This window comes from Tetranychus urticae, chromosome 1, assembly GCF_039701765.1.
Source record: "Tetranychus urticae isolate SD_2017Ah chromosome 1, NJAU_TeUrti_SD_1.0, whole genome shotgun sequence".
NCBI classification, from domain to species: Eukaryota; Metazoa; Arthropoda; class Arachnida; order Trombidiformes; family Tetranychidae; genus Tetranychus; species Tetranychus urticae.
In genome coordinates this window covers 8,166,073-8,270,579 of record NC_142958.1, presented here as the reverse complement: position 1 = coordinate 8,270,579, position 104,507 = coordinate 8,166,073, and the positions used below count along the sequence as shown (strand labels likewise).

The following is a 104,507-nucleotide window of genomic DNA, read 5'->3' as shown; positions in this document are numbered from 1 at the left end:
TGGTTCTTCCAATTCAACAAATTCACTGAAACTATGGATGTCACTTGTACAGTGATAAGAGCAACCTGAATCCCAATACCAAACTAACTCATTTGATCTATTTTCATGTGCTGTATAAGCAATATCATGTTGTTCACTCATTTCATTTTCATTATTGTTCAAAGCTAAATTAGCTTGCTGTGCGGTATTTCTGTTTGAATAATTATTTCTATTGGAGGGTAAGTTTACATTGTTAGGACGCTGAAAGTTTCTATTTCCTCTGAAATTATTGTTGTTATTGCTCGAGTAATTATGTCTGTTGGAGTTGTTGTTGTTATTGGAATAGTTGTTACTTCTGTTTTGATTGGTGCATCTGTTTGAATTATTTCTGAAGTTATTTGATTGAGAATTCAGATTGTTTCTTTGATTGTAGTGATTGTTATTTCTATTGAAATTATTGTTGTTGTTGTTTGGTCTTCGTCTACAATCATTTTTCAGGTGTCCTTTCAAACCGCAGTTGAAACAGAACTTATCTTTTACATTATAATGAAATTTATTAGCAGGTTTGACTAACAGAGCTTCACCTTTCTTGCTCGGGTTACCTTCATTCAAACGTTTTTCAGTTCGCAGGAGATTTGCTTTCAACTGAGACAAGGTAATTGAATCTCCTGTATCAATTCTCATTTCAATATTTTGTCGGAAATTTTCATAAGTGATAGGTAAATCATCTAAAACTTTCATTACAAGATTTTCTTCATCAACATCAATTTTACGATCTTTATTTAACTTAATAGCAGTCTCAAGTTCGGAGAAATAACTAGCAACTGTATGAGCCGAAGTGAACTTTACTTCAATGATTTTTCTCTTGACACTGAATGAGCTTTGTTTAGTTCGCTCTTCTCTAAAATTAATAATATTGGTAAACATTTCATGAGCAGTGGTAGCATTAATAAATAAACTTGTTAGACTTACATCTTCGGAATCAATGCTAAGCATGATTAGTTGTTGAGCGGTGGAATCTTTGACATCCCATTCATTGATTTCGGTGTTTCTTCTGGTGATGTCACGTTGAGTGAGAGTAAGAATCTCATCAGCATTATATTCAGATGGACGTGATGATGAACCGTCAAGAATTTGAAGTATTCCTTTGGATCTACAGATGGTTTCAATGGATCTTTTCCAAACATAATAATTCGTTTTGGTTAATTTAATCACTTGGATATCGTTGGTTATCATGATGGTGTTGTCAGTGATGAATATTCAAAAAGATGATGTTTAACTAGTGGACACAATAGCCAATATTCAGGCTCAAAGATTTAGTATCAAAAATACTGGTGACAAACAAACACAAGTCAGCAAAGCGTGACTGGGCCCATAACCTGTTGGTTATGATGGTGAATTCAAGAAGGTTGAGATGAATCAAATAAAACAAAACACACGGTCAATATTCAGACCAAACAGACATAAAGTCAAAATATTTAATTTAAGTAAGTTTATTCAAAATTGTTAAAGATGATGAAGAAGCAATGACAATTCAACTTTAGTAAATTAACATCAAGGAGGTCAATACTATAATGATACAAAATCTAGTTAAGCTCAAAAACAGACTGAATACAAGACAAAGATACACCATAAGTGTTAAGGTGACATTTTAGGTATTTATAGTAGGGCAGGTAAGACAGCCCTTTTGAGTCCTCGGTGAGTAAGAGTTTGTTTGACGGTTAAGGTAGATGAGTGGAAGAAAACCAGGAATGTGAGTTCCTCTAGGGATTTGTGTTTGTTGGTAGCAAGAGGTTGAAAATAGCTTAAGCAGGTAAAAATGGTCAAGTTGAAGGGTCAAAATAGCTTCTAGGTTTAAGGGGTGAAATTAGGTGTTGTAGTTAGTTAGAGTAGGGTAATAGTAAATGATTAAAGAAAGAATCAAGTTATTAGGTTGAATGGTTGAGGTACAGTGGACACTTTCCCTAGGACTTTTGAGGGTTCATAGTTCATGGAGAAACTGAGGTTTTCTCATGAACTATGAGTCGTACAGGTAAACAAATGTTACCACCAGATTTGTCTCAACGAGAGGAAGCTAGTGATATGTAGAAATATCAAGGAATATCAGAGGTTCCTTATTCAGTAGCTTCATATGGTGAAATGTATGGGAAAAGGTAAAAATAAGGGTTTTTCATAGTTTACTCTAAGATGACTTATCAGGTCAAAACTAATTATTAATCATTAAGTTCATGATGATGAACTATGACTGATTAAAGTGTTAAATATTAGTCAGAAACATTATTGGTGATGTTGGAAGATGAAACGAGAAAAAGTGAAAAAAGTCAAAAATTGAAAATGAATTTAGATTAAAGGTAAATCATGACTAATAAGTCAAATTGAACATTTAGAAAGATAGAATGGTTAGTTCAAGTTATAATAAATCAAGTAAAGTTGATATTTTCAACCAACAGCCTCCCTTGCTAGGAACAAACACAATTAACTAATGTTGAGCAAATTGATACATTTGCTTAAATTTACTGGTGTTAAAGATTTGGTTAACATATCGGCTGGTTGTTTAGTTGTTGGAATGTATTCAATTCTTATTTTACCATTTTCTTGGTGGTCTCTAATAAAATGAAATCGCATATCAATATGCTTGGTCAGTTTCGGTGCGCAACTATTTTTCGATAAAAGGATCGCTCCTTGATTGTCGCTGTAAATTGTGATTGGAGTGGTCAAATTAACATGTAATTCGGTCAGTAACTGAATGTACCACAAAACATCTTTAGTGCATTCACTAATTGAAACGTATTCAGCTTCAGTGGTTGATAAGGCGACACTTTTCTGGAGTCTTGAAGCCCAAGAAACTGGTGAATCTCCAAGAGTCACAGTGAATCCATTTGTAGACTTTCTTTTCAACCAACAGAGTTAACCATTGCTTTCCTCTCTCGATCCAATCGAGTGCGACGACAAAATGTATCATTTCAGTGTAAATATTGAATAACTAAAACTATTAAAAATCAATTTGACTATGAACCTTGCTAGCTCTCTTAAATTGTATTACTTGCTATCAATTATATGTTTGAACAATTAGACCTCAAGACAATCAGTTTTGTAATCGCTTGAAATCTGCCTCAAAATACCTTCTTTCGCGTCTTCAAACAAACCAAAGGCAAGAGACGAATCAGCCTCGTTTCGCACTCTTTTGAATTTACTGAAACTATTTTGCTCTCTGATTTCATTTTATTCTTGCATTTATCAGTCATCTTGGTGGCAAAATTTTCTCTAGTAACCGCGATTTCTAACAATGTTTAAACTATGTTCTCCCGAAGATAAGGGTAAAGTTTAGGTATTAAACTGTCACCGATGGGTGACTATTTGTTCACAAATAGTTTTTATTAATATTTCATTTCATTTATTAATAGTCATTGAATTTAAGTAAACAAAAAACCAATGATGATTTCAATGAGTGCAACAAGTGTTATCAGTATCAATATTAAGACATAAATATAAAATATCTGATAGAATCCACTAAAACTCAATGGTTTCCAAGTGAAATCATTAATTTTTCGGGGAACTTCAGATTTGTGAAACTCGAATAAGGTAGTTGGATAAAAAGAAAGTATAAATTCAATGTAAATATCTCCTTCTAGTTTTGGGACGATTCCACTTTGAAGTAACCGACGATCCCTGGGAAAATTAAGATGAGCGAAGTTAGATATTTGGAACTATTAATAAATGACGAATCATTGAATAAATTTACTCACTGGGTATCAAGCTTCTTTCTGGTGAGCTGAGATGTATTGTAGCTAAAAAGCATAGCTCGCAAAGATTTATGAAAAGGCTTTGCTGAGAAGTAAAGTTCTTGATTGGCTTTTGCAAAACCAGATACTGAACTCATCACTGGGGTTAGTTTTCTGCCAACACTTGATAGGAAAGTGACCATCAATTCGCTCTTTTCAAATACAGGAATAGGTCCTAATGGAAAGGCTTCACCAAATCCTTCAGAAACGCTACGTTTATAGATATCAGCATAATCTTCGTTGACTTTGCCTTTGAAGAAGTCGTGCATTGAAATACCTTCAAGGAAAAATGGTATTCTTCCCTGGCTGATAACGTCCTTTAATGTACCAATCTTGTAATCCGAAGTTCCTACAATTTGAAGGGTAGAGATTTTGGTCTTCTATCAACTGCTCTATGAATTGTTTTAGTCTTTAACTTTTAACTTTTCATTTCATTTATTCTTATATTTAATCATATTTAGAGCTAAACTTTCTCAATCAGTCCATTCATTCGTATTGCTTTAACAATCTGAAATTATCCCCTCTCTGAATTCAAACTAAACTTGTTCACTTTATGCCTTTTATTGTATTACAAATTCATAGTTCTGTGGAACTCTCATTTACATTATCCTGACCACAATCTGTCAATAATCTTTGTAAATCTCTCTTGAAATTTAAGCTTCATTTTTAAGTGTCAAAAAGTAAGAGATAGCAAATTCCCTTTCTTTAGGTTAACCAAATCAAGTCACCATTTTAATCCCTTTGTACATACAAAGGCTGAGATTACCAAGAAGGTAAAAAGTATTGTCTCAAGACATCATAGCTGGTGCTATCCAACTCAACCCGGATTGGTCATAGGCTTTAACAGTACTAATTGATGACATTGATACTAACCAGAAAGAAGACAAAGAAAGACAGAGTTTTTACGCTCCTTATGCTTATTCCCTCCAATTTCATTTCTTTTGTTTTAAGTTTAGGATAAAAGGAACACTCTTATGTTCTTTAATTCACTGTTCATTTGCTACTGTTACTACTCCATTATTTTAATAGACTTCAATGTCCTCAAATTCATCTAACTCTTATGTTACCAAGTTTTACTTCTAGTACAGTCACTTACAGTCAAACATTTTCCCATTTCAATTTTATATCAATAAAAGTTTTCATAAAACTCTAACGAGTTCTTAGTTTGTTACTTTGTGAATCCTCTGGATACAACCTTAAGTCTACGCGACACTAAGGTATCAAGCCCTGAATAGTTGTATTCCATAGCTAAAGCTATCTCTTCATCTCTTCGAGATCTTCTCAGTAGTGTAATTGGTAATAGAAAGAATCATATTGCAGTGGATTGGATCCATGATACGACCCTCTAACTTGTAATGAAAGCGAGTTTAGCAATCTTCTTTCAGATCCTTGTTTGAGCAACCTTTCATTTGGCGACCTTGGCAGGATTGTTGTCCTCTGTGTTGTGTTCCTCCGTCATCATTTACATGATTTACATAACTCTTAAGTGCTTCCTCTGTGTTGTTACTTCAATTCAAGTCAAAGAATTAACTTTTCCATTTTAAATTACCGGCGTGTAGTTTCATCACATTTCAGTGAGTCTAAGCCTTTGAGCTTCTAAACTTTTAATTCATCTTCACCTTCGTGAACCTTCGTTGTCACTGAACAACTTCGATTGCTCTTCAAGTCATCTTATTAAAATTCCTGTTGAACATTATCCAAACCTCATCACTCTTGTGATCTCATCGCCTATTGTGCTCTTCGACTATCACGTCACTTTCGTTCAACCCTCAACTAAAATTCAATTTCAATACTGATAAGTATTCTCAGCTATAAAAAGCTCTTTTCCAAAAACTTTCAATTTTCCCAAAGCTACTCCGCTTTCTTTGTTCTGAACTTATATCACTCTTGTGATCTTTGTGTATCCTTTAACTGTAACCAGTTATAACTTAGAGTTTTAAACTCTCCCATTTGCTATGATGTTAAAATCCAACTTAAACTTCGTTGCCGCTGATGGAACTCCAACGGTAAAATTATTAACTCCTGTTGAAGCAATTGAAAAGCTCACTGCTTGGAATGTTGTAGTCCCTGCTGCCCCGTTAATAAGAAAACGACTCTACGAATGCTTACGCACTCATCTAATGATTCATGGTGATAATCTAGAAGATGAAGAAATCGGTGAACTTCCTGTCAGTTCTGTACAGAATCTCGAGATTCCTCAATGGGTTGTACAATGCCGTCAACGTGGTATGACTGAAATTGAAATTCAAACAATTATTCTTACTCTTGGTCGAGAGACTGAATCTGTCCTTCGAGTTACCCAAGATGAATTATTTGCTTTATCACTACCCTTAGGAACTATCAAAAAGTTCATTGCTGTTCTCGCCCTCAATGGTATTCATATGACCTTGCCTCAACCTACTGTAAGCTCTCCTGTTCCGGTGAACTTCACAAATTCAACTGGAATCGATCAAGCTTCGCTTGTTACTTCCCTATCTGCTCTCAAGCCAGATCCTCAAATCATTGAGTATACCAAAGGTGAAGACATGTTAGACTTCATAACCAAAACTAAATCTCGGTTAGCCCAGGAAAATGTCGATGACGCTACGCGTTATAGATGTTTCAGAAAGTCCTTAGCACATGAATTATTAGCCCTCGCTGATACTGAAGTTGGTGAATCCATTACCGAGTATAAAGCTTACGTAGACGCTCTCATTACTGCTATCAAAACTCCAGCCATGCAATATTCTGCCTCTTTTCAACTCAAGCAAATCCGATACACTTTATCTGAACATCCCTCAACTTTTATTCAAAAGCTTCGTAAAGCTCTTGCAAAAACTGTAGGAGCTTACACTGATGAAGTTTTCCTTCATGAACTTATGTATCACATCCCTCAATTCCTTCAAACTGAAATTTATACCCTAGGATATAATGGTAATTTAGAACAAATTACTACCTTCCTCATCAGAAAACATTTTGAATACACTCAACAACAACAAGCACATAAATCTCGAAACGAGAAAAACTCTTTCACTCCTAAAGTTACTACTGTAGCTTCTCTTCTCAATAAGAAACCCGATAATCGCAATCAATCTAAACCAAATCCCAGGCAAACTCAGCATGTCTCTTCCTCTTACAATCCTAATGTAACTTGCAACTATTGTAAACGCATCGGTCACACTATTGCCCAATGTCGTACAAAACCTCGAACTCCTTATTCTCACAACAGAAATCAAACTTCACAACCTTCTCAAAGTCAGCCTCAAGCTTCTGCTTCTCAACCTCTTGCTATAACAAATACTCCAAGTCAATCTGCTAATCTCATCATAGGTGATAATTTACCTCCTGAACCTACTGTTGATGCTCATCGAAATCCAGGTTTCTCTTACGCTCTCTCATCTGTATCTCAATTACCTCTATTGACTAATCTTGGTCAATCTCAACTCTCACATATGCCTCAAGCCGTATTTAAACTATGTCGACCAAATCGCGAGATTTACAAAGAAGGTCGAGTTTTATTGGATACTGGTTCCACTATTTCAGCTTTAGATTCATCCATAGCTGAAGAGTTAGGTGCTACTGTTATCCCGTACACTCGTTCACTCAAAGGTATTGCTGCTCAGCAATATGTTCACTCACATGGCTTTGCATATGCTGTCGTCAAACACCCTGACATGGCAGATTCAAGAGTTTTTAGACTCCAGATCGTAAACGAATTCGAACCAGTCTGTCTTATTGGTAACGCTTTTCTACACTTGTATTACATGCAGTTAAAATCAGATGGCAATGAATACTTAACAACCTGTTCAGAATACTTTGATTCCACTCCTCTTGCACCAAACTTTTTCATACGATTTTGTACAATCGATGAAACTCAATAAATATTCAATTCATCTATCCATCCAACTGGAAATGCTTCCGACTCTTACATTTTGGACAATCGAGTCAAACAAGATGGTAAACCTGTTCCTGTTCAGTTAAGCACTGAATCAACTGCTGTTATGGCCAAATGCGATCTTCATACTCCAACAGAAGTCAAGGAAATCAATTTCCAACCATTTAAAACTTTAGTTTATCAGAAAATTGATGAGAATCTACCAGAACACCAGAAGCAACAACTGGTTGAACTAATAGAATCTTTTCAAGATACATTTGCTAAATCAAAAAATGATCTAGGATTCGTTCCCTCAACTGTCTGTCCCATTCACATTGATCTTGATAATCAACCAGTTCCATGGCAAAATCCGTACAGTTGTCCTCTTAATCGTCGAGTTGAATTTAAGAAAATTATTGACGATTTACTCGCCAATGACATCATCGAACCTTGTAATGCCGATGGTGGTGCTCCAGCCATCCTAGTTCCAAAGCCCGATGGAAGTTTCAGAATGGTTATCGATTACAGGAAACTTAATCGTATAACTCGAGTTCCCAGACATCCAATGCCTCGCATTGATGACTGCTTGGAAGTAGTTCGTAATGGTAAATTTTTCAATATCTTTGACCTGGCTCAAGGATATCATCAGATCGAGCTTCCTCCAACTGAACGTGCTAAAACTGTATTTGTTACTCCTGATGCCAAATACCAGTATAAACGCTTACCAATGGGTCTTGCCAGCGCTCCTTTCATCTTTCAGCGCCTTATGAACAAAGTCCTTGAAGGACTCATCTATCAGAAGTGTATTGGGTACTTTGACGATGTCCCAGTTGTTGGAAAAGACTTCAACGAATTACTCTCTAATACTACTCTGGTTCTTGATCGACTTCGACAATACAATTTAAAGGTTAAATTAGATAAATGTCAACTTGGATATACTGAAATCTTACTTTTAGGACATTTGGTTTCTGGTCAAGGTATTCGTCCTGACCCAAAGAAGGTCGAAGCACTTAAAAATCTTCCTTATCCTCGTAATGTACGAGAACTCCAGTCAATACTTGGTTGCTACAACTATTTTTCACGTTACATTCCTAATTATTCAACATTAGCCGCTCCTCTTTACCGACTAATCTCAAAAGAAAAACGATTCAGAATACTTCCCGATGATAGAAAAGCACTTGATACTCTCAAAAATTCCCTCGTATCTACAACTCTACTGGTCCATTATGACCCTAAACTTCGAAGAAAAATTGCTGCTGACGCTTCAGACCATGCTGTTGGTGGAATCCTTCAACAAGAAGATCCCAACTCTCCAAATTACAATTCTCTCACACCCATCGAAGAAGTAAAAGATTGGCTTCCTCTCTCATTTTATTCACAAAAACTTCAAAAACACCAAAAACACTATTCCATCTCTGAAAAAGAGCTTCTTGCCATATTTGTAGGCATTAACAAATTCAATCATTACCTTGAAGGTGAACAATTCTTAATAGAGACAGATCACCATGCTCTATGTCAACTTACCAAAGTTAATTTTAAGAATTCTCGATTACAACGATGGTCAATCATGCTGTCAACTTACGACTTCAAAATTGTTTACAAACAAGGTGCAACTCATCCTCCCGATTGTTTCTCAAGATATCAGTCTTGTTGGTCTCATCGAAAAATCATAGACCCTGAAGAAGAATTCTTGGACAGAATTTACTTGCTAGATTATATTCAAGATCCTCTTGATGATCACTTATATGATATTGGATTGAATTCGCTCTGCTCATCTGAGATTAATCATTTGAATGATCAACAAATCTTTCCTTCAATCTGTTACTCTACTTCTACCGAGCTAAACCATATCAAACCCTCAACCAAGCCTTCAAATTCAGAATTCTCATTATGGAAAGAGAAAGTCCGTACAGTTCAGTTAAACAACCCAAACATTCAAAGTATCATCAAACTTTACCAGAACAATGATTCAGTAACGCTAAAACGTTATATTATGAAAGACGGTTTGCTTTACCGTAAGGATGTTAACACACCATTTGGTTCCAGACTCGTAATTGATGCAAAACTTCTCAAAGACTTATTCGCCTATGAACACGAATCTCCTTTAGGAGGACACTTCGGCCCTGAGAAGACGTACTTTCAAATTGCCAGACGATTTTGGTGTCAGTACTTACACGATTTAGTTAAACAATTGTGTGATAACTGTGTTATATGTCAAATTGCTAAACCCACCAACATAATTTATGTTGATCCATGCACAAAACCTATCCCTAATGAGATCTTCGAAAGATTGGAATTAGATGTTCAAGGTCCGATAGTTATAAAACAGGTAAAGAAATACATTATTGTCTTAGTTGATATATTATCAAGGTTTGTCTTTGCTAAATTAACCACTAACCAAACTGCTAGTACCGTTATCTCAATACTAACTTCCTTATTTCAAACTTATGGCTTTCCCAAAGTCATACAGACTGACCAAGGTACAAACTTCACTTCTGAAGCTGTACATCAGTTTTTGAAAGAAAATGGCATTAAGCACGAAAGGTCAAATGCATATCATCCTCAGTCACAAGGCATTGTGGAACGGTGTAATCGAACCATAGCTGAACGACTAAGATCATATGTCTTACAAAACGGGACCAAGAATTTAAAAAATGCTTTAGAAGCATCGGTTTTTGCAATTAACACATCCATTCATAAAATCACTCGTTTCTCTCCTTACTTCCTAGTTTATGGTAGACATCCCAGGAAACCTCTTGATAATTTGTTAGAATTCCCTGATTCCTTCTCATTCAATGTTAATCAGGCTAGAAAACTTGCTTACGCGAGATTGCATGCACAACAACTTTACCAAATCAATCGTACGAAATCGCTTCATCAATCTTCTCCCTATCAAGAAGGTGATTATGTTTTCGTAAAGAATGAATCTCCAGACTCCTCAATCAGTAAAAAACTCAGACAAAAGTATCATGGCCCATACTTAGTATGTGGACTTCAGAAAGGTTCCCTATTGCTATTAGAGCTCGAAGATTTAGGTCTATTCAGTGTTAACGTAAGTAATACTAAGCTCTATCGAGGTGAACTAACTGACCAAATGAAAAAGCTAAAAGAGCAATATTTTAACCCCGATACTTATTTAGAGAATGAAAGTTTTACCATTCCGGATATGCCAACATTTATTGATTCCTCTGAATCAGTACAAGGAGATCATTCGAATGATATAAATGAGTTAAGTGCACCCCAGAATTCTAATAATGAATCAAGCCAATTAGAGTCAAATCTTGAATCTTTTATTCCTTCTGAAATTAACCCAAATGAAATTAATTTTCCTTCCTCTCACTCTTCAAACTCTAACCAAACTTTAACTGAACTTTCTTCACCCAATACTCCATTAATACTCACTAAAAGTCCGCATAATCTTAACCAATATTTAGACATAAATTTTGATGATTCCTCTAAGAATCTGACAAATAAAACCCTTGCTAATATTCAAAATAATAATGGCTCTCACCATCTTAATCAAACAATCCAAAATGAATTGTCAAACACATCTAAAGATGTTTCTCCAAATGAAATCATTCCTAATGGAATCTCTAACCAAGAAATTGAACAAATTACTGAGAATAATCTTAATTCCAATTTTTCCCCAATCCCTAATAATGACAATTACATTGGAAGTCAATTCCCAAATCCAAAAATCAAAGCCCGTAAAAAATACATAACTGCCGATAGAGAAATCTCTTTACAAAATTTAGATTCAAATAATAATTTGAAGAGGTTAACCCGAGCTCAAGTTAGGCAAAATCAAAATTTTGCACTCAACACTTATGTGTTATTCCTTTGCTATGAAGCTGACAGTGAAGACAAGATAATAAAGTCTGATAAAAATCAACTTTCAACTTTTGTCACCACTTTAGGCTTAAACAGAGCTTTAACTCTCTCGCTATCCCGGTTTAATCCCAAAAAAGGGGAAATCATAACCGAAAAATCAAATCAATTATTCCCCCTTTCTCACGGTCTTAAGACAAAGGAAAATTTTTCCCTCCAAAGTCAGTACTTGGTACTCTATTGTCAACCGCTAATTGCGCCCCCACTTAACCTCAGTTTAATCCTTTTAGATTTTCTTTACTTCTTATTGTCTATTCAACCGAGACACTTGTTCATTTTCCACTGTTCTAATTTTAATTATTCCAACTCTCAAGAGCTCTTTTATATTCCAATTCTGGTCAAATTCTTAAAACAGTTCAAGTCTAAATTGTTCAATTTGAATTTAATTAAGTCTCTAAAGTTCAATCTTTCAACTTGTGAGTTTAACTTTACTTCAGTTTTCAATTCTCTTTTGGTGCAAAATCAACTTCGATTTCTACCTTGCTTACTCAACTCTCTCGAGATGAATCCTATCGCTGCAAACAAACAAGTAATTAAGCAAAAGGTTTTGAGCTCAACACTCATCGAGCGAATTTTACCCTCTGGCGAAACTGTGAAAGTTCCCACTCCTCCGAGACCAGATCAATCTTCAACCCAACAATCACCAAGTGAACAGTCCGCTCCAGTTCTTAAAAACTCTGATCCATCTGTTCAATGCTCTCAGTCAGTTAAACAAGTTCAAACTTTCAATATTCCAAATCCTGGTAACCGCTCAACTCAAACAGTTCAAGACAATTCTTTGGAACCGTGCCTTCCTCCTCTTCCTCCACCTAATCTTACATACACTCAAGAAAACTTCGATTTTGGTGGAATTGTTCTGTCTTCTGACAGTGGTAGTGACGACGAAACGGCAGCTAAGCGAGTCTATCGCTCTCCTTCATCACTTCTAATGCCTCCGCCTCCTCCACCAAAACCTAAATCTGGTTCTGATCCTGAACCCTCTACTAGTGGGTATAAACCAAAGAAATCAGTTCAACCTGAGACCGGAGTTAAACCTAAGACGTCCATTCCTTGGGGTTGTGCTATGGCTCGTATTCCTAAGCTTCCTAAAGCTCAAGGTTCAGTTCCTAATGTAAATGGTAAAAGAAGTCTCCAAACTGGACACGATCAAAGCAAACGAATTCCTGTTTCTCCTCATGCTGGTATGAACCGATCTATTCCTGGACGAATGCGTGATTCTCTTATCCAGTCCTTGCCTGAGTTAAGTATCATAACTGAGTCTCATTCCGCCTCTCAGAAATCGGTTCCCTCTACCCCTGCTAACAGTCCTAATCCTCCTCTTTCTGAATCCAGTCAGAATTCAAATCAAAGTAGAAATACTGATCAGAATAATAGATTTCCTGAACGCTATCTTAGGCCAAGTCAGTACAATTTTTTACCAAATCAATATCCCGCTCCTTTACCTACAGCTCCGTTACCAGATTATCTCTCTGATGAACATTTCCTCGAAATAAAAGAGTTAGTCTCTGCCAAGGCTAAAGCCTTCTCTGAACTTAGAAATAAGTTTGAAACAATGATTAGAGAAAAGATTTTCTTGAACCTCTACAATGACGAGAAAATTAAAACAATGCCATTAAAGCCTATTCCTCACGGAATCACAAAAGCTCAGGTTAGCAATCCTGATTTAGAAACTATTGAAAAACTCATTCGTTGTTATCTGTGTGAACAGATATGTATCGACCCTAAAGAGTGTCGTTCATGCAAAAAATGGTATTGTAATCTCTGCATTGATTGGTTGCGAGATTTAGTCACAACTTTAGGCCTTTTCCCTCTCTTTCACATCCATCAATTCTTGTGTATTCTTCCAGAATGCGTTCAATTCTTCGCAAACAAGGACGATTACCCATTTTTTCAGCCAGTCACTTCAAAAAACACCCTCGAATCATACAAGAAATCCCTCTTTAAATGCCGACGAACATTATGCTTTGAATCTTTAAGCCCTGCTTCAATTTTATCTCACGAAAATAAGTGTAGATTAGGGTTATTTTTAGAAGAGTTTGATTTCAATATTGACCTTCCATTTGTTCCTACCCCAGTTAGAGAAGAGCTTATTAAAGCTCCAAAACGTTTAGCAAACTTTCTGCCTTCTCACCTTAAAACTGGTAATGTTGTTGCCCCTCCAAATCAGAATTCTCACGAGAATCGCTGGTACGATACATTCAATCTATGGGCATGTTTGAACAATCTTAAAGATTCTAACCCTAATGATCCTCTGCTGAATCCTCTCGCTATCCGCTCGTTAGCTAATGTAGGTTTGAATTGGTGGAATAATTATCGAAGAATTCAAGATCCCTCTGAACCTCTATGGGAAACTGAAGAGTTTCTCCAAAACATAGTTGGTTTTGAACCATCAATAGGTTCCCGAGTTCCTTCCTCTGTCCCTCAACGACCTCATACTATTTTCTGGAGTCGAGTTCCTTTTTACTTGTTAACCGATTCTGAGGAATGGCTCAATGTAGCTCATGGTATTCCTCCTCGACGAACTGCTCGATATTCTAAATCCGTTTCATATGATTCTGGAGAAGGTATGGAAGTACCTTTCATTCGTATCGACCCAATGCAACGAGTATCTGAAGAAGAAAGACAACTTATTATTCAAGATGCACCTCGACTTTTCCCTAATTCACTTCGTGGTTTTACTTTCTCAAGACCTACTCAGCCTCCTACTACTAATCCACAATATATAGCGAATAGATACAATAAGACTCGAAACGCTGCACAAGAATTTCACAGGCTCACCCCTATTTACATGCCACGACTCAGAGCTTCTACCGATCGATTGGTTCAAGAAGCAATTCGAATGCACCCTCATCCTCATTTGGTTTACAGTATTCATATGGCCTACTGTAGGATACAAGGACTCAATGTCTACAACAATGCATTTCGACTTAGACCCAGACCTGTATGGGTAATTATTATTGATGGTCATCGTAATATTGTTTACGAAAGTCTTGTTAATTATGATGAAATTGATTACATGGACACTCCTTTCCATGGACTCAGCCGCCGAGATCTTCGAAATGCTAAAAGCTTTCTCTCTGTCCGCAATCAAATCATTGAAGTTTTCTTAACAGCTAAAGCTATCATTGGTGCTGGTCTTATTAATCTCCTGAGATCCCTCGACTTATCTGAACACGAGATTGAAATGCTTAAACCCAAATTGAGAGAATTAACACAATTCTTTTCACCTTATCCTCAAAGTGCTGCTTCTCTTGCTTTAGTTTCATTCTTACTATTCCCAGGTTTTACTATCAGAGCTGGTCCGCACTCTCCTGCTGTTGAAGCTCTGACTTCAATGAACTTATATCTTTGTTTTTGGGAAGATATTGAAGAAATGGCCCGACGCCATCGAGGTATTCATCATGCCAATGCAGTTGACACTTGCAGTAACCGTCATGTTGCAAGATTACTTCAAATTTACTCTGATAGAGTAAGAAGAGGAGAAGCACAATGGCCAAATGATTGGACGTACCATTACAGGAATGGTAATCCTGAATTCTCAAGCTCGAGATGTGTCTCTCCAAATTCTCAACCTCGCTCATCTCAATATAACTCAGATGATGACAACGTCTCTATTCATACTGCTAATTCATCTGAAGGTACCGTTGTTCCTCCTGATTTCCCTTTACTTGCTATTGAGAATCCTCCACAGGAAATCCCACTAATTGACTTAGAAGCTGAACCTGAAGTTCAACAGCCTGAACCACTTCCTGCACCTTACCCGGAACTACTATCTCCACCTCAGCCTGAACCTCAGCCCGAAATCTTGCCTGAACCTCAACCTGAAATCTTGCCTGAACCTCAGCCTGAAATCTTGCCTGAACCAATGCTCGAACCAAGGCCTGAAAGTCCACCAGTTCCTCAACAATTACATCAACAATTACATCAACAATTGTCTCAACAATCTCCTCCTTTGGTTCCTTATCAATCACATTCACCATCTCCGCCACAATCACCTCAGCCTTCACCTCAGCAAGCACCACAACCAATTATTCAACAATCTCCTCAACAGTCTCCTCAACAGTCTCCTCAACAGTCTCCTCAACAGTCTCCCCAACCTTCGCCTCCACCTCAGGAACCTCGAAGAATTCCATCTCCCATTCGTTCACCAAGTCCAACAGAAATTGGAATTCCTGGTCCACCACTTCCTGCACCCTCAGCTCTCTTATTTGAAGATAATGGAAATCTTCAAATACGTCAATTTCCACCTCCTTTTATTGAGTTACCTGCAGGTTCTTCAGCCTCTGAAACTTATTCATCAAGACAAAATTCTGAGTCTGAATCGGAAGAACTAACTGACAATGCATCTGAATTTCTTGAGAATTCTTCTATTGGTTCTGCTGAAACCATTTCGCCTAACAATTCTGCACCGCCGAGTTATGCTTCATCTGAATCTTCTGGATCTTCAATAAGAAGACAACAATATGAACAATATGCCCGGATTCAAGCCATGATTGCTGCTCTGCCTAATCCTTTCAGACCACCGCGCTCTTCTCAATCATCAATCTTTTCAGGACGACTCACTTCCACTGGATCATCATCGGATGCTACTCTCATTGATAGACCAATTTCAAGTTCTCAAATTCGTGATGATGTCTTCTATCCCTTGCGTCCTGCTTCAAGCTCTCGCTCACCCACTCCTGACAATCAAAACAATCCATAAACCCAGTTAACAAAAGACTTCATGGTCTTATTTCTGGGGCAATGAAGGGTAGAGATTTTGGTCTTCTATCAACTGCTCTATGAATTGTTTTAGTCTTTAACTTTTAACTTTTCATTTCATTTATTCTTATATTTAATCATATTTAGAGCTAAACTTTCTCAATCAGTCCATTCATTCGTATTGCTTTAACAATCTGAAATTAAGTATGGAGTATTCAAACTCTCTGAATTCAAACTAAACTTGTTCACTTTATGCCTTTTATTGTATTACAAATTCATAGTTCTGTGGAACTCTCATTTACATTATCCTGACCACAATCTGTCAATAATCTTTGTAAATCTCTCTTGAAATTTAAGCTTCATTTTTAAGTGTCAAAAAGTAAGAGATAGCAAATTCCCTTTCTTTAGGTTAACCAAATCAAGTCACCATTTTAATCCCTTTGTACATACAAAGGCTGAGATTACCAAGAAGGTAAAAAGTATTGTCTCAAGACATCATAGCTGGTGCTATCCAACTCAACCCGGATTGGTCATAGGCTTTAACAGTACTAATTGATGACATTGATACTAACCAGAAAGAAGACAAAGAAAGACAGAGTTTTTACGCTCCTTATGCTTATTCCCTCCAATTTCATTTCTTTTGTTTTAAGTTTAGGATAAAAGGAACACTCTTATGTTCTTTAATTCACTGTTCATTTGCTACTGTTACTACTCCATTATTTTAATAGACTTCAATGTCCTCAAATTCATCTAACTCTTATGTTACCAAGTTTTACTTCTAGTACAGTCACTTACAGTCAAACATTTTCCCATTTCAATTTTATATCAATAAAAGTTTTCATAAAGCTCTAACGAGTTCTTAGTTTGTTACTTTGTGAATCCTCTGGATACAACCTTAAGTCTACGCGACACTAAGGTATCAAGCCCTGAATAGTTGTATTCCATAGCTAAAGCTATCTCTTCATCTCTTCGAGATCTTCTCAGTAGTGTAATTGGTGATAGAAAGAATCATATTGCAGTGGATTGGATCCATGATACGACCCTCTAACTTGTAATGAAAGCGAGTTTAGCAATCTTCTTTCAGATCCTTGTTTGAGCAACCTTTCAAATTGTTTGCGTACTGAATGCAGATTTGAAGATGAAAACAGGAAACATTAGGATAAGCATCTGAATCAAGCAGAGCCATGATGAAGTGTTAGGTAAATTCTGGTAAAATGAGATACCGAAGGATCTAAAGGTTGCTGTAACCAATGCTCCAATTTTCAAATGTTTAACTGCAATCAATTCCAATATTAATATGACCAGAATAGATAATAATAAAGGAGTCACAGTGACTGATGTTAGACTTGAAACAACTGCTGAGTTGTCAAGATTCAGATTCCGTGTACTAAATATGTAGAAGTTTTCTTCTGCTATGACAGAACTAAAATAACCAGGAGCTTTTTGGGTATCCAACGATAATGGCAAAAAGCACAAATCAGCCTTCTGTAATTATAAATGAAAAATGCAAAGGGAACATCGAATTTATTATACCCACACTGAAAAGGAAAAATGTCAATAAAGAAAGGACGAAGGCCAAAACTGTCAAAGCTGAAAGAATTAGATTTCTCTGAGTTTTTTTTCGACCCTTTTTGAAATACAGAACAAGTACACTCTATTTCAAAAGTTTGGTCCTCAAATTCATTTTTAAATTTCTTTGCTAAAAATTGGAATAAATTAAATATTTTTTCAGGTTTAATAGCTTCAATGGCGGTGAATCATATGCTGAATCTTGTTTTTAAAAAAATAAATTCGTAACAATTAAAATTAGTTTTGAAAATTTTAACATTGAAATGGATTTTTCAAAAGTTTGGTCCACACTTGATTATCTAATCAACGAGTGCACAAAATTGCTTGAAATTTTTATAAAATCTTCCTCATTTGTTTGCAGTTGATTCATTAAAAGTTAGGTCTTTTTGCTAAATTCTGAAAAAAGTTATTCAAATTATTGTTTCATAATGGATTTCTATGGAAATTTCAGTTTTTTCGCTCCCAATCTGTAATTGCTTATGAGTTAGTGACTTGATTGCGCTCAAACTCATAAGTATCATAGCTCAGACTATTGTCAAAATGCTCGAAAAAAATCGATCATAAAAAATTAGCCTTTGGTGTGAAAATCAAAAATATGCGAATTAACACTCTATCTCCATAGATTATTGCATAGAAATCGATTTGAAACGATTCACAAGTTACTCGTGCACCAAGAATTTATTTTTCATGGTAGATTTTTTTCGAGGATTTCGACAATAGTCTGAGCTATGATGGGTATAAGTTTGAGCGCAATCAAGTCACTAATTCAATTGCGATTACCGATTGAACACGAAAAAACTGAAATTTCCATAGAAATCCATTATGAAACAATAATTTGAATAACTTTTTTCAGAATTATGCTAAAAGACTAAAATTTTAATGAATCAACTGCATACAAATGAGGAAGATTTTATTAAAATTTCAAGCAATTTTGTGCACTCATTAATTAGATAATCAAACATGGACCAAACTTTTGAAAAATTCATTTCAATGTTAAAATTTTCAAAATCAATTTTAATTGTTAAAAATTTATTTTTTCAAAAATATGATTCATCATATAAATTGCCTCAATGCAATCTATTTATTTTGTAAAAATATTTGAATTAACTTAAATATTCAGCAAGAAAATTGCAAATGAATTTGCGGACCAAACTTTTGAAATAGAGTGTACAATAAAATTAAAAATTTGCTTATGTCTATAATCTAAGTTAATTAACATGAGATATCATCATGTTACTCCATACAAAATGTATCTTAAAACCATCAAAATCTTGATTCATTGTTAAATTTCGGTTTAGTCATTTTTTATTTTTTTATTATATTATATTTTAGTCAAGTTTATACATTTTTGTATTATTATTTTGATAAATATGATTTGTGCATTGACATGACTTACCCCTTCTTGCATTAGACCCAAAACTCCATCATGATAACCAGTTTCTGTTAGTACACCCAATTGTCCTTCCTCGGGTAAAATGAATTGCAAACTAAGAAGACAATTTATTAATCCATCTCAATATTTTATTCAAATCAAAGTTACTTACTTGAACTGATCAGAATGAATCGCTTGGAAGAGTTTAAGAGACGCCAATCTAGGAATTATTTGACCATCTTTCTCAGCAAATCCTCGAGCAAATGGCACCTTCAATATCAAATATGTGTTATTAAACTAATAAATGCAACCCAATAATGCAACTCAATGCTTACCGAAAAAGCACCAATAGTTAAATTATTTTTTTGCATTTTTAACACAATATTCAAAATTCGATGAGAAAACAACCACAATAGTAACAACAGTAACTTTGCGATAGATTATTTTAATGCTTTGCAAACAGATATTTAGTGAATCTTTATTCTCATTCAATCACTAGACCGTTGAAAATGTATTTTTCATTGTTATTAATCATTAGAATTTCATTTTAATATTTACCGATCATTTTGACTTCACGACTCGGTGATGAGGATACAACAATTACAGGAATAATTGCACAATCTATTTTCAATTTATATTCTGTTATTAAGTTTTGTTTTATATTTGTCCTGATTAAATTGACTGTGAAATTATATCACTATTGCTATATCCTTATAACGAAATAGAAATCGAAATATTCAAAAAATATTACATTTAATTCATTTTATTTGTACATATCAATAAAGTAACACATTTTCAAAAATCTATTCACTAAATACTTTCGTTGTGAATAAACAACTTTTTGTACGTAGATGCCAATTGGTCTGTTGGACTACAAAATTATAGAAAGTCCAGTTATTTTACTTCGCAATTTTCATTTTTCATTGATCTAACATCAAATCGATTGACAGAATCTGCTTTTTCGTTGAAAAAGAGTAAACTTTTAACTATTATAATAATCGGCATTAAGAAATGGAAATTTAAGGTTAAAGGACACAACAAAGCCATACAAGTTTACCACTTGCCATTGATTCAGACTATAATATTTCAAAAGTCATTATTGACGTTTTAGTCTGAACCTTGTTTCACCAAAATAAGACTTGGATCATTTATAGTTTATTTAGTGTATTAAAGTTATTAAAAGTGTATTTTTGTGTAAATTTTAAGAGTAAGAGACAAGGCTGATTAGTCTCCTGTTACAGGGTCAGTAGTAGGGTTATGGAGTAAGGTTTCTGTGTATTTTCATTTGCTTTGTATCTATTAATGTAATATTTTTTGTGTTAGTTTTCATATTCTGCCTTGATTGACAGTAAAATTATCTCAGCATTTTTTATACTTTTTCACTACAAAAGATTGGATTCATTCGAAGTCACAGAAAAAAGTTTGCATTTTGACCGGTTGCTTTCACTCGAGCACGCAACATAAACTTTTCTCAACTTTGAGCGAAATTCGGCATCTTAAGAAACTTAAAAAACCTAACATGGTTTATCATTGTCCTCTTTAATAAAATTAGGTCAATTTTCAATTACCGAGAGTTGGCCTTTCATGGCACACACACACCTTTGTGCAACACAACATGATACCAAATATATTGCAAAGACGATTTTCACAACTCGACTAGGAAACAATAAAACTTTGAATAAGTAAAGTAACTCTTGTAAAGCAAGGAATAGAGTTTGATTTCAACGCAATCATTTGATCACTCGACCATTGAAAATCTATTTGCCATTATTATAATCATTAAAATTTCGTAATAATATTATCGCATCATTTTGATGCCATGTTTTGAAACAAGTTTTGGAGTAATTCAAAGTCATTTAAAATATTACATAAATATACAAAAAAACCCATTTTCAATGGTCTAGCGGTCAAATGATTACATTGTAAATAAGCTTTGTAAATTGTCGAGAAATGTGTTGCAAATCAAATACAGATTTCAAAAGGAGAGTTGTTTCACTTCATAGGTGATTCAAAATCTTGTCAATTTTATGAAGGGATTTTGAAATTGTATGTAAAATGGAAAAAACAAATTTAACTGTTGGTGCTTTTTCGGTAAGAAATACAATTATTTAACTAATATTCCAGTTTAATTGCTAATTGTTTGATATTGAAGGTACCATTTGTCGCAGGATTTGTTGAAGAAGACGATCAAGTTGTTCCTAACTTGAAGTCTCTTAAACAATTTGCAGCTATGCTTTCTGATTATGGCCCTTTCAAGTAAGAAACTGTTGCGATTCTATTGAAAGTGCTAACTATTAAAACGGATTAATAAATTTTCCTCTTAGCCTGACATTCATTCTACCCGAGGAAGGACAATTGGGAGTGCTAACAGAAACTGGTTATCATGATGGAGTTTTGGGTTTATTACAAGAAGGTGTAAGTAATATCAATGTTAATTATTTCATAATTTTAATCTTTTTGTTCTCGAAATTATTATTAGAAAGCTGATATGTGCTTCTTGCCATTACCGTTGGATACCCAAAAGGCCCCTGGTTATTTCGCTTCAGTTATATCAGAAGAAGAGTTCTATATAGTTAGTGTACGTAATCTGTATAAAGACGATTCAGCTATTATTTCAAGTCTAACCTCAATAAGCGTGGTTCCTTTATTACTTGCTGTTCTGCTCATATCAATAATGGAATTGATCACAGTTAAATACTTTAAAATTGCAGCATTGGTTACATCTATCTATCAAGGTTTTGGTGTATCGATGCGTCAGCATTTCACTCGTCGTTCATCATGGCTCTGCTTGATTCAAATGCTAATCTTAATGTTTCCTGTATTCGTCTTTAACGCTGCATTCAGTACGCAAACTATTGTAGGAACTGCAGATTACAAGATTGACACATTGAGAGATATTATCGATCAGGGAAAGATACCATTTTTCATTGAAGGTGTTTCAATGCATGACTACTTCAAAGCCAAAGTCACTAAAGATTATGCTGATAACTATGAACGGGCTGTTGCTGAAGGGTTCAAAGAGCCCTTTCCATTAGGACCTATTCCCTCACTTGAAAGAAAGGAATTGATGGTTACTTTCATTTCTGGTGTTGGAAAGAAACTGGGTCCATTAGCAACTTCTTCATCTGATTTGCTTGCGCCTAATCAAGAACAATATTACTCAGCAAAACCTTTTCATAAATCATTACAAGCTGTCCTTTTCAGCTATAATGCGTCCAAATTACTCAGAAACAATTTTGATATACTGTAAGTGAATAAAATTATTGCTACCAAATCAAATCAAAATTTTAACCCGAACACGCAATTTTACCTTTCAATTTCTTTACAGATCTCGTCGGGTTATCCAAAGTGGAATAACTAAAAAAATAGAAGGAGATATTTACATTGACTTTATTCTTTCCTTCAATCCTGCAACCTTATATGACTTCCACAAGTCTGAAGTTCCTCGAAAAGTAGTCGATCTCAGTTGGCATTCATTGAATTACAGAGGATTCTATAAAATATTTTATTTACTTATCTTTATGTTGACTCTGTCCATAGTTGTTCTGCTTATTGAGTTGGTCTTTGCTTTTCTCACTCAATCCAAATGAATAATAAGAAAAATTTATTAGATACCAAAACTAGCGAAAAATTATTCACTTGCTATTATACAATTGTTGTATAATAGTTTAATTAATTGTCATCACTTGCTGCTAAATATTATTATTGCACTCAAGGAGAGCCAATTTTGTAATAAACATCGTTGAAATAGTCAAAGCTAAATAGCCAAATAATGTATGGATGATAAAAATGAGACAAAATTAAATGCTTGTTAACTTTATTTATTGAGCTTCAAATTGATTAAATTTGTCAAACTTTAGAGTAGTAAGAAAAAACTATTTCTGGTTACCAGAGGAAGGACAATTGTGAGTGCTAACAAGAACTGGTTATAACGATGGAGTTTTGGGTTCATTACAAGAAGGTGTAAGTAATTTAAATGTTTTCATTTGTAATTTTAATTTTTATTTTAAGAACTGCGGACTACAAGATTGATACATCGGAAAATGTCAGCAGTCAGGGAAACATTTTTCATTGGAAATGTTTCAATGCATGACTACTTTAAAGTCAAAGTTACCAAGGATTATGCTGATAACTATGAACGGGCTGTAACAGGGTCGTTAGGTCCTATTCCATCGCTTGAACAAAAGGAATTGATGGTTACTTTCATTTCTGGTGTTGCAAAGAAACTTGCGCCATTAGCAGCTTCTTCATCTGATTTGCTAAAACCTAATCAAGAACAATATTTCTCAGCAAAACCTTTTCATAGATCAATACAAGCTATGCTTTTTAGCTATAATACTTCCGAACCCACCAGTAAAGGAGTTGTTACTTTGTGAGTGAATTGTCTTATGTCACTATAAATTACATTCCAAGTATCTTATTTCGCTTCTTGATTTTTTCTTCTTTATTTTTGTTCGTCTCACTCTCCAAGGTGGCATTGCTACAAAAATAGAATAAGATATTTACGTTGGCTTTAGTCTCTTTTTTTATCATGCTACCTTATACGACTTTCACACGTCTGAAGTTCCTCGAAAAGTGGTTCATCTCAGTAGGAAATCACATAACAGTGAATCACAAAATCAAATATTCCATTTACTCATGTTTATGTTTATTCTGCCCATAGTTGGACTACTTGTTGAGTTAATTGCTATCCTACCTCGATCCAAGTGAGTGTGACGACAAAATGTATTATTCCAGTGTAAATATTGAATAACTAAAACTATTAAAAATTAGTTTGACTACAACTTGGCTAGTTCCTTAAATTGCCATTACTTGCTATCAATTGTACGTTTAAAGAATTGGACTCAAAGTCAGTTTTGTAAGAGCTCAATAGCAATGAGTCGGTTAGAGGTGGAGTAATAGAGGTTTTTCGGTATGTTGAATGACTTTTATCTGATGATGGTTACTAACAAAGTTGTAAGTGGATATGCCTCCACTACTCGCTGGAAGCTCACAGTTCACTACAAAGCAGAATTGTGACTAATGGAACGTGCGTGCTAGTGCGTTACCGTGTTAATGGAAAAGTTTAATCAATCTTTAGAATCTTTTGTAACTGTTAATCATAGCAAACGCACTTTTCCTACAATATACGTCCAATTCAGTTTTACAGTATGGCGAATACCACAGAGCTTGTTGAAACTTAACTCATAGCATCCCATAAAGAATTAACTGCATATTTCAATGACATTGTTCAATTGATCTAACATTGAATTGAATGGGCAGAATCAGCTTTTTTGTTGAAAAAGAGTTAACTTCTAACTGAAAATCGGCATTAAGAAATGGCAATTTAAGGTTACAGGACAAAACAAAGCCATAATGCCACTTTAGATTCTTCTAAAAAAGTCATTATTGACGTTTTAGTCTGAACCTTGTTACGCCAAAATAAGACTTTGTTGGACGTAAATATGTAAAAAAACGTAAAATAATAAGTGATACGTACAATTAATAGTGTATTTTTGTGTAAATTTTAAGAGTAAGAGACAAGGCTGATTAGTCTCCTGTTACAGGGTTAGTAGTAGGGTAATGGAGTAAGGTTTCTGTGTATTTTCATTTGCTTTGTATCTATTAATGTAATATTTTTTGTGTTAGTTTTCATATTCTGCCTTGATTGACAGTAAAATTATCTCAGCATTTTTTATACTTTTTCACTACAAAAGATTGGATTCATTCGAAGTCACAGAAAAAAGTTTGCATTTTGACCGGTTGCTTTCACTCGAGCACGCAACATAAACTTTTCTCAACTTTGAGCGAAATTCGGCATCTTAAGAAACTTAAAAAACCTAACATGGTTTATCATTGTCCTCTTTAATAAAATTAGTTAAATTTTCAATTACCGAGAGTTGGCCTTTCATGGCAAACACGCACCTTTGTGCAACACAACATGATACCAAATATATTGCAAAGACGATTTTCACAACTCGACTAGGAAACAATGAAAACTTTGAATAAGTAAAGGTACTCTTAAAAAGCAAGGAATAGAGTTTAGATAAAAGATAAAGCAAGATAAAATAAAAATATAAATTCTTTTCTCTTTCTTTTCTACGTTACAAAGGTAACAAAGCCCTTTGGTAAGGTCATTTGCTTACCCACAAGGTTTGCTTGCTCCAGAAACTAGTGCGAGCAAAGAAACTGACATTTCAGTCAGTTGTGTTTATACAATGAACTTTGTTTATTTACCTTTGATTTCATTCTGAATAATTTATTTTTATTCATTTTCATCATATGTGCTGTATATTTTCTTCAATTTTATTCATTATTCATTCTTGTGTATAATTTTTCTATATTTTAAACACCATAAGTTTATCTTGTGTTCATCTTTTGTTACAGTGTTCCAGGTTTTTGGACGCATTGTTTTCTTTATTTGCTATCTATATAGTTGTACCAATATCTGGTTTTCATCATAAATCGGTAAGTAAATTTGATTTTTATTGAAACATTATACATTATTCATTTACTTTCAGTAGGTTATTTTCCTCAGCCATGAAATCTTGCAAGAAGAGTATATTTGTTGTGAATCTTGAGAGGTACCAAATATCGAAGGTATTAGGTCAAACTCAGGATAATTGTAATTATTGAATAAGTATCAATATCTAGCTTTCATCATAAATCGGTAAGTAAATTTGATTTTAATTGAAATTCATTATATTTATCTTCTTTCCTTTCAGAAGATTATTCTTCCTCAGCCATAAAATCTTCGAAAGAAGAGTATATTTGTTGTGAATCTTGAGAGGTACAAAATATCGAAGGTAACAGGTCAAACTAAGGATGATTGTAATTATTGAATAAGTAGTCGATGTATAAATGATGGTTGAATATAATGCTGTTATTGGTGTAATTATTGATATTTCAACACAAGTACTATGGTCTAATACATATTAACATGATATCTCTTACAATTCAGTTTCCAGCCATCGTGTTGGACCAAAACCGTGTTGACTCCGGTGGTCCGATTTACCTCCCTCCATTTTTATCTTCCCAGTTACTACGTTAGTCATACCTATTGGCTGTCAACCATTGTAACTTGTAAATCTAACTTCTAGAAGGTTATTAATCCTCAGCCATGAAATCTGCGAAAGAAGAGTATATTTGTTGTGAATCTTGAGAGGTACCAAATATAGAAGGTATCAGGTCAAACTCAGGATAATTGTAATTATTGAATAAGTAATGGCGGCGGCAGCCCAGAACGAGAGAGACAATGCGCATTGGAAGAGTAGAGGTAGTAAAATATTTCGTGAAAAGGCATCATAAGTAACCAAAGGAAATACGTATATCCAGTGTTAAAGTTTTATACACGGTGACTTCACTAACAAGCTCAACCTCAATACTGAAACTTCGTGCATATACAGGTTGAGAAGCCATAACCGAGAGACTTTTTTCGAGGTAACGGCCGAACGGTACATGCAGTAGTTCTCATATTTGTTGAGCATTAGGGATCAAAGGCAAATTTTTAAGCTACTTTCTAAAAATACGAAAATGCAATCTGCTATGCAATTCGTTACATAAAAATGTTGGAAGAGAAATGGTTTTCTTACGCTGGACACAATAATGCCATCTATGGTTATTATTCCATGCAAGATGATGCTTCACCTCACCGAAAAATTTTGCTGTCCACTACTACAAAGGGCATATTCATCTTGTGTAATCGTATATGGCTATTCAGATAGAATGGCGTGTGGAATGGATTGACCCTATTACAGCCCTAATTTGACACACTGTGATTACTTTGTTTTCCTATATTCGCAAGATTAGGTGTACCAAAATTCACCAACAACGATTGAGCAGCTTACTGAAACAGTAACAAGGGAAAATACAATGTAAGAGTAATTACATATGGCTACTCAGATCATGTTGTAACTGGACTTATATGGCCGCCTTATACCCCTGACTTAACGTCTGTGACTATCCTCTTTGAGGTTATATCAAAGACGAAGTTTATTCAAATCAAATAGAGAGTTTATTCAAGTAATATATACAATGTTCATTCGCCTCCACACAACTTTTTTTGAATAACTTCAGAATCACACGTCAATTTGAAAAATTTCAACAGAGGGCAGCATAATAGCAACAAAGAATTTGAAAAAAGTCATTGGAAAAAAATTTCCGTTCCTTAAATGTCCTTTATGGCATAAAAAATGTGCCAGAAAGGACATTTTATTACTACTGAACAAAAGTATTTCAACTTTAATTGTACCCTTCCTTACGCTGCAAAAATTCAAATGATAAATAAATATTGAAATGCAATTTTATTTTATTCATGAATATTAATACAATACATTTAGAATGCATTTTCAATGGTGTAGTAATAAAAATGCGTCTTTGACGCCACTTTTTCAAAAGATGGAGATTTGTCTTGCAAGCCACTTTTTTGATGAAAATAAGCTTAAAAAATTGCGAGAAGCTTAATGATTGTGAATTAAGGTTTATATTAATTTTAAATATAAGTGGTTTGGTGTAATGGGTAAAAAGAATAAGGGGAAAGCAAGGTGTAAACTTGAGTTAAACAAAGATAAATCTACTCATTTTCAAAGAGTTTTGAAACATTTTCTTCGAGTTTATCATTTTCCTCTTTTATGAGCGTTTGGATTGCTTTATTGCGGCGATCATTTTCCAGGTATAGCTCCTCATTTTCCATGGTGATTTGTCTGTTTTTGCAGCAAAATTTTTCAAATTTAGAAAAGAACTCTGCAGAATCAACTGCAGATTTCATGAAGAAGATTGTGAAAGTGGAAATATTCTTTCTCAATCCTCCCATGCCTAAAACTGAACTTATTTCCTACAGCTTAATATAGAGATACCTGGGCTTGCGCACAAGATAAGGAGAAAGAAGAAAAGAGGCAACACTGAGAATTACGAATTTTTGAAAGACAAACAACAATTAAACTTACCTTGGAGCAGAAGTTTTTGATTCTGCTACTTTTGGCATGATGATGAATAAAACAATGTCAATATAATGCACTAAATAAGTTTTTACAGTTAACAGATAACTTGTTTCATGGTTTAGTTTAGAATGACTGATTGAGCTGGAAGATCAATATAGAGCTACTGATTCTTTAAAATGAGCAGAAAATTACCTGTATCTGTTTCTCGGAATTCTATTGCAGTGATTTTTATAAATTTAAAGTTAAGTTTAGAGTTAAATGCAAGCATGAGTGTTTGTTGCAACCATTTTGCAAACAGAAATTTTGAAACCTAAAAGAGAAAAACTTCATGCATGATTGAAGATAAAGATTCAAAATGAAAGAGATATGTTTTGCTGGTTAAGATAATTGAACACAAAACAGAGTAACTCATTTTGACCATTACACCAAAGATACACAAAAGTTATCATATTTAACACAAGATAACGCATTTTTAGCAGCTAACCATTAAGTAAACCTAAAAGAGTAAAACTTCCTGCATGATTGAAGATAAGGATTCAAAATGCAAAGAGATGAGTTTTGCAGGTGAAAAATGATTATTACTAATACTAGAAAACTTGTTTTGACTATCTTATCAAAGTTACTTTTTTCTCAGAAGTATAAATTCATTATGCGGAATCAGGTGAAGTGTAGAGCAAAAAGTTATTGCTTATTTCTTTGCTCAATATGTGACTTGGGAGTTTTGAGTAAAAAGTGAAATTGTGTATAAAAAAGGTGTAAAATCTGTTGAAGTTCATCTTACTTTGCAGTACTCTTTTGAAAAAGCAGTTCTTTACTTGGAACTCTAGATTAGAAGTAGTCACCTTCCAGCTTATCATTTATTTGAAATCATCTAACTCAAAAAAGATTTACAATGGATGATTCAGAGGTAAAGTTTGTTTCGCTTAACCATTTTTTAACTTTTTTCATTTTGTATTTGCATCAAGTGAATTTAGTTAGTAATAGAATGCTTTTACAACAGTTATGATTATATGAATGAACTTCATCTCCATTGTTATTTAAATGTCGCGAACTACTCAAACCAATTAGCTCTTTGGATTTTTTAATTTTCCACTTGATATTATGAATTCATCAATTCATCATCATTCATAATTTAGCAATTAATGGTTTCCAGTATATAAGTGATGGTGATTATATTGAATGTACTTATTGTGGATTCATAATTACCAATCTCAACAATGAATACAATCCATTTCATGTTCACAATATAAGAAATCCATCATGTCCTTTTCTACTTTTCAACTCCTCATCATCATCATCTTCAATATCATCATCGAATCAATCAAATAGATCTACCCCGGATTCACCAATTGTACCATCATTTTCTCAGGCATCGCAAAATTGAGACAGAGAGCTTGTAGGTTTCATACGAGATTGGGAAAACACAATATCTACTATTGAAAACTTTAATATTCCTACACTACTTGATAATGTGAGAGACACTGAAAGTCGAATCGATTTCATGCGCAGGATTCCAAATTACCAGAATAGAATCATTCCAAGGAGGTATAGACGAGTTTATACAACACTTGTACCTGAATTTACTTCCTTTGAGTCTCGCCTCAACACATTTCCAAGATGACCTGAACTGAATAACCAATCCCCTAGTAAACTTGCTGAATTTGTTTATCAAGGTATACTTTCTTTTATTCTAATCATTTTCATGATATAAATTTTAATATTACTTAATTTACATCAATACGGTAGAGATGATATTGTTGTTTGTTACCATTGTGGGTTAACAGCATTTAATTGGACTTGTGCTGATGATCCATAGATAGAACATGCCAATGCTTCACCATTATATGGGTTTATTTATACCATGTATGCCACACAGACGGCTATTGGTATTATGCGAGGAAAAATTTACATTCAATAAAGATTAACTCTCTATCTTCAACCAAGACCTTTGATTCAACCACCACATCCCAGTGAAGAAATGAATGCAAGGTTTGTTTGGAACTGGAAGTTGGTACGTGTTTTCACCATTTGATCGTGCTGTTGCATGTTTTACTTGTGCTGTCAATGTTAGTAGATGTCCTTTATGTAAAGCAAGTATCGAAAGGATTGTACGCATTCAATTTGTAAACTGATTTCATTTTCATGTCTAATAATAAAATTTGCAGATGTTTTCATCAAGCTAATTTCAAATTATTCTCCAGAATATTTTCTACAGCAAACATTTTACAAACAATTATCATTGTTAACAAAATTAACAGACAAATTATTATGAGATAAAAACTTTTTCTTTCACTTTCCATTTGCTATTAATTTCAAATCTTCGATTTTGAATCTAAAATCGAATGAAGAATAAATCAATCTTTCTCACTTTTTTCTTTTCAATCACTGCACTGACTTTACATACTGACTTCACTTTTATATTTACTCAAAAATGCCTTCAAAGACTGATACATTTTCAATCGAAATCTGGCTTGAAAGCAAGTTTGCACTCTCTAGGTAAAGTGGCGTCAAAGACGCATTTTTATTACTACTAATGGTTGAATGATTAAATATTACATTGGAAATGAATACTTTTTTCAAATTGCAAAAAAAGCCTGTTGACGCATCAAATTGATATTTTACTTCTCAATTTATAGAAAGTCTTGAGGGCTTTTATTTTGAAAATTTTTATATTGCAATACTTGAAATGCAAAAAAGTTAATTTAACAGTTGGTGCTTTTTCGGTAAGAAATCAAACTCTCTAATTGAATTTCCCGTTTAACAATTCACTCTGTTTGATATTGTTATTGAAGGTACCATTTGCTGAAGGATTTCTTGAAAAAGAAGATCAAATTGTTCCTATTATAACTTGAAGTCTCTTAAAAGGCTGGCCAACATTCTTACTGATTATGGCCCTTTCAAGTAAGAAACTTCATCTCTAATTCAGTTACTCCAATTTAGTTGTCGATGATTTGGTCATTTGTGTTATTTAGTATGGAATTTATCGCCACTTGCAATTCAAGTTACGACTAACAAGTTGCAAGTTAGTCATAGATCAATTGTGATTTTTGTTATGCAGTTTGCAGTTCATTCTACCTGAGGAAGGACAATTGGGCAACAGAAACTGGTTATCATGGAGTTTTGGGTCTAATACAAAAAGGGGTAAGTAGAAGTTTTAAAAGGCTGTTTGAAGCTCTTGGCTAGTTTTTGGTTATTTGATTCTCCTACGTAAATTACATGGAGCAAGTTCCTTCAATTTTCAACAATTTAAATCAATGGATTTAAAAGAGCAAAATTTTCAAAATTAGCATTTATTTGTTCATTTGCAGCCGTGCTAGCGATTTCTGTGAATTTTACTGTTGAATTTAAATTGAATGTGTCTTTTTATTTTCGTAAATAACAGAAGGCTGATATGTGCTTCTTGCCATTACCGTTGGATACCCAGAAGGCTCCTGGTTATTTCACTTCAGTTATATCTGAGCAAAACTATTATATCAGCACATTACGAAATTTAGATGATAATACTTCAACAGTTGTTTCCAGTCTAACATCGGTCACTGTGATTCCTTTCTTATTGGCTATTCTAGCCACATTAATATTGGAATTGATTGCAGTTGAACATTTCAAAATTGATGCATTGCTCACGGCCATCTACTGATCATTTGGTGCATCATTTCGCCAGCATTTTACTCGTCGTTCAACAAGTCTTTGCTTGATTCAAATGCTAATCTCAATGTTTCCTTTATTCATTTTCAATGCTTCATTCAACACTCAAACAATCGTCGGAAACAGAGACTACAAGATTGATACATTGAAAGATGTCATCAGTCAGGGTAAAACTCCGTTTTTCATTGAAGGCCTTTCGCTGTATGACTTTTTCAAAGCTGAAGTTAACAAAGATTATGCTGCTATTTATGAGCGCAGTGTCGCTGCAGTACTAGAGGAACCCTTTCCTCTGGGACCTATTCCTGTGTTTGAAAGAAGGGACAAGATGGTAACCTTCGTCTCTGGTATTGGTAAAAAGCTAACTCCATTAGTATCTTCAGTATCTGGTACAATAAAAACTAACCAAGAGCAGTATTTCTCGGCGAAACCATTTCATAGATCATTGCAATCTATGCTCTACAGTTATAATGTTTCCAAATCCTTCAGAACCAAGATTAACACTCTGTGGGTTAATTAACTCATTGTTATCAAATCATTTCATATTTAATCTAACTTTGTCTTTCTTATACTTTGCAGGACACGGCGGATAATCCAAAGCGGGATTGCTACAAAAATAGAAGGAGATATTTACGTTGACTTCATTCTTTCCTTTTATCCTGCAACCTTATACGACTTTCACAAATCTGAAGTTCGTCGAAAAGTGATTGATCTAAGTTGGAAATCACTAAATTACAGTAACTTCTATCAAATATTTCACATATATCTCTTAATATTGTTTCTGATAATAGTTTTTCAATTTTTTGAATTATCTATTGCTTTGCTAATCACTCTATTTCAGCAATAAAATAAAGTTCTGAAGACTTACAATTGTTCCAGCCGTACAAATGAAAAATACAAAGAAAATATTACAGTAATTATTTGACCGTCTTCTTCAGCAAATCCTCGAGTAAATTGCACCTTCAATATCAATTATTATGTTATTAAAGTTCAATCAGTTTCATTACTCACCGCAAAAAGCACCAAATAAATTGGATTTTTGGATTTTATTGAATTTTATTTTATTTTAATAAATGCAATTCTCACAATTGGAAAAGAAAAGAAAACTAAGAATCGATTGAGTGTGAAAAATGAAATTAGGGTCGTTTTACCTGCAAATAAAATGTTATCCCATTAATAGAACAGATCTCTAAGAAATCTGCAAAAAAGTGTTTAATCTCATTATTCACTAGACAATTTAAAATATTTTTTATTGATATTAATAAAGGAGGATGTCAAAAGTTGCCTATTTTCAGAACACTTCGTGCCGTATTTTTTCTTATGTATTTTTTTATGCTGATTTTAAAAATCTAAATCATTTTTTGATCCGAGGTACCATTCGTAAGATATTCACGAAAAAAACAAAGAAAATTCATGGTAGAGAAATAATGAAACTTGATGAGAAAAGGCAGAATTTCATGATCAAAAATTGTTTATATACTGAAAAAGCAATGCTGCTTCTATATATGAACTTATTTTTAATCTAGAAGTACGCAAAACTAGTCAATTATTTGAAAAACTGTATTAGGTGTAGTTTGGACTTTTTTAGTTGATCTTGTAGATCGCGGCGCACGATGAAAATTCATCAGGGTATATAATAAGCAATGCTGATTTCATATCCGAAATCAGTTTGAATCTAAAATGGGGCAAAACTAGTCATTTATTGGAAAAACTGTATTAGGTGTATTTTGGACTTTTTTCAATTGATCTTGTAGATCGCGGCGCACAATGAAACTTCATCAGGGTATATAATAAGCAATGCTGATTTCATATCCGAAATCAGTTCGAATCTAAAATGGGGCAAAACTAGTCATTTATTGGAAAAACTGTATTAGGTGTAGTTTGGACTTTTTTAGTTGATCTTGTAGATCGCGGCGCACGATGAAAATTCATCAGGGTATAAAATAAGCAATGCTGATTTCATATCCGAAATCAGTTTGAATCTAAAATGGGGCAAAACTAGTCATTTATCGGAAAAACTGTATTAGGTGTATGATTGGCTTATTTTGCGCCCTCTAAGGTTTAAACTGATTTCAGGTATGAAATCAGCATTGCTTATTATATACCCTGATGAAGTTTCATTGTGCGCCGCGATCTACAAGATCAATTGAAAAAAGTCCAAAATACACCTAATACAGTTTTTCCAATAAATGACTAGTTTTGCCCCATTTTAGATTCAAACTGATTTCAGATATGAAATCAGCATTGCTTATTTTATACCCTGATGAATTTTCATCGTGCGCCGCGATCTACAAGATCAACTAAAAAAGTCCAAACTACACCTAATACAGTTTTTCAAATAATTGACTAGTTTTGCGTACTTCTAGATTAAAAATAAGTTCATATATAGAAGCAGCATTGCTTTTTCAGTATATAAACAATTTTTGATCATGAAATTCTGCCTTTTCTCATCAAGTTTCATTATTTCTCTACCATGAATTTTCTTTGTTTTTTTCGTGAATATCTTACGAATGGTACCTCGGATCAAAAAATGATTTAGATTTTTAAAATCAGCATAAAAAAATACATTAGATTATGTTATAAAAAATTGATTTGAGTTCAGGCAATTTTCCCTATTGAATTTGACATCCTCCTTTCATTTTAATATTCACCGGTCATCTTGAACTTTTGACTCGATTATAAGGATACAATTTTAGAAAAAGAGAGTTCTTTTACTTTGAATTAATTTCATTCATTATTTTTTGAAAATTTTATTCGAAATGCAAAAAGTCAATTTAACTGTTGGTGCTTTGCAAATCAGTGCCAAAATATCTGATTAGTTAAATGAAGATTGTCAGCGGACTTTGGAGTATCTTCAAGATAAAATCAATTGGAATTTGATATTGATGTAAGCAAACCAACAATATGTACATCAGTGGGATTCATTTTTCTTTCAAAAGGATAACTCCAGTTCCAGAAAGACGGAATACTCTAGAAACAATTGCTAATCGTTACAATTATGCAATCAAGTTTATGCAAATCGATGTAGACAGGGAGAAAATGTTTTTTATTGATGAGACGCGCATCCAAGTTCATGCTCGAAAAGGATACAGATATAGTCCAGTTGGTCAACCGGCGTATCTTACCATTAAAGCTGTCAGAGGTAAATCTTAGTCGATTTGTGCATCAATGAATCACCAATCACTCTTTTATTACGAGGTGAAGGAAACTGCACATAATTCATCAAGTTTTGTCGACTATTTACGTGATTTCATTCAACATCTCAGCAATTATTCAATTCAAGGTGCTCATCTAATTATGGACATTGTAACTTTTCATCATACCGAAAATGTGCAACAATTAGTCGAAAATGCTGGACATAATCTTGTTTTTACCCCCATATTCACCTTTATATCCATGCTGTTAGTGAGTGTGAAACTCGGCTCAGTGTAGCAATTTTCACTCGACTGGGTTCAATATATTAAAGGTACGGCATCTGTCAGAAACTGAAATTCCTAGTTTTCGTTGTTTCAACGCTGAATTGGAAACATTTCATTTGGAAAGCAAATAGTCAATTTAACTGATAATGCATTTTCGGTTACGGTTTCCATGAGATGCAGTTGTGATATAAATCATAATGAGTGAAAATAATCAATATTAAAATGCAATTTAATTTTATTGCTACGAAAAATACATTTTCAATGGTCTAGTGATTAAATAATTACATTGAAAATGAATAAATTCTGAAAATTGCCTTGAAATACACAAATTTATGTCACAATTTGGAATATAATACTTTAAAATGTAACAATTTACAAAACAGTAACTTTATTTTGTAGGTTATTCAAAATTTGAAAATAAAATTGTGATCAAGACTCGGAGTTTTTATTAATATTTTGTCTTCTAATCAAATTAATAATCTGAGAGTTACATTCGAAATGCAAAAAGTCAATTTAACTGTTGGTGCTTTTTCGGTAAGCAATGAATCTCTCTGATTGAATTCCCATTTAATATTAAATGCTGTTTGATGTTGAAGGTGCCATTTGCTGAAGGATTCATTGAAGAAGACGATCAAATGGTTCCTAAATTGAAGTCTCTCAAACGATTTGCAGCCATTCTCTCGGATTACGGTCCTTTCAAGTAAGAAAATTTTATAATACTATAACTCTACTTTCAATTTATAAATGATTGTCAATCAATTGTGATTTGTGTTTTTTAGTCTGAAATTTATTCTACCCGAGGAAGGACAATTGGGAGTGCTAACAGCAACTGGTTATCATGATGGCGTTTCGGGTCTAATGCAAGAAGGTGTAAGTACATTCATTGTGACAATCAATGGAAAAATTAGATCAGAAAAAATGATACGATTTTACTGGCATCATAAACCCACCACAGTAAACTTTCTTAAATTATCACGTCGTGGGATTAGCCCTTTGACTATTCCTAATAGCCCACCAAACATTTTATCATAAATAATCATGTGATGTCTGATTAATATTGGTTCAATACTATCTTCCAATGCATTGATAATACATCAATGTTAATCAAATGGTTAAAAAGTGGAGCAAAATCCTCATACTTTTCTGCTTTATGTTATGTGTACCTATTTGGATATTTGGTATTTTCAATGTAAATTGACTTTATCCTTTTATTTATTGTCGTAAATAACAGAAGGCTGATTTGTGCTTCTTGCCATTACCGTTGGATACCCAAAAGGCTCCTGGTTATTTCACTCCAGTCATATCAGAAATGGACTATTACATCCTAACGCGTCGTAATTTGAATGACCTTACATCTGCTCTTATTTCAAGCTTGACTTCAGTCGAAGCGATTCCATTATTATTGGCTGTTCTGGTCATATTAATATTGGAAATAATTGCTGTTAAACACTTTAAAATCGACGCATTGCTTACAGCAACCTTCCGTTCATTCGGTATCTCCTTTTTCCAGCATTCATCTAACCATTCATCATGGTTTTGCTTGATTCAAATACTCATCCTAATGTTTCCTGTATTCATCTTCAATTCTGCATTCAGCACTCAAACGATTGTAGGAACTTCGGATTACAAAGTTGATACATTGCAAGATGTTATTGAACAGGGAAAGATACCATGTTTCTTTGAAGGCATTTCACTGTATGACTTCTTCAAAGGCAAAGTCAATAAAGATTATGCTGAGATCTATGAACGGGCCATTGCCAAAGGACATGGTGAACCAATGCCATTAGGACCCATTGCCGATAAAGGTAGACTAGACAAAATGGTTACTTTCGTTTCTGGCATTGGAAGGAAACTGACTCCATTGTCTGCTGCTGAATCTAATTTAATTGTACCCAATCAAGTACAATATTTCTCAGAAAAGCCTTTTCATAGATCATTACAAGCTATGCTTTTTAACCATAATACTTCCGAATCCCTCAAAAAAAGGTTTGATACGCTGTGAGTGAATCAACTTATTGTAAATCGTTATGGATTCAATCTCTAACACTTGCATTTACCTTTTCTTAATTCTTACAGATCTCGTCGGATGATACAAAGTGGGAGATCTAAGAAACTAGAAGGCGATACTTACGTTGACTTCATTCTTTCCTTTTATCCTGCAACCTTATATGACTTTCACAAGTCTCAAGCTCCGCAGAAAGGTGATGATCTCAATTGGCAACCTGTAAATTACAGAGGATTCTATCAGATATTTCGTTTATTCATCTTCATGTTGATTCTTTCCATCGTTGCTCTATTTATTGAGTTGATCGTTGCTTTCCTCGCTCGGTCAAAGTGATAAACAAATTGAAAGGGGAAAAGTAGAACACTCATCTGTTTACTGAAGCTGTGTTTGGTTCCTTCAACTGCTATTCCCTAACGCTATTTTAAAACTGAAGATTTACTCAGTTCCATTTATTTTCAAAAAGATCAATGAATAGAGCAATTCCATGAGAAATTCCGAAGAGGATATTATCATCAATATTTATTTCAAAAAATTCATTTTATTTTCGATAATTTTTGTCTTTTTGCCAATTTGAATTGAAATAAAATAAAATAAAATACAAATAGTTTTTCATTAATCGAGAAAAGTTTCCAGTGAACGATAAAACATTATAACATAAGATATTATATCTTTACAAGTTGGGTTCACATTTATGTATTATATAGATGCTAACCTGTGGTGAAAAAGTTTGAGAATTTTTTCTTGGTTTTTTTTCTTATATCTCGTAAGATAATGTTTTTTTTCATTCTGGATTTCTCAGATATCAAAGCTACACTATTCAACTATAAAATGTGCAATTTCCAGAAAGATTCAACCATTATCTTACGAAAAATAAGAAAAAAACCAAAAATTCTCAAACTTTTTCCCCACAGGTTATATCATTTATCATCGAACAAAAAGTTGGTTGTTATGTGTTACTTACTGATCGCGAATTCTCTTAAATGTGAACCTTTCACGATGTATTCAATCCATATTTAAAAGAGTCAAATTTTTATGTAAAAAACGATGAGTCAATGAGAAAAACTAAATAGTAAATAAATTCTGGTTCTACAGCTGAACAAAAGGAAATCTGAAACTCAATTGAAAACTTTGTAAGTGATTTTATCAAAAACCGACAAATCAGCATACAATTCCATTAGCCAGTTTAGCTAAACTTCCGTATCCAGCCAGTGAATTTTTTCATCAAACTTTGTGTACTTATAAAACAACATACTCATTCGACAAGCTGAGTTCGAATACAGTCACCCTTATGAAACTGCACCCTCGTGAAATAGCTTATTTACACTATTGGTCGGGCAGCGTATTTCATGATTTTCAATCAAAATAGAGTATCGGTTCGTAACAATTTTTCTGTTGAATTGCAACATCTACTTAGTTAATTATCTTTACTAAGGTATAAATAAACCGAGAAACAGACTTATTCAGCATTCAATACGTTTCAAGTAATCAACCATCAATACGTTTCTTGCTTTGCTTTGAAAATACGATTCGTTGCACAAGTTTCTTTTTTGTAGATGACAAAATCGTTCATATTGATACACCAAGAAAAATAAAGTAATCACGAAAAGAAATCAAAACAAACTTAAAGGTTTAATTAAGAGATGTCCAAGTAAACAAGATTACAGTACAAGAAAAGCAGTCAAAGCACAGCTGACCAAAGTTAGGTTACAACTAAAAGAGGAGGCTAAGTGAGTCCTCGTTGAGGGTTACATTACCCTCTACTACAAAAACAAAGAAACTGTCCTCAGTTTCAAACTAAACAGTCTTAGTTATACGTTGCCTTTGTTCGCCAGTTACTCCTTTCATTTTATCTTTTGTTTAAACATGTCTAGCGATACAGGTCGTGCTTGTGACGGGGAAAATCCCATTTCGAAAGTCAGTGCTTGTATGTATGGCCCTGGATCCCGGACTGCAACAAATGTGTATTGTTTGACTGAATGGTCGCCAACATGGGTGAAGAGAAGTGATTTGCACCTCGGTGAAGCTAAAGTTTTGGGTTTACCGAAATTACAACCGTTCAATCGTGCACTATGGAGAAAACACGAAAGTGCTAAAAGCATTAACAATTTCGAGCAAATCGAGTGGAAATTTAGCTGCCGATGGTGCGGTATTGGAACTGAAGTCAAATATTTATAAACACGAAAAAAGGTGTAATTTTATTGGAGCACCTGGACACGTGCATGGAAAGTTTTGTGCGCCGAACTGTCCCACTCCAGCCAAATACACACCCAGGGAGGATGGCAGAAAGCAAAAAAAGGGGCGACCAAAATCCAAGGAATAATTTTTCTTTTACACTTGTAAAACTCTTGAAACTTGTTTGACAATAAATGAATTTTGAATTTAAACTTAGTGTTTTTTTTGTTTTGTTCTTGTTGTCAATAACATGACTATTCAAATGTTTACAAGTGTTTAAAATAAACGAAGAAATAAAAGGTTAAAAGAAAAAGTCAGTAATAATAAGTAAATGCAGTGAAAATTAATATCTGGCACCAGTACCAGATATTATTTACAATGTTTAAAGGAATACTTTGACGCATGCGCAATGACAAAGCTTGAATGTATTGTTTGTTAGAGTGTTTGTCAAGTTAATTGTTAGTTATTTTTAATTGAAATGATGGTTTAAACGTGTAAAAGGTTTATAAATTGAGAAGAAGTTAAATTTGAACTGGGAATTATCAGCGATGAGATTATGTTTTAAATAAACTGAATTTGAATACATCGTTAAATAAATTGGTGAATATGCGTATTGGCGATATTATACTGACCCATTGGTATAAATAAGGTTGACGGTCAGTAATAAATATTGCTAAAGGAACATAAAATAGTTCATTCATTATGAATAATTTTTGTGGTGATTTAGATCTGATTTTCGGAAGCTGCAAGCGTACTAAAGCTGCAACCAAGAATCTCATGAAAGTTAGTGCTGAAGAAAAGCCTGCTTTTACAGCTTTTAATGAATCGACAAAAGTGTGTTATGTTGTGTATGTTTGTTACTACTGATGATTTAAATCCAAAGAATTAAATCAAAAGCCATGTAATTAAGATTAAGAAAAATTTTGAAAAAATTCGCAGAAGTGTTGAGGTCAGATCACTAAGAGCAGATCAAATGGAACAGTTGACAGATCAGTGCTTCTACAGTACAGTACTTCTATCCATTATATGATAACAATGTCCTTGTGGTCCTAGAGAGTGCAGCATGGTATTCAACGTAGTCCGTGTCACTTTTAACTTTTCAACTTGTCAACAGATTACGATTGAAATTTCAATATGACCAACTTTATGGGCAAGTCATCAGAAAAAATGTATTCTCCCTAGCAATTACCTAATCACCTACTAATAAATTTTCAAACGGTATTGTTCAATCAATTAATACATGCTTTATGGTTGCGATCGAATCGATAGAATGTAAAATTCGTAGCAGCATAAATGCAAATCATGTTTACTGTGTATCTGTTGCGCAAAAAATTTTCTGCTTTGACCTTCAGCTTTAATTGACTAAAAGTATTTCAACATTTATTGCACCCTTTCTTGCGCTGCAAAAATTCAAATGATCAAAAAATATGAAATGTTATTTTATTTTATTGATAAATATTAATAAAATGCATTTTCAATGGTTGACTGATTAAATGATTACATTGGAAATAAATACTTTTTTCAAATTGCCAAAAAGGCCTGTTGACGCATCAAATTGATATTTTACTTCGCAATTTATAGATAGTCTTGATGGCTTTTATTTTGAAAATTGTTTCATGTTGTAATACTTGAAATGCAAAAAGTTAATTTAACAGTTGGTGCTTTTTCGGTAAGAAATCAACTCTCTGGTTGAATTCCCCGTTTAACAATATACTCTGTTTAATATTGAAGGTACCATTTGCTGATGGATTCGTTGAAGAAGGCGATCAAATTGTTCCTAACTTGAAATCTCTTAAAAGACTGGCCGACATTCTTACTGATTATGGCCCTTTCAAGTAAGAAACTTCATCTCTACTTCAGTTACTCCAATTCAGTTGTCGATGATATGGTCATTTGTGTAATTGAATATGAAATTTATCGCACTTGCAATTCATGTTACGACTAACAAGTTGGAAGTTAGTCATAGATTAATTGTGATTTTTGTTATGCAGCTTGAAGTTCATTCTACCCGAGGGAGGACAATTGGGCGTATTAACAGAAACTGGCTATCATGATGGAGTTTTGGGTCTAATACAAGAAGGGGTAAGTAAAAGTTTTAAAAGGCTGTTTGAAGGTCTTGTTATTTTTTGATAATTAATTTGATTCTCCTACGTAAATTACATGGAGTAAGTTCCTTCAATTTTCAACAATTTAAATCAATGGATTTAAAAGAGCAAAATTTTCAAAATTAGCATTTATTTGTTCATTTGCAGCCGTGCTAGCGATTGCTGTGAATTTTACTGTTGAATTTAAATTGAATGTGTCTTTTTATTTTCGTAAATAACAGAAGGCTGATATGTGCTTCTTGCCATTACCGTTGGATACCCAGAAGGCTCCTGGTTATTTCACTTCAGTTATATCTGAGCAAAACTATTATATCAGCACATTACGAAATTTAGATGATAATACTTCAGCAGTTGTTTCCAGTCTAACATCGGTCACTGTGATTCCTTTCTTATTGGCTATTCTAGCAATATTAATATTGGAATTGATTGCAGTTGAACATTTCAAAATTGATGCATTGCTCACGGCCATCTACCGATCGTTTGGTGCATCATTTCGCCAGCATTTTACTCGTCGTTCAACAAGTCTCTGCTTGATTCAAATGCTAATCTTAATGTTTCCTTTATTCATTTTCAATGCTTCATTCAACACTCAAACAATTGTCGGAAACAGAGACTATAAGATTGATACATTGAAAGATGTCATCAGTCAGGGTAAAACTCCGTTCTTTATTGAAGGCATTTCAATGTATGACTTTTTTAAAGCTGAAGTTAACAAAGATTATGCTGCTATTTATGAGCGCAGTGTCGCCGCAGGACTAGAGGAACCCTTTCCTCTGGGACCTATTCCTGTGTTTGAAAGAAGGGACTTGATGGTAACCTTCGTCTCTGGTATTGGTAAAAAGCTAACTCCATTAATATCTTCAGTATCTGGTACAATAAAAACTAATCAAGAGCAGTATTTCTCGGCGAAACCATTTCATAGATCATTGCAATCTATGCTCTACAGTTATAATGTTTCCAAATCCTTCAGAACCAAGATTAACACCCTGTGAGTAGTATAAAATTGCTGGCTCCAGCACATTGTGCTGGAGCCAGCAATCAAATGTTTTGAAATAATTTTTTTTGATATAGAACTGGAATTTCTTTATTTTTTCAAAAACAAATATTACAAAACTCGGAGTCTTTTACATATTTAGGCTCTACTAAAATTATACATTAATCACTTTCTTCTAATTGTTTTATCATTAATTTTAAACGTTTTTCATTTAAAACATGTTGACATTTCTTGAACAAATTGAAGAACTTCTTGGGCTTATTAGCCAACATTACAAAAAGAACACAGAAGTATCCACATGATGTGGAATTATTTCCTTGGTATTTATGAGGTGAATGTTCATAACCTCTTGGTGCATTTTTCTCAATAAAAGTTAAAATATTACCCTGTGGTTCACGACCAAATGAATCAAAATATAATGCTCTTCCGAAACGATTAAAGTTTATTGCGACCCAGTGTGAGCCTTCTTTATAACTCGGATCTAAATTTATAATACATGACATAGGTCTTTTAATTGTTATAGGTAGACGATCACTCGGATAAACGCCACCAAACCATTTAACATTTTTCAACAATTTTTGCACTTCTAAACTGTTCAACATTTTAGTAATCAATTGTTACTTGTCGGTCTTTATCAATTGTGATTAAATTATCATATTGTGCAAATACAATTGCTTTAATTGTGGATGCTAAGGCTTGACTGAACCGAACTTCTAATCTCGCTTTTCCTCGTTTAACTAGAGATAAAACTCCTATTTCAGCTCCCAATTCTCCTCCGATATCAAATGCATAAAGGACTTTGTTATCTTTATATTTTTCATACTGTAAATTTAATTGAGCAATTCCTTCGTCCTGTCCCAGTGTTCGGTACAATTCTACAAATTCACGCATTGCATTTCCATTTGCGAATTCAGGTGTATACGGTATACTGGGAAACATAACCCCATCGATGTTTAAACTTATATGAGCAACATTGAAATGCTGTAATTTAAAAGGATGCGAATCGATGTATCCACTAATTGCTCTTTCATAAACAAAACCAATTATACATTTACGGGGTAATGCTCCAGAAAAAATATTTTCAACAGAGATAGAAGATAACCCTTTTGCTATAAAGAAATTTCTTGTATCTGATCTGGTGATGAAATATTTAGCAGGATATTGTTCTAAAGTTTTGATAATAGATGTTTGTGTATCAGGATAAAGTTTCATTCTTTTTATATGAAGCGAAAACTTTTGTATTTTAAACGAATATTCCTCAGTTTCGACAAGTGTCTCTTTGATTATTGGGAAAGAACCTGAACTTCTTGTGAAACGGAATGAAAGTGGAATACCATTTAGAAGCAATTTATCTTGTGAACACATTGGTAAATGAAGTTTGAAGTATAACTCAAAAACTTTATGGCCCTGCACAATTTGCTGATCAATCGACGAACCTGCTTCAGCTTCTGTAGGATGTCTGAATAATAAATCTTCTAGGAAAGCTTGGTAATGATACATGTTATTAGCAAGAGAAGTATTCGTAGAACCAAGATATAAGTCAATCTGCTCGAAAATTGCATTGGAAAAATTTTCTACAAGTGTAATTTTCTCTGTAGGTTTCAATATCGCATCTTTGTTAGTAATGTACACTTTCATGTGGACCATTGTAGCACTGAGATCAGTAAAATCTTCAGATGCAGGAATGTTTATTTCGAATGTTTTTCCATTATCTAGATTTTGAGAAGGTCTATAGTCAGTCTCATATGATGATTCTATTGCAACTTGTGTAGGAGGAATAGTGAATAAGTTCAATTCACTTTTGCTCGCTGGAGTTGAAGCTGGGTGTAAATATTCCATTTTAATCGAAAATATCTTTCTTCTTTTTCTTATTTCTGCTGTTCTTATATAACCTTTTACGTTTGATACCTTTTCCTTTTTGGTTTATTAATGAACTTGCTTTATTTAAAGTATCATGTACAACATCTTGCATACCTGTTTTTGCGTGCATCTTCACAGACTCTCTAATATTTTTTTTATCTAAAATATCTTGTCCAACATTGATGCCAGCTTTTAAAGCATGTTTTCCTAAAATTTTTAAAATTGGAACACCAAATCTTTTTACCAAGCTACCAAATCCGTAACCTCTTTGGTATGGGAAGCCACGGAATACTTCTATATCGGCAAAGCCAGAACCGGCTTGTCGCTGATAAAATTGATTGAAATTTGAATCACAAGAACAATATACTTTACGGTTCATTTTATTTATTACTTCAATGTATCAAATTCTTATACAATTATACATGTTTTAGATGTAACCCGATTAAAACACGTCCTGAATTGAATTTGATATTTTGTCCCATCTCATCAGTTAGTAAGAAATTTATATCTTCTATTCGGTTTGATCGTACAGGATAGTAAAAAGGCTTTAAAAACTTTTCATGGACTAATTCATATTCTTTAGCTCTTTTGATTGGAAGAACTCTCATAACACGGGCAGATTTATTTCCTACGAAATGTTCAGCAACTATATCAGAATTAATGAACATCAAATGCGATCGCAAGTTCAAATTACATCTTTTATTGCTAGAGAAAGATGCTTTACCAGCTGAAAATTCACTAATCATTTGCAAATAAGAAGCAGCATCAAACCCCAAGGCATTCAAAAATCCAGTATCTGAAAAATATGGAATATAATTTTTTCCTTGACTTCGCCCAGGATAGAAAATGATCTTTCCATTATCATATGCTAATCCTGGCATGTTTAAAAACTCGTTAGTATTGTCGTTGTTTGTGTCTTTTTTAGCTTTTTTAATTCCAAGATCGGTTAGACGTTTAACCAAAAGATTTTCTTTGTTTTCCAATGCAAGGCGAGTTGATTCAATTTCTGCCTTTTCATCTTCTCTTTCTTTTATTTTTCGCTTTATTTCTAGTTCTTTTTCAGTTAAACGTGAAGCCAAATCAATTTCTTTTGTTTTCAAAGACTGAATTTCATGCTTCATATCTTCTATTTCTGCAGATTTAAGGTGTAAGTGATGTTCCAAATTAGCCTTTTCATCCTTTAGAGTTTTTGTTTCATTTTGCAGATCATCAAGTTGACGCTGATAATCCATCTTCATTATTTCGTGTTCACGTTGAGTTTCTTTCAACTGACGGATCACTAAGTTTTTTGCAATCTGCAGCGCATCGAATTCATCACTAATTTTTTTTATTTTCACGCTATTTTCATTATCTGTTTTGATTTTTTCATTTTTCAAAAAATCAATTTCTGTTTGCATTTGCTGTACTTGAGTGTTGTGTCTTCCAGATATTGTGTTCATATTATTGTCGCTTTCGTTCTTCTTTTTTTGTAGTGATTCTTCCAAATCTCCTATTCTCTTGGCCTGTACTTGTGTACTTTGTGAGAAAGAATATTTAGCTTCAAGAAGCTCTTTTTCTTTTGCAGTGAACTGATTGCTCACTGCTGTCGCTTTCTCTTTTGCTTTCTGAATTTCATCTTCCTTGAGTTGTAATTTCTGTTCCAATTTAGTAATTTTTTCTTTCAGATTGTTAATATTAGTATTCAGAGCATTTAAATCATTGATTTTCTTATCATAATCGTTTTTCAACGCTTTGTATTTCTGATGTTCCTCGTTTTTCGATGTTTTAACCGCATCGAGTTGGGATGTAAAAGTTTGCAAATTATCATGCAAAGCCGCAATTTCTGTTGATTTATTAGCAGCCTCAGCTCGATATTTTTCCATCTCTTTATATAGTTTATCAACGATTATTGGAACACCGACTGAAATTCGATCATATAAATCCAATCTTTCAGCCTTTTCCATATTTCTCATAATTTCAGGGGTGATTGCGTTAACTTCTGCTAATGTCAAAGGGTTTTTCAATGGACCATCAGGTAATGTGGGTTTAGAGAAAGCCCTATTTTCTGATTTATCAATAGAACGTTTATCCCGATTCTGTGTATGATCCACAACATCACCAGTTACTTTTTGGAACAAAGCATGTAAAGCCTCATTGATTTTAGATACAATAACTTCTGGAGAATCGTTTTCATTGAGAGAAACATCTGATATCAATTTGTCTGTATTATCTGATGTGAAAAGTTGCACTTGGATTTTTCTTTCCTCAGGTTCAAGATCAATAGGATAAAAAATTTCTTGAATACCAACAACCCATTCTCCATCTAGCTCCAAGGGTATCGGAAGTTTATTAGAGAATTTCGATAGAGTATTATCAGGAAAATCTTCCATTGAAGCATTAGAAACTACTTCGATGAAATATTCTTCAGGTTGATTCCACATTTTGCACCCAACTGTTGAATTTATCAGGATAACCTAACCACTTGACAAAATATTCCTTTTGTTTTGTTTTCCGATTTATCCTGGTTCTGATTACTTTTTCGATTTTGTATTTTTCTTTTTCTGAAACTGACACTAGTTCAGGATGATAAAAAATAGAAGTTATTGGCTCTCCCAACAAATCAACTAATCTATAAACGTATCCTTGAGGAGTTCTTTTCACTTTGGCTATTTTGAAAATTTCTTCTGTAAAATTACTTGTAGAGCCTTTCTCAAACGTTCCTTTTGCTCTATTTATTCTAACTTTCTCGCCTATAGAATAGGGTTTTTTACGATTATTAATTGTGGGATGAGATTTTCTTATATTAACAATTACTTGAGACCGGTTTTCTTCATTAACCTCTGCGGGCGTCATCATAATTGTTCGATGATAGGAATTATTATATGAATGAAGAACTTCTTGCAAAATATCCACATATTTACGGGTATTTCCATGATACATATATCTGTATAGCCTTGTTCTCAATGTCCTATTGAATCTTTCGACAATTGCACATTTTATCACATCATCAGTTGAAGTAAAGAATTTGATTTTGTATTTATGTAGTAAATCCTGCACTTCAGAATTTTTGAATTCAGTTCCTTGATCAGATTGTATCTTAGCGGGGATTCTTCCATTGGCAAAAATTTTTTCTAGAGATTGTACTACCTCACTTCCGGATTTTTTTTTCATTGGATTCGACCAGGCAAATCTGCTCAAACAATCTATAACATTCAAAATATACCTGTAACCATTATTTTCTTTCTGTAACCAAGTCATATCCATAATGTCGATTTGCCATTGTTCATCAATTGAATTTACGAGAATAGGTAATCTTGGAAATTTTTTATTGACATCTTTGAAAAGATTGTATACATCTTGTTTTAACAACCATGATTTAACAAATTTATATTTGATTTCTGGATGCTTTTTTTTAACTAATCGGTATAGTCTTTGGAGTCCTCCAAATCCTCCGGAGCTTTTGACTGAGTAGTAGTCATCCGATAGAGATTTTTCCATTCTAAAGTTTTCGGTGCAGTTACGAATTTTCTCAATACTGGTGTATGACGTATAGATTTAAAAAGCTCTGGTCTTTTTTCAATTTCATTAATTACTCTCATAGTCCCACTAGGAGCACTTATACCGACATATTCTTTATCCTTAGATAAAGTAAGGAACTGAGAGATTGATTCTATATTACTGTTAAGAATCTGAGTACCATCATCTCTTATTATTTTTCCGTTTGGAGCTACTAAGCTCTCAATGTTTCTCAAAGCAAGTTCTAATTCATCTGCCTTCAATTCATCTTTTTCTGAATGGGTTGCAGAGGCTAATGGCGATGAGTTTGAAGGCTTTGGAGTTGAGACTTGTGAATTTGTTTTTGAGGAAGTCGACGGTGTTGTGGCTGTCCATGAAGTCGGAGATGTTGATTCTGATGGGTGTGAAGCAAAAGAAAACCTATGATCAACAATATTACTGAAACTTTGGAATTTGTCATTATTTTGTGTATCATCGAAATTTTCAATAACATTAGGTTTATTAATATTCGTTTGAGTCTCCTTATTCATTTTAGGCTTCAGTGTATTCTTCATCATTAAATCATTAAAAAGTCTAACTTTCAAATCCATAGGTATATTAGCATTCATTATCGGTTGTAAATAAGATGGATTATAAAATTGACAATTTCTCCTGTATTGGTCCTCAGGAATGAGTACCATTTTAGTTAAGGCATTCATTTTATCAGTTTGCGAGAAATTAAATCAGCAAGAATAGAAACAGCAGGAATTAATAATGCTGGTAGTGCACCACCGTTTTGTACTAAAAGCTGTTTTTTGTTCTTCAAGTTAGTTTTTTTACTTAACTTTCTCACGATTTTCTTATACGGTTTAAGTTTATGAATTTGACATTTATTCAGATGAATGTTTCCTTTTAAGATATTTCTTGAAATGTCTGATATTGAATCAAAAACATGATCAGGACAGGATTCAATTGTTTTTTTCCTTTTCTCTTTTGATCTTATCGTTGTCAACTTCTTCAGATGCGGTAGTGCTTTTAATGCTCGTTTCACAGACATTTTTCTTAATATGAAATTGCTTACATCTTATACAATATTTTAAATTTGATAAGCTATCATATACTCCTTTTCTCCACAAATATTAGTCAACAATCTCAATTGCTCAGGGGTATCTGATTTCAAATCAATAAAAAGATAGGAATAAGGTGTCTCTGTTGCGTCTTGAAATATAGTCTGAAATTTTTTTGTTTTGCGAGGAAACATCTGACGAGCAATCATTGAAGCTATTGATTGATCTCTAGGATTTTTGAAAAGCACAATATAATTAGAATTTAATGAAATATTTCTGCTTTCAATTCCACGAACAAAAAAGTTTTGTACTAAAAGAATAACTGATATTTTACGATGATGACTACCTTTAGTAAAAAGTTCTGATATCATTTTTGAGTTAACAGATTCATGCATCAAATCATCAATAACAATCCATTCTGGTACACTGCCATCGAAAGATTTCATTATATTTTCTGATAACCCTTGTATGAAATTAACATCCGTTAAAGTAGAGAAAACTTGTTGATATTCACTATAAAAATACGTGATTTTTTCGGGCTTAGGTTGTGAAAAAAGCTGAGCATTTTCAATTAATTTAGTAATAAAATTTGTTTTACCGGATCCTGACGGTCCAGCAACTAACATAGTAAAAGGATGTTTCAAATAAACACTATAAAGATCCATTATTTTGAAGCTTCAGTTTATTACAAAATCATTTCTTATACATTAATTTTTGTAAGAAAGTTTACAAAATCTGTAACAAAATTGCAAATGTGATTCAAATAATTGTTTCATTGACTTAGCACCAGTTATTATTAGTGATCCTTTAGGATAGTAAACGAAGCAGGTTCCATTTTCTTTCCATGTTAGAGCTGGAAAAAGTTCAGGTTCATAAATCACCTTCAACCCACTCTGAAATATGTCGTTGACTTTTATAGGATTTTCAAATTTGGTGATTCCAGTTATATTGACGACTTTAACAAAGTTAATTTTTTTGAAAATTGAAACCACGAACATTCGAGTTTCCTCAATTGATTTGAATCCAGTTGCTATCACTTTTCCAGACGCAAAAACTAAGCAACAATTCTTACCAATTCTTATTATCTCTGCGTTGAATTTCTTTTTACCTATTTTCGGTTTTATATTTATATTAATTCTTGTATTCACATCCCATAATGTAACGACATTGGTGATTTTAACTGATGGTAAAATTGTGTTCATGATACGCGTATAAGCTGATTGAATATTGTGAATATAATAATAATATTATTAAACCACATAGTATAAGTATAGTGTAACAAATTTCTTTATTCATAGTGTTTATATAAGATAACAAAGTAAAATTTTCTTATACACATGTATTTAGTTATTCCAGTTGATTGCATAATGACCAAATGCGTAAGAAGTAACGCCATCTAGTTTCAAGTAACGTTTGTCATCGAATGGATTAAGTGCAAGTTTATGTGTTTGAATGGATTTAATGGCATGTCCTTTACTTCTTATTGCTCTCATATCATGATGGAATAGTTTGAGTTCGAAAAGTGATGTCTTATAGTCATCTAAACTGACCATACTTTTGAGAACAGCCTTTTGCACACCTTTCGCAGTTTTTTTAGTTGAATCTTCAGTCTTCATTGCATAAACTTTTGGCTTCAATGCAATGAACTCCAGAATGTGTTTTCCATTCATTTCATCTTTAAGATAACCAAGTTTTTTCTTGTGGATATCTGTCGATAATCCTGAAAAATGATCTTTAGGGTAGTCAGAAAAGTCAAATATGTAATGAAGTTTCTTGAAATCATTGTATATATTATCTGTTTTTATATGATATATTAAACTGTCAGTATCAGTATAAATCAGTTCAATATATTCACCAAAATACTTCTTGAAAATATCATAATGTAATTGGTACATGTGTAGTTTAGAGAACTCTAAAACTGTGAACCCAACAAAAATCGGCTTGTTAAGATGAACTTTTCTTCGTCGCATCTTGAAGAGTGCTTTATTTTCATCCAAAATAAAGAACTTTTCACACATTGGTCTTCGCATCTGTTTCATAGCTCCATCAAGTGAAAGCTCCAGTTTTATTTCAGTGTGTTTGCGAACATCTTCGATAGATTTACCATAAATCGCATTAACCATGAGCTTCCAAAAATTTTTTTCGAATGCCGATTTACTTTCTTGACGTTTAGTTGTACACAAAAGAATATAGTCTCGTAACCATGGTTTTTGAACAAATTGAATTATTCTGTGAATTTTAGTGACTTTCAAACCTTGTTTAACATAATAAGATAGATTTTTACAGTGTACAACGTATTTCTTCTTCTTCAGAAAACAGGGGATTAATTTCATACTTTTTGTTCTTTTATATCCAGTGCTTTGCAATATTTTGTTTTGATATTCACTCAACAGATCATCATCGATAATCAATTTATCTGGAGCTAAGGGATAGTCATTGTGAGCTGTGTGTAGATCATCAGGATAATCAAGATCAACTTCTAGTATATAACCTGTATCTGAATCTTGCGGGTCTTTTTCGATGTAATTTGTGTAAACATGATCAAATTTATTGGGTTTGACCCATTTGAAATCAGAAATTGGCATATTTTGTTGCAATGCATAACCATATAAATTGTTAACATCGAGATATGTGAGAAAACTTGGGGGTTTATCGCTGTCATACTCTGAAGTTCCCGGTGTATTAGCTTTTATATATCTGCACATTGCTGAGGATATTCCACCTCTTACTCCCTTTTCAATCATCATAATCATGTCAATATCAGTTAAAAGATCAATGACAGCTCTAGTTTTTTTCAAAGCTGCAGCCCATGTAAGACCAGGAGCTGAATAAAAATGGGGTGGATCTAGATTGAACTGTGTCATACTGATTGTTCTAAAATTTTCGAACACTGCAACCAGCAAAGCAACATCGATTTTCTGATAAATATCTTGAAATTGACCAAGATTTTTCACCTTGAAATGATTCCATAAACTAAGCATATTTTGATAAGTTTCTTCATCTAGATTTTCAAATTTCAATTTATTTGCAAAATCTTCTATTCCAGGCATGCATGTTTCAGAAAAACGTTCGAAACTGTCTAAATAGTCATAAGGAAGTTTGGCTTTCTTTGATACGAAATCCAGATCATTCACATCAAATAACTGTGATAAGTAACGGTTTTTAGTAGTTTCTTCTAAATCAGCAGCAACAATTTCAAGAGAACTACTCAAGAAAGAAAAACTATCAATGAATTTTAATTTACCAAACGTGAAAGAAATGTATTTTTCCATGTTTTGCGGAACAATTGAAATTTTGTCAAACATTTTGCGTTCGATCCCTTGTAATAGAATATGTGCATCGAAATTTTTAAGATTATGGAATACTACAGGAATATCATCAGGCATTTTCAAAGATAAATTGCAATTAACGTGAGTAGCGTCGCGGTATTTACCAGTCATGTGATCATGGTCTTTCACTTTTATGTCATCGTTTTCGAACTGCATCTCACAGATGTGACACGTCTCACAAATTATAAAAGCTGCTTCATCTGTTGGCGTCATAACGAATGTTCGCTGACGATCACTGATCATGTCTCGAATTTTTTCGCTCAATCTACACATTGATTGCAGAAAAACTCTTCCGGCATTGTCTCCACGATAAGAATCGTATTCAATAATTTTTCCAAAAGCATCAACGACTGCATAACCGAAACTTGATGGAACATGTTCTTGATACTCGAATGTTTGCTTGTGAAGATTAGTTTCGACAGGTTTACACAAAGTTTCAAAATCTGCATAAACTACAAAAGGATATTTGAGTTGTTTTGAGAATTGATCAAATTTTAACTTGGCACCTTTTTCCGGAGTGATAATTTTTTGAGACTTGAAGTTTTTACAGTTTTCTACATGATCACATAATGATTTTTTTGTCGAAAATCCCGTCATACAATTATAGCAAAAATGATGATATCTTGATTGTTTACTACCACAGAATCTATTGAAATTTTTTATCGGCCAATAATGTTGACCGTATAGCAAGAGATTCACATGTTTTGGCATTTGTTCTTTGCTCACGAACAAAGGAACAGGGTACAAACCAAGTTCTTCACTATAAGTCAATGTATATACATTGATTGAAAGCGAATTTTTCTGAGCAAAATACTTGATACGATCCAATTTAACATCATCTGTGAATCCATCAAAATCATAATTATCAATGAATTTTTGATAATTAGAGATTCTACCGGGATTGTTTTCAGCTGGATGAAGAGCTGCTAAAACACTCCACATAAAGCACTTACTTGAAGTTTGTAGCTGTACTACACATCTTTTTGCTAAGAATTGTTCGGGTAGTTTCCAAAAGAGACAACCTCCTGAGAGTGCGATGTATTTACCAATTCGTATTTCCAATAGGTTGACTTTTCGAAGCATCCAACCACTACCTCTATGTGTAAAATTATCAAAATCGATCAGGATTTCGAGAGCAGATTCGTGAAGAAATTCATCAAAAAGTTCCATGGTTGATAAAACTTTCATTGAAGAGGAGAAAAGAGGATCCAACCAAATAACTTCATCGCCGTCGTTTTTGTAGAATTCACAGCAAACACTTATTTGAGCTTTTATTCCTTTGAGTTGTTTCAAACATTTCTTAAAAATCTTTCGCAAATTTTTCTCTTCAGACTTGAAAATTGAATCAATATCAAAAATCTGTTCATCAAATTTTTTAGCAAAAACGTTTAAAGAACGGCTGAATGCAGACTTCTGTATGAAATATTCGTCAGGCAGAGTGAAATCTAATTCAATAACATCATCATTACGATCATTTTCACATATTTTTTCGTGATGCAGCAAATTCATAAATTTTTTGAATTTCTTAGAACAAAATTTACATTTTCTTTTCGTTTTCAACATTACAAATCAAGAGTGAATTCAACACTGAGTTTAATTCTGAAAATTCTCACTTTATATACATTTTAGTGACTTGCTCACAAGTAATGTAAAAATATTAAATTCGTAAATTTCCTCATTTCCACATTAATTAATCAATTATTTCAAGGTTATTCATAATTAAATTTAGTGTAATTCATCTTGAATTTCCTCGAAATTAAAATTTTATCACACAAAATCTAAAATATTAACATCATTCTGAGCCATCAAAAGAAAACGTGATGAATTTATCATGATGCAATACTTTCTCAGATTTACTCATACATGATGAATAAATCTGCAAAAATGGTGAAATATGAATCCGGATTGAACTTCAATAATGTAAATATGCAACCCAGATATGAATATTTAACATTAAATCTAGCCTGGAGGTCTACACATTTGGTTGAGATTTCTTCATTTCTGACCATGAAAAACTTTTCAAAGTCCTTAGATCAATAAGATTAAATTGAATTCAGCTTATTAATCAATTAAAGGCAGTATTTAATAAGTTTTAATATGTAAATAAGTTTTTAAAATAATTTGACCGAATGAGAAGGCGTGACTTTATTTCATACTATATATATATAGTCGGCAGATTACTAAAAAATGCCATATTCACTTCTTTCTTCATTGAGCGAACTAAAAGTGCGACAGTTATATTTTCTCAATCAACAATGGCTATTAACTTGTCAAAACAAATTGCTTTTGTGAAACTCAACCCAAGAGCTAAACATCCTATCCGGGGGTCCAGACATGCTGCTGGATTTGATCTGTATAGTCCTGATCATACTTTCATCCGATCCGGAGATCGATCATTAGTGGCTACTGGATTATCATTCATGATGCCATTAGGAACTTATGCTCGCTTAGCCACTAGATCATCTTACGCTATTCGTGGTATCGATGTTGGAGCAGGAGTGATTGACCCAGATTACACTGGAGAAGTGAAAGTTCTGGTCATCAATAATTCGGATGAGGATTTGCAAATCAAAGAAGGCGATCGATTTGCACAGGTGATTTTTGAATTCTATCACACTGGTAAAATGTTAGAGATAACTGATTTAAATGCAATTGAACAACCTGATGAGGAGTCAATTTTGGTTGTAAGAAAAGAACCAAACACTCGTCTACCAGAGAAGTACACAGAAGACAGTGTATCTTTCGATTTCATTGCAGATGCCGCCTTTCTAATGCAACCAAAGTCCAGGAAAAATATCATGACTGGGGTCAAGTTCCTCTTTTCATCAAAAGCTTATGGTTATATTTCTGGTAAAGTTGATTTGACTCTTCAAGGTGTTGACTGCATTGAAACAATAATCAATGCTGAACCAGATGATGATGAAGTTACGATTATGTTGCATAATCGATCAAACATGCCAATTTTCATCGAAAGAGGTGAAAAAATAATTATCTTCGTTAAAAATGCAGCTCAAGTCAATGCAACATCCATTCTGGGAGAGCCATTGAAGACTGAACGTGGTGCACTCGGATTTGGATCTACTGGAAACCGTTAACAACAAGTAACATTATCTCGGATCAAGATTTTCAATTCTTTTACGTTCTTTTTCTTGTTTCAAATCATATAAATTTTCAATTATCTTAACTGGAAGCTCTTCAAGTAATTTTACATAACGATCTAATGACTTTAAATCTAAAAAGTCATAAAAACTCAGTAAACTGTTTTGTTTTTCCAAATATTGGTTCAATGATGTAATCTTTTTCTCATATAACGTACACTTATTTTGTAATTCATTATTTTCAGCTAACAATTCTGCATTAAATTTTTTCAAAGATTCACTGGTATTTTGTTCACTCATTATAAAGTTTTGTTGCGGGTTTGCGGAACGAAATTTCTTATATAATTAATTAATGCAAAATGATCAAGCATGGTCTTTCAAGTCATACAGTCGCCTCTCAATTCACATGCAGTTCTCAGTTAAGATTCAAATAAGTATAATTCTTTTCTGGATCAAAATATTTTTTACTCTGACAAGAAATCGACCAATTCACACTGAGATGCAAATCGAAAAAAACTTTTCTCACAGAAATTTCAGACCCTTTATACTAACTACACTCCCCAGAGCAAAAATCTCTAGTAATGAACAAAAAAATAATTGTTAAATGAACAATAAGGATCGGAAATGAGCAAAAAGGTCAATTGAATGAGAAGTCTTAAACCCCCTCAAACCCCCTCAATTGAAAAACGATCAATAGTTGGCAAAGATTGGTGCACAGTTGGAAGCAAATTATTTGCGACAGGTATTTTTTCAACATTTTTTACCGTGATGACAAATTCATCAATACAGAATGATTTTCAAAGCAAAAAAAAAAACATAAATGTCAAATTAATTTGAAGAAAATACAAACCAACATGAAGCCATACATTTACAACAAAAATCAAATTGATTAGTTGTTACTCAACGCAACAAATTCAGCACGAAGAATTGAAATAGATAGACAAAATTATAATGCAATTTTGTTTAATGAGAATGACGAGACAAATGTTCATTTCTGAACACAGTGTTATAAGCAAATATAAAACACACAATACAATAGAAATGTTACACAAAAAAATATCAAATTTTGGTCAGGTTGAATTCAATACAATTGAAATCAAAATCCGTACATCCATTTATTATCCAGATACCATGTCACTATAATGATCATTTGTCCCAGTTGTCATAGGTTCGACGAAGCCAATCTATCAGTCCAGGAACTTGATCTTTACCAATGTCTCCACCATAATAGCTGACTTGAGGCTTTGACTCTTTGAACCAATATTTTCTGAAATGACCGATTCTACCTTTTGATGTAGGAACCGTGAAGAAAATAAGGTTTGAAGAAGCAGTGAATGCATCTCTGTCATCGAAAGGTGGCGCATCATTTCTATTAGCGTTACCAGGTATTCTGGATAAGTCAACTTCAATGGGTTTGTTATCATATTGCTTCTTCTTCTTCGATTTCTTCGCCTGGGATTCTGAATCAGAGCTGGAAGGCGACGATGAAGAAGAAGAAGAAGAAGAGCTACTTAAGTGTCCTGGCAATTTAGGAACCTTAAAAGCATCAACTTTTCGTTTAAGAGTTTCATTCATATTGATCGACATTTGCTGTGCTGAATTAGGAACTTCAATCAGTTCAATTTCAGTAGTTGGCTTCTTGTTCTTCTTTTTCGGTATCTTTTTGCTGATAGGTTGTGAACTAAGAATTTGTGAGGATACAGACATACTTAAGAGATGTGATAATCACAATCAAAAATGTCAAATAACAGTAAAAATAACAAAAACAATTCAAAATGAAAATACAATTGAATATATATAGAAAAAGCAGCTTTTTTTGAAGATGAAGATAAACCAAAAGCGAACCAGAAGAGCCAGAAGAAGCGATTTACAAGGCAATCAGGAACGAAAAGAAGGGAATGAACCAAAGACTGCTATGAGTGAGAGAGTCAGGAACCAAAAGACAGGAATTGAACCCAAAGCTTCCAATAACAGTTATCAATAGATAGAGAGAGAGAGCCAGATACCAAAAGACAGCAATTGAATCAAAAAAAAACCAATGCCAGCTAGCGATCGAGATAGGTTAGAAGGCAAATGAAGCAAAGGCTGCTATAAGCGAGAGAGTCAGGAATCCAAGAGACAGCAATTGACCAATGACAGAAACCAATGATAGCCAGCAATCGATAATCAAAAGACAGCCACTCAACTAAAAGTCAAAGACAGTTTAGAAAATAAGATGAAGTAACGGTTGGGGTAACTGTGAAATTTGAAACTGTTAACAAAAGTAAACTTTAGTTGATTAGCAATGATGAATGAAGTTGGATGTTGAACTTTGGAAAATGAACTGATGATTTAGTCGATGGCAAACTGAGTATTTATACAAAAATTTGTAGGAATAAGCTATTCAATTATGATAATTACTAATAACTAGATAAGATCGAATCATTTAAAAGTAACAAGGTTATGATATGCAATAATCGCTACGTGCAAATGAGCAAATTAATAATTTAAGCATATACATCTGATGATATTGCAAATGTGCTAATCGTATTCAGCACAAAAAATGAGGAAGAACGATATGTCATATGTTATCATTATAAAAAAGATCGTCTAAACCATAAATATGCAAAGACATTTGAGAGTAATTTTCGAAATCCATAAAAAATCAGATCAAATTATCAATCCAGACAGGTAAACATAACATAAGTTAGATAGCCGGAAGGTAAATTGTGCATCATTTCTTGATTGTTAATTAAAAAATCACGTTCCGTAAAATAAAGAAAAAGAAGCAAATAAGGAAAATATCTCAAAGATAAAATCAAATTGAATCAAAAAAAAAACAAAAGAAGTTCATTCAGTCAACTTCCTTAATCCTGTCTGCATTACAATATCACAAAAAAAAAATCAATCAGCTCACTCAAATTGAGTTGCATTTCAAGTCATTTTAGTTTGAAAATTATTTGAGTGAATTTTAATCAAAAGTTTAGTTTTAAGTTAATAGTTAATCATAGTTTTTTCCAAAGAACAATCAACTAAAACGATGGAAGGTTCTATTGAAAAGTTTGAAATGGATGAAGACGATTATTTATATTGTGATAATTCAGAAGTTTCGACGAGCGAAAGCTCCATCGATATCAACAAAATTTCTGCTGAAATCGACGAAATGCAGGACTATGTAGATGAATATTTGTATAATGATAGTGATTGGTATGGTTCAGTGCCCGGATACGTGCCATTTGCAAAAGTTTTTGATTTAATTTCATTTTTGGCCCAACGATTGCAAAAAGGAACCAATCCCCAGATTTTAATAGAATTTTTGGTGCAAACTGCTATGGAATATAGCCTGGAATATGAGTGTTAATTTTTGTGTTTTCTTTCCAGAATAAATATTTTGAATTTTCAATCAACGAGTAAGTTTCTCTTTCCAAAAAGTGCATTGCTGGCTCCAGCACACTGTGCTGGAGCCAGCAATTTTATACTACTCCTGTGGGTTAATTAACTCATTGTTATAAATAATTTCACATTTAATCTAACTTTGTCTTTCTTATACTTTGCAGGACACGTTGGATAATCCAAAGTGGAATTGCTACAAAAATAGAAGGAGATATTTACGTTGACTTCATTCTTTCCTTTTATCCTGCAACCTTATACGACTTTCACAAATCTGAAGTTCCTCGGAAAGTGATTGATCTCAGTTGGAAATCATTAAATTACAGTGGATTCTATCAAATATTTCACATATATCTCTTAATATTGTTTCTGATAATAGTTTTTCAATTTTTTGAATTATCTATTGCTTTGATAATCACTCTATTTCAGCAATAAAATAAAGTTCTGAAGACTTACAATTGTTCCAGCCGTACAGTATTTTTCATCACGTATATTTGATATTCACTTAATATTATTGATGTTTTTATGTTTGATTAAAATTATTATGTATTGATAATTCATAAATGAAACAATTCTGCCTCAAAATATAATAATATAACTTCCCTTTGTGCCTGCAAACAAACCAAAGGCTAAGAGACGCTTCACACTCTTTTGAAACTGCTGAAACTATTTTGATCGCTGATTTCATTTTATTCATTAATCTGTCACAGTGATCTTGGTTTAAAACTTCTCGCTGATAACATATTAAATTGCATTCTTTGTATCAGTTGTTGTGTTGTTGTTTCTTAACATCGAATGCAAGGATTTAAATGAAATACTGTTTCAAAAAAGCGCAAGCTTTTCTCTCTAAAGCATGAGTAAAATAAGTTTACCAAGTAAACCAAGAAACTCAAATTCAAAAAATTTGAAAAAATGAGTTAATCATTTAATCATTCCCACTCCACCACTTTAGTTGGCACTTGAGCTAACTCCACCTCTTACGATACAAGTATTATAAATCCACCACGGACCTGAACAACATCCAATCACAGCAGTAACGTTACCCTGACAAATGATAATATTATACATTGTATATTTGCTTCGACATACAAGGTTTCATTGATCGGTTTATCAAAAATTTGCGTCATGCCCCAAAAATTAATTTACGAAAGACTATCTGATTCATGGCAACAGGATACGTCACTGGGTCGGAAAAATTATTGGAATAATTGGCATAAGTTTATCACGTTTTTTGGGATGATTAACATTAATTTTCCACAGCGTAATTCAAATCTTTATTTAATTCATTCAAAAGTCCAATTTTGTCATTTTTCTTAGCGACATTGTTCAGATCAAGACCAAATTTACTCAGTTTGCGTTTCGATCCTCTAAAGTGTTTTTCCCGAAGATGATGATATATTATATAATACATTAGTTTGGTTATTGCAGCAATAGTCAGGAATAGTTGACAGTTTGTCAACTGTTGCTGACATTGCATTCATTAATAATAAAAAATAATGTTCACAAGTAATCTTTATTTTATTTAACCATCGAATTTAAGTAAAGCAAAAACCAATAATGATTTCAATGAGTGCAACAAGTGTTATCAGTATTAATAATAAGACATTAATATAAAATATCTGATAGAATCCACTAAAACTTAATGGTTTCCAAGTAAAATCATTGATTTTTCGAGAAACTTCAGATTTGTGAAACTCGAATAACGTAGTTGGATAAAAAGAAAGTATAAATTCAATGTAAATATCAGCTTCTAGTTTTGGGACGATTCCACTTTGAATTATCCGAAGACCCCTGTAAAAATCAACATAAGCAAAGTTAGATGTTTGGAACTAAATGATTGAATTATTGAATAATGATAAGTTTTACTTACAGAGTATCAAATTTTCTTCTGATGGGCTTAGATATATTGTAGCTAAACAGTATAGATTGCAAAGATTTATGAAAAGGCTTTGCTGAGAAGTAATGTTCTTGATTAGCTTTGGCAAACCCCGAAACTGAACTCATCAATGGGGCTAGTTTTCTGCCGACACTTGATATGAAAGTGACCATCAATTCGCTCTTTTCAAACACAGGAATAGGTCCTAATTGAAAGGCTTCACCAAATCCTTCAGAAACGCTACGTTCATAAATACCGGCATAATCTTTGGTCACTTTGGCTTTGAAGAAGTCGTGCATTGAAATACCTTCAAGGAAAAATGGTATTCTGCCCTGATTGATAACATCCTTTAATGTATCAATCTTGTAATCTGCAGTTCCAACAATAGTTTGAGTACTGAATGCAGAATTAAAGATGAATACTGGAAACATTAGGATAAGCATCTGAATCAAACAGAGCCATGATGAAGTATGAGATGAATTCTGGTGGAATGAGATACCAAAGGATCGAAAGGTGGCTGTCAATAAAGTTGCAATTTTGAAGTGTTTAACTGCAATCAATTCCAATATTAATATCGCCAGAATAGCCAATAATAAAGGAGTCACAGTGACTGATGTTAGACTTGAAACAACTGCCGAACTGTCAAGGTTCAGATTCCGTGTACTAAATATATAGAAGTTTTGCTCTGATATGACAGAGCCAAAATAACCAGGAGCTTTTTGGGTATCCAACGACAATGGCAAGAAGCACAAATCAGCCTTCTGTAATTATAAATTAAAAATGCAAAAGAAACATTACATTGCAATCACACTGAAAAGGAACAATGTCAATATACAGGGCTATTCAGCTACTTAGTATGATGTTGAACGCCAATAACTTTGCAACCAAACATGCTATTGGCTTGAGAATCGAATATAGTGAGTTTGGGCGACATTCATTTTTTATGTTTCAAGGACAAGGTCATTCAAGGTCATTTTTCGGAAATCGCTGCTATTCATTTTAGAGGTCAATTTGAGGTCCTGACATGATTTTTGAAGACTAAAAATCTTTTTATTCGAGTTCTGACACTCTGTAATGAACATTGCTTGAGTTATTGGCATTTAAGTTTCCGAACCTCGTTATTAGAATTTTTATTTTTTATGCAAATTCCAACTTTTTTGTGCTCATTGGGACCCGATCGCACCTTTTTGGCAACAGGGTTTAATTACATGCTGTAAAAATTGATTTAATCATGGAAGATGAACTTTTCAACCAAATCCATGTAAAGCGCTCCTAGAGCTGTTTCACATCAGATAAATCAGGTAAAAGTAGTGATGTTGAGCTTTTGTGAATGTAGCGTCTTGCTTTTGTCACCACAAACTGATTTTTCTTCGAATTCTGAGAAATTGTTAGATAATCATTCATTTTCAACTGAAATTCATGATGAAAAAGATGTAAAATGAATTTCGTCACTAATCGAGCACCACTGAGCACAAAAAAGTTGGAATTTGCATAAAAAATAAAAATTCCAATAACGAGGTTCGGAAACTTAAATGTCAATAACTCAAGCAATGTTCATTACAGAGTGTCAGAACTCGAATAAAAAGATTTTTAGTCTTCAAAAATCATGTCAGGACCTCAAATTGACCTCTAAAATGAATAGCAGCGATTTCCGAAAAATGACCTTGAATGACCTTGTCCTTGAAACATAAAAAATGAATGTCGCCCAAACTCACTATATTCGATTCTCAAGCCAATAGCATGTTTGGTTGCAAAGTTATTGGCGTTCAACATCATACTAAGTAGCTGAATAGCCCTGTACAAAGGACGAAGGCAAAACTGAAAGAATTATATAATAATTTTCCCAAATTTTTATCGGCCCTTTCTTAAAATACAATAAATATCGAATTTGCTTATGTATACAATTTAAGTTAATTTTTATAAGCTATGATCAAAACGGTCTTGGGCACACCATACAAATTATAACTGAGATCATTTTGATAAAGTTTATGTATTTTTGTATCATAATTTTGATAAAAAAATGGTTTGTTCATTGACATTACTTACCCCTTCTTGTAATAAACCCAAAACTCCATCATGATAACCAGTTTCTGTTAGCACTCCCAATTGTCCTTCCTCGGGTAGAATGAATTTCAGACTAAGAGGACAATTTATTAATCCATCTGAATATTTTATTAAAAACAAATTTACTTACTTGAACTGATCAGATTGAGAGAGAATCACTTGCAATCGCTTAAGAGACACCAATCTAGGAATTATTTGACCGTCTTTCTCAGCAAATCCTCGAGCAAATGGCACCTTCAATATCAATTATTATGTTATCAATAAAAATACAAGGCAACAGTTTAATTGCTTACCGAAAAAGCACCAATAGTTAAATTATTTTTTTGCATTTTAAGCACAATTTTCGAAATTTGATGAGAAACCAAACACAACTTGGAGCAACTTGCGATAGATTATTTTAATAGTTGGCAAATAACAATTTATACTTCAACAGGTCTCTAGAAAATCTGCAAAAAAGATGTTCATTCTCATTTAATCACTAGACCATTGAAAATGTATTTGCCATTGTTATTAATCATTAGCATTTCATTTTAATATTTAGCGATCATTTTGACTTATTGACTCGATGATGAGGATACAACAATTACTGGAATAATTACGAAATCTGTTTTCAATTTATATTCTGTTATTATTTTTTTTCATATTTGTCCTGATTAAATCGACTGTAAAATTATATCAGAATTGCTATATCCTTCATTACTGAACTAGAAATCCAAAGAATCAAAAAATGTTTACATTTAATTTTATTGCAGTTTATTTGGACATATCAATAAAGTGATACATTTTCGAAGGTCAGTTGACTAAATGATTCCGTTGTAAATAAACAACTTTTTTAGATGTGTTGGATGTTTTAATGATCTGTTGGATACAAAATTATAGAAATGATAGTTATTTTCATTGTTCTCTAATAATAATTTGAGAATTTCATTCAGCATGCAAAAAGTCAATTTAACTGTTGGTGCTTTTTCGGTAAGCAATTAAACTCTGATTGAATTTCCAGTTTAATATTTTTTGCTGTTTTATATTGAAGGTGCCATTGGCTGAAGGATTTGTTGAAGAAGACGATCAACTTGTTCCTAAATTGAAGTCTCTTAAACGATTTGCAGCGATTCTCTCGGATTATGGTCATTTCAAGTAAGAAACTTTCAACTTTACTTACAATTTAGTTGGCATTAATTTTGATTCGTTTTATTCAGCCTGAAATTCATTTTACCCGAGGAAGGACAATTGGGTTTACTAACAGAAACTGGTTATCATGATGGAGTTTTGGGTCTAATGCAAGAAGGGGTAAGTAACATAAAATTAACTATGAGACATGAAACATCTAATCATCTAATCTACTGTGACTTATGCACTTGAGTTCGTGCAAGTACCTCATTCCGATACGAGAAAATGATTTATTTTTTTCTTTTACTTTGAACTAATTTTCTGCTGATAATTAACTCATGCATATTAGAAGGCTGATATGGGCTTCTTGCCATTATCGTTGGATACTCAAAAGGCTCCAGGTTACTTTACTTCTGTCATATCAGAAGAAAAGTTTTACATAGCAAGTACACGTATTTTAGATCCTGGTTCATCAGCCGTTGTTTCAAGTCTAACATCAGTCACCGCGATTCCTTTACTATCGGCAGTTCTGTCTATATTAATATTGGAATTGATTGCTGTCAAAAGTTTTAAAATTGATGCCTTGCTCACAGCCATCTTCAGATCCTTTGGTATCTCATTTTACCAGAATATATCTCACCGTTCATCGTGGCTCTGTTTGATACAAATGCTTATCCTAATGTTTCCAGTATTCATCTTCAATGCTGCATTCAGTACCCAAACCATAGTTGGAGACAGAGATTACAAAATCGAAACATTGAAAGACGTGGTCAGACAGAATAAGATACCATATTTCACTGAAGGTATTTCAATGTACGATTTTTTCAAAGGTAAAGTTAACGAAGATTATGCTGATGTCTATGAACGAGCTGTTGCAAAAGGATACGGGGAACCATTTCCATTGGGACCTATTCCTATGTTTGAAAGAAGGGACAAGATGTTCAGCTTCGTCTCTAGTATGGGAAGAAAACTGACTCCATTAGTCCTTCCAGAGTCCGATGCCATGAAAGCAAATCAAATTGTCCATTTCTCAACAAAGCCCTTCCATAGAGCATTAAAAGCTTTGTTTTTCAGTTATAATGCCTCTGAGTCCGTTAGAAGAAGAACTGATACTATGTGAGTAAATTCATGATACGTTTTGTTATAAGTTGATCTAAAATTGATTTCTTACTGCTTAACTTTTTACTTTTTAATCTTCACAGATCTCTTCGGATGTTCAAAAGTGGAATCGTTACAAAAATTGAAAGCGATATTTACGTTGACTTTCTACTCTCTTTTTATCCCACAACCTTATATGAATTTTACAAAACTGAAGTTCCTCGAAAAGTGGATAATCTCAATTGGCACTCATTGAATTACAGTAAATTCTATCAACTATTCTTTATTTATCTTCTCATAGTTATTCTGATATTAGCTTTTCAGTTAATTGAGCTCAGCATTGCGTTGTTTTCCATTTACAATACAATAAATGAATAAAACTTATTAAATCTTTTTAAGATTACGAGTGGAATATTTTCTTGTACTTGAAGTTTCATCGAATCAATGATTGCAAACAAATGCATCTGCCATGCTAGCTTGCAAGAATCATCCTTACATGGTCACAAGAAACAAACACAATGAGTCAAGTATGCAATCATTTTCATTAGCAAAAGCATCAGAAGCATTAGTAACTTCAATATCTGACCATAAATTGAATCTCGGCATCTCAATATCATTTGGTGCAGAATTATCATCGGTTGTGATTGATCTGGTGTCTAATTGGCCAACTCTTTCACTTAGACTCTTGCTAAAACCAACTTACCAACTAAACGGAACCAAACCTCGTTAACCAAACAAAACTTTCACATTCTCTGAATCAATCGGTGAAGTTATACGAAAAATCGGTTCAGGCAATGTTGATTACTGAAATTCCATAAGGACTAACCATTGACTGAAAAACCATGTTAATTGTTTATCATGCGATTTATACACCAGTAAAGCTTCAGCTCTATAATAATAAAATAAATTGGTCATTAATGTCACGAATCATTACAAGAAAGGATCTTCAGGTGTTACAAAAGTTCTTGACGTTTCTAAACGTTACGAAAGTTGTACCTACTTAACATTGTCCTGCATTTGCGTTATGAGATGAGACATGGAATGAACAATAAATTACTAATGTATCATATTAACTGTGCAAGGAGAGAATAGAAAAAGAAGATAGAATATAGAATATTAACTAATGCCATTCAATTTTATTGATACATATTAAGAAATGCATTATCCATGGTCTAGTCTAGTATAAGTTTGAAAGTTGCCAAGAAATATGTCACAATAAGGAAAAGTTAGGGAAACATAACTTTATTTCGTAGCTTATTCAGAATTGGAAACTAAAGTTGTGGATTTTAAGACTGCGATTGTAAGAATTGCATTTGAAATGCAAAAAGTCAATTTAACGGTTGGTGCTTTTTCGGTAAGGAATCAACTGTTCGACTGTATTCCAATTTAATGATAGATGCCATTTGATACATTTGTATTAAAGGTACCATTTACTGAAGGATTTGTTGAAGAAGATGATCAAGTTGTTCCAAAATTGAAGTCTCTTAAAGGATTTGCTGTGATTTTCTTCGCAGCATGGACCTTCGATACGTCGTTGGATACTCGAAAGGCTCCTGGTCATTTCACTTCTGTTATATCAGAGGAAAACTTCTATATATCAAGCCTACGCAATTTGAATACTGACAATTCAGCTATCATTTCAAGTCTAACATCAGTCGTCACCGTGATTCCCTTATTATTGGCTGTTCTGGGGATATTGATAGTGGAACTGGTTGCAGTTAAACACTTAAAAATCGAAGCTTTATTGACAGCAATTTTTCGATCCGTCGGCATCTCATTTTACCAAGAATTATCTCACACTTCATCATGCCTCTGCTTGATTCAAATGCTTATCCTAATGTTTCCTGTGTTTATCTTTAATTCTGCATTCAGTACTCAAACGATTGTAGGTACTGCAGACTACAAGATTGATACATGGAGAGATGTTATCAACCAGGGAAAGATACCATTTTTCATTGAAGGCATTTCAATGCACGACTACTTTAAAGCCAAAGTCACTAAAGATTATGCTGATAACTATGAACGGGCTGTTGCTGAAGGGTTCGAAGAACCCTTTCCATTAGGGCCTATTCCTGTATTGAAAAGAAGGGAACTGATGCTCACTTTTGTTTCTGGTGTTGGAAAGAAACTGGGTCCGTTAGCAGCTTCTTCATCTGATTTACTCAAACCTAATCAAGAACCTTACTTCTCAGCAAAACCTTTTCATAGGTCATTACAAGCTATGCTTTTTAGCTATAATGCTTCCGGATCTCCCCGCAAAAGAATACATACGCTGTGAGTGAATTAACTACTTGCTATTAAATCACTTTAAATGAAATCGCAATTTTATCATTTTGTTTCTTGATTTTCACAGATTGCGTCGGACTCTCCAAAGTGGCATTGCTACAAAAATGAAAGAAGATATTTACGTTGACTTTATACTCTCCTTTTATCCTGCCACCTTATATGACTTTCACAAGTCTGAAGTTCCTCGAAAAGTGATTGATCTCAGTTGGCATTCACTAAATTACAGTGCATTCTATCAAATATTGCATCCACTCATCTTAACGTTGATTCTATCCACAGTTGTACTGTTTATTGAGTTAATCATTGCTTTCTTCACTCCATTCAAGTGAGTGTAATGAAAAATGTATCCTTTCAGGGTAAATATTGAATAACTGAAACTATTAAAGATCGGTTTTACTTGAAACTTTGCTTAAATTTTATTACTTGCTATCAATTATATTTCTAGAAAATTAGACAATTAGTTACGTAAGCATTTAAAATCTGCCTTAAAATAACTTACCTTCGTGTCTTCAAACAAACCTAAGGTTAAGAGGCGAATAAAATAAACCAAGTTTCAAGATCAAATTGAAAAGTTTAATGTAATAGATAAATTATTTTTTCAGTTTTACCGCGATTGGTATGAATTGATTCCCGTGTTCACACTATTTTCTTGTTAATTACATACAGCATGTAGCTGCTACATTAATACAATTATTTGTCCAAAAAAAGAAAAAATTGAATTTTCCAACAGCAGTAACGTTGAGAAGAAATGAATAGAGAAATAGAGAAATGGTTAGAACTAGACCGTCATCATCCAAATCGACCATAAAATTTCCATTGGCCTCGTATAGAGAAATAGCTGAAAAGGTTTCGGCTAGCGCTTCATACGAGGCAATACGATATGTTGAGATGGCTAGCTAACTCCAGTCACAGGGTTTAAAAAATTTTAAAGTGCTTACCAATAATTTTCCGTAACGTAATGCAACTTATTATTAGAATTATTCAACAGTTCAAGTTTGTTCAATTCTCTTACCGTCATTGTTCACATCGAAACTTCACTCAGTTCATGTTTGAAACTTCAAAAAATTTTCTGCCGAAGATAAGAGTGAAGTTTAGGTAATAAACTGTCACCGATGGTTAACTTTTTGTATTTAACGAGAAATTTTCTTGTTCACAAATAATCCTTATTTCATTTATTATTAATAATCACTGAATTTAAGTAAAGCAAAAACCAATGGTAATTTCAATGAGAGCAACAAGTGTTATCAGTGTCAATATTAAGACATAAATATAGAATATCTGATAGAATCCACTAAAACTCAATGGTTTCCAAGTGAGGTCATTGATTTTTTGAGGAACTTCAGATTTGTGAAACTCGAATAAGGTAGTTGGATAAAAAGAAAGTATAAACTCAATGTAAATATTTCCTTCTAGTTTTGGGACGATTCCACTTTGAATTACCCGACGGTCCCTGCGAAAATAAAGATAAGCGAAGTTAGTTGTTTGGAACTAAATGATGAATTATTAAATAACGATGAGAAAATTTACTCACTGAGTATCAAACTTCTTTCTGATGAGCTCAGATGTATTGTAGCTGTAAAGTATAGCTCGCAAAGATTTATGGAAAGGCTTTGCTGAGAAGTAATGTTCTTGATTGATTTTGGCGAAACCAGACACCAAACTCATTAATGGAGCTACCTTTCTACCAACAGTAGATAGGAAAGTGATCATCAATTCGCTCTTTTCAAATACAGGAATAGGTCCCAATTGAAAGGCTTCGCCAAATCCTTCAGAAACGCTACGTTCATAAATATCGGCATAATCTTTGGTCACTTTGGCTTTGAAGAAGTCGTGCATTGAAATACCTTCAAGGAAAAATGGTATTCTACCCTGTTCAATAACATCCTTTAATGTATCAATCTTGTAATCCGCAGTTCCAACAATTGTTTGAGTACTGAATGCAGAATTGAAGATGAACACAGGAAACATTAGGATAAGCATTTGAATCAAACAGAGCCATGATGAACGATGAGATAAATCCTGGTAAAATGAGATACCGAAGGATCGAAAGGTTGCTGTAACCAATGCTTCAAGTTTGAAATGTTTAACTGCAATCAATTCCAATATCAATATAGCCAGAATAGCCAATAATAAAGGAATCACAGTGACTGATGTTAGACTTGAAACAACTGCTGAACTGTCAAGATTCAAGTTTCGTGTACTAAATATATAGAATTTTTCTTCTGCTATGACAGAACTAAAATAACCAGGAGCCTTTTGCGTATCCAACGACAATGGCAAGAAGCACAAATCAGCCTTCTGTGAATATAAATAAAAAATGAAAGCTAGCATTTAATTTATTATAGTCACTGAAAAAGAAAAATGTCAATAAAGAAAAGACGAAGGCCAAAACTGAAAGAATTAGATTCTTCCTGATTTTTTATCGGCCCTCTTTGAAATACAATAAAATTACAAATTTGCTTATGTCTATAATTCAATTTAATTTTTATGAGTTATGATGAAAGGCATCATGCTACATCATACAAAATGTAACTTGAAACCATCAAAATCTCGGTTCATTTTTAAATTTTGGTTTATTCATTTTTTCATTATTTTGGCCAAGTTTATGGATTTTTGTATTATTATTGTGATGAATATTGTACGTCAACATTACTTACCCCTTCTTGCATTAGACCCAAAACTCCATCATGATAACCAGTTTCTGTTAGCACTCCCAATTGTCCTTCCTCGGGTAAAATGAATTTCACGCTGAGAAGACAATTCATTAATCCATCTGAATATTTTGTTGAAATCAAAGTTACTTACTTTAACTGACTAAAATGAGAAAACAGTGCTTGAAAGCGTTTAAGAGACACCAATCTAGGAATTATTTGACCATCTTTCTCAGAAAATCCTCGAGCAGGCGGCACCTTCAATATCAATTATTATGTATTGTTAAAAATTCAACCCAACAGTTTAATTGCTTACCGAAAAAGCACCAATAGTTAAATTATATTTTTGCATCTTAAACACAATATTTATAGACCGATGAAAATCCAAACACAACTTGGAGTGACTTACGATAGACTATTTTAATAGTTTGCAAATAACAATTTACTGCAACAGGTCCCAGAAAATCTGCAAAAGATGTTTATTCTCACTTAATCACTAGATTGACGAAAATATATATTCCATTGTTATCAACCATTAGAATATCATTTTAATATTTACCGATCATTTTGAATTATTGACTCGGTGATGAGGATACAACAATTACAACAATAATTACAAAATCTGTTTTCAATTTGTATTCTGTTATTATGTTTTGTTGTACAATTTGTATATTTGTCCTGATTAAATTGACTGTGAAATGAATACCACAATTGCGATATAACCGAAATAGAAGTCAAATATTAAAAAACATTACATTTTATTTATTTGTACATATCAATGAAGTAATACATTTTCAGAATCCTATTCACTAAATACTTTCGTTATAAACAACTTTTTGTAAATAGCGATAGGTCTGTTGGACAACAAAATTATAGCAAGGACAGTTATTTTGCTTCATAATTTTCATTGTTTCTGATTTTACAATTCAAATTTCAGTAGACGGTTGTAGCCATGTTTTGACTTTTTCTGGTATTTGACGATAAAACCTTTGCTCTTTGAAAAGTCGTCTCTATTTTATGCAATCATTAAATTCGGTTGATGAAAAACAGTTATCATCAATATCAATATCAATATTAAGCTATAAATATAAAAACATTAGGTTATTCAACGATGATAGTAACCAAAAGTATTGTTTTCTTACCAAAAAAGCGCCAACAGCTAAATTAGTTCTATTCGTTTTGAGTCAAAACTTGCGTGTTAACAAAAAAAGTAAAGTAACTCGTCCGTAAAATAACAATGTCCTGGAAGTAGTCATTTATTACTCTATTAGTCGAAAATCTATTGATGCGTATGATTGCGTATGATGATTTAAGATGAATCGCTTCTGGTGATAAATTGAAAACATTTAACCTACTTGATGGTATGCACACTGTGCTGGAGCAAGTAATGCACTTTTCGGAAAAAGAAGCTTACTTTAATTGAGAAAAGCAAACACAAAGATTAATATTCATGCTCCAGGGAATATTCTATAGCCGTTTTTACCAAAAATCCTATTAGAATCCGGGTTCTTTGTTCCAATCGCTGGGCTAAAAATGAAATTGAACTGAAACTTTTTCAAATGGCACATATGAAGGCACTGAATTATACCATTCACGGCAATGGAAATAGAAGGAGATTGCTGTTTGCGACAAGACTCGCGAGAGAACGAGATATCAAAGAGAACTTGAACCATGCTGGGCTCACATCTGATTATGCACAGACCGAAAGTCATTTCGAACTTATCGGAATGGTGATGTAGATGAAGCGCTTTTCTGGTACGATTACTCCAGGCATCTATATGACGAATTTCTTGATTCCTTTAAAAGCAATCAACAGTGGAGACATTTCCGTCTGACATCAATACTCACCCTTTTGAATGAGTTCCTCCTCCACGAAAACCTTAGTCCATATACTGATATCATCCATTCCTTTATCGAGGGTTAAGCCCGGAGTCCGGTCTCCCCTGTCAGGGTAACATGTCATGGTCAAACTGCCTTTTTACCTTTTTTCCGCACTATTCACCTCGTTACCCACCGATCTCAGTGTCCTTTTCACCCTTGACCTGATCTTACTTTCACCGAACTCACGACCTTACTTCTAGTATATAACTTCACCATGATTTAATATGTTACCCGATATCGTTATCCTCCATTTAACCTCTAGTTAACTCCAATTAAGACCTAACTTACTCTCCGTTCACCTTCATTTAACCTTAGACCCACCGATCTCACGATCCCATATAACTCTTTCAGTATAAAAAAATGAAAAACTGAATTCAGTTGTAGTTTAAGTTTAATTTTTTTTAATAAACATCTAGTTTTAACCTTTTCAATTGTTTCATCAACAATATCAATATTCATCCACATATTCGTTGATATTGTCAAATTCAGTAGAAATTTTGTTTATATCTATGCGACTTTCACTCGTTGAATTTTCTGAAAATCACAACATAAATATTCATCGTTATCTATCATTGGAAACTTCCACAGTTGAAATGTAGACGATTAGTAAGAAAATTGATGAATATGATTAGCACATTTGCAATATCATCAGATGTGTATGCATAAATTATTGATTTCCTTAGTTTTAAGCAGAGATGATTGCATATCATGGAACTTGTTACTTTTAAATGATTCGATCTCATCTAGTCAGTAGTAATGAGCATAATCAAGTGGCCCATTCTTTACAATTTTTTGTATAAATACTCAGTTTTCGATCGAATAAATCGTCAGTTCATGTTCAACATTCAACTTTCATTTATCATTGTGAATCAACATTATTTTATTGAAAGTTTCATAGTTTACTTAGTTATGCCAACCGTTACTGCTTTGCTGTGTCCAACTGTCTTTTGTCTCATAGTTGAGTTGCTGTATACTGGTCTTTGGTTATCTCGAATTCTAGCTGTTTATGTAATCTCTGGATTGACTGCTGTCTCTTTGTTCTTTGCTTATCTCGTTTAATAGCTTTCTTCGTAATCTTTGGATCGGTTTCTGCCTATTAGTCTTTCGCTCTCTCAATCATTTTCTGTCTTTTGGATTTTTGGATTGATTGCTGTCTTGCTATCTCACGTTGTCTCCAGCTTTGGTTGACTTTGGTTCTTTTTTCTGGACTGATAATTCGATTTTGGTTACTTACCATCTCCAAACAAAAGCTGATTCTCCTTTATATATTTCAACTTTATATTTCTGTATTTTGATTTTTGCATCTTTTTGGTATTTTCTATTTGTATTGCTCTTAGGCTGTTATTTTTTTGATTACCAACAATGTCTGTATCTTCACAAATTCTAAGCTCGCAATCTATCAGCGGAAAGATTTCGAGAAAGAAGAACAAGAATCAACTACTGAAATTGAGCTTGTTGACGTCCCTGATTCAACTCAACAGATGTCTATTAATTTGCAGTAAACGCTGAAACAGTTGATACTTTTGTAGTCCTTAAATTGCCTGGACCCTCAAGTAGTTCTTCATCGTTACCTTCATCATAGTCTTCCAGTTCTGATTTAGAAACCTAGGCGAAGAAACCGAAGAAGAAGAATATGATATGAGCAATATGATGACAGACCAATTGAAGTTGACTTGTCCCGAACAGATCACAGTGGAAGTACAATAATCCAGCATCGAATAAAATTATAAAATTTTAGAATTGGACTGCTTTCTTACAATTCGAAAATTAGAATTTCTATGAGATTTTACACATAAAAATATCATTTTATACAATTTTTTACAAATTCATCATCTGTCGACATTAAGTTAATGATACAATTCTCAAAATGTGATCTATCATATAGAAAGCAATACTCGACTCTATTTGCAAAAATTTTCATAAACTTTAGTCTCTTTTTCGATGCCTTGAGCTGCTGCCGACGCAAGCTGTAAGCTATTGTAGCATTGGTGCATTTGAGTACACCTGATCTTTCAAATAGCCTCACATAAAGTAATCACAGGTTGTTACATCAGAGCTGTAAGGAGTCCAATCCATTTTCCACACGATTCGATCTGTATAACCATTTGCGGAAGATATTCAAGGATATTTACTTATTTATTATAATTTAAGGAGCACAATGGATCACCGAGGAAGCGAAAGAAGCAAGAAAGAATTTCTGTGGACAATTGCTTTTAAAATGGTATTTTCAGCAATGAAGCACATCTTTGCTAAATATCAGATGTAATGAATACATTTCATTTCGCAATTTTTTAGTCCAAAAAGCCAAGTTTTTTCAATGAGAAGCTGATTGAAACTGAACATTATTATTGTGGACGTTGTTTCATTTGCAAAAAGATAAATGTGTCTTACTGGGCAAGGGGCAGAAATATACTCAATCTACTTTTCTGTCAAACCATACCAACACTTGCATGATGAACATCCCATAACTATTATTGATGGGACTCCTTCGGTTTCGGACATCTCACGTGTTGATTCATATGATAACCATTCATCGTCCAGTTCTAACTTTAATTTTAAGTTAAATTATACTTAAATTGTAAACATCAATAATTACATTAATAAAAGCAATATATACAACCACCATTTATACATCGACTACTTAAAAAATAATTACAATTATCCTGAGTTTGACCTAATACCTATGATATTTGATATTAAAAATCTCAAGATTCACAACAAATATACTCTTCTTTAGAAGATTGGCAAAAGATAAGTTACTTTCTGAAGGTTAAGGTTTACAACTTACAATGTTTAACGTCAACATGTATGATCAATGTAGTTACTGGGAAGGTTACGGTTAAAGGAAGGTGAAGCGAACAACCGAAGTCAGTCTTTGGCTCAACGCGATGCTTGAAAACTGAATTGAAAGAGGAGTCAAGTATCGAAACAGCAACCTTAAATATTTTCACACTGATTTTATGACTCTTTATCTCTCTTAATTTTATTTACATCATCGATTATTTGATACTTAATTTACCAAAGTTGACTTTAATTGAGTTAATTGAAAAGTTGAGTTCAGTTTGCATAATCTTTAAACATTATCACTGGTCAGCCTTAAATATTCATAATTAAATATTCAAAATTGAAAGTCAATATATTGATTTTTTAGTTTTTGTACTTCTCAATGATTTGAATCTAAAGAATTGAATAAAAAGCCATGTAATTAAGATTAAGAAACATTTTGAAGTCAGATCACTAAGAGCAGATCAAATTGATCAGTTGACATTGAATATTTTTATTGAATGTACTTCTATCCATTATAGGATAATATTGTCCTTTTGGTCCTAGAGAGTGCATGCCAGCATGGTTTTGACGTACAAACATGGTTATTCCTATTTGCTATTCCTTTTGTGATTTTCATTTAATATTGTGATAAGAAAATGGACCCTGTTCTATCAACTCCATCACCATCTTCATCATCTTCATTACCATCATTAAGTGATAATCCTATTGAGCGGTTTTACACCCGTATGATGACACCTGGTCCTTTAGGAGACAAAGTTAAAGATTTATTTAATTTAATGGAAACATATTCATCATTCGATGAAACAAATAAAGATAAAGTGAAAACTGTGGTAAAGACAGTTCTTTATAATATGTTGAAAGACGGAATCGACCAGAATGGATTTCATGAAGTAAAGAAACTGAAAAAAGAAATAAGCGATCTCGAAAAAAAAGTCAACAAGAAGGCGAAAAAGGTTGAAAAGACTTTCAACGAAAATATGCAGCTAAAAGAAATGTTGGCAATTAAAAACGATAGTGATTTAGGATTTGCACAATATGCACTTAAAGAGCTACAAAGATTAACAAAAGTTCCTCACGATTTGCTCGAAGAAAGGAGTAGAGGATTTTATGTATTTAAATAGGCCAATTCAATGTAAAATTGATAAAAAAATCCAGCAGAAAATTCATTGTTTAATTGCAAAATAAAGGTTAAATTTGATAAACAAAAGTTTTCCCGCGCTATTTGTTTTCTTGCGCAAAAATTTTCCCACGCTCCTTTACCCTTTAATAAATCATCAAAAGTTGTCCGGGTTTGGATTTATACAGACCCGGACAAGTGTATCCAGACCCGGACAACTTATCCAGACCCCGACTTTTTGTAACTACTATCTTCGTCATTTTTGAGATAAAAGTAGTTTTTTATCCGTTACACCCTTTAATTTCACACGGAATTGTCCAATCAATTAATACATGCTTTGTGGTCAAGATCCTTTCGATAGAATGTAGCAATTTGGAGCAGCATAAATGCAAATTATGTTTACTGTGTATCTATTGTGCAAAAAATTTTCTGATTTGACTTTCAGCCTCAATTTACTTAAACTATTCTAACATTTATTGTACCCTTTCTTACGCTGCAAAAATTCAAATAATCAAAAATATGAAATGCTATTTTATTTTATTGATGAATATAAATAAAATGCATTTTCAATGGTTGAATGATTAAATAAATACATTGTAAATAAATACTTTTTTCAAATTGCCAAAAAGACTGTTGACGCATCAAATTGATATTTTACTTCGCAATTTATGGATAGTCTTGATGGCTTTTATTTTAAAAATTGTTTTAACCTGTGTGGATAAATTATGGGACTTTAAACGTTTATTCATCTCTCATGAGAACGACTGAATCTTTGAGGAATTTAGTTGCACAATATGTTAGTCATTACTTTAGGGACAAATGGTTGCAATTTGAATGGTCAGATCATAATTGTTAGTTAGTAATTAACCATGAAACAGAGTACTTGTCGTGAAGTCTGTGAAAAATTTTACTTTGAATATTGTGATAAACTTGATAGGACCGCAATTGTGTCCAAATTTCAAGAGTTTGGAGCTAAAAAAACTACCAGCTATCGCTACTATGATCTGTTATCTAGTGGGACAAGAAAATCATTGCAAAACCTTGCCGGCAGACCTGCAATCCAGGCCAAAAAACGTCAATCTAACAAGATCATTAAAATGACTGACAAGAAGATTTTTCCTGGTTTTCGAGCAATCGGTCGTGCTATTGGTCATGATACCAAAACAGCAAAGAAAATAGCTGATGAACTTGGAGTTCGAGTGGCAAAAAGACGTAAAATACCCAAAAGAACCGAAAAGCAAGAGCAAAGACAAATCCAAGCTTTACCGTTACTCAGAAGAGCTCTTCGTGGGTCGATATTGATAATGGATGATGAGTCGTATTTCGACCTGGATGGACACGATTTTTTCGGAGGACAATACTATAGCTATGTTGAATGCCCTGATGATGTACCTGATACAGTAAGATATCGACCTAAAGCAAAATACGGCAAAAAGCTATTAATTTGGGTAGCAATAAGTTCTCAAGGCGTTTCATCACCTTATTTCCATGAATGCGATGGAGCTCTTAACGCTAACTATTATATCAAAAATTGTATTCAAGGCAAACTTGCACCTTTTGTTGACCTGCATGACAAGAAAAAAGTCCTTTTTTGGCCCGATCTTGCCTCTTGTCACTATGCAAACGCTACAATGCAAGCTCTGGCAGAACTTAAAATAAGGTACGTCTCCAAGATCGCGAACCCACCAGTCGTACCAATGCTAAGGCCAATCGAAACTTTTTGGTCTCATTTAAAGTCAAAGGTCTATGCTAACGGATTCAAAGCCAAAAATGCAAATCAACTCAAGAATAGAATCAGAATCAAGCTGAAAGAATTTAATTCCGAATATTTTCGTAACCTCATGTCAAGTGTCCCTAAAAAAGTTGATCAAGCCATTAAGTCCGGACTAAATAGCTTAATTTGATTGTTAATTGTTATCCTAAATATTGATTAAGTTTGAAAAAATTCTATTGATTAATAAACTAATTACAGATGAATTACCAAAAAGTCCCATAATTTATCCACACAGGTTATATTGTAATACCTGAAATGCAAAAAGTTAATTTAACAGTTGGTGCTTTTTCGGTAAGAAATCAACTCTCTGGTTGAATTCATCGTTTAACAATATACTCTGTTTAATATTGAAGGTACCATTTGCTGATGGATTTGTTGAAGAAAACGATCAAATTTTTCCTAACTTGAAATCTCTTAAAAGACTGGCCGAAATTCTTACTGATTATGGCCCTTTCAAGTAAGAAACATCATCTCTACTTCAGTTACTTTAATGCAGTTATCGGTGGTGTGGTGATTTGTGTAATTTAATATGAAATTTATCGCCACTTGCAATTCATGTTACGCTAAACAAGTTGTAAGTTAGTCATAGATTAATTGGAGTTTTTGTTATCCAGCTTGAAGTTCATTCTACCCGAGGGAGGACAATTGGGCGTATTAACAGAAACTGGCTATCATGATGGAGTTTTGGGTCTAATACAAAAAGGGGTAAGTAGAAGTTTTAAAGGGCTGTTTGGAGCTCTTGGTAAGTTTTTGGTAATTAATTTGATTCTCCTACGTAAATTACATGGAGCAAGTTTCTTTAATTTTCACCAATTTAAATCGATGGATTTAAAAGCAAACAAAATTTTCAACTAGTATTTGTCATTTTCAGCCATGCTGACGATTGATGTGAGTTTTACTGTTTTTAAATTGAATGGGTCTTTTTATTTTCGTAAATAATAGAAGGCTGATATGTGCTTCTTGTCATTACCGTTGGATACCCAAAAGGCTCCTGGTTATTTCACTTCAGTCATATCGGAGCAAAACTATTATATCAGCACATTACGAAATTTAGATGATAATACTTCAGCAGTTGTTTCCAGTCTAACATCGGTCACTGTGATTCCTTTCTTATTGGCTAATCTAGCCACATTAATATTGGAATTGATTGCAGTTGAACATTTCAACATTGATGCATTACTCACGGCTATCTACCGATCGTTTGGTGCATCATTTCGCCAGCATTTTACTCGTCGTTCAACAAGTCTCTGCTTGATTCAAATGCTAATCTTAATGTTTCCTTTATTCATTTTCAATGCTTCATTCAACACTCAAACAATCGTCGGAAACAGAGACTATAAGATTGATACATTGAAAGATGTCATCAGTCAGGGTAAAACTCCGTTTTTCATTGAAGGCATTTCAATGTATGACTTTTTCAAAGCTGGAGTTAACAAAGATTATGCTGCTATTTATGAACGCAGTGTCGCTGCAGGACTAGAGAAACCCTTTCCACTAGGACCCATTCCTGTGTTTGAAAGAAGGGACAAGATGGTAACCTTCGTCTCTGGCATTGGTGCAAAGCTGACTCCATTATTATCTTCAGTATCTGGTACAATAAAGACTAATCAAGAGCAGTATTTCTCGGCGAAACCGTTTCATAGATCATTGCAATCTATGCTCTACAGTTATAATGTTTCCAAATCCTTCAGAACCAAGATTAACACTCTGTGGGTTAATTAACTTATTTTTATCAAATTATTTCACATTTAATCTAACTTTGTCTTTCTTATACTTTGCAGGACACGTCGGATAATCCAAAGCGGGATTGCTACAAAAATCGAAGGAGATATTTACGTTGACTTCATTCTTTCCTTTTATCCTGCAACCTTATACGACTTTCACAAATCTGAAGTTCCTCGGAAAGTGATTGATCTCAGTTGGAAATCATTAAATTACAGTGGATTCTATCAAATATTTCACATATATCTCTTGATATTGATTCTGATAATCGTTTTTCAATTGTTTGAACTATCCATTGCTTTGATAATCGCTCTATTTCAGTAATAAAGGTCAGAAGGCTTACAATTGTTTCAACCAGTAATTTTCTGAGATTTCATATGTAAATAAATGAGTTGCAACACGGATTTTATATTTGATGTTCACTTAATATCATTGGTGTTTAATGTTTGATTAACATTATTATGCATTGAGTATTTGTAAATGAAACAGATCATTTGACATTTGAACCGCCTCCACATCTTACGATGCAAACCCTCCACGGTCCTGAACATCCCATAACAGCAGTAACGTTTTTACCCTGACAAATGATAAGATGTTTGCTTCACCATCTAAATAAACATACGAGGTTTCATTGATCGGTTATCGAAAATTTGTGTCATGCTAAATAAATTTATTTTCATTTTTATCATCAATACGTTACATTGCAATACGATACGTGATACGTTGAGATGAGCCGTCACTGGGTCTGAAAATTTTTTGGGGCGATTAACATTAATTTTCCACAACGTGATTCAAATCATTATTTAATCCATTCAAACGTTCAATTTTGCCAATTTTCTTAGCGAAATGTTAACATCAAGAAGAGCTATGGGTATTAAGTTGTGAGCAATAGTTGACTGTTTGCATTTAATAATAAAACCTTGTTCATAGGTAATCTTTATTTTATTTAATCATCGAATTCAAGTAAAGAAAAAACCAATGGTGATTTCAATGAGTGCAACAAATGTTATCAGTATCAATATTAAGACATAAATATAAAATATCTGATAGAATCCACTAAAACTTAATGGTTTCCAAGTGAAATCATTAATTTTTAAAGGAACTTCAGATTTGTGAAACTCGAATAAGGTAGTTGGATAAAAAGAAAGTATAAATTCAATGTAAATATCTCCTTGTATTTTCGGGACGATTCCACTTTGAATTATCCGCCGACTTCTGCAAAAATCAAGATGAGCAAAGTTAGATGTTTGAAACTAAATTATTGAATTATTGAATAATAACCTGTGTGGATAAATTATGAGACTTTTTATAATGTATTTGTAGAAGTTAAAGTCTCATGATTTATCCACACAGGTTAAGTAAATTTACTCACAGAGTATCAAATTTTCTTCTGATGGGCTTAGATGTATTGCGGCTAAAAAGAATAGCTTGCAAAGATTTATGGAAAGGCTTTGCTGAGAAGTAATGTTCTTGATTGGCTTTGGCAAAACCAGATACTGAACTCATCAATGGGGCAAGTTTTCTGCCGACACTTGATATGAAAGTGACCATCATTTCGCTCTTTTCAAACACAGGAATAGGTCCTAATTGAAAGGCTTCACCAAATCCTGCAGAAACGCCACGTTCATAAATATCAGCATAATCTTTGGTCACTTTGGCTTTGAAGAAGTCGTGCATTGAAATACCTTCAAGGAAAAACGGTATTCTTCCCTGGTTGATAACATCCTGCAATGTGTCAATCTTGTAATCTGCAGTTCCTACAATAGTTTGCGTACTGAATGCAGAATTAAAGATGAACACAGGAAACATTAGGATAAGCATTTGAATCAAACAAAGCCAGGATGAAGTTTGAGATGAATTCTGGTGGAATGAGATACCAAAGGATCGAAAGGTTGCTGTCAATAAAGCTTCAATTTTGAAATGTTTAACTGCAACCAATTCCAGTAATAATATGGCCAAAATAGCCAATAATAAAGGAGTTACAGTGCCTGATGTTAGACTTGAAACAACTGCTGAACTGTCGAGATTCAGGTTTCGTGTGCTAAATATATAGAAGTTTTGTTCTGATATAACTGGAGTGAAATAACCAGGAGCCTTTTGGGTATCCAGCGATAATGGCAAGTGGCACAAATCAGCCTTCTGTAATTATAAATGAAATAAATGCAAAAGAACAATCACATTGCAATCACACTGAAAAGGAAAAACTGAAAGAATTGAAATTTTTTCAAATTTCCAATAAAAAAACAATCTTTCTATCGGCTCTTTTTGAAATAAAATAAAATTATAAATTTTCTTGTGCTATAATTTTGATTAATTTTTATGATACATGTACATGATCAAAATTGTCATGTTAAACCAAAAAAAAATGCATTAATATATTATAACTGTAGAGATCATAGCTGATAAAAAAATTGATTTCGTTATTTTTCATCATTTTGATCGAGTTTATTCATTTCGTAATGTAATTGTGATTAAGAATTGTTTGTACATTGACATTACTTACCCCTTCTTGCAATAAACCCAAAACTCCATCATGATAACCAGTTTCTGTTAGCACTCCCAATTGTCCTTCCTCGGGTAAAATGAATTTCAGACTAAGAAGACAATTTATTAATCCATCTGAATAAATTATCAAAATCAAATTTACTTACTTGAACTGATTAGAGTTAGAAAGAATCGCTTGCAATCGTTTAAGAGACACCAATCTAGGAATTATTTGACCGTCTTTCTCAGCAAATCCTCGAGCAAATGGCACCTTCAATATCAAACAAGTTATTAAACTAATAAATGCAACCCAATAATGAAACTCGAGCTACAACAATGCTTACCGAAAAAGCACCAATAGTTAAATTATTTTTTTGCATTTTTAACACAATATTCAAAATTTGATGAGAAACCAATCACAACTTGGAGTAACTTGCGATAGATTATTTTAATAGTTGGCAAATAACGATTTATACTTCAACAGGTCTCTAGGAAATCTGCTAAAAGATGTCCATTCTCATTTAATCACTAGACCGTTGAAAATGTATTTTCCATTGTTATCAATCATTAGAGTTTCATTTTAATATTTACAGATCATTTTGACTTATTGACTCGGTGATGAGGATACAACAATTACTGGAACAATTACGAAATCTGTTTTCAATTTATATTCTGTTATTATGTTTTGTTCTATATTTGTCCAGATTAAATCGACTGTGAATTATACCAGAATCATTACCGAGCTAGAAATCAAAAATTCAAAGATATTTGCATTTAATTTTATTTCATTTCATTTGTAAATATTAATAAAGTGATACATTTTCAAAGGTCAATTCACTAAATGATTCCGTTGTAAATAAACAACTTTTTTAGATATCGAAAGATCTGTTGGACTACAAAAATTATATAATAGAAAAGACTGTTATTTCATTTTGCAATTTTCATTGTTCTCTATTAAGAATTTGAGAATTTCGTTCAGCATGCAAAAAGTCAATTTAACTGTTGGTGCTTTTTCGGTAAGCAATTAATTTCCTGATTGAATTCCCATTTAATATTAAATGCTGTTTGATGTTGAAGGTACCATTTGCTGAAGGATTTGTTGAAGAAGACGATCAAATTGTTCCTAAATTGAAGTCTCTTAAACGGTTTGCTGTGATTCTCTCGGATTATGGTCCTTTCAAGTAAGAAACTTTGCCCTCTACTTAAAGTTTAGTTGTTGATTAATTTTGATTCGTTTTATTCAGCCTGAAATTCATTTTACCCGAGGAAGGACAATTGGGTTTACTAACAGAAACTGGTTATCATGATGGAGTTTTGGGTTTATTACAAGAAGGTGTAAGTAACATAAAATTAACTATGAGACATTAAACATCTAATAATGGACTGTGACTTATGCACTTTAATTCGTGCAAGTACCTCATTTCGATACGAGAAAAGAATTTTTTTCTTTTACTTTGGTCTAACTTTCTGCTGATGATTAACTTAATATGCATACTAGAAGGCTGATATGGGCTTCTTGCCATTATCGTTGGATACTCAAAAGGCTCCCGGTTACTTTACTTCTGTCATATCAGAAGAAAAGTTCTACATAGCAAGTGCACGTATCTTGGATCCAAATACTTCAGCAGTTGTTTCAAGTCTAACATCAGTCACCGCGATTCCTTTACTATCGGCAGTTCTGTCTATATTAATATTGGAATTGATTGCTGTCAAAAGTTTCAAAATTGATGCCTTGCTCACAGCAATCTTTAGATCCTTCGGTGTCTCATTTTACCAGAATATATCTCACCGTTCATCGTGGCTTTGCTTGATTCAAATGCTTATCCTAATGTTTCCAGTGTTCATCTTTGGTGCTGCATTCAGTACCCAAACTATAGTTGGAGACAGAGATTACAAAATCGAAACATTGAAAGACGTGGTCAGACAGAATAAGATACCATATTTCACTGAAGGTATTTCAATGTACGATTTTTTCAAAGGCAAAGTTAACGAAGATTATGCTGATGTCTATGAACGAGCTGTTGCAAAAGGATACGGGGAACCATTTCCATTGGGACCTATTCCTATGTTTGAAAGAAGGGACAAGATGGTCAGCTTCGTCTCTAGTATGGGAAGAAAACTGACTCCATTAGTCCTTCCAGAGTCCGATGCTATCAAAGCAAATCAAATTTTCCATTTCTCAACAAAGCCCTTTCATAGAGCATTAAAAGCTTTGTTTTTCAGTTATAATGCCTCTGAGTCCGTTAGAAGAAGAACTGATACTATGTGAGTAAATTCATGATACGTTTTGTTATATTAATAAGTTGATCTAAAATTGATTTCTCACTGCTTAACTTTTTACTTTTTAATCTTCACAGATCTCTTCGGATGTTCAAAAGTGGAATCGTTACAAAAATTGAAAGCGATATTTACGTTGACTTTCTACTCTCTTTTTATCCCACAACCTTATATGAATTTTACAAAACTGAAGTTCCTCGAAAAGTGGATAATCTCAATTGGCACTCATTGAATTACAGTAAATTCTATCAACTATTCTTTATTTATCTTCTCATAGTTATTCTGATATTAGCTTTTCAGTTAATTGAGCTCAGCATTGCGTTGTTTTCCATTTACAATACAATAAATGAATAAAACTTATTAAATCTTTTTAAGATCACGAGTGGAATATTTTCTTGTACTTGAAGTTTCATCGAATCAATGATTGCAAGCAAATGCATCTGCCATGCTAGCTTGCAAGAATCATCTTTACATGGTCACTAGAAACAAACACAATGAGTCAAGTATGCAATCATTTTCATTACCAAAAGCATCAGAAGCATTAGTAACTTCAATATCTGACCATAAATTGAATCCCGGCATCTCAATATCATTTGGGGCAGAATTATCATCGGTTGTGATTGATCTGGTGTCTAATTGGCCAACTCTTTCACTTAGACTCTTGCCAAAACCAACTTACCAACTAAACGGAACCAAACCTCGTGCAAAAGGATACGGAGGACTATTCCTATGTTCAAAAGAAGGGACGAGATGGTCACTTTCGTCTCTAGTATGGGAAGAAAACTGATTCCATTACTCCTCTCAAAAACTGATTTTATTGAATCCAATCAAGAACAATATTTCTCAGCAAAACCTTTCCATAGATCATTACAAGGCCTCCTTTTCAGCTTTAATGCATCTGAATCCCTCAAAAAAAGGTTTGATACACTGTGAGTGAATTAACTTTTTTTAATCGTTATAAATTTAATCCCAAACACTTAATTGTTTCAGATCTCGTCGGATGATCCAAGGTGGGATTTTTACGAAAGTAGAAGGCGACATTTACATTGACTTCATTCTTTCCTTTTATCCTGCAACCTTATACGACTTGCACAAGTCTCAAGCTCCGCAGAAAGGTGATGATCTCAATTGGCAACCTGTAAATTACAATGGACTCTATCAAATATTTCATTTACTCATCTTTATGTTGATTCTGTCCACAGTTGTACTGCTTATTGAGTTAATCATTGCTTATTGTATATTACAAATGTATTAACTATTCAATATATTAAAGGTACGGCATTTGCCAAAAAAACTGACATTCGGAGTTTCAATGGTGCGAAATTATTTTAAGATGTTTAATGTGATCTGATGCAATTCCAATGAGCAGATATAATATTGTAAGACAAGACCTTTGAATGCAAACAATGGATCCTCGTTGAGGTTATTGGGTCCCTGACAGACGCATTTGAGACCTTATGAAAACTTTTTCGACATAGAATGGTCCAATGATTCTTTTTGCACTCGATAATAGTTTTGTTTCATAATTATATTGTTATGTTCTTCATTACCGAACTATTGTAAAATTGGCAAATAGTCGATTCAAATGCTAATGCATTTTCGGTTACGGTTTCGATGAGATGCAGTTGTGATATAAATCATAATGAGTGAAAATAATCAATATTAAAATGCAATTTAATTTTATTGCTAAGAAAATACATTTTCAATGGTCTAGTGATTAAATAATTACATTGAAAATAAACAACTTTTGAAAATTGACTTAAAACACACAAATGTATGTCCCAATTTGAAATATAATGTAACAATTTACAAAACAGTAACTTTATTTTGTAGGTTATTCAAATTCAAATTGTGATTAAGACTTGGACTTTTTATAATATTAATATTTTGTCTTCATATCAACTGAATAAATCATAAGAATCTGAGAGCTACATTCGAAATGCAAAAGGTCAATTTAACTGTTGGTGCTTTTTCGGTAAGCAATTAAACTCTGGTTGCATCTTATTAATATTATTTGCTATTTGATGTTGAAGGTGCCATTTGCTGAAGGATTTGTTGAAGAAGACGATCAATTTGTTCCTAACTTAAAGTCTCTTAAACGATTTGCAGCCATTCTTACTGATTATGGCCCTTTCAAGTAAGAAACTTTTGACTTTACTTACAATTTATTAATCAATTGTGATTTTTTGGTTTTAGCCTGAAATTCATTTTACCCGAGGAAGGACAATTGGGAGTGCTAACAGAAACTGGTTATCATGATGGAGTTTTGGGTCTAATGCAAGATGGCGTAAGTACAGTCATTGTGACAATCAATGGAAAAAGAACAGAAAAAAATGTTACGATTTCACTGGCATCATAAACCCACCACAGTAAACCTTCTTAAATTATCACGTCGTGGTTTAGCATTTTGACTATTCCTAATAGCCCAACAAAAATTGCATCAATCTTCGATTGTATTGATAATACACCAATGTTAATGAAATGGTTAAGAAGTGGAGCGAAATCCTCAACTTAATCAGTCATTTTCTGCTTTATGTGTACCTATTTAGATATCTTGGTATTTTCAGTGTAAATTGATTTTAACCTTTTATTTCTTGTTGTATTCGTAATAACAGAAGGCTGATATGTGCTTTGTGCCATTACCGTTGGATACCCAAAAGGCTCCTGGTTATTTCACTTCAGTTACATCAGAAATGGACTATTACATCCTAACGCGTCGTAATTTGAATGACCTTACATCTGCTCTCATTTCAAGCTTGACTTCAGTCGAAGCGATTCCTTTATTATTGGCTGTTCTGGTCATATTAATACTGTCAAACCTCCAATAATGTCACTTCGTGGGATTAGCGTTTTGGCTATTTTTACATAATTTCTAGGTGGAATAGCCCTTTTACGAATCTTATTTAACAAAAAAAATTAATTTTTAATTTAATTTTGAGATTTTTTATGTTTAATTGGGCAATTCGTATAATATACCCAATTAAAACCATTATTGCAGTCCTTGCAAAATTTATTTAATTAAAAAACTGAATTAAATTAAATTGTTTAATTTCGTTACCATGACTCTGTGACATTTTGAGAGTGTGACATTATCGGAGGTTTGACAGTATTAGAAATAATTGCTGTTAAACACTTTAAAATCGACGCATTACTTGCAGCAACCTTTCGTTCATTCGGTATCTCATTCCACCAGCATTCATCTAACCATTCATCATGGTTTTGCTTGATTCAAATACTCATCTTAATGTTTCCTGTATTCATCTTCAATTCTGCATTCAGTACCCAAACTATTATAGGAACTTCGGATTACAAAGTTGATACATTGCAAGATGTTATTGAACAGGGAAAGATCCCATGTTTCTTTGAAGGCATTTCACTGTATGACTTCTTCAAAGGCAAAGTCAATAAAGATTATGCTGAGATCTATGAACGGGCCATTGCCAAAGGACATGGTGAACCAATGCCATTAGGACCCATTGCCGATAGAGGTAGATTAGACAAATTGGTCACTTTCGTTTCTGGCATTGGAAGGAAACTGACTCCATTGTCTGCTGCTGAATCTAATTTAATTGTACCCAATCAAGTACAATATTTCTCAGAAAAGCCTTTTCACAGATCATTACAAGCTATGCTTTTTAACCACAATACTTCCGAATCCCTCAAAAAAAGGTTTGATACGCTGTGAGTGAATCAACTTATTGTAAATCGTTGTTGATTCAATCTCTAACACTTGATTTTACCTTTTCTTAATTCTTACAGATCTCGTCGGATGATCCAAAGTGGGATATCTAAGAAACTAGAAGGAGATACTTACGTTGACTTCATTCTTTCCTTTTATCCTGCAACCTTATACGACTTTCACAAGTCTCAAGTTCCGCAGAAAGGTGATGATCTCAATTGGCAACCAGTAAATTACAGAGGATTCTATCAGATATTTCGTTTATTCATCTTCATGTTGATTCTTTCCATCGTTGCTCTATTTATTGAGTTGATCGTTGCTTTCCTCGCTCGACCAAAGTGAAAAACAAATTGAAAGGTGAAAAGTAGAACACTCTTCTGTTTACTTAAGCTGTGTTTGGTTCCTTGAACTGCAATTCCCTAGCGATAATTATAAAACTAAAGATTTACCCAGTCCCATTTATCTTTAAAAAGATCAATGAATAGAGCAATTCCATAAGAAATTCCGAAGAGGATATTATCATCAATATTTATTTCAAAAAATTCATTTTATTTTCGATAATTTTTGTCTTTTTGCCAATTCGAATTGAAATAAAATACAATAAAATACAAATAGTTTTGCATTATTCGAGAAACGTTTCCAGTGAACAATAAAACATTGTAACATAAGATATACTTTACAAGTTGGGTTCACATATATGTACACAAAATGCATTATATGGATGCCATATCATTATCACCGAACAAAAAGTTCGTTGTTATGTGTTACTTAGTGAACACAAGGCTCATGACTGATCGCAAATTCTCTTGAATGTGAATTTTTAACGATGAATTCAATTCACATTTAAAAGAATCAAAATATGAAAAAAGGAAATCTGAAACTCGATTCAAAACTTCGAAAGTTATTTTATCGAAAACCTTCGATCAGAAAATTTTTTAATTACACGAATGATTCATCTTTCAAATCGACATACAATTCCATTGGCCGGTTTATCAAATAATTGCGTCATTTGCGAAAACTACTCTAATATGTGGCAATGTGTACGTCATACCTTGAGGCCTGCAGCGCACTCCAGTCACTGGGTCTAAAAAATTTTGAATGATTAGCATTAATATGTCACAAAAAAGCAAATCATTATTTCGATCATTGAACAATTCAATTTCGCCAGTTCTTAGCAACATTGCTCGCGTACGAAATACTTTACCCATTTTAAATTCCCAAACTTAAAAAGTTTTTCCATTTGCCAAAGATAAAGGATATCGGAGGTAGTGAACTGTCACCGATGTTTGAATGTTTGCATTTAACTAGAAAGATTTTATCACAAGGAGTTTTTATTTCATTTTATGAGTACAGAAAAAACCAATACTGATTTCAATGAGTGCAACAAATGTTATCAGTATCAATATTAAGATATAAATATAAAATATCTGATAGAATCCACTAAAACTTAATGGTTTCCAAGTGAAGTCATTTATTTTTCGAGGAACTTCAGATTTGTGAAACTCGAATAAGGTAGTTGGATAAAAAGAAAGTATGAACTCGATGTAAATATCTCCTTCTAGTTTTGGGACGATTCCACTTTGGATAACTCGACGAGCCCTGCATAAACAGAAATGGATGTTTGGAATTAAATAAAGAATTATTGAATAAAAAATAAGTAAATTCACTCACAGTTTATCAGCACTTTTTCTGATGGGCTTAGATATATTATGGCTAAAAAGTATAGCTCGCAAAGATTTATGAAAAGGCTTCTCTGAAAAGTAATGCTCTTGATTGATTTTGCCATAACCAGACACCAAACTCATTAATGGAGCTAGTTTTCTGCCAACACTTGATAGGAAAGTGACCATCAATTCACTCTTTTCAAATACAGGAACAGGTCCTAATTGAAAGGCTTCACCAAATCCTTCAGAAACGCTACGTTTATAAATATCATCATATTCTTTGCTAACTTTGCCTTTAAAGAAGTCGTACATTGATATACCTTCAAGGAAAAATGGTATTCTGCCCTGGCTGATAACATCCTTTAATGTATCAATCTTGTAATCCGCAGTTCCTACAATAGTTTGCGTACTGAATGCAGAATTGAAGATGAACACAGGAAACATTAGGATAAGCATTTGAATCAAACAGAGCCAGGATGAAGTGTTAGGTAAATTCTGATGGAATGAGATACCGAAGGATCGAAAGTTTGCTGTCAAAAAAGCTTCAATTTTGAAATGTTTAACTGCAATCAATTCCAATATTACTATGCCCAGAGCAGCTAATAATAAAGGAATAGCGGTGATTGATGTTAGACTTGAAACAACTGCTGAACTGTCGAGATTCAGGTTTCGTGTACTAAATATATTGAAGTTTTCTTCTGATATGACAGAAGTGAAATGACCAGGAGCCTTTTGGGTATCCAATGCTAATGGCAAGAAGCACAAATCAGCCTTCTGTAGTAACAAATGAAAAATACAAAGAAGAAATATTACAGTTCATAATGAAAAGGACAAATAGAAAGGACGAAAGCCAAAACTGGTAAAACTGAAAGAATTAGATTGAGATTTCAAATACACTTGAAGATGTAAAATGAAATATAAAATTCAATAGTTGAATGTACCAAGGGTTAGGAAATAATGGTGCAGATTTCAAGATGAAATATAATGACAAATGATGGAAAGTCGTTTTTTAGAGTATAAAATGCAGCGTCTATGCGATATTGACTAAATTTGATATCTAAATGTTTGTACATTGACATTACTTACCCCTTCTTGCATTAGACCCAAAACTCCATCGTGATAACCAGTTTCTGTTAGCACTCCCAGTTGTCCTTCTTCTGGAAGAATGAATTTCAGACTAAATGAACAATTTATTAATCCATCTGAATAGTTAGTTCTGGAAATAGAATCACAACAGTTTCTTACTTGAACTGGCCAGAATTAGAAAGAATCACTTGAAATCGTTTAAGAGACGCCAATCTAGGAATTATTTGACCATCTTTCTCAGCAAATCCTCGAGCAAATGGTACCTTCAATATCAACTATTAGTAAACGAAAGATGCACCCACACAGTTTCATTACTCACCGAAAAAGCACCAACAGTTAAATTGAATTTTTGCATTTGAAATACAATTCTCACAATTCAACAAGAAAACAAAACTAAGAATAAATTTAGTGTGAAAAGTGAAGTAAGGGCCGTTTTACTTCGCAAATAACATTTTATCCTAAAAGTGTTTATCCTCATTTAATCACTAGACCATTGAAAATATATTCATCATTGTTATTAATCATTAGAATTTCATTTTCAATATTTACCGATCATCTTGACTCGTGGATATCTTGGATTCCTGGAATCTTTTTGTCAATTTATATTCTGTTATTATTCTGGTATTTTGTTTCATATTTTTTCCTGATTCAATTGTCTGTCTTATATTGAAATTGCTATATTCTTCATTATCGAACTATAAATCAAAATATGCAAAAATATTTACATTTAAATCAATTCAATTTTATTGATGAATATCAATAACATAATAAAAGTCTATTCATCAATTTATTGTAAATAAACAACTTTTTAAAGATGTTAAAAGGTCTGTTGGACTGAAAAATTTTAAAAAAGAGAGTCATTTTACACTGAATGCATTCGTATTTTTCATTATTTTCTGAAAATTTTATTCGAAATGCAAAAGTTAATTCAACTGCTTGGGTGCATCTTTTGTTTAATTCAGCCAAGGCAAAGTCAATAAAGATTATGCTGATATTTATGAACGGGCCGTTGCAAAAGGATTTGATAAAACCAATGCCATTAGGGCACATTAAGGGTGAGGATAGTTTGCACAAGATGACCACTTTCGTTGGTATTCATTAAATTACACAGGACTCTATCAAATATTTCATTTATTCATCTTTATGTTGATTCTGTCCATATTTGTGCTGCTTTTTGAGTTAATCGTTGCTTTTCTGCACAAAAAAAATGAAAAACAAATGAAAATTGAAAGGTGAAAGGAGACTTGGGTTGGATTGGGTATAATAATTCACAAAACAGTAACTTTATTTCATAGGTTATAACAATTGGAAAATAAAGTTGTAGTCAAAGCACGGACTTTTACACGGACTGTAAATACAGATCTCTGAAAATCTGCAAAAAAGTTATTATTTTCATTTAATCACTAGACCATTGAAAATGTATTTTTCATTGTTATTAATCATTAAAATTTCATTTTAATATCAAGCGATCATTTTGACTTTGCGACTGGTAATAAGGATATAACAATTACTGGAATAATTACCGAATCTTTTTGACAATTTATATTCTGTTATTATATTTTGTTTCATATTTTGTCCTAATTAAATTGTCCGTCAAATTATATCAAAATTACTATATTCTTCATAATCGAACTAGAATCCAAAATATTCAAAAATATTTACATTTGATTTAATACATTTTTATTTCGCATATCAATAACATCATAAATTTTCAAAGATCTATTCATTAAGTGATTTAGTTGTAAATAAACAACTTTTTGCAGATGCCGAAAGGTCTATTGGACTAAAATTATAAAAGCAACAGTTATTTTACTTTGCAATTTATTTCTAGTTTTAGTTTGCTGATTGAATTGTGAGAATTGCATTTAAAATGCAAAAAGTCAATTTAACTGTCGGTGCTTTTTCGGTAAGCAATTAAACTCTGATTGAATTCCGTATATTCCAATTATTAATCCTGTTCAATATACATTAAAGGTATCATTGGCCGAAGTATTTGTTGAAGAAGACGATCAAATTGTTCCTCATTTCAAGTCTCTTAAACGAATTGCTGCCATTCTCTCGGATTATGGTCATTTCAAGTAAGAAACTTTTAACTCTACTTACAATTTAGTGTTCAATTATTAATAATTGTGTTTTTTAGCTTGAAATTCATTTAACCCAAGGAAGGACAAATGGGTTTACTGACAAAGACTGGTTATCATGATGGAGTTTTGGGTTTATTACAAGAAGGGGTAAGTACAATCGTAAAATTAACTGTGAGATATTAAACATTTAATAGTTGAGTAAACTGTTGCTCATGAATTCACAAATGTGGCAAAAGTCATTCCCAGCATATTTTTCCCTTTTTCTCAGTAACTGTGATAGATATCGTCATCAAATTTTTTAGGTCTTTTTCTTGAGCCGTCGGTTGAAGTTTTTAATATTTTCTAGTTAAAATTCGAATTTTGTAAAATGTCCAATCTTATCGGCAAAGATGCGCATTTTCTATAAAATGATATTATCTCTACAAAGACGGCACCAAAGCCACTAAACGGAAATTATAAAGTGCCACGAAGGCTCAAAAGCACCCTGCAACGAAGCCATAAATGCGTAGGTAGAAACACGCCGATTCTCAAATTTTTCATTTTGAGACAATTTTTTGCATTTTTCATGTCAGAACGATCGCTGGTAAAGGTTAGTACTTTAAACAAATAGTTAAATGATAACCGAAAAAGAGCTGATTATGATGAGAAAAAAGTGTTTTGAAATATCTCTATCGGTTCAAAAGTTATTCGCGAAAATATGCTGGGAATGACTTTTGCCACATCCGGTACTCTCCTTTTATCCTGCAACCTTATATGATTTTCACAAGTCTGAAGCTCCTCAGAAAGGCGATGATCTCAATTGGTATTCATTAAATTACACAGAATTTTATCAAATATTTCAGTCACTTATCTTTATCTTGGTTTTGTCTACAACTGTATTGCTTATTGAGTTAATCATTGCTTGTTGTATATTGCAACTATTCAATATATTAAAGGTACGGCATCTGCCAAAAAAACTGACGTTCGGAGTTTCAATGATGCGAAATTACTTTGAGATGTTTACTTGGTCTGATGCAATTTCAATGAGTAGGTATAATATTGTGAGACACGAACGTTCAATGTAAAAAAGGGATCCTCGTTGAGGTTCCTGACAAACGCATTTTAGACCTTATAAAAACTCTCTTGACATAAAATGGTCCAATGATTCTTTTTGCACTCGATAATAGTTTTGTTTCATATTCATATAGTTTTCATTTTTTCATAATTATATCGTTATGTTCTTCATTACCGAACTATTGTAAAATTAGCAAGTAGTCAATACAACTGCTAATGCACTTTCGGTTACGGTTTCGATGCAGTAAATCATAATGAGTGAAAATAATCAATATTAAAATGCAATTTAATTTTATTGCTAAGAAAATACATTTTCAATGGTCTAGTGATTAAATAATTACATTGAAAATAAACAACTTTTGAAAATTGCCTTGAAACACACAAATGTATGTCACAATCTGAAATATAATGTAACAATTTACAAAACAGTAACTTTATTTTGTAGGTTATTCAACATTTGAAAATAAAATTGTGATCAAGACTTGGACTTTTTATTAATATTTTGTATTCTAATCAAATCAAGAATCTGAGAATTACATTCGAAATGCAAAAAGTCAATTTAACTGTTGGTGCTTTTTCGGTAAGCAATTAAACTCTGGTTGCATCTTTAACTTATTAATATTATATGCTATTTGATATTGAAGGTACCATTTGCCGAAGGATTTGTTGAAGAAGATGATCAAATTGTTCCTAACTTGAAGTCTCTTAAACGATTTGCAGCCATTACTGATTATGGCCCTTTCAAGTAAAAAAACTTTTAACTCTACTTACAATTTATTAATAATTGTCAATCGTGATTTGTGTTTTTTAGTCTGAAATTCATTTTACCCGAGGAAGGACAATTGGGAGTTCTAACAGAAACTGGTTATCACGATGGAGTTTTGGGTTTAATGCAAGATGGCGTAAGTACAGTCATTGTGATCATCAATGGAAAAATTAGATCAGAAAAAAATGATACGATTTTGCTGGCATCATGCACCCAACACAGTAAACCCTCTCAAATTATCGTCATGGGATTAGTATTTTCACTATTTCTAATAGCCACCAAATAATTGCCTCATTTGATGTCTGATTAATTTTGGTTCAAAACAATCTTTGATTGTAATGATAATACATCAATGTTAATCAAATGGTTAAAAAGTGGAGAAAATCCTTAACTTTATCAGTCGCTTTCTGCTATGTTATGTGTACCTAATTAGATATTTTGGTATTTTCAGTTTAAATTGATTTTATCCTTTTATTTCTTGTTGTATTCGTAAATAACAGAAGGCTGATATGTGCTTTGTGCCATTACCGTTGGATACCCAGAAGGCTCCTGGTTATTTCACTTCAGTTATATCAGAAATGGACTATTACATCCTAACGCGTCGTAATTTGAATGACCTTACATCTGCTCTTATTTCAAGCTTGACTTCAGTCGAAGCGATTCCTTTATTATTGGCTGTTCTGGTCATATTAATATTGGAAATAATTGCTGTTAAACACTTTAAAATCGACGCATTGCTTACAGCAACTTTCCGTTCATTCGGTATCTCATTCCACCAGCATTCATCTAACCATTCATCATGGTTTTGCTTGATTCAAATACTCATCTTAATGTTTCCTGTATTCATCTTCAATTCTGCATTCAGTACCCAAACTATTATAGGAACTTCGGATTACAAAGTTGATACATTGCAAGATGTTATTGAACAGGGAAAGATACCATGTTTCTTTGAAGGCATTTCACTGTATGACTTCTTCAAAGGCAAAGTCAATAAAGATTATGCTGAGATCTATGAACGGGCCGTTGCCAAAGGATATGGTGAACCAATTCCATTAGGACCCATTGCCGATAGAGGTAGATTAGACAAAATGGTCACTTTCATTTCTGGCATTGGCAGGAAACTGACTCCATTGTCTGCTGCTGGATCTAATTTAATTGTTCCCAATCAAGTACAATATTTCTCAGAAAAGCCTTTTCATAGATCATTACAAGCTATGCTTTTTAACCGTAATACTTCCGAATCCCTCAAAAAAAGGTTTGATACGCTGTGAGTGAATCAACTTATTGTAATAAATCGTTGTTGATTAAATCTCTAACACTTGATTTTACCTTTTCTTAATTCTTACAGATCTCGTCGTTTGATCGAAAGTGGGATATCTAAGAAACTAGAAGGCGATACTTACGTTGACTTCATTCTTTCCTTTTATCCTGCAACCTTATACGACTTTCACAAGTCTCAAGTTCCGCAGAAAGGTGATGATCTCAATTGGCAACCTGTAAATTACAGAGGATTCTATCAGATATTTCGTTTATTCATCTTCATGTTGATTATTTCCATCGTTGCTCTATTTATTGAGTTGATCGTTGCTTTCCTCGCTCGGTCAAATTGAAAAACAAATTGAAAGGTGAAAAGTATAATAGAACACTCTGTGTTTTGTTCCTTCAACTGCAATTCCCTAGCGATAATTATAAAACTAAAGATTTACCCAGTTCCATTTATCTTTAAAAGATCAATGAATAGAGCAATTCCATAAGAAATTCCGAAGATAGGATATTATCATCAATATTTATTTCAAAAAATTCATTTTATTTTCGATAATTTTTGTCTTGTCAATTTGAATTGAAATAAAATACAATAAAATACAAATAGTTTTGCATTATTCGAGAAACGTTTCCAGGGAACAATAAAACATTGTAACATAAGATACACTTTACAAGTTGGGTTCACATATATGTACACAAAATGCATTATATGGATGCCATATCATTTATCACCGAACAAAAAGTTCGTTGTTATGTGTTACTTAGTGAACACAAGGCTCATGACTGATCGCAAATTCTCTTGAATGTGAATTTTTAACGATGAATTCAATTCACATTTAAAAGAATCAAAATATGAAAAAAGGAAATCTGAAACTCGATTCAAAACTTCGAAAGTTATTTTATCGAAAACCTTCGATCAGAAAATTTTTTAATTACACGAATGATTCATCTTCCAAATCGACATACAATTCCATTGGCCGGTTTATCAAATAATTGCGTCATTTACGAAAACTACTCTAATATGTGGCAATGTGTACGTAATACCTTGAGGCCTGCAGCGCACTCCAGTCACTGGATCTAAAAAATTTTGAATGATTGGCATTAATTTGTCACAAAAAATTAAATCATTATTTCGATCATTGAACAATTCAATTTCGCCAGTTCTTTTTTTGGAAATAGATGCTAAGTTGTTCGAGTTCAGAAAAATTCATACGAAATTGGCATTTGAGTCTTTTCTCTGAATTATTTTCTCGCTTTTTGAAATAATTTTCTTGATTATCAACTTTCTTTAACTAATCAAATTCAAGATAAATTGCTTTTTAAACAGATTTCTTGAGTTTCTTCGATGATGTTCGGCGAAAGAAAATTAGATTTAATAGTTAATTAATAATCAAAGAAAATTTCAATTTGATTTAACTCTTCAATTGAGGAAGCGTTGAAAATTGATTTTCATTATCTGGTAGCTTACTGTATGACAAGAGATCTTACATTGATGAACTTATTCTGATTACAAAAGCATATTTTCAGCAAAAAAATCAACTTACACCTGATGATCAAATCTTCCAAAAAATTTTCTGCTCCTTATTTTTAGAAAAATGGGCATAGATCGATCATAAAGTATGAAAAATAAGTAATGAAAAAATTTTAAGACTCAAATTATGGTAAATATGGCGGTAAGTCAGGCGAAAGGCCCGTAAAGTCTATTTTCCGAGCAAAGCCACTTACTCTGGTTCAGCTTAAGACTGGTGGCAGCTGCTTTAACTTAACTTATAATTTTAATTTTTAACAATTCACTTGATTTAAAGTCTAATTTAATTCGATTCACATTAAAACAGAAGCATTTAAGCACCATAATCAGCAAAATCAAGTCAATCTAGCAATTCTGGATATTATGTAAAGCTGAATAAGCCAACGGAAAGAATTGATGTATTTTTGATGAAAAATATCGAAAAAATGGTAAGTCAGGCGAAAGGTCCGTAAAGTCTATTTTCCGAGCAAAGCCACTTACTCTGGTTCAGCTTAAGACTGGTGGCAGCTGCTTTAACTTAACTTATAATTTTAATTTTTAACAATTAACTTGAATCAAAGTCAAATTTAATTCGATTTACATTAAAACAGAAGCATTTAAGCACCATAATTAGCAAAATCAAGTCAATCTACTAACAGATTCAAGCCTTTCATCAGATTCATTCCAGAACAACTTGATATTTTTTCGATATCTTTCATCAAAAATTCATCAATTCTTTCCGTTGACTTATTCAGCTTTAAATAATATCCAGAATTGCTAGATTGACTTGATTTTGCTAATTATGGTGCTTAAATGCTTCTGTTTTAATGTGAATCGAATTAAATTAGACTTTAAATCAAGTGAATTGTTAAAAATTAAAATTATAAGTTAAGTTAAAGCAGCTGCCACCAGTCTTAAGCTGAACCAGAGTAAGTGGCTTTGCTCGGAAAATAGACTTTACGGGCCTTTCGCCTGACTTTCTAATATGGCATAGATTTAGCTAAATAGTGAAAATTCAAAATACAAAATTTTGGAGTGTGCGCATGCGCAAAATTTTCATAGGAAAAAATTTGTGTATAATTTTTGTAACTGTATATCGGTTTTCATAAAGCTAGTTCAACGAAATCTTGAATAATCCCGAAAAAGGTGATTTTTCAGAATCTTAAGCTCGAAAATTCTGGGCACCCTGTATAGGATAAAATTTTCCTTTTTCTCGGAGCTTCGCATTCATGTGATCTTCAATAATGTCCAATTTCATGAAATTCTGTTCAGTGGTTTGTTCTCTGCATTAGTTAGTTTGGTATTTTTTTCGATCCACATATAATACATAAGTCTTCACTACGCTCAGACTAAATATCTCCTTCTAGTTTTGGGACGATTCCACTTTGAATTACCAGACGAGCCCTGTATAAACAAAGTTGGATGTTTGGAATTAAATAAAGAATTATTGAATAAAAATAAATCATATTCACTCACAGTTTATCAGCCCTTATTCTGATGGGCTTAGATATATTATGGCTAAAAAGTATAGCTCGCAAAGATTTATGGAAAGGCTACTCTGAGAAGTAATGTGTTTGATTGATTTTGCCATAACCAGACACCAAACTCATCAATGGAGCTAAAGGGTGTTACACTTAACAGCCTGCAAATTTTGAAGATAAAAATAAAATTGAGCTTACCTTTATCTTAAAATTTGTTGATATTGATGAAGATGAACACAGATAATGAATCGCCAGAGACAGGAAATCAAAACCAATTGGTCAATGTCATCAATATCAACAAATTTTTTGATTAAGGTAAGCTCAATTTTAATTCTTATCTTCTAAATTTGCAGGCTGTTAAGTGTAACACCCTTTAGTTTTCTGCCGACACTTGATAAAAAAGTGACCATTAAATCACTCTTTTCAAATACAGGAACAGGTCCTAATGGAAAGGCTTCACCAAATCCTTCAGAAACGCTACGTTTATAGATATCATCATATTCTTTGCTAACTTTGCCTTTGAAGAAGTCGTACATTGAAATACCTTCAAGAAAAATGGTATTCTGCCCTGGTTGATAACATCCTTTAATGTATCAATCTTGTAATCCGCAGTTCCTACAATAGTTTGCGTACTGAATGCAGAATTAAAGATGAACACAGGAAACATTAGGATAAGCATTTGAATCAAACAGAGCCATGATGAAGTTTGAGATGAATTCTGATGGAATGAGATACCGAAGGATCGAAAGGTTGCTGTCAATAAAGCTGCAATTTTGAAGCGTTTAACTGCAATCAATTCCAGTATTAATATGGTCAGAATAGCCAATAATAAAGGAATAGCGGTGACTGATGTTATACTTGAAACAACTGCTGAACTATCGAGACTCAGGTTTCGTGTACTAAATATAAAGAAATTTTCTTCTGATATGACAGAAGTGAAATGACCAGGAGCCTTATGGGTATCCAATGCCAATGGCAAGAAGCACAAATCAGCCTTCTAAAGTTACAAATGAAAAATACAAAGAAGAAATATTACAGTTCATGATGAAAAGGACAAATAGAAAAAACTGAAAGAATTAGATTGAGATTTCAAATACACTTAAAGATGTAAAATTATACATAAAATTCAATAGTTGAATGTACCAAGGGTTAGGAAATAATGGTGCAGATTTCAAGATGAAATATAATGACAAATGATGGAAAAGTCGTTTTTTAGAGTGGAACATGCAGCGTTTATGCGATATTGACTAAATTTGATATCTAAATGTTTGTTCATTGACATTACTTACCCCTTCTTGCATTAAACCCAAAACTCCATCATGATAACCAGTTTCTGTTAGCACTCCCAATTGTCCTTCCTCGGGTAAAATGAATTTCAGACTAAGAGGACAATTTATTAATCCATCTGAATAGTTAGTTCTGGAAATAGAATCACAACAGTTTCTTACTTGAACTGACCAGAATTAGAAAGAATCACTTGCAATCGTTTAAGAGACGCCAATCTAGGAATTATTTGACCATCTTTCTCAGCAAATCCTCGAGCAAATAGTACCTTCAATATCAACTATTAGTAAACGAAAGATGCACCCACACAGTTTCATTACTCACCGAAAAAGCACCAACAGTTAAATTGAATTTTTGCATTTTGAATACAATTCTCACAATTCGACAAGAAAACAAAACTAAGAATAAATCCAGTGTGAAAAGTGGAATAAGGGTCGTTTTACTTCGCAAATAACATTTTATCCTAAAAGTGTTTATCATCATTTAATCACTAGACCATTGAAAATATATTTATCATTGTTATTAATTATAAGAATTTCATTTTTAATATTTACCGATCATCTTGACTCGTGGATATCTTGGATTCCTGGAATCTTTTTGTCAATTTATATTCTGTTATTATTCTGGTATTTTGATTTATATTTTTTCATGATTCGATTGTCTGTCTTATATTGAAATTGCTATATTCTTCATTATCGAACTTTAAATCAAAATATTCAAAAATATTTACATTTAAATAAATTCAATTTTATTGATGAATATCAATAACATAATAAAAGTCTATTCATCAATTCATTGTATTATAAATAGACAATTATAGTAGTCAAAAGGTCTGTTGGACTGAAAAATTTGAAAAAAGACAGTCATTTTACATAGAGGATGAGGATGGATTGACAAAATGACCACTTTCGTTGGTATTGATTAAAATACACAGGACTCTATCAAATATACCATTTAATCATCTGCATATTGATTCTGAAAAGAGACTTGGGTTGGATTGGGTATAATAATTGACGTAACAGTAACTTTATTCCATAGGTTATACACAATTGGAAAATAAAGTTGTAGTCAAGGCACGGACTTTTACACGGACTGTAAATACAGATCTCTAGGAAATCTGCAAAAAATTTATTATTTTCATTAAATCACTAGACCATTGAAAATGTATTTTTCATTGTTATTAATCATGAAAATTTCATTTTAATATCAAGCGATCATTTTGACTTCGCGACTGGTGTTAAGGATATAACAATTACTGGAATAATTACCGAATCTTTTTGACAATTTATATTCTGTTTACTTATATTTTGTTTCATATTTTGTCCTAATTAAATTTTCCGTCAAATTATATCAAAATTGCTATATTCTTCATAATCGAACTAGAATTCAAAATATTCAAAAATATTTACATTTGATTTAATATTAATTTTCAAAGTCTGTTCATCAATTTTATTGTAAATAAACAACTTTTTGCAGATGCCAAAAGGTCTGTTGGACTAAAATTATAAAAGGAACAGTTATTTTACTTCGCAATTTATTCCTAGTTTTAGTTTGCTGATGCAAAAAGTCAATTTAACTGTCGGTGCTTTTTCGGTAAGCAATTAAACTCTGATTGAATTCCGTATATTCCAATTATTAAATGCTGTTCAATATACATTAAAGGTATCATTGGCCGAAGTATTTGTTGAAGAAGACGACCAAGTCGTTCCTCATTTCAAGTCTCTTAAACGATTTGCTGCCATTCTCTCGGATTATGGTCATTTCAAGTAAGAAACATCATCTCTACTTACAATTTAGTGTTCAATTAATTGTGATTTTTTGTTTTTTAGCTTGAAATTCATTTTACCCAAGGAAGGACAAATGGGTTTACTAACAAAAACTGGTTATCATGATGGAGTTTTGGGTTTATTACAAGAAGGGGTAAGTACAATCGTAAAATTAACTGTGAGATATTAAACATTTAATAGTTGAGTAAACTGTTGCTCATGAATTCACAAATGGGCGTCATTTCGTTACAATTTCCTTTTCTTTCGCACTTTGATTTAATTTTGATTTGATGATCAACTTATGCATATTATAATAGAAGGCTGATATGTGCTTCTTGCCAATGTCGTTGGATACTCAAAAGGCTCCTGGTTATTTCACTTCTGTCACATCAGAAGAAAAGTTCTACATAGCTAGTACGCGTAATTTGAACCCCGGTGCATCAGCAGTTGTTTCCAGTTTAACATCGATCAGCGTGGTTCCTTTATTATTGGCTGTTCTGGCCATATTAATATTGGAATTGATCGCAGTTAAACACTACAAAATTGAAGCATTGGTTACATCTATCTACCAAGGTTTTGGTGTATCATTGCGTCAGCATTTTACTCGTCGTTCATTATGGCTCTGCTTGATTCAAATGCTTATCCTGATGTTTCCTGTGTTCATCTTCAATGCTGCATTCAGTACCCAAACTATTGTTGGAGACAGAGATTACAAAATCGATACATTGAAAGACGTGGTCAGACAGAATAAGATACCGTATTTTACGGAAGGCATTTCAGTGTACGATCTTTTCAAAGGCAAAGTCAACAAAGATTATGCTGATGTTTATCAACGGGCTGTTTCAAAAGGATACGGGGAACCAATGCCATTAGGACCTATTCCTGAGTTTGAAAGCTGGGAAAAGATAGTAAGCTTCGTCTCTAGTATCGGAAGAAAACTGATTCCATTGTTTCTTTCAAAATCCGATCTTATTAAACCCAATCAAATGACGTATTTCTCAGCAAAACCTTTTCACAGTTCATTAAAGGCTTTGTTTTTCAGTTATAATGCCTCCGAGTCCATTAGAAGAAGGTCTGATAAGTTGTGAGTAAATTAATTATACTTTTTGTTTTAAATTCATCTAAACTTTACTAGCCAATGTTTAACTTGCGATTCCTCCATCTTCACAGGTCTCGTCGGATAATTCAAATTGGAGTTTTACCAAAGCTAGAAACCGACATTTACGTTGACTTTCTATTGTCTTTTTATCCAACAACCTTATATGAATTTCACAAGTCTGAAGTTTCTCGAAAAGTGGTTGATCTCAGTTGGAAACCATTGAATTGCAGTGGATTCTATCAATTATTCGTTATTTATGCTCTTTTAGTGATTCTGATATTAACTGTTCAACTAATTGAGCTCAGCATTGCGTTATTTACTATTTGCAATACAATAGATGAAGAATCGTTTCAAGATTAAGACATTTACCTAAAATTAGTAGGCATTTGCGCGATGAGATGCTATTGTGATATAAATGTGGAGTCAAAATGATCAATAGCAAAATACAATCTAGTTTTATTGATACCTATTAATAAAAATAGATTTTCCATGGTCTCGTCTAGTATAAGTTACAAGAAATGTATAACAATAACAATATAAAATATGTTAAAAAATAACAAAACAGTAAATTTTTTTTTCTTTTGTGCTTCAGAATTGAAAAAAAAATTGGGTACTATTGTAAGAATTGCACTCGGGATGCAATTTAACTGTTGGTGCTTTTTCGGTAAGCAATTGAACTCTTGGTTGCATCTTTAACTTAATGTTATTGAAGGTGCCTTTGCTGAAGGATTTTTTGAAGGCACTGATCGAGTTGAAGTCTCTTAAACGATTTGCAGCGATTCTCTCGGACCATGATCCTTTCAACTGCATCTCTACTTACAATTTAGCTGTCAATTGATTGTGATTTGTGTTTTTTAGTTTTAAATTCGTTCACCCAGAGCAAGAACAGTTGGGTTTATTAATAAAAACTGGTTACCGATTGGGTTTATTACAGGTTGTTGTGAGCTTCTTGCCAATGCCGTTGAAGAAAAGTACGGGTATGCGTATTTTGAATCCTGGTACTTCAGTAGTTGTTTCAAGTCTAGGATCAATCAGCGAGTTTAATTTATTAATGGCCGTTCTTTCCATCCTAATATCGGAGTTAATTGCTGTTAAACATTTCAAAATTGAATTGTTTGCAGCTATCTACAAATCTTTTGGTGTATCAACAACATTTTACTAGTCGTTCATTATGGCTCTGCTTGATTCAAATGCTTATCCTGATGTTTTCAGTAATCATCTGCAATGCTGCATTCAGTACCCAAACTATTGTAAGAGACAGAATAATAGAACCGATACATTGAAAGACGTTATCAGTCAGAATAATATACCAAAATGCACTGCGGTATGTCCATGTTTATGTTACAAAGATTATACTGATGTCTTTGAGCGAGCAGTTGCAATAAGAATTAATGAACCAATACCATTAGAACCTATTCCTGTGTTTTAAAGAAGGAATGAGATGTTCACATTCGTGTCTAGTATGAGAAGAAAACTGGCAAAAGCTGATTTCATGGAACCTTACCATGAGCAATATTTCTCTTACTTTACTTAACTTTTGAGTTAACTAACAAGCCACTCTAAATTATCCAAGTATTATACTTTCTATTGTCTAATAAATGAAAATTGCATTCTATTGATTGCTATTAGTAAATATGGTTTTCAAAGGGTTTGAGTTGTACTGAGCATAAATTATCAATAATAAAATAATTTGATCATTATTGTCAAGAATTATTAACATGGTCATTTATTGAAAATTTTTATCCAACAAGGAAAAGTGGACAGTTCTTTTCTTATCAAACATTTCACGATTGAACCCAGTTATTATTGATGATTTTGTTTGATTTGATTAATACAAATGCTTATTCTAATGTTTCCAGTATTCATTGTTAGAGGAATCCTTCTCATTACGGCCTATTCTTGTGTTTGAAATAAGGGACAATATGTTCAGCTTCGTCTCTAGTGTGGTAAGAAAGTAAAATTTTTCAATCATGGAATCGAATCATTTCAATCGAATGGTTCATCAACCAAATCGACATAAAAGGTCCCATTGATTAGTTTATCAAAAGATTTCGT

The 104,507-nt window shown here is 33.0% G+C and overlaps 14 protein-coding genes and 2 long non-coding RNA genes across 16 annotated transcripts; 10 read left to right on the top strand and 6 right to left on the bottom strand.

Moving 5' to 3' along the window:
• Positions 1-3,392: 3,392 nt before the first annotated feature.
• On the bottom strand, positions 3,393-4,365 carry LOC112539227 (uncharacterized). The gene is made up of 2 exons (XM_025161566.2): positions 3,726-4,365; positions 3,393-3,648 (listed from the first exon to the last, which is right to left on the bottom strand). Exons 1-2 carry the CDS (start codon positions 4,028-4,030, stop codon positions 3,393-3,395), a joined length of 561 nt encoding a protein of 186 aa, XP_025017334.1. The 5' UTR covers positions 4,031-4,365.
• Positions 4,366-19,071: 14,706 nt separating this feature from the next.
• Positions 19,072-19,705, bottom strand: LOC112539213 (uncharacterized). The gene is made up of 3 exons (XR_003082891.2): positions 19,480-19,705; positions 19,317-19,414; positions 19,072-19,259 (listed from the first exon to the last, which is right to left on the bottom strand). It is a non-coding gene; the product is annotated as an uncharacterized LOC112539213 (long non-coding RNA).
• A 1,063-nt stretch (positions 19,706-20,768) lies between these two features.
• Positions 20,769-22,920, top strand: LOC112539217 (uncharacterized). The gene is made up of 5 exons (XM_025161549.2): positions 20,769-21,235; positions 21,297-21,400; positions 21,469-21,559; positions 21,624-22,390; positions 22,473-22,920. Exons 1-5 carry the CDS (start codon positions 21,200-21,202, stop codon positions 22,732-22,734), a joined length of 1,260 nt encoding a protein of 419 aa, XP_025017317.1. The 5' UTR covers positions 20,769-21,199; the 3' UTR covers positions 22,735-22,920.
• A 7,575-nt stretch (positions 22,921-30,495) lies between these two features.
• On the top strand, positions 30,496-32,698 carry LOC107365440 (uncharacterized). The gene is made up of 3 exons (XR_016198152.1): positions 30,496-31,203; positions 31,445-32,211; positions 32,284-32,698. It is a non-coding gene; the product is annotated as an uncharacterized LOC107365440 (long non-coding RNA).
• A 1,805-nt stretch (positions 32,699-34,503) lies between these two features.
• LOC107365394 (uncharacterized) lies at positions 34,504-37,688 on the top strand. Its single transcript, XM_089270386.1, has 5 exons — positions 34,504-35,657; positions 35,720-35,823; positions 35,903-35,993; positions 36,355-37,121; positions 37,200-37,688. Exons 1-5 carry the CDS (start codon positions 35,622-35,624, stop codon positions 37,459-37,461), a joined length of 1,260 nt encoding a protein of 419 aa, XP_089126512.1. The 5' UTR covers positions 34,504-35,621; the 3' UTR covers positions 37,462-37,688.
• A 3,111-nt stretch (positions 37,689-40,799) lies between these two features.
• Positions 40,800-59,049, top strand: LOC112539226 (uncharacterized). Its single transcript, XM_089266728.1, has 5 exons — positions 40,800-40,969; positions 41,032-41,135; positions 41,292-41,382; positions 41,627-42,393; positions 58,764-59,049. Exons 1-5 carry the CDS (start codon positions 40,934-40,936, stop codon positions 59,029-59,031), a joined length of 1,266 nt encoding a protein of 421 aa, XP_089122854.1. The 5' UTR covers positions 40,800-40,933; the 3' UTR covers positions 59,032-59,049.
• Positions 59,050-60,095: 1,046 nt separating this feature from the next.
• LOC112539214 (uncharacterized) lies at positions 60,096-63,038 on the bottom strand. The gene is made up of 5 exons (XM_089270348.1): positions 62,830-63,038; positions 62,667-62,770; positions 62,519-62,609; positions 60,467-61,233; positions 60,096-60,387 (listed from the first exon to the last, which is right to left on the bottom strand). The coding sequence occupies exons 1-5, from the start codon at positions 62,863-62,865 to the stop codon at positions 60,132-60,134; spliced, it is 1,254 nt and encodes a 417-aa protein (XP_089126474.1). The 5' UTR covers positions 62,866-63,038; the 3' UTR covers positions 60,096-60,131.
• A 65-nt stretch (positions 63,039-63,103) lies between these two features.
• Positions 63,104-65,668, top strand: LOC112539224 (uncharacterized). The gene is made up of 5 exons (XM_025161563.2): positions 63,104-63,505; positions 63,567-63,670; positions 63,733-63,823; positions 63,993-64,759; positions 64,846-65,668. The coding sequence occupies exons 1-5, from the start codon at positions 63,470-63,472 to the stop codon at positions 65,117-65,119; spliced, it is 1,272 nt and encodes a 423-aa protein (XP_025017331.1). The 5' UTR covers positions 63,104-63,469; the 3' UTR covers positions 65,120-65,668.
• Positions 65,669-66,090: 422 nt separating this feature from the next.
• LOC149094488 (uncharacterized) lies at positions 66,091-67,488 on the top strand. The gene is made up of 3 exons (XM_089266509.1): positions 66,091-67,015; positions 67,095-67,352; positions 67,473-67,488. The coding sequence occupies exons 1-3, from the start codon at positions 66,138-66,140 to the stop codon at positions 67,486-67,488; spliced, it is 1,152 nt and encodes a 383-aa protein (XP_089122635.1). The 5' UTR covers positions 66,091-66,137.
• Positions 67,489-67,973: 485 nt separating this feature from the next.
• Positions 67,974-70,735, bottom strand: LOC107365390 (uncharacterized). The gene is made up of 5 exons (XM_015932875.3): positions 69,995-70,735; positions 69,833-69,936; positions 69,685-69,775; positions 68,559-69,325; positions 67,974-68,477 (listed from the first exon to the last, which is right to left on the bottom strand). The coding sequence occupies exons 1-5, from the start codon at positions 70,028-70,030 to the stop codon at positions 68,222-68,224; spliced, it is 1,254 nt and encodes a 417-aa protein (XP_015788361.1). The 5' UTR covers positions 70,031-70,735; the 3' UTR covers positions 67,974-68,221.
• Positions 70,736-77,397: 6,662 nt separating this feature from the next.
• LOC107365389 (uncharacterized) lies at positions 77,398-79,313 on the top strand. The gene is made up of 5 exons (XM_025161562.2): positions 77,398-77,528; positions 77,591-77,694; positions 77,852-77,942; positions 78,180-78,946; positions 79,019-79,313. The coding sequence occupies exons 1-5, from the start codon at positions 77,493-77,495 to the stop codon at positions 79,281-79,283; spliced, it is 1,263 nt and encodes a 420-aa protein (XP_025017330.1). The 5' UTR covers positions 77,398-77,492; the 3' UTR covers positions 79,284-79,313.
• A 294-nt stretch (positions 79,314-79,607) lies between these two features.
• On the bottom strand, positions 79,608-81,925 carry LOC112539223 (uncharacterized). Its single transcript, XM_025161561.2, has 5 exons — positions 81,788-81,925; positions 81,611-81,714; positions 81,463-81,553; positions 80,332-81,098; positions 79,608-80,174 (listed from the first exon to the last, which is right to left on the bottom strand). The coding sequence occupies exons 1-5, from the start codon at positions 81,821-81,823 to the stop codon at positions 79,919-79,921; spliced, it is 1,254 nt and encodes a 417-aa protein (XP_025017329.1). The 5' UTR covers positions 81,824-81,925; the 3' UTR covers positions 79,608-79,918.
• A 1,024-nt stretch (positions 81,926-82,949) lies between these two features.
• On the top strand, positions 82,950-84,158 carry LOC112539222 (uncharacterized). Its single transcript, XM_025161560.2, has 2 exons — positions 82,950-83,708; positions 83,801-84,158. The coding sequence occupies exons 1-2, from the start codon at positions 82,951-82,953 to the stop codon at positions 84,072-84,074; spliced, it is 1,032 nt and encodes a 343-aa protein (XP_025017328.2). The 5' UTR covers position 82,950; the 3' UTR covers positions 84,075-84,158.
• Positions 84,159-86,341: 2,183 nt separating this feature from the next.
• LOC107365433 (uncharacterized) lies at positions 86,342-87,881 on the top strand. The gene is made up of 2 exons (XM_015932925.3): positions 86,342-87,401; positions 87,480-87,881. The coding sequence occupies exons 1-2, from the start codon at positions 86,965-86,967 to the stop codon at positions 87,739-87,741; spliced, it is 699 nt and encodes a 232-aa protein (XP_015788411.1). The 5' UTR covers positions 86,342-86,964; the 3' UTR covers positions 87,742-87,881.
• Positions 87,882-88,624: 743 nt separating this feature from the next.
• Positions 88,625-89,825, bottom strand: LOC112539221 (uncharacterized). The gene is made up of 2 exons (XM_025161559.2): positions 89,071-89,825; positions 88,625-88,998 (listed from the first exon to the last, which is right to left on the bottom strand). The coding sequence occupies exons 1-2, from the start codon at positions 89,517-89,519 to the stop codon at positions 88,731-88,733; spliced, it is 717 nt and encodes a 238-aa protein (XP_025017327.2). The 5' UTR covers positions 89,520-89,825; the 3' UTR covers positions 88,625-88,730.
• Positions 89,826-101,349: 11,524 nt separating this feature from the next.
• On the top strand, positions 101,350-102,972 carry LOC112539203 (uncharacterized). Its single transcript, XM_089266508.1, has 3 exons — positions 101,350-101,507; positions 101,671-102,437; positions 102,524-102,972. Exons 1-3 carry the CDS (start codon positions 101,448-101,450, stop codon positions 102,810-102,812), a joined length of 1,116 nt encoding a protein of 371 aa, XP_089122634.1. The 5' UTR covers positions 101,350-101,447; the 3' UTR covers positions 102,813-102,972.
• Positions 102,973-104,507: the final 1,535 nt, after the last annotated feature.

Bases quoted from the DNA above. Each gene is read 5' to 3' on its own strand.
- LOC112539224 (XM_025161563.2), top strand. From the start codon at position 63,470: ATGCAAAAAGTCAATTTAACTGTTGGTGCTTTTTCG. The intron at 63,506-63,566 runs GTAAGCAATTAA...TTTATATTGAAG, and splicing joins TAACTGTTGGTGCTTTTTCG to GTGCCATTGGCTGAAGGATT. The intron at 64,760-64,845 runs GTGAGTAAATTC...TAATCTTCACAG, and splicing joins AGAAGAAGAACTGATACTAT to ATCTCTTCGGATGTTCAAAA.
- LOC107365394 (XM_089270386.1), top strand. From the start codon at position 35,622: ATGCAAAAAGTCAATTTAACTGTTGGTGCTTTTTCG. The intron at 35,994-36,354 runs GTAAGTACATTC...CGTAAATAACAG, and splicing joins CGGGTCTAATGCAAGAAGGT to AAGGCTGATTTGTGCTTCTT. The intron at 37,122-37,199 runs GTGAGTGAATCA...TAATTCTTACAG, and splicing joins AAAAAAAGGTTTGATACGCT to ATCTCGTCGGATGATACAAA.
- LOC112539227 (XM_025161566.2), bottom strand. From the start codon at position 4,030: ATGCACGACTTCTTCAAAGGCAAAGTCAACGAAGATTATGCTGATATC. The intron at 3,649-3,725 runs GTGAGTAAATTT...TAATTTTCCCAG, and splicing joins AGAAAGAAGCTTGATACCCA to GGATCGTCGGTTACTTCAAA.
- LOC107365390 (XM_015932875.3), bottom strand. From the start codon at position 70,030: ATGCAAAAATATAATTTAACTATTGGTGCTTTTTCG. The intron at 69,776-69,832 runs GTAAGTAACTTT...TTGTCTTCTCAG, and splicing joins TCTCATTTTAGTCAGTTAAA to CGTGAAATTCATTTTACCCG. The intron at 68,478-68,558 runs GTGAGTAAATTT...TTATTTTCGCAG, and splicing joins AGAAAGAAGTTTGATACTCA to GGACCGTCGGGTAATTCAAA.
- LOC112539203 (XM_089266508.1), top strand. From the start codon at position 101,448: ATGGGTTTACTAACAAAAACTGGTTATCATGATGGAGTTTTGGGTTTA. The intron at 101,508-101,670 runs GTAAGTACAATC...ATATTATAATAG, and splicing joins TGGGTTTATTACAAGAAGGG to AAGGCTGATATGTGCTTCTT. The intron at 102,438-102,523 runs GTGAGTAAATTA...CCATCTTCACAG, and splicing joins AGAAGAAGGTCTGATAAGTT to GTCTCGTCGGATAATTCAAA.
- LOC112539217 (XM_025161549.2), top strand. From the start codon at position 21,200: ATGGAAAAAACAAATTTAACTGTTGGTGCTTTTTCG. The intron at 21,401-21,468 runs GTAAGAAACTGT...TTTTCCTCTTAG, and splicing joins TCTGATTATGGCCCTTTCAA to CCTGACATTCATTCTACCCG. The intron at 21,560-21,623 runs GTAAGTAATATC...AATTATTATTAG, and splicing joins TGGGTTTATTACAAGAAGGT to AAAGCTGATATGTGCTTCTT.
- LOC149094488 (XM_089266509.1), top strand. From the start codon at position 66,138: ATGCCATTTGATACATTTGTATTAAAGGTACCATTTACTGAAGGATTT. The intron at 67,016-67,094 runs GTGAGTGAATTA...TGATTTTCACAG, and splicing joins CGCAAAAGAATACATACGCT to ATTGCGTCGGACTCTCCAAA.
- LOC112539214 (XM_089270348.1), bottom strand. From the start codon at position 62,865: ATGCAAAAAAATAATTTAACTATTGGTGCTTTTTCG. The intron at 62,771-62,829 runs GTAAGCAATTAA...TTGATATTGAAG, and splicing joins TAACTATTGGTGCTTTTTCG to GTGCCATTTGCTCGAGGATT. The intron at 62,610-62,666 runs GTAAGTAAATTT...TTGTCCTCTTAG, and splicing joins TCTCAATCTGATCAGTTCAA to TCTGAAATTCATTCTACCCG.
- LOC112539223 (XM_025161561.2), bottom strand. From the start codon at position 81,823: ATGCAAAAAAATAATTTAACTATTGGTGCTTTTTCG. The intron at 81,099-81,462 runs GTAAGTAATGTC...TTATAATTACAG, and splicing joins TGGGTTTATTGCAAGAAGGG to AAGGCTGATTTGTGCCACTT. The intron at 80,175-80,331 runs GTGAGTAAATTT...TGATTTTTGCAG, and splicing joins AGAAGAAAATTTGATACTCT to AAGTCGGCGGATAATTCAAA.
- LOC112539222 (XM_025161560.2), top strand. From the start codon at position 82,951: ATGGGCTTCTTGCCATTATCGTTGGATACTCAAAAGGCTCCCGGTTAC. The intron at 83,709-83,800 runs GTGAGTAAATTC...TAATCTTCACAG, and splicing joins AGAAGAAGAACTGATACTAT to ATCTCTTCGGATGTTCAAAA.
- LOC107365433 (XM_015932925.3), top strand. From the start codon at position 86,965: ATGTTTCCTGTATTCATCTTCAATTCTGCATTCAGTACCCAAACTATT. The intron at 87,402-87,479 runs GTGAGTGAATCA...TAATTCTTACAG, and splicing joins AAAAAAAGGTTTGATACGCT to ATCTCGTCGGATGATCCAAA.
- LOC112539221 (XM_025161559.2), bottom strand. From the start codon at position 89,519: ATGCTTATCCTAATGTTTCCTGTGTTCATCTTCAATTCTGCATTCAGT. The intron at 88,999-89,070 runs GTGAGTGAATTT...CTGTTTATGCAG, and splicing joins AGAAAAAGTGCTGATAAACT to GGCTCGTCGAGTTATCCAAA.
- LOC112539226 (XM_089266728.1), top strand. From the start codon at position 40,934: ATGCAAAAAGTTAATTTAACAGTTGGTGCTTTTTCG. The intron at 40,970-41,031 runs GTAAGAAATCAA...TTAATATTGAAG, and splicing joins TAACAGTTGGTGCTTTTTCG to GTACCATTTGCTGATGGATT. The intron at 41,383-41,626 runs GTAAGTAAAAGT...CGTAAATAACAG, and splicing joins TGGGTCTAATACAAGAAGGG to AAGGCTGATATGTGCTTCTT.
- LOC107365389 (XM_025161562.2), top strand. From the start codon at position 77,493: ATGCAAAAAGTTAATTTAACAGTTGGTGCTTTTTCG. The intron at 77,695-77,851 runs GTAAGAAACATC...TTTGTTATCCAG, and splicing joins ACTGATTATGGCCCTTTCAA to CTTGAAGTTCATTCTACCCG. The intron at 77,943-78,179 runs GTAAGTAGAAGT...CGTAAATAATAG, and splicing joins TGGGTCTAATACAAAAAGGG to AAGGCTGATATGTGCTTCTT.